Source organism: Xenopus tropicalis, chromosome 2 (assembly GCF_000004195.4).
Source record: "Xenopus tropicalis strain Nigerian chromosome 2, UCB_Xtro_10.0, whole genome shotgun sequence".
NCBI lineage: Eukaryota > Metazoa > Chordata > Amphibia > Anura > Pipidae > Xenopus > Xenopus tropicalis.
Genome location: NC_030678.2, coordinates 50,731,865 through 50,839,792, shown reverse-complemented (window position 1 = coordinate 50,839,792; position 107,928 = coordinate 50,731,865). Strand labels below are relative to the sequence as shown.

Sequence of the window (107,928 nt, the reverse complement as noted above, 5' to 3'; positions counted from 1 at the left end):
CCCTTGCTCTGCCCTTGTTTTTATCCCTGTTCCTGCACTTGTCTTGTCCTTGTTTCACCCCTGTACTTGTTCTATCCTGTTCTTGTTCTTGCCTTAGTTCATGTCCTGCTCCAGTCCCTTAGGGTGAAGACACACTGGGCTACTAGTAGCAGCTACTTTTTCATGGCTACAAAACTCCAGAAAATCTCCTGCCATAGACAATACTGAGAACTGCCTTTGCTAAAACACATGTAGAGACTGTTATCAGTAAATGATCATCATTGTCTGTATTAGTAGTAGGGATGTAGCGAACATCGCCAAAAATGTTCGCGGACCCGTTCGCGGACTTTCGGCAAAACTCGCGAATATTCGCGAAATTTGCGAACCCCATAGACTTCAATGGGAAGGCGAACTTTAAAACCTAGAAAAGCCATTTCTGGCCAGAAAACTGATTTTAAAGTTGTTTAAAGGGTGCCACGACCTGGACAGTGGCATGCAGGATTAAGCAAAAAAATAACGCCAAAAAAAAAAACGCAAGCTATTCCTATGTATACGCAAAGGCGAAAAACCGAAGCGAAAAAACGCGGCGGAAAAAACCGAGGCGAAAAAACATGGCGCAAAAAAAACGCGGCGAACCCAAAATGGCGAACATCGCCAATAGTTCGCGAATTTCCGCATTCGCGAACACCCGATGTTCGCGCGAATTAGTTCGCCGGCGAACAGTTCGCTACATCTCTAATTAGTAGCCACAACAAATATCTGCTACTAGTAGCTCCATGTGTCTTCACCCTTAACCCTCTCCACCCCACTCTCTCCAGTCACTGATTCTTTGGCCTCTCCTTCCTGCACACACTCTGTCACACTTAATCCTTTGAGATAATTGTGATTTTTGTGCATGCTATATGAGTACTAAGGCATGCGAAATTATGAATCGGTACTTAATTATCAAACCCTTTTTAATGCATAAAACTATGCATTAAGTGTTATCAACCTTAAGCGCCCCTAAGCGTTGAAAAGTAGGGTACTGTTTTATTTACTGTTTTATTAGTACAGATAAAAACAAAATCATTTTTTTTTAAAATTGAATGATTTGATTAATACTCTATGGGGAATGCCTTCCCTTGATTTGTGGCTTTCTGGATAACGGATCTCCAGATAACAGATCCCAAATCTGTAAAAATCACTGTATTTTTGGCCGTACTGCAGCCATTTCTAAGAATTCCTGTGTAATAATCCTAATTATTTGCAACTTCAGAAAATCTTGTGCAAGTTGCAGCATAAATTTTGATTAGTTGGGGATAGTATCACTAAGTCCATTGCACATGTAGATACAACCATGTAAGGGAACCACTGAACTCCCAGCAGCTTAAGGCAGGTTTAAGTTTCAGGATAAACCCTTTTCCTTGCAACTATTACACAACTGCATGGAATTCTTCAAACCCCCTTGTACCAGTGCATCAATGCCAGGGGCAATTTTCCAGGAGCGAGTGTAGGCGTTAGTACCTTTGTAAATAAAACTTAATTGTTATCAATTTTTCTCCTTGCTATTGTGTTTGTCCATGAGCGCTATAGTGTACATAACAAGGTGCAGATATATATCAGACAACTCTCTCGCTACACTACGCTATCTGCAGTTATGCACAGGCACAGCAATCACCAATACGACACAAATGAAAAAGCCCTGGGACACCAATTTGCAGAGATTTAATCTATATGATGGTATAACATTGCTGGCAGTGATAGTTTGTTTTTCCCCGTTTTCAGCTGATCCATCCTTTGCATGCAAATAGAGATGGATACAGCAACTAGTGAATCAGTAGTGTATGGTATGTGTCATTGCATCCTCCTCTCCAATGCTGCTTAGTAACCATCCACTAGGAAGAAATCATTTCTCCTCCCCTCTAATTTCTGATTCTTGGTAGCAGTGCACCAGGTTTACTGGCGTAGATTCTTTTCAAAGCAAACATTTCAGCAGTTTCCCTGATCCTTCCAAAACAAAGAGGCTGAACTCCACGTTGATCTCTTGGTAAGGATATTTACAGCAGCATTGTGATTTAATACTATATCTTTGCGCAGTTGTCATGAGTCTGCAGTTGTATCTCCCTGATATATACTATAGTGCTTTGGTGCATGTTTGTAATTGTATCTCATATTAGAACGTGTATGAAACCTGTATGAAGCCTCATTAGATGTAAGTTTAGCTCAGGAGTAGTGAAAGCTGGAGCTGTGTGTGTTTCTCTGCAGTGCTCATTCTCACGTGTGAATGTTCATTCATAGAATCCGGAATACGCTCAGGTTCTCATTGTATATTATTTCTAGCTACGTCAAAGTATGTATATTCTAAACATGATTTGTTTCCAGTTTCTCAGCATGATAAGGATATTTCTTTGATTATTATAGTAATCCTGTTTCAGACAAACTACTGTATAAGGTATTGCAGAACTCTGTCATGCAAAATGCTGATGAAGTGTTAATTCATGTTCTGTTCAAGAAAGGCACATTAACTGGTGCTCCGTTTGTAATATGGAAATGGATGAACACATATTTTAGCTATGAAATTAGCTATGAAATGATTTGTCTTACTCTGTGTGTTCATTCAAGATGCAGCATCTACTCTTTAGGTGTTTTATTGTAAAACTCTTAAGCAAACACACACACAGGTAAATGAGGCAGCCACTATTTATATTTATATATTTACATTTATATATTTTTTACATTTGTTGTTGAAAGTCATTTGTTCTTTTTTTGTTCACCATAAAAAAGCGAAACAACTGTAATGTTAAATGCTTTACATATTACAGCAAGTGAGCAGTAACACAGCTTGTGAGCAGAGGTATCACAGTAAATGTTCAGATATTGGTGCATTGCTTCTCCCCTCAAGGCCAAATTCATTTGGTTGCGAGATGGCCAGCCTTGGGAAAGTAAGTGTACCTTGATAAAAAAAAAATGTGCTTTTCATTAAAATACATTGATATGCTGTTTTTCAGTGATTCGTTTCAATGAAAGCTTTTTTGTTTGTTTTTTTTATTGCTCAAGGCAAAAGAAACAAGCTTAGTTACACCAGCTCAGACAGATGAGCCATCACCATCACCTTGGCTCATAATCCACTGTCTAAATGTTGGCATATTTATATAGCGCTGGCCCAAGCCAGACTGCCTATCCACCCCCCCCCCCCGCGCACGTGTATGTGAGCACATGTGCGAAAAAGAGCACTTATGCGCCAATGCTGAAAATGGGGGTGGGGGGAACAAGGGGTAGGTAAAAAAGACACATGCCTATTGCTCCCCCACCATTGCACCCTAGGCACGATAGATATAGATAGAGAGATAAAGATAGATAGATAGATAGATACAGTAGATAGATAGATAGATAGATAGATAGATAGATAGATAGATAGAGAGATAAAGATAGATACACTGATGATAGATTAGCCTTACAGTCAAGGGTAATGCTCCTTTTTGTTCCTGTATATAAATATATATAACCAGTGGTGTAACAGTCTCTGCTGGGCCCCTCTGAAAAAAGAAGAAAAAAATTGGTTCTGTGCAACTTACAACCTAAGCTGCCCCTTTCTGCATTGGTATTCATTGCTCCCCCACACTCTCACTCTGCGAGAGTAGACAGGCATAAAAGAGTAGGTAAGATTTAAAAATGGAACCTTTTAACTATTATTATAATTATTAACATGTATTTATAAAGAGCAAATATATTCCACAGCGCTGTACAATATGTGTATTTCATACATTGGACATACAGAGTTACATACAAAGCAACCAATAAGAGGTCAAGAGGGCCCTGCCCAAATGAGCTTACAATCTGTAAGGAGAAATGTTTGAGACACAAGGGTATTGCTTTTAGCAGCCTACTGAGGTTATGCTAAACTGATGATGGTAAGCTTCTCTAAATAAATGTGTTTTTAGAGATCTTTTGGAGGCAGAAAGATTGGGAAAAAGTCGGATAGATTGTGGGAGCGAATTCCAGAGAAGGGGGGGCAGCCCTTGGAAAGGCTTTAATGCGAGTGTGTGAGGAGGTAATGAGAGATGAGTTGAGAAGTAGGTCAGTAGAGGAGTGTAACAAGAGATATCTAGAGATAAAATCGGAGATGTAGGGTGCTTTAAATGAGAGGGTCATATGTTAGAATTTTATTCTGGATGGTAGGCGACCAACATTTCTTTGCACTAGAACTGAGGTGCCTAATCTCTGGGGCTGCCCTACCAGGGGGCCCAAATCTATCTGTACTGGGCCAACATGAAGGTGGGGACTGTTTTTTATGGTGATTTTATACTTTTGTATGTCAGTATGTACAGAAAGTGATTTTCATTTATTTGTAACTTTGCAATGAGTTTAGGCAGGGCTGTCCAACTGGAGGCCCACCAGCCGGATGTGGGCCTCCAGAGGACATTTATGGCCCCAGTCTGCTCAAAGGCTCCCTAGACATCACTGTATGTGTATGACATCATCATTTTAATTTAATCTTGCCCTCAACCATACTATATGAGATATTATTGGCCCACCACATGTAAGCTGGACAGTACTGAGCAAAGGGGTATCGACTATACATGGGCAACAAAGGGGGCTTGAATCCAAAGAGTGTATAAACCACTGCAACAGGAGCAGCTAATTCTTTTATTAGCCAACTTTATTTCACAAGAATATTTCTTATAGTACTGATTGCCGTTTAACAAAAGTACCACATTTGTATAGCCAGGTAAAATAATACCTTTATTATTATATTGGAATATTTTAATGACTCTACAACTTAAAGTTGCTAAAAACAAAACTGAATGGACTGCTGTTACCATTACATATACTGCATAAAGTAAGTCTTTATGGGCACTTTTAGCATACAGGGCCAGTGATATTAGAAAACTGTACCTAAACACCAGCCTTTCCTTACTTAGATCTTTGTTCCCTTCGCCATTAGGCGTTCTGCACTTGCTCAGTAAGTAGGTTTCGCCTGGTTTACTCTACAGCACATGTGCATTTTCACAAGGAATGTAAAAGTAAAAAAAAAGTGCGCACAGTAGGCACAGAACTAAGATTTAGGCTGGTGTGGTTTCTCCTAACAGAAGCACCAGACTTAGAAAAAAATTTAGCAATCTATTTCACTGGGGGGTGTCTAATATTATGGCACCCCCCCAGTGAAATAGCCTTTGCATGTCTTTTAAATACACTTAGAACTACTGTTCTGAAATATTTATTTATTCATGTTATATTTATTATTCACTTACAATATAATTAAAAGCTGAATTAGAGTCTGCACCCCCTTACTTCTGCAGCCTGTATGTTTTCAGGCTCACCAGAGCATGTCAGACACAGTCACATCTTTCTCCTTATATCAGGCCCATTAACAGTCTAATAACTACCATGCTAATTAATTTTTAATTACCTTTTGTGTTTACAATACAACTCCTAAGCAGCTTTTTTCATTTTTCAATTTATCAAGCCCAGTCCCAGCTAATTAAACTAACTGCCAGATCCCTGCGAGAAACATTTTGGTACCGAGAATAGATTTTTCACTTCTAATTGAGTTAAACATGGTAACACTTTCTTTTAGGTTTAGCGTAAGCACCAAATTGTAAATGATCTGCCCAACAGTTATTTGCTAGCTCTTATTAAGCATAAAATGCAGCATTACTCATTTATTGTTCATTTAGTTTCATGTTTTAACTATTGAAGTGGGCTTTAAACAAGTGCCCCCTCCATAGGGGCAAAGAGCTTACTAGTTTTGAAAGTACTGTGTGTAGGCCTTAAGATCAGAAGAAGCCAAGACCTCTCATAAACATATTAGTCTATATTATATATACTATATATATATATATATATCATATCCTCAGATCTGTAAGGTTTGTATGCTCTATAAAATTAGAAGGAATATAAAACACATAAGAATAAAGTTGGTGTTAGTTGCAAATATTTAGATAATTACAGTTTCACCAAATATTCTGCAAATAGATTAGACTGGTTATGTGCAATATGCTTGTTATAATAAAGTTTCTAAATAATAAAGTGCTTTCTGTGACTACCTTGTGGTAGGCATGTGAATTTCCGGGTAGCAGAGCGAGTGGAGAACAGGCATTTCTATACTGGTTCAGTGCAAGTGGGTCAAGAGCATCAACACCTTGTGACTGCAATGATGCTGGAATTCTGGGAAAAACACAGGATTGTGGGCAAAAAACAGCCTTGCGGTGGTAAATGAGCCCTATAGACTCATATGTTAGTGCTATAAAAGTCATATGTAATGGGCACATTTATGTTAGCTTATATTGTGCAAAGATGGATGCCAGTCCACACCATTACCAGAGCAAGTAATGCCACCTTAGTCCACATTTAGCTTTTACATTCTGAATGGCCAGTTACTATTGAAAGGAGTCAATTCTTTGAAGCACCAATCTTTTGTAACCCCTGCCCTCTCCTGAAAAATATTATATCCACTGCCAGATTCTCAACAGGCTCCCTTCTGTGCATGTGCAATGAAAGCCTATCTAAGGTCCTAACCCTGTGTGCATGCTTCTGTATGAATTGGGATTGTGTAGGGGACCACACAGTAAAAAAACAAATGAGGGGGTCATTTTCCCTTTAATGTCTAATAAAACGATCCCTCTACCTTAATCTGTAGTTGTTTCTCATTTCATTTAAGGAATTATCAAAACATTTGCAAGTTTGCAGACGTTAAAATACCATACACTAAGGAATTCAACAGCACCCACCTTGTGCATGATTTATGGAGTTCCCTGCCTTGTTCATTGTCCAGTTCAGCAGTATAATCATATGGGACCTTTATTCTAACCTATGCAGATGCAAAAAGCAGTGCTATTTGCAATCTTTCCACCAAAAAAGAATGTTTTGCGCAGAATTCCAGCATTATTGTGCACTTGGGTGTAATAGGCAAACAGAGCCCTGTATTTTATGTCTGGTCAATGGCAGGTGTAAAGTATAGGATTGCAAGCTACACCTTGCCAAGGGGAAAACACAGGGCAGTTAATGAAATCACTGGTGTGAGGTGCAGCCATTTAGGGGCTGATTTACCAATGTCTGAATTAAAATTTTTGTAGCAAATTTTTTTGCACTACATCTAACAAATTCAAATTAGGGTTTCCAAAACTCAAATATTCATCAAGTGCAAACATTTTTAAAAACTCCAGTGTAAAACTTTTGCATCAAATATCTTGTGAGTTCATGCAGAAGTCGATAGGAGTTGCCGTAGCAAAATGTAAGTGGTTTTTTACATTTTTGTTAGAGATGTAGTCTCATTGAAAATGATGAGTAGAATGCAAATTTGCTGCATTGCATTGTTTTTTCACAGTTTGGTTGGATGGAATTTTTTTTATATTCAAGTTTTTTTAAGAAACAAGCACACAGAGTTTGGTAGGTTTTAGAGTTTATTCAAATTAGAAAAAAAATCCCAAATTTGAATTTTGATAAATAAGCCCCCTTATGTATGGTAACTATACTGGTTATTATGCCTAGTACTTGCACCCATACTAGCAAATGTGGCCCTTGGTTAAATAGTTTACACAGTAATACTGAAATATACCCAGCGTCTTCTGTACTCTGATTGCTAGAGCATCTGATGGCACTGTTGAATAAACAGTGCCATCAGATGCTCTAGCAATCAGAGTACAGAAGACGCTGGGTATATTTCAGTATATTCCTCTGCTACAATCTGGATATGATCATGGACACTAGGGGGCCCATTTACTTACTCACGAACGGGCCGAATGCGTCCGATTGCGTTTTTTTCGTAATGATCGGTATTTTGCGATTTTTTCGGAAAATTATCACGACTTTTTCATTACCAATACGATTTTTGCGGAAAAACGCGAGTTTTTCGTAGCCATTCCGAAAGTTGCGATTTTTTCGTAGCGTTAAAACTTGCACAAAAAGTTGCGATTTTTTCGTAGTGTTAAAACTTGCGCAAAACGTCATGCCTTTTAAGTTTTAACGCTACGAAAAAAACGCAACTTTTCGCGCAAGTTTTAACGCTACGAAAAAATCGCAACTTTCGGAATGGCTACGAAAAACTCGCGTTTTTTTTCGCGCAAATCGTATTGGTAGCGAAAAAGTCGCGATAATTTCCGAAAAGTCGTAAAGGCGCCGAAAAAATCGCAAAAAATATACGAAAAAGTCGCAAAATGTTCGTTTTCCAATCGGAATTTTTCCAATTCGGATTCGAATTCGTGGGTTAGTAAATCAGCCCCTAGGTGTGATCAACTAAGCAATAGATTAATATTGCAATCTGAGTCAGCACAAAAACATCACTTATCATCTCACTGTTTATTTAAGCAGCTTTCCGTTTCCTTTCCAGTGCACGTGTATAAACAAGATGCTCAGAGCCAGAACAGGCACATGATGCACAGGTCATTATAGCATATTAGTATTTCCAGCTCTGCTGTTAAGTCCAGAGCCTGATACTATAATTAGTAATAAACAAGTTTGATCTGTTTATTTAGATACATTGTATACACAGGGGCACAGCAAATTGCATGAGATACATTTGTGTTTATAAGGCTTTGTTTTAATACACACATTTTTCCAAATTCACCTTTTATTATTATCCTTTATTATCCAGGGGTGCTGCTACAATGAGGCAAGCTGAGAACCTTGCCTCAGACGGAAGCACCCTGCAAGTTACCAGGAATGGCAAAAAGCCCCCCTTACCCTGCTCCAAAGCTTGAATGGTAAACGCTGGGGCCAGGGGGATGGCATCTGATGGGCCACCTTGGGGTGGCAAGGGGCCCAGGAATGCCTTTGCACCATAATATTCATCTGTTTGTGCATTATTCATTTGTGTGCGATGTAATAAAAGACAATAAGGGCTATAGCATTGGAGACAGACTGGTGCTGTTGCCCATGGCAACCAATCAACAATAAGGGGTATATTTATCATGATGTGTAGCAAGTGGAATAAAACATCACCGATGATTTTGCTCCTAGAAGCCAATCAGATGGTTTGCTTTAACTTTCTAACTGTTGAAATCGAATTGCTGATTGGTTGCCCTGGGCAACATCACCGGTAATGCTTCACTCCACTTTTTACACAGCATGATAAATATACCCCTTAAGATTTAAACGTTCACCTACAAATTAGAAAACAAAAGCAAAGATATGATTGGTTGATATAGGCAACCTCACCAGTGATGTTTGTCTCCAATGTTAAGAAATACGCCCCTTAGTGTCTTGTTAATAAATACATCCCTAAGTTTTTCCAAAAGCAGCATCCCATAGCAACCATCAGCAGGAGGCACTTACTGGTAACCTGTTTAAATACAAACATCTTATTGGTTGCTATGGGTTGCTGCTCCTGGGCAAACTTAGTGCTTTTTATTACATATGGGGGATATACAGGTCCTTTTAAAAAAATTAGCATATTGTGATAAAGTTCATTATTTTCTGTAATGTTCATTATTTTCTGTATTAGACTTTCATATATTTTAGATTCATTACACACAACTGAAGTAGTTCAAGCCTTTTATTGTTTTAATATTGATGATTGTGGCATACAGCTCATGAAAACCCAAAATTCCTATCTCAAAAAATTAGCATATTTCATCCGACCAATAAAAGAAAAGTGTTTTTAATACAAAAAAAGTCAACCTTCAAATAATTATGTTCAGTTATGCACTCAATACTTGGTCGGGAATCCTTTTGCAGAAATGACTGCTTCAATGTGGCGTGGCATGGAGGCAATCAGCCTGTGGCACTGCTGAGGTGTTATGGAGGCCCAGGATGCTTCAATAGCGGCCTTAAGCTCATCCAGAGTGTTGGGTCTTGTGTCTCTCAACTTTCTCTTCACAATATCCCACAGATTCTCTATGGGGTTCAGGTCAGGAGAGTTGGCAGGCCAATTGAGCACAGTAATACCATGGGCAGTAAACCATTTACCAGTGGTTTTGGCACTGTGAGCAGGTGCCAGGTTGTGCTGAAAAATGAAATCTTCATCTCCATAAAGCTTTTCAGCAGATGGAAGCATGAAGTGCTCCAAAATCTCCTGATAGCTAGCTGCATTGACCCTGCCCTTGATAAAACACAGTGGACCAACACCAGCAGCTGACATGGCACCCCAGACCATCACTGACTGTGGGTACTTGACACTGGACTTCAGGCATTTTGGTATTTCCCTCTCCCCAGTCTTCCTCCAGACTCTGGCACCTTGATTTCCGAATGACATACTTTGGACCACTGAGCAACAGTCCAGTGCTGCTTCTCTGTAGCCCAGGTCAGGCGCTTCTGCCACTGTTTCTGGTTCAAAAGTGGCTTGACCTGGGGAATGCGGCACCTGTAGCCCATTTCCTCCACACGCCTGTACACGGTGGCTCTGGATGTTTCTACTCCAGACTCAGTCCACTGCTTCCGCAGGTCCCCAAGGTCAGGAATCGGTCCTTCTCCACAATCTTCCTCAGGGCCCAGTCACCTCTTCTTGTTGTGCAGCATTTTCTGCCACACTTTTTCCTTCCCACAGACTTCCCACTGAGGTGCCTTGATACAGCACTCTGGGAACAGCCTATTTGTTCAGAAATTTCTTTCTGTGTCTTACCCTCTTGCTTGAGGGTGTCAATGATGGCCTTCTGGACAGCAGTCAGGTTGGCAGTCTTACCCATGATTGCGGTTTTGAGTAATGAACCAGGCTGGGAGTTTCTAAAAGCCTCAGGAATCTTTTTAAGGTTTTTAGAGTTAATTAGTTGATTCAGATGATTAGGTTAATAGCTCATTTAGAGAACCTTTTCATGATATGCTAATTTTTTGAGATAGGAATTTTGGGTTTTCATGAGCTGTATGCCACAATCATCAATATTAAAACAAGAAAAGGCTTGAACTACTTCCGTTGTGTGTAATGAATCTAAAATATATGAAAGTCTAATGTTTATCAGTACATTACAGAAAATAATGAACTTTATCACAATATGCTAATTTTTTGAAAAGGACCTGTAGATAACAATAATTTTGCAAATGTAAATTCTGTTTAGTGTATATATTTATCCGCCACTTATTGTGGTGTAACTTAAATGCAGAGTGTGCACATAATATTTACAGTTTGTGATTATGCCATATTTAAAAATCTATTAAGGACAATCAAATACAAATGTGCAATTATGTTTGCCTTAAATACACTGATCCTTTCCAGCTTTATAAATATAAACATGCACAGGGCAAATATGTTCACTGTGCCAATAATTCTGTACTGCGCTATGTTAATATATGAAATCAGTTTTTGGAGTGGAAAATACACCTAAATGTAGGTAGAACATAGAATATTTATAGTATTCTAGCTGGAATTAAAACTTGGTACAGTGAGAGTGCAAGGAAGCAATGCTAACTACTTTGCCACTTTGGGGTTGGTTTGCAGGCAAATGTATTGCCAAGGTGCCACCTGGTGCTGACAACAACTGTGTTGTAGGATGGTGTCTTCACTGGGGAGTAACATCTTTGTTGCTAGATAAACCATTTTCATAAACTGAAAATTGAGACATCTTAGGGCATGCACATCACCAATCTGTCCAAAACCAAAACTATTTTCAGGTAAGACCACCCATTTGCAGACCCGGATTTGTGGAGAGGCCACAAAGGCCCGGGCCTAGGGCGGCACAATTTTGGGGGCGGCATGCCGCCCTGCCACACCAAAGTGTTGCCATTTTTCTCCCATGTGGAGCAATAGGGACCTCTCCCCACTGCTCCGTATGCTATCTTAAACTTTCGTGCATGCGCAAGGGTGGGGCGACGAATGGGGCTGGCCTAGAGGCGCCCGGATTTGTGTGGGGTTCGCATCAAGTGCTGGCCCAAACTGCCCAGTGTGCCTCTTCTGCCTACTGCACTGGTTGGCATCTACAATTCAGGACCATCCTATATAAAGAGGGACTATTGGAATGTATGTGTAGCTCTGATTTTTACATATTGTTACAATTTCTTCCAGTACATTAATAGTTAAACTACCAAACAAGGAGCATGGAAGTCTTTAGGTCTCATTTAAGAGGCAATATGCAAAGAACACAAACAGAGTGGCAAAAACAGAATGTAGACTAGAGCTTAGAATACCAATTGCTGCCATTGTGGACATGGCATAGTACAGTTGAAGCATTACGTTAGCTAGCAAAAAGCCCCCCAAAGATTTTGGCCAGAAGAATTCATTGGTACATTTTTATGCAAGTGAAATTAAGTTCCAAGCATTTTTATTTCTATAGCGCTGATTTATTGTTGGGTTTTTTTACCCCATGGTAAATCTTTTCTAGTAAAAACAGCAAACGGTCAAAAAATTCCTTTGTACTAAAGGCAATCTAAATCTCCACCAGTAAAACATTTTCATCATGCAATCAAGTGAAAATGCAAGAGAAGGAAATTTCCAGTGATTACACAATTTAAATGTTTTACTGGCTGACATTCAGACTTTTGTCAGACATTTTAATGCCTGCGCTGGAGAAAATTTAGTTATATTATTTATTACCTATTTTGAAACTAGTTGCGGTCATATACTAAGGGGCACATTTACTAATCCACGAAGCCCGAAAAGCGTCCGAATGCGTTTTTTTCGTAATGATCGGTATTTTGCGATTTTTTTGTAAATTGTCGCGACTTTTTCGTAGCCGTTACGACTTTTTCGTAGCCGTCGCACCGAGTACGAAAGTTTCGGATTCATTCAAGCTTCAGTATCGTGACTTTCCTTGGGCCAGGTTGGAGCTGCAGAGTGCCATTGAGCCCTATGGGAGACTTTCCTTGGGCCAGGTTGGAGCTGCAGAGTGCCATTGAGCCCTATGGGAGACTTTCCTTGGGCCAGGTTGGAGCTGCAGAGTGCCATTGAGCCCTATGGGAGACTTTCCTTGGGCCAGGTTGGAGCTGCAGAGTGCCATTGAGCCCTATGGGAGACTTTCCTTGGGCCAGGTTGGAGCTGCAGAGTGCCATTGAGCCCTATGGGAGACTTTCCTTGGGCCAGGTTGGAGCTGCAGAGTGCCATTGAGTCCTATGGGAGGCTTCCAAAATCATGCAAAGTCTGAAAGGTTTGCCCGCTCAATACGAAAAAGTCGCGACAATATACGAGCAAGTCGTAACGGCTACGAAAAAGTCGCGACAATTTGCGCAAGTCGCAATGGCTACGGAAAAGTCGTGACGGCGTCAAAAAAATCACAAAAAATACGTTCGTTCGTTTCCAATGCGATTTTTTCCCATTCGTGATTCGGATTCGTGGATTAGTAAATGTGCCCCTAAGGGTTGATATTTTTTTTACAATTTGTGTTTTTTTGCCAAAATATGATTTTTTTTTAAGGAAAAAACACAATTTTTTAATGATTTATTATGCAACAAAACCACAACAAATCCAAAAGCAAAAAATACTCCATCTAACACCTGTGGAGATCATGTGGAAGTCAATGGCAGGTGTCCCTTTTACAGCTGGAAGATCTTTCTTTGATTTGTGGTTTTAGGGATTTTCTGGGTATTTTTCATTTGTGTGTCATTTGTGTGAGTGACACTATGAAAAAGTTGCGATGTTCACATTTTTTTCCATGTCTTTTTTTTGTTCCTGCTATTTCAATTCGGATCTTTTGATAAATGACTGACATTTGTGGAAATGTGTTTAGTTGTGCTTTTAAAAACCTTTAAAACCATGAAAATCAATGTGTTTAAACAGAACTGGGGCAGTGTCTTAGTGCATCCCATTGGCTAAAACTGCCCTTTTACCTGGGATCAGAGCACCACGATTTTCACCTGTAGTTTGCAGCAGTGTATGTAGTAAAACAACATAAATCATTAGATTTTTCCATAAAAAGACACTTCAAAAAATGATTTATGAGCAATTTTCAGTGAAATACCTGTAATACCTATACCATGAAAAAAATGACAATTTATATATATATGGATTGATTACATTTGCCTATTTATTTAGCTTATAAGAAGCACTACTAATGTATATAGCTCTATTTCTGGTAAATAATTAGTGATATAAAAGAAGACTGAATGTGTTTATACATATGAATGGGAGCTACTATATTGCATACCTAAAGCAATATCTATCCAGAAGCAAGTTTTAATTCTATCAATTAAATCAATGTTGATATACATTATGTTTATAAATTTGAAATAGATTTTTCTGAAATGGTGGTAATATGAGCTTTGCTTTTTATTGTTGCGTTGCAATATTAAATGAAATTGTGAAGTAGAGTAATAGGTTAATTCAGACCTGCAATGGGGATATTCATTGACCTTCTCAGTGTCCCGTACACCTTTAACAGACACATGTAAGGAGATTGGAATTGTGCAGCTTTGTATCTTAGGATCACATGCCTGTCTCACTCCTTGTCTTGTGCTCATCTAACTAATCTGAAAACACTCTCTCCCCTCCTCTTTTCTAATAGGAAACTTTAGCCAAGGTTTGCCAAGCGAGGCACTGATCTGCAACCACAGGCGAGCAGCTTGTCCCAAACGCCAGGTAAGCAAATGTCTGTTCTCCTACCATCTTACAGACGCTTATATTTACTGATATTTATAAGGAAGCAACAAATGTAGAAATAATACTGTTTTATAGAGGAAATGTAATTGTTCTAGAAAAGCTGAACCATTTAATACCATATTCTATGAAGACATGTTTATAGTAGGTTCTGATTTGCTAACTGTAAGCATTTTATTATAGCAGCATTTCCTAATCAGTTCTCTAAACTAAAACCAAGTTTTAGTTTAGAGATGTTAATGTGCCTCCGCCTAATTTGTCTAAAAGTAAGCCTTTAAGGTAAAAATATGGCAGTGGGTTGTAGGTTTGTGATACTAAACTAAAAGAACAGAGTTAGGAGATTGCTTATATTCGCCCAGAAATGGTCAAAGCTAATACTGTTCATTATGGTGCACCATGGAATTTTTACAATATTCTCAGCACCCACCAAATACATCAGGCGCAGTGAAAGCTGTTTGTGAGTATTTGTAACTGTGTTAAAAAACTATACATAATTATATTGTTTAAGAAGAACCAGCAATGTATAATGATTTATCTAGCTCTGTGATTCCCAATCAGAGTAACATGTTGCTCACCAACCCCTTGTATGTTGTACCCAGTGGCCTCAAAGCGGGCACTTAATTTTGAATTCCTGGCTTGGAGTCAAGTTTTTCTCACCATACAGAGCCTCCTGTAGGCTGCCAGAACACATAGGGGCTACCAAATAGCCATTCAGAGCCATTGTTTGACACCACCAGGAATAGCTGACAACTAATCTAGCTGTATCAGTGGAATAACTAAATGTTTCTGGATCCCACTGCTGGGGAATAAGACTGCGTTGGTCAATCTATGCCTCCTCAGCAGTCACTGCTTCCTCTATACTTATGCCCTTTCTTTATATATAATTATTTACACAATATAGTTACTTTATTGTTATGTGTTGGAATAAAGCAGTTTGTGTCAATAAACATGCTTAGTAATTATCCATCCAATATTTTTCTGTTACTTTTTCCATTCTACTTAAAAGGTAAACTGTTGCTTTTATTTACATTACTGTGGTGCCCTTATTTATGATTACAGCTGCATACTGTATATTAACTAAATAGTATAAATATAAAAATTCTAACTTCAAAGACAAAGTAAAAAAAAAAAAAATTGACCTTGATAATACATTATTTTTAATAATCTTTAATTAATAGCAATAATAGAATAAATATTAAAAGATACCAGTGAGACTAGGGGGGAGATTTATTAAGACACGAACGCTCCAAGCATATTTTCGACGACTTTTTCGTATGCCCGCACAACTTTTTCGTACGCTTGTGCGACTTTTCCGTATGCTTGCGCGAAAAGGTTCTGCCTCTGTTTACAATCGTTCGGTACGAAAATGTTGTGACTTTCGGATCGCCAATATGATTTTATCATGACTAATACGATTTTTTCGTAAGCATTTTCGTGATATTTGCGATCTTCAGAAATTATCGTATCCGATCCGAATTTTTCCCATTCGGGATTCGAACTTGTGTTTTAATGAATCGGCCCCTATGTGTGAAGGAGCCTTTACTGGTGTTATTTACATTATCATACCCCCTGCCCTCTAGCACTCATCCCATGTGGCAACTTTTTTTACAGAAATATTTAATGACTACTGTTTGCATACAACTGGCTTTTAGCACAGAATGATTTTCTTTCTAGATAGAGTGCTGCTAAACAGTAATTGAGGAAATCAATATAATTTATTTTGCCCATGTAATGTAAAAATAATTTGTGCCTAAAGGGCTGTGACACACGGGGAGATTAGTCACCGCACGACAAGGGAGCTTTGTCGCGTGGCAACTAATCTTCCCGTGTGTCACAGCCCTAAGGGTGAAGACACATGGAGCTACTAGTAGCAGCTACTTGTGGTGGCTACTAAAATAGACAATGCTGATCATTCACTGATAATTGTCTCTACATGTGTTTTAGCAGAGATAATTCTCAGTATTGTCTATGACAGGGTATTTTCTGACGTTTAGTAGCAGTGAAAAAGTAGCTGCTACTAGTTGCTCTGTGTGTCTTCACCCTATAAATGCATACGCTTTCTTATAGTCCTTGAATAGATGAATACGTTTGTATATAAAAATTGGCTATAATTTGAAAAGCATAAACACATGGACATTAATATAGAGTACAGAGATTGCCATGCAGTACACTAGGAGGACTAGTAACTCCAGGATGAGTAAAGGCTTTGGGCAGTAAATCTCCTCTGTTCCCTAAAGGTTATATTGGCTCATTGCTAAAGAGGATTATGGCCCTTTGTTGATTTCCTGTCTTTGCGGATAAGAAGAGCACAAATTAGCCATGTGCAGGATGGATACATTTACAGATTAAGAGGCGTATTTTATATCATAAAGAGCTTTTCTAGTGATTTGCTGTATACTGAGCTGTTGATAACACTTAATAAGTGGTAAATGATTAAAGCTAGTTTAGCAGATTCTATGTTGTATTTTGCCTCTTTTTTTTGCAATGCAACTGAAAAAGTTGCCAAAATTTTCATGTTCTCTTCTAGGTATGGAATCCATTATCCGGAAACCCATTATCCGGAAAGTTCCAAATTATGGCAAAGCTGTCTCCCATAGACTCCATTATAAGCAAATAATTCTAATTTTTCAAAATGATTTCCTTTTTCTCTGTAATTATAAAACAATGCCTTGTACTTGATCCCAACTAAGCTGAATAAATCCACATTGGTGGGAAAACAATCCAACTGGGTTTACTTGTCCTGAGCATTCTGAGTAACAGGTCCCATACATGTACCAGAAAAGTAAGAAAGGGCCAACAACCTCAAAATTACCAATTATCCAGAATGCTTGGGCCTGGGGTCTTCCGCATAAGGGATCTTTCCGTAATTTGGATCTCCTACCTTACGTCTACTAAAAAAATAATTTAAACAGTAATTACACCAAATAGGAATGTTCTGCCCCCAATAAGAAATAATTATATCTTAGTTGGGATAGGATAGGAAAAAGGAAACCATTTTTAAAAATGTTAATAATTTGATTAAAATGGGAAAATGAGTCTATGGGAGAGGCCTTCCTGTAATTTGGAACTTTCTGGATAATGGGGTTACGCCCCTTTAAGCAATAAAATAGAAAACTACATTGGAATTTCAGTTATAGTTTTCCCCTTTTTAATAATAAGGGCCATTTACCTCTAATAAAAATATTACAAAAGGGATGTCCCAGATTTGTGGCGAGGTCACAGGGTGCCGCAAACTCAAGTGCAGCGCTGGTCATTATTAGGTGTTTTGGTGTTTGGAGAAAGAAAAGTTGAGGCCACAGAACAGGGAGATAGAGAAATGGTATAAACAGAAGAAGCGGTAAGAAAGAATAAGTGGTAATCACAACATTGCATACTCGCAGAATGTAATAAAGGGAATTACTTGTGTGCAATGCAAACCATTTTTCATGATTATCAGTTTTCCAGATAAGGGGAAAACTGTAATTTGGATCTCCATACCCTAAGTCTAATAAAAACTCATTTAAACATGAATTAAATCCAATAGGATTGTTTTGTCTCCAGTAAGGTTTAATTATATCTTAGAGATCAAGTACAAGGTACTGTTTTATGGGTAGAGAAAAGGAAATTAATTTTTAAAAATTTTAATTATTTGCTTAAAATGGAGTCTATGATAGCAGAATTCCAATACAAATAGTGGCCCCTTCAAGCATGTCTTCATAATATACAATGTGCAGTTAAATTCTTTATGTTATTCTGCTTGGCAAACATTAATACATTGCAAAAAGTAAATTTTCTCTTATGTTTTTATTATTTACATGTTTTATTATATACCTCTTTAACTACCTTAGTGATTTCAGGTGTCATTGGGTTACAAACCAGTAAACTGTGTCTATTTCAATTATATGTAATAGTGCAAGATTTTAGCACTGTGGTGCAATACGCAATAATAGCCCTATGCAATAGCAATATTAACAGAATTAGGAGGCTGGCATGGAAAATATGATGTTTATGTTATAGTAAATCAATATTAGGTAATATAATATATTAGGATTTAAGATTAGGCTCCCTGGGTATCCAGTCTAAGGATAGCTCTGGAAGGGCCTGTTAAAAAGACCACATTTAATCAACTCTATGTGACCTGAAGTAAATGTTAATTCTGGCACAGCTATGGATATTCCAAAAAATGGAAATGGGCAGCAGCAGCAAGTGGCGCCACCCTTTTCTTTATAATGATCACTTATTTACAATGCTCCTATGAATAGGTTTTTGGAATTTGCTTCATTGTCTAAATATTGTGATATTACCAGTCAAGGATAGAACCACAATAATCTAGAAAAGCAAATATGTGTTCATCCCACAGCTCATCCAAATTTGTCTTTGAGCTGCCCCAATCAACCTCTTTGGCCAACCTAGGAGGTCTAAGGCATCTGTGAGAATGTGCAGAAATCATATCTATATAATGCTTCCCCTATTATTAACCTGTTTAGGCCAAACAACTGTTGATAATACAACATATTAAAGGGGAACTATACCCCAATGTAGGCCTATATAAAACTATGTCATATAAAACAGCTCTTATATATAAACCTGCTTCATCTAAAGAAATAATTTTCATAAACTTTTACTGTATTTGTAGCATGTGGCATTGGGTAATGCAAAATCGAAAACTGATATTAACTCATACATGTTAGGTCACATCAGCAAATTACCCTCACACTACTCCCCTACAGTTAGAGGTGCATTATTTCCTGTGAGATGATCTCTGCGGGACCACAAGGCCCATCACAAGTTAGTGGCTCAAGGGAAAAGATGTAAAAGGGCAATATTTACTAATACATATATTCCAGTTTGCTAAGATTATTTAATAGGCCACTAAATATGATATAAATTATCTGTTGGTTAAAAAGATACTGACACCAGAAACATATATCAAAACATTGACTTTGCATGCTATTTATAATTTTGCCATAAAAGCATTTTTCCAAAGTTTATTGCATAATCTGATCCACCATATTCCTCTATGAGGGGGCTGCCATATTTGTGCAGCAGGAGGCCGTTAGCATTAGAAGCTATAACTGCCAGGCTGAGAAGGGACAGTCAGGTGTAGGAAGTTCAAGTAACAATTACTTACAAAAGCAGTCTCTCAGAGAAAAATGCGCAACGTGACCTATAGGTAACTTCTAATGTACATCATATTTTAGTTTAGTAGTTTTTTAGTATCAGTATCACTTTAAGGTATGTCTCAAATCGTGACTATGTCTCTTTCAGGTTGGCTCTGTCAGAAGCTGAAATGCCAAGTGCCAAGCTGACTGCATTTTCCCCAGTTGGTGAGTCAGTTTGTAAATAGTAGAGCTAAAGCATCTGCATATCTTGTATTAAGCATGACTCAGCTTAGTTTTATAAGTGGTGACCCTGTAGAGTTAGGCCTTAAATGCATCATATTCTCCAATACTTTTTTGACTGTCTCAGTAATTGACATGAGACACTGTTTTTCACTTCATTAAAACACAATTGCTTCATGCTGATTTTCAACAACACACAGATGAACGAAATAGAAAAGCTGCCATGCAGAACTGATGATGGCATCAATGTAATATACTTCTGTCGCCAATAATTCTCTTCATTATACAATAAATGATTTTGATTATGGCCAGAAGCAGAAAAATGTTATATATTCAAATAAAGAAATGTTGAATCAGGCTGAGTACTGAAACCTTCACAAAATATTTGGATAAATACAAAACTAAATCCTAAGTAATTTGCACTATTAGTTTTGAGCAATTAAAAAAGTCACACACAAAGGGGCAGATTTATCAAAATTCAAGGTCAAGAGAAATAAAATGCAGACGTAAAAAACAAATGCAACAAAACTTGTGCGACTTTTCTTCTCAAATGCTAGATTATTTAAGAAAAAGCACACTAGAATATTCCCACAAGCGTTTTGTCTCAGTAAAAAGTCACACACTGGCGAGAATCCCATTGTTCCATTCATTTTAAAAATGCTTTTCAAATTTCGAAAACATAAGCTCGAATTTTATTAAATTGGCCCCAAAAAGGTAGCTGCCTCTTGGTTTTAGGCAAACCCGTGTGATGCTTGATGGTATGAAGTCATAATTCGAACACGGTCCGAAAATTGTATGAAACATAGTTTTGTACGATTGAATCGGTGCATGTAGGGTGAGCATTACACTTTCAGCATCATCACTTGGCTGTAAAAGGACTCAATAAATGCAATTTGACATGCAATTATATCACCCCCTGCCACACACAAATCTTAGTGCCTGATTCCAAAGGTGTAAAGAACACAAAACACAGAACTTTTCTTGTTAAGAACACGGTTAGACACAGGGAATACTTGAAGAGTATTACACAGTTTTGCCTCTTTAAATACCTAGAACTTCCAGCCACCCTTTTATTAAGATAAACAATTTACAGGTACATAATTAATAAACAGATTTAAGAAGATCAGGCCCGGCACTAAGCTCTGTGGTACCCCGCTTATGTGCCCAAGTTATTTCATTTATAGGAACCCTCTGCTCTCAGCCAGTTTTCTACAGACCATTTCTTCTTGCCCAAGTGCCTTCATTTCATGCCCCAGTCTGTTATGTGCCAGAAATGCTTTGGAAAATTTACAATTAGTATATGTTGTTTCTAATTAGTTTATTCCTTATATTGGAATCTTGAATTAAATCTTTTAGTATTGCTTCGTTAATTATCTTCACTACAGGGGTAAGGCTTGCAGGTCTTTTATTTCTTGGTTTAAATTTTGACCTTTTAGTGCTATATTCTGTATGCATAAATACTTAATGTTGTCCTGGCCACCAAAAAACACAGTTCCTAATTCTTCTTTAGGAACTGAATTATTAGTTCCCAGAAGTTTATTGCCTAAAATTGTGTTTCCCATGCTGTCGGCATTGCTTAGTTCTTGCAGAATACAAATCGTGATTATGTGTAGATGTCATTCTCATTTTGCACTTATAGTGAGTTTCTCTGCCTGTCACCTTTATGTTCTACATCCAGTATGACCTCCCATCCACCATTTTATATGGCAACTATACTAAAGCACAAACAAGAACTCTGTGCTGTAGAGGTATACAGTACTGCATGAAAACACTCATCCAGATGCATTCAAATTATGTCAGTGCAACTTTAAGTATGCCACTCTGTGCTGTATGTACACTCCCCTTTCTTAAGAAAGGCCACAGGGCACTTGGCTATTTTGTGCACATCCCAATTATTTAGAATTGTAGAACTATATGTTACGATGGGGGGAAGTGATACAAATCCATTTCTCAATTGCAGAATTTACAGTGTCAACCCTGGATAAGTCAGGGCACAAAGAGGAGGAAGATGGAAGCATCTGGAAAAAGCAAACAAACAACATACGTGAAACCTTTGTGTTCATGGAGGTATTAGGATCGTAAGTACAGTCATTCTACAGTTCTTTATTTCGTATCTCTTTTTTTTATCATCAAAGAAAATAAGTTCAATGAAAAAAATGAATTGATATAATATGGACATTGATGATAAAACATGGATGTGGAAGCAGTACATCCAGGTAATAGTCCCTACTGTGTGATGTACCCACATTGGAAGACTTTTTTTACCTGGTGATCCTACTGTACATTAGCAAGAACAATATGAACATTGCATAACATTTATTATACTCAAAAAACATAGAATCAGTAGTTATTAGTAGTTGTCATTAACAAATGTTGGCATCAGCGAAGCAATGCAGGCAAAAAGCATTTAACTGACATTCTGCATACCACAGGTCACAGAATGGCACAAGCCAGTCAAATGAATAATAATGAATCAAGCTTCAGCTTATCTAGAAATTTATTGTCAGCAAAAATGATAATAGGTGCACATTGGAGGTGAATAAAAAGCATTTTCATGCCATTGATTTTCTGTTTTGTCTGGAGTCCAAAGACCTTGCAAGAAATAGGCAGCTAGGAAATCTGTTTATGCTTCAGGGTGATAATGAATCACTAAGCCATTATTGTGCATAGCTGAACTCAGTTGGCATCTCCTGGCTGCCATCTTCTTATTAGGAATTCCAATCTCATTAGTGCATAAGTGACTAAATAAAGATATTACAACACAAACCTACAGGACATTCCTTGAAGCATTGATTATAAAACAGTTTAGCATCAACAACAACTAATAACAGCTCCACCTAGAAATGTAAACTTTGTATATTCAGGCTCTTTTTTAAGACATCCTTAGGTGACTACGCTGTTTGTTAAAAGGAAAGTCATTTTGGCATTTTACTGCCAACAGATTTGCCACATTGGTACTAGCAGAAGAAGGGAGGGGGATAAGGAGCAGACTTGTGTTCCAAAGCTAAAGGAGCCCTAAAAGAGAGTAAGTCTGATACCAAAGAACATGTTCCCAAAAAGGAGACAAAAATCATGTGTTTCTTTTGATAGAGGACTTTCTGTGAGTGCTTATTGCTTTCTGATAAAGCTTACTTAGTTTTTATCTTTCCTTCTCCTTTAAGGCATCCTTAGGTGACTATGTATTACTGATGATGGATAGAAAGAGAAAAACATTCTAGAGAACAATGGGATCTGTATATAAAGAGTGAAGTTGTTAAGAATTACTTTCTGGGGTTGTAGAAAAACATGTATCCTTAGACTTCTATTCAGTAGAAGTCTTCTGAACTGTGTAAAGTACAAGTTGCCATTTTTATACAAAGCATTAGGAATTAGATTTCAATAATAAAGTCACAAATATTTTAAGCAATTGGAGAAGCAGAGTCTGTGGCTGCAGTGGGGCCCTGTGGAACTGGGGGGGCCTCAGTAAATACCCACGATCCGATTGCTCCTGCACCTCTCCACCAGGTGTATATGTATGATGGAAAGGAATTGCCAGTGTTTATTAGGCCAGTATGTGGTTGAAAATATTAAACGTATATTCTTTGTGGGGAGAGGCGGGGGGTTTGTCCCTGTAGCCCTAAGTTTAAATATACTCCCCATTGCGTGAGATCTACATTTAATAGCAATAGAGGTATTGAATAATTAATTTATCTCATTCATAAACTGATGAAAACTGAAAGTGAATCAATTGTTACCTTTTTTAATTTTGATTCCCTTATTATTATTCATCCAGTTCAACAAAATAATTGGTTAAATCAGTTAAACGGGACACACCCAAGTAGACAAATGATCCAGGTGTATACACCCCAGGCCCTTTGCTTAATGAAGTTAAGTGCAATTATAATAATTTTATAAAGGATACAGTCTCACCATGGATACAGGATGGTCTGGGTGCATCCAGCCTGATACCCGTAGCTCAAGGGAGTAAATATGAATTGATTTATGTACGGTGCAACATGATTTTGAATATTGTGTTCATTAACTTAGGTATTGATTGTGACTAATGTTGTAATCATGAATTGCCTGGAATGTTCACACTTTATTTCTTTAATTTGATACTGGTTTCAGCTGAGACGGCTATGGGATGGCTATAGACGGCTATAGTGCTGCTGTTTCAGCAGCACTATATATATGTGCTGTCTCTGTTCTAACTAGTATATGCCTATGACTAAGTATGATGACACACAAAACGCGTCAGGCTCAATTGTTTTAATGAAGAAATAAAGTTTTTCTTTTTATGAACATCCCGTCTTGGTCCTTGGTGCGTGGAACTTTGTTGAATTGCTTATTTATCCAGTGACTAATTATTAATTGAAATTTTCTTAAGTGCCATTAGAATGCTAACAAGCTAATGTCTTATTGGTGGACATCCCTCATGGTGTACGTCCATCCTTCCGCTCCCAAGGCCGCACAGGTTGCAGCCACTTCTAGAAGCCAATTCATTTGGAATCATATTTGGTGGTGTTGTTCTCCTAGAAGTTCAAGGAAATCTATGATTGGGAGGGGCAACAACCTTCATTAAAAATAGGTAGTCTAAGGGATAAAAATGAAGCACTGGTAGGTTTATCTTCACCCCTTAGTATATACATATTCTGCCGGATCTTTATCATAGCCCTGCTCTTACCACTTTATTACAATATATCTTTATAAAGTGAGCTCATTGTTATGCTTACAGCACACTGCCTGGAGTAAAATAATACTGTGGCTCTCAAGATGGGTTGCTTCACAAATGTAAGAAAGACTGTCCTCTGTGTCTCAGTAACACAGTATTACAATTTATATAATTCACGGGGATATTCCATTGACTTGGAAGATGTGTCATTAGAAACAGCCACATGCAAAACTATTGTACTGCTTAAATGCACAGTTATTGCACCTGGACAAGACATTGGTGCATGGCCTTAGAACCATGTATACTAACTGCTGTAATTATCTGGACAGGACTACTGCCTATCATGGTCTGGCATGATCTTGTCCAGGTGCAATAACTGTGCATTTTAGCAGTACAATAGTTTTGCATGTGGCTGTTTCTAATGACAATTGCATTGTTTTCTGCTAATGTGATAGAGGGTGCAGTTTTGGTGTTGCACCTCAGTAATAAGGCTCAGCTCAAAATTTTCCCCAGAAAATGACTATACACTTTTTTTTCTGCTGCTGCACACTAACACAGATGGTGATATAAAGGTCTCTGCATTTCTCATTTGTATATTCACCTTTATGCTCCTGCTTCAGCCCAAGTACTACCATTACATGCTAAGTAAGTCTCCCAGCCCGCTGAGAAAATAGCTCTTTCAATGCTAAATTCAGCAATACATTCTGCTCAAATATAAGTGCACTGCTGGGAAAATCCAACTTCTAAATACTATTCATGTGGTCCTCTTGCACAACCCTCCAGGTATAATTAGGATTTCAGCTTTACCTTCAGATACAGAAAAGTCACTGACCGTGGATTACATTGAAATCTGGGGTTTAGCAGGTACGCTAAATAGCACATGCCCTGTTAGGATAATCTGTGACCTTTTCTGATGTTATATAACAATGCATCATGCTAGGCGGCCCCACACACCATTCAAAGCCATTCCCCCACGCTAATAATATGTTGGAGCAGGAACATGAAAAATATTCTGTTTCCATGGTGAATCAGAGACCCATTCATCCATTCATTTTATTTACAGCAGAATAATATTTCATCTCAGGAGGGATATATATATTTATTGTACATGAAAGTTAATCTTTAGCTGTCACTCCAATGTTTTTAGTGCATACATCACATTGGAAAATTATTCTTTTATGTGGCAATTTCTGTTTTACCTTTTCCTCCCAAAATTATTTGCCACAGTTCAGGAGACTAATAAATGTGCTAAACTCAATGGTTTTCATTTAAAGGAAACTATACCCCCAGGTTAATTACTTAACCAAGAGTTTATATCATGTTAAGTGTCCTATTAAAAAAATCTTACTGAACTGGAATATATAAACCAAGCTGTTTTATATTTATATATTGTTTGGGGACATACTGTAGTTTCCCTTTAAGAAAAGCAAGTACAGTAGCCTACAATGATGTTACTCTTACTTTAAAGATGCCCATAAGCAAATGAAGGGGTAATATGTAAAAATAATGTCTCTTAATGAACTATAAAATATGCACATGCTGGTGGGAGATCATCGGCCAGCCAGGTTTATCATTTTAATCAGCTATAGATCAACTATCAAAATCACTCAACCCATCAAAATGAGCAGAATGAATGATAGAGCTTTTCTAAGGGGTATATTTATCATGCTGGAGTGAAGTGTTACCGGTGATCAGCAATTAGATTTCAACAGTTAGAAAATCAAAGAAAAGCATCTGATTGGTTGCTATAAGCAACATCGCCAGTGATGTTTTACTCCACTTTTTACACAGCGTGATAAATATACCCCTATGTGTTACCAGTTTTAGAGTAACTGCTTCAAAACCATTAAAATATAATTCCTGATTGGTAGATATGTACTACAGGTATAGGACATATTATCCAGAATGCACAGGACCTGGGGTTGTCTTTTTGTAATTTGGATCACCATATCCTGAGTCTACTAAAATATTATTTAAAAATTAAATAAACCCAATAGAATTGTTTTGCATTCGATAAGGTTTAATTATATCTTAGATGGGGTCAAGTCCAAGGTACTGTTTTATTATTACAGAGAAAAAGAAAATAATTAAAAATAATGTTAATTATTTGATTAAAATGGAGTCTATTGGAGATGGCCTGCCTGTAATTCAGAACTTTCTGGAACTTTTTGGTCAGTGCATGGTGCATCAGCAGATGAGCAAGTGAAGTGGAGCCTTTGCTGCTGTTCTGACCATTTAGGCAGTTGAGGGGAACACATGGAACAATACAAAGGAGGCAATACTGCATACGGCCACAGTTGGTAGGATATTATACTGTATGGTGACCTTTACCCTTAAAACATTAACCCTGCAGGAGAAGTCTATGACCCTTTGGGAAAAGAGAAAGAAACTGTGGAACATACTGATGGAGTATGTCCTAGCCATCATGGGGAAGGTAGAATGATCCAAATAGCACAAAAATACCGGCACAACATGACATGGTTTGCTACTATTAAAATCAGCAGGGTTTATTGCGCTTTAACAAGTCCTGTTGTGCCGGTATTTTTGTGCTATTTGGATCGTGATGGAGAGTGCCGACGTCTCTCTAAATACTGTGCACCAGGCGGAACAGAGTGGCAAAGGCCAGGGTGTGCTGGTGAGTGTGGATTGGAAGGTAGAATGAACCAAATAAAAACACTAGACACTAAAATTTGAGTGGAGGAAACGGGGCACAGCACTTCAGTTAATAATTTCATTAACAACTTATGAGCCACTTAGTAATGTCATCCCTGACGAAGGGGTACGCCCCCGAAACATTGCTGCTATTTTTGAATAAACATGCAGGCCCCGCTTGCATCACACTCATTGTGCCCGTCAACTATTTTTTGCTCCACTTAGTAATGTTGCCATTTAAACTTCCACCTTAGAGACATTAGTGCTGCGACAAATACAATTTTTTTTATTTTTTTTTAAATATATAACAGGAGTGGGAGGGTGGGTAAGCAGTCTTAGAGAGAGTTGGTTCTTAGGTAAAGTTACAGCCTGCAGATTCTTCTTTTCAGTCATCATTTCTGCACTGCCTTCAGTTTGTAATATCTCCCCGAGCCCTGTCTGCATCTGTGCTTTGATTGGTCAATTTTACTGTCTGTCAAGAAAGCCGTGCTCTGATTGGAGAATCCACAGGAAGAGAGATCCAATTGGAGCACAGCAGAACCGATTTCCAGGACAGTGCAGAAACGGAGTGAGGTTTTTTTTGTTTTGTTTAATTTTAAGGTGGCAAGCAGGTTTGGGGAGGCTTAGCCTTTACTAGCCTTATTGAAAATCCGCCTATGCCTGAGCAAAAACTAAACTAGCCACCTTGCCTCAGCCCTGATTAACACCTCTGTGCACCTGTTAATTAACCCTAGCCTGGCCATTTATCTTCCCATGCCTGCCCAGCCTCAAGTGCTCTGCGGTTCAAACCCATTGAAACAAATCAAACTTTAGCTTTTAAGCTTCTGCCAGCTGTTGTCTATTAAGAACTAACTTCTCATAAAGTGTTTGACTGGTTTTGTGCATAATTGTAGTGCCTAGGGCAATCAGACAGCATAGTCATTCTGCCTTTTCAACGGTTGTATAGTTTTTTAAAGGATAAAGAATAAGTGAAAATCCCCCCCAATAATGAATAATATATGGTGCTGCTTTCACTCTTGGCTAAAAATGATTATCTTTAATATTGTCCCCTTTATTGAAGCTTCCCATAGATCTGCTATGGTCCCTATCTGTGTTTGAAATGAGGGCTGAGTGCGTGTCCAAGCAGTCCCTGCCAGAAGCACAGCAGGAGGGGGTTAACGGATTACAACTCTACAGTCACACAAGAAGCAACAGGCTTTAGTTCCCTATCTGGTCAGCCTAGCTACTGATTGGTTCCTGTCCTACAGTGCAGTGTGCTGAGTGCCACCGGCTCCCCTGCACAGCCTGGGAAAGGAGGCAGGAGGAAGAGGAATAGATGGGTGGGACTAATAGAGTTGAAATAAATAATGCATATAATGCATTGGCATATTCTTGTTTTTCACACAATATGTCTCCTTTAAAAATATATTGCTTTATTAATAGATATTAGTTCTGAAATGTACAGAGAAGCTTTAATATGAGGTATATTAAAAATGTAAGAACTACATGGTTTATAGCAAATAATAATAATAATAAGTAGCTGTATCTCTTTTCATAATCTGTGCTGCTTGTGTGAAAATGCCTGAAAAGTATATTGAGGCAGTTTCTAAAAGCTTACATTTTAGAGCAGCGGTTGTAAAACTTTTTCTGTTTTTCCTGACATGTAAATTATACTTTAAAAAGCAAGGAAAACTAGCTCTGGGTTTCTTAGCTTAGCTTATACAAAGAGATACCAGAATAGATATTAATTCCCCTGACATTGAGTCAGAGGAGTCCAGGATGGTCAAAGTGAGTTAAATGTGTGTTTTATCAGTAGTTTGAACATGGATACTTAGGGGGAGATTTACTAATCCACGAACGGACCGAAAGCGTCCGAAAGCGTTTTTTTCGTTTTTTGTGACTTTTCCGTTGCCGGCGCGAATTTGTCGTTTATTTTCCACAGTGCCATTTATTCCTATGGAAGGCTTCCAAAATCATGCAAAGTCGGAAAGGTTTTTCCGCCATTCATGATCGTTCAATACGAAAAAGTCGTGACGGCGACGAAAAAGTCACGCAAAATACAAAAAAATCGCGACGGCAACGAAAAAGTCGCACAATTTTCATTTCCAATTCGATTTTTTCCCTTTCGGATTCGTGGATTAGTAAATCTCCCCCTTAGTTTATTGCCAGTTGTGGTATATTTCACACAGAGATAGAAGAAATGTACATGGTCTTGTTTTACTTATGGATGTATGATGTATGTATTGATTGTATTTATGTATGTATTGATTGTATGTATGTATGTATGTATTGATTGTATGTATGTATGTATTGATTGTATGTATGTATGTATTGATTGACTAAATTAGTTATTCATTATAGTGCTGCACATAACAGTGATCCTGATTTATTGGTGACAGTGATAACATAAAACAGTGCACTGTTATGGTGCCAGAGGTCATAGTTACAGCAATATAATGTTCATTTAAATTGAGTATCATGCTTTAAACAGATATCACTTTGTCAGTGTTGTATCAAAAAGTGGGAAAATACCCTTACCTTCCCTAGAATTATATCTTAGGGACAACCCAAATATGTCAATAAATGTCAAGCTTTGATGACCTATATTAGTGAGACAAGGAACTTGGTCATCCACTGGCTGTACAACAGAGAGAAGGATCAGCTTCCATGGAACGATCTCTAGGGAGTTATATAAGGAACTGGGGTGGTGAATATCTGAATTGGAGTACGTTTGTTCAGTACAAATGGGGCACAGATACACTTGTAGTTTTTTAAAGCATACTTTAGGTATCATGTGCAATGCATTTTGTTATCAAAATAAGATCATTTGTTCATTTAATATAAACCAGGTCAAAGCCATCCACAAGGAAATTTAGAGAAGCATAGCTTGATCTGCCTCCCCATCGTTAATGGGCTTCTAAGGGCAATGTCCTAATTTTGAAGCATCAGCAGTTAAGACACTTAAGAACTTAGAGAGGATTAGTTGCTGCTAATTGGGGAATTCAGGCAATGACACCAGGGAAAGGATCATGATTAACCAGTGAAGAACTGGTATGAGCTTTAAGTACTTGATGTTTTGTGTTATATTTTAGTGTTTTTGTATTTCTAGTTCTGCAATTTCATTATGTAGGAATAATTGTTCCACTTAGAGATGTTCCATCTTTACCTAATCATACTTCTTCAACAACTGACTAATAGAAAATATTATACTTTTCAATACAGTATATTACATTTTAAGTCAAATTGCAAGAAGCTTTTTAGTTTTTTGCAAAGTTTAATGCAATGATCCCCAACTAGTGGTTCGTCCCAGTGGCCTTAAATTTCTGCAGTAAATTCGAGCAGTAGATTCATGTGTCTGTTAGACTGTTTGTAGCACTGATCATTTATGCAGCTCTTATTCCTAATATTTATCTTACACACAAACACACACATTAAGACTAGTTCCAACGGCAAGTTAACTTATCAATATGTATTAGAAATGTTGGATGCACCAAGCTCATGAGCCCAGCTCCAGCAATGGCAATCATTGTGTCACAGTCCCGCACTACTGCAATGCCCTCAAACTTCTAAGTTGTACAGACAGCATTATAAATCCATGATTTTATTTTTCTCTCATTTGCAGAGGAGCCTTTTCAGAAGTCTACCTTGTGAAGCATAGATCTACTGGGCAGCACTATGCTTTGAAATGTATTAAGAAAGTCAACAGTTCCCGAGACAAGAGCCTGGAGAATGAGATAGCAGTGCTGAAGAGGTAAGCAATATCAGCATGAATCTGTAAATAAAGTACACAGCAGCTAAACAATAAGTTATAAATACCATATCGTATAGGATATATGCCCAAAGAAATGTAATTAAAGGGACGGTTCACCTTTAAGCAACTATTAATATGTTATAGAAGGGGCAATTTTTGGCAACTTGTTAATTGGTTTTCATTTTTATTTTGTATAGTTTTTAAATTATTTACCTTCTTATGACACTTTACAGCTTTCAATTGGGTGTTACTGACCCCAGCAGCCAAAAAACTTTTGTTATTGGTAGTTTTTATTGCTTATATTTTTATTCGGGCCCTCTCCTATTCATATTCCAGTCTTCAACTAAAGCCACTGCCTGGCTGCTAGGGTCATTTAGACCCTAGCAACAAGATAGGCGTTGAAATGCCAAACTGGAGATGTTTAAGAAGTAATTGAAAAAACACAAATAATAAAAAATGATAAAATGTATAATTAGGTTAGATTATTGGTATATTAATATGTATTCCTCTTTGGGATCTGTGTAACATACCTCTCTTATCTAATTCTCTTTCTTTAGGATTAAACATGAAAACATTGTGACACTTGAAGATATTTATGAGAGCTCTTCACATTTCTATCTTGTTATGCAACTGTAAGTTCACATTGGGTCAGCATTAAATGGGTCTGTCTGGGTGTCTGTATGTACTAAGCATTACATCAGTTACTGAATGAAGCCATTGGTTGGGCACACAATCAAGGGAAAAGTTCTAAAGGAAGACTGAATACCTAGGCTAGGCAACTTTGTTCATAGGGCCACAATTGATTAATACAACTCATGATTCATGTTGCAGACAAGACAGACATATTTGAAACGGCATAGCTTACAGCTAAAGGCTCTCCATGGCTCTCAATGACATAGCAAATGTGAAACAACCCTTTGAAAACAGGCAGTATGCATATAACAGTTATATCTAGGCAAGAAGGAGTCCATTTGGGTCAAAAGAAGCCTCTCAGTTTAATGTATATATATAAAAATTGCCATTTCATTAAACTGTGCTTGCTTTGCTAATAAATGGTATCACATAGATCTTCATGCTGTTAATTTGTTGCTTCTGAAAATTTTTGCAACTTCAATTATTGTAGTTTCCATTTTTTCTCCCTGTTTTATTACAGTTGCCACCTGAGGGCCATTGTTTCAGGACAGGGAATTCTTTAAAATGAAGTTATACCTATGTGACAAATCATCCCTATGTAATATTTTGCTTTACTAGTTATTAGGCACACAGGTACAGCAAATCTATCTAATGTAGCTTATTTTAGCCATCCCACAGTGTAAAGGAGCAATAAAATCAGTTCTTCCTTGTAAAAAAGATTTCTTGATCTGGCTTTTCTGCATTCAGGTGTACGGGGAGGAAATGAACCAATTAATTCATACTGTGCTGTGGAGTGGAATGCTCCACATAAGGAATGCTTATGGGTACCTACTCTAAGGCTAATGCCACACGGGCATATTCTTGACAAGCTGAAAACTGCTTGCCGAGAATACACCCCGCTACTGTATATTTAGCCTACCTTGTGCCTGCACCTGAATGAATGGAATATGCTCGGGTGCAGGCACATGTAGCCAATATCCACCAAAAAACACGAGACTTCATATTTTAGGCGGATATCGGCTACATGTGCCTGCACCCGAGCGTATTCCATTCATTCAGGTGCAGGCACAAGTATGAGCATATGGCGCGTATTTTTGGCAAGCGTTTTTCGGCTTCTGGAAACTATACTCCATATGCATGTTGTGGCATTAGCCTAAGACCCTGTGTGATGTTTCAGGTCACTTTTAATGAACTGATGCCATACACTTACTTATTCTATTACTAGTTCCGATAAATGAGCCAGTTATGGCAGTGCTGTCTCTTGGTTTTTATAGCAAAATGCATTGATGGTACAAATAAAACTTTTCTTCAGGGTCTCCGGGGGAGAATTGTTTGACCGCATTTTAGAACGTGGAGTTTACACTGAGAAAGATGCCAGCAATGTGATACGCCAAGTCCTTTCTGCTGTGAAATATCTTCATGACAATGGCATTGTACACAGGGATTTAAAAGTAAGAGAAAACCCTATTATGATAGAGAATTCTGCTGAAAATTAGTTTTTTTTTTAGAAGGAAAAATAAACAGAAAAGTGCTCACAGTTATCAGTAAAAGAACAATGTTTTTATTTGTCATAGGAGATTCATGTTCTGGAAATAATTGTAGTTTAGTGCTACTATTTGTGAGACAAAAAATGCCCACGCATGTGACTATTTCCATAGCAATTTTCTGTGAAAGAATCTTCCATTGTTAAATGATTGCAAATGACTAACTGCATTTGTCGGCATGCAGAGTTTAACAACAGAGGAGTATTTTTCCCTTACAAATATAGTCTTTGCTATTGGCTGGCCATGTTATTGAAAGCACTAAAGCAGAGAGAAAAACAAATCCATAAATGATCAATAACACTGAAAAACATCAAAATGATTCATTTCATCTGACACACCAGTTAGTTCTATCCTGTTCATAGAAAATGTTTTATTTGAAGCAGAAGTGGTGTTTACATTTTATTATTTCTGACCAGCTCTTATGGTGGTCGGCCATAATGTTGTCTAAACAAAACCCACTGCATTCTATTGTATCCAAGGGGGATCTTGGCTTGGCCTTACCATAAACCATCTTCAAAAAATAAACTGTAGGTATTTTTAAATAAAAATATTGTGATTTCTAGAAAAGGGTACAAAAAAATTGTCAACAGGACAGACTAAGGGGGTCATTTACTAACTAATGGATTTTTTTTTTCCAATTCAGATTTTTAGAGCTAAGTATCCAAAAGGCTAAAAATCTGACAATATGCCAGCTAAAACTTGCCGAGTTCATGTAGAAGTCAATGGCAAAGGTCCCTTCCTTTTTCTTGAAGTTCTTCCTTTCGTCTCGAAACTTTGGAGATTTCACTGGGCTTTGTCTGAAAAAACGACATTTTCAAATTGTCACAGCGACAATTCGATAGAGTTTTCACAGCGACAATTTGAAAAAGTTGCATTTTTTAGCGACTTTTCCTTGAGACTTGTTTTAGTAAGTATAAGACATTCAAGAAAATGAGTTTAGTCGAATTTGAAATTAAAAAAAATTAGTAAATCTGTGCCTGAATGTGACATGGAATGTATTGTGTTATTGATAGTTGTTTGAGTCCCTAATGCCAAGGATATAAAATGGCATCTCTGTCACTGAGCACACAATGCATTGTGATGCCACATATACACTCTACTTGGCACACACAGGCAGTATAGGTCAGGGAGGGTATGGCACACACAGGAAGGGTAGGGCAGGCAGAGTATGGCACACACAGTCAGGGTAGGGCAGGCAGAGTATGGCACACACAGGCAGGGTAGGGCAGGCAGAGTATGGCACACAGAGGCAGCATAAGGAAGGCAGAGTATGGCACACACAGGCAGGGTAGGACAGGCAGAGTATAGCACACACAGACAGCATAGGACAGGCAGAGTGCTGCCTGTGTGTGCCATACTCTGCTTGCCCTATGCTGCTTGTGGGAGGTGAACCTGGCAGGGGTTTGTTGTGGGAGTTTGTTAGCAGTTGGAAATAGCCATTAAATGGTCCCAAAGGTGTGTAATTATGTACTGGGGGTTGCTCTGCTAACCACAGGGGAGGAGGAGGCATATGGAATTTAAGGGTATATCTTAATATGACATAATTCTTTCACATATGCGTTGTCTTCTTCACTGCCCTTTGATAGAGGTTTATTTTATACTTTCAAAATAGTTGTTTTTTGAATAGTGAACCCATGAAGTAAGTGAACAATGTAATTTACAGCCAGAAAACCTACTGTATCTAACACCTGATGAGAATTCCAAGATAATGATAACAGACTTTGGCCTTTCTAAAATGGAAGAAAATGGCATCATGTCTACCGCATGTGGCACTCCAGGATATGTGGGTGAGTAAAACATGACCATGAGCCTGTAAAACTCCAACTGGGTTTTAAAAGACAGTAAATTGAATAGAAAACAAACACAAATGACAATAATGAAAACGCCAAGCTATATGCTCCAGTAAAATCCTACTTATAAGGAAATGCACCAACTGTTGGGGGAATATACCAAACGTTGATAAAACAAAACATAGGCTCAATGCAAATAATTGCTCCTTTGTGCTTATTTTATTTAAATGCTCAACCCACAATGGTATTTAATCTCATCTGCCCTGTTAGAAAGATTGCACAACTTGTAGTTTGCACCAGTGCACAGTGTAAGCAATGAAGAAGAGTTCATTTGTCCCATTACTGCACAATCCCTGTGTTTGATATACTTTATGTTATTTCTTTTGTGTGTTACCTAGCACCGGAAGTCCTTGCTCAAAAACCATACAGTAAAGCAGTGGACTGCTGGTCGATTGGAGTCATTACCTATATTTTGTAAGTTCTTTTCCTTCAGTCTGCATGGGGTTAGTACTCCAGTTAGTATCAGAATATGCATAGATTTTTGTTTTGTTTGTTAATTACTCTTAAATAGTAGGTACTAAATTAGCAAAGAATAGGGGACCCAACATAAGTGACGCAGTAGGTAGCTTGGTTGATTTCTGGGTAGCTATTGTCTGGCCAAAATTATAGTAACATAGTAATATAGTAAGTTAGGTTGAAAAAAGACATACATTCATTAAGTTCAACCTTAATGCCTGTATATAACTTGTCAACTGCTAGTTGATTCAGAGGGAGGCAAGAAACCCCATTTGAAAATTCTTTTCTGACTCCAAGATGGCAATTGGACTGGTCCCTAGATCAACTTGTACTAAGAGCTATCTCCCATAACCCTGTATTCCCTCACTTGCTAAAAAGCCATCCAACCCCTAATTAAAGCTATATAATGTATCAGCCAGTATGACTGGTTCAGGGAGTGAATTCCACAACTTCACAGCTCTCACAGTAAAAAATCCTTTCCGAATATTTAAACAGAACCTCCCTTCTTCTAAACAGAGTGGGTGCCCTTGTGTCAGTTAGAAGAACACAGCTCTTCTATTAAATCTGTTGCGATTGGTTGTTCTTCATGCCAATCCCATGTATTTTTGTATCTGCGTGATACTATATAATATACTTTTATATACTGTGTGATAATATATAATATACTTCCAATATAGACTATGTGGATACCCTCCATTTTATGAAGAAACAGAGTCCAGACTTTTTGAGAAGATTAGAGAAGGAGCATATGAGTTTGAATCTCCGTTTTGGGATGACATTTCCAAATCTGGTATGTATGAACAGATGTAGACCTAACCACTGACTCCATAACTTTACCAAGTTTAACAAAAGAAAAACGAATTTGTACAAGAAACTGCTGCACAAAAATAAAATGGCTCAGCCAATTTAATTAATATATAGAGGAAATTCTTTGAGGGGTAATAATGAGCACCCTTCATCAACATTCATATCTTTTGGTGTTGGCTGCCTGTGTTTTATTTCTGCTGTTTCATATGCTGTTTTACCTGGGTTCACACTATATTTAATTGCCTGTCTGCTGAAAGCAAGTTCCTTCTCAAACATATTCATATTGTGTTCTGGAACTAAATAATAGTAACACATATTCACTGTCTTTTTTCTTCAGCAAAAGACTTCATTAGCTGCCTCCTAGAAAAAGATTCAAAGAAGAGATATAACTGTGAGAAAGCTCTTAAGCACCCTTGGTAAGACATGTATGAAATATCCCAGCTGCCTTCATGTTCCAAACCATGCAGTGGGGAGGTTTGTTTTAATGCAACATCTGTGTATTAAATTAATATACTTCTCCTCAGTGCCATAAAAGGTCTTTGGTCTTAAAATACAAAAGTAAATTTGCCTACTAACAAAAGCTGAGCATTTTAGAGAATTTTGGCTGATCTCGCTATTAATGTGAATAAGTACATCATACTGTCTGCTATTAACATAATGGAGGTTGTATAATATCTTGGATACATGTAAAGGCAATATTATTGTTCACTAAAAAATAATTTGTATGACTATGTAATAGCTGCCTTTAACGGACATTTACACTTACCACAAATGGTAATGGAGTATTTTTTATTTATGCTGTTCTGTAGACTAAATGAAAGCCAAAAGTCCAGCAATGGGGTTCACTTCTTGACTCTAGCAGTTGCTGTTTGGAATACAGCTAGCTCCTACAATAAAAGTCTTCCTACCTATCTCCACTGTAATTCAACAGAATCTTAAGGGCTTGTTGCTCCATTAACTGAATGCTGTTTTAAATGGAAATTCCATGGTCATTATGCTATGTTTGATAAGTATAATTTTCCAACATTCTATAAAAAAAAACCTTTTCTTCTGCAGGATTGCTGGGAACACTGCCCTCCACCGAGATATCTATCGTTCAGTGAGCATTCAAATCAAAAAGAACTTTGCTAAAAGCAAGTGGAAAGTAAGTTATCTTTATGTCAATACCTTAAATGTTACCTTGTTGCATGTTATATAATGCAGTGGCATACTTCCCTGTCCCGATATTTATATTCATTGTTCGCGGGCGAAATGCCATCCCACCGGCGAAAATGTAAATCGCCGGTGGGATGGCATACGCGGCAGCGTGATTTCAGTGAAATCGCGGAAGTTGCCTTGAGAGGAAACTCGGGGAGATTAGTCGCCCACGAACAGGGAGATTTGTCGCGGGCGACTAATCTACCCATGTGCCAGAGCCCTTAAGGTAGTAAAACATCAAACTCAGGAAATAAAGTTTTATATGTCAAAAAGTTAATGTTTGATTAATTTCTAATCTTTGATTAGTGTTAAGTTGTTTAAAGACTTATCACTGATTCAGAAGTGATCTAACACTATAAAGGTCATGGAACCTAAATAATCTGCACTGTAGAAAAGAATACTATCATCTTAATGTAGCATGTTTACTTTATGCTAACTATTGGTCATTTTCCTTCCAGCAAGCATTTAATGCTGCGACTGTGGTATATCATATGAAAAAACTTCACATGAATAACAGTCAGACTAGCGCCAATGTTCCCACTATAAAAGTGTCTGATGCCACAAGACCAAACACCCCTAATGTCAAAAACACAGAGGAAAGGAACAATGTTGAAATCCTAAAACTGCATCCAGGTGTATCAAATGGAATGCCTGTAAGATCAGGTACAGCCAAGTCTTGTGGTACCATAAATGTTGAGAGGAACTCCTGCTTGGGAACAGTATCAGTTCATGAACCTTGCACTAGCAAGTCAAACAATGCCTTACCATCTCATTTTGGGCAACCTCAATCAGAGGAACGCAAGAATCAATCACAAAATCAATCAACTGAATTGAATTCTAACTCCCACATGTTAAGCAGGGGGGTCCAGAGTAATAACCCTGGTTCTAGAAAAATGCTCAGTAAGAATGCCACACAAAATTGTGCAACCCAAACCAGCCCAGATCACCACATGCCTATGGAAAAAAATCAAAGTTGTATGATGAAAGATGACCACTTGCATAGAAAGTCATCCTCATCGACAAAGGGCAGTCAGGCATCTGTGACTGTCAGTGTAAATAAACCAGCGCAAAAAGACAGCAATACAAAGGAGCAAAAGCAAAATATTCTAAGTACCAAGAATATTTCTCATTCACTAGATCTCCCATCACCCCCTGTCCATAACAGTGAATCTCCCAAAAGCTCATTGCGTAAAACACCTTCAACAAATTCTCCTTCTAAGAAGTCAGCAGTTCCGAAAAGTATTTCAATTAGCAGCTCCCAAAAACCTCCTCCTTCCCAAAAATCTCCAGTGCAAGTGACTCTTTCTCCAAAAATCCCTTCTGAAAATATTGTTGCCCAAACCTCTGTTCAAGACCATTTAGACAGAAGGAACACATCCCCAAAGAAGTCTACCTTGGACTATAACACATTATGTACAGATATGCCTCAGTGCAGACCCTTGGACTTATCTAATGGACCCTTTAAGACTGATAAGATTTCCGCTTCTGCTAACGTATACGTAACAAATGGAATGTCGAGTGAGACCTACGAGAAAGGCAAGCCCATTTCCTGCACTGAATCAGGGCTGGTAAAGAAAGGGCACAAGAAGCAGTAAGTTCCCTTTAAAATAGTAAAATGTTTTGGAAAATGTACTCAAACTATCCTGCAGACATCTTGTATCATAAATAATGATTTTTAAGTACATCTTATTGCTCTTCATTGAGGATCAGCTCTTATTGGAGAGATCTAACTAGCTAGCTATGCACATGGGAGGAACATTTTGAATACATAACACTCATGAGGCAGCCAAGAGATTCTTTCAGTTACAGACAAGGAACTAACAATGTTGCAGGAAATTTAGAAACACTGTGGTCTGGGAATTTCTAAGGACTTATTTAGTTCTAAAGATGGAAAGGTAAAGAGGTTTTGTAAAGGCCCTGGTATATGTATAGATATACATTTGAGCCAGGCTCCATAATTCTGTTCTTACACCACTTTTTATAATTTATGCAATCTAAAAATCATATAAAAATAATCAGACAATGACTGTATATTAAAAAGAGGAGATAATTATTTATAGTAAACAAGTGTCAAGTGACCTCACTAAGCACCAATGGCAACAATGAAGTCTCTAAGCAAATGTTTGTAAGCCTAGAATTTATAAATTAGTATTAGATTTTGTCTTATATGAAATTCAAACACTTTCCACTTATTCTCTATACAGGTATAGGACCCGTTATCCAGAATGCTTGGGATCAAGAGTATTCCAGATAAGGGGTCTTTCCATAATTTGGATCTCCATACCTTAAGTCTACTAAAAAATCAATAAAACATTAATTAAACCCAATAGGATTGTTTTGCATCCAATAAGGATTAATTATTAGTGATGAGCGAATCTGTTCCGTTTCGCTTCGCCGAAAAATTCGCGAATCTTTCAAAAGATACGCGAAACGGCGAAAAATTCGCAAAACCGCGAAAATGTTGTGCGACAAAAAAATTTGTCGCCCGCGGCTATTGTTTTGTCGCGCGGCTATTGTTTCGTCGCCCGCGGCTATTATTTCGTCGCGCGGATATTGTTTCGTCGCCCGCGGCTATTGTTTTGTCGCGCGGCTATTGTTTCATCTCCCGCGACTATTGTTTTGTCGCGCGCGGCTCTTATTTTGTCCCCCACGGCTATTGTTTTGTCGCGCGCTATTGTTTTGTCGCCCGCGACTATTCTTTTTTGACGCCGGTGACAATTTTTGGACGTGCGGCAAATTTTTCCGCAGTGAAATTTTTCATCCGTTTTGCTAAACAATCCACCAATGGCGAAACGCGGAAATTCGCCGCGAATCCATGCCTGGCGAAACTTTTCGCCCATCACTATTAATTATATCTTAGTTGGGATTAATTACAAGGTACTGTTTTATTACTACAGAGAAAAAGGAAATCAGTTTAAAATTCTGAATTATTTGATTAAAATGGAGTCTATGGGAGACAGGCTTTCCTTAATTCGGAGCTTTCTGGATAACGGGTTTCCGGATAAGGGATCCCATACCTGTACTTTCAATATTATATTGATTAATATTCTTTAAAATTTTGCTAAAAAATTGTTCTCAACAATCCAGAAATTAACATTTTGGTTATAATGGGAACGATGTCTGTTTCATTGGTGATTATTACTATGTCAGTATATGTCTGTGCTAACAAGGTCAGCTCAGAGGAGCAGACAAACCATATGTGAAGTAACCAAAAAATCATCTCATAGAGCCTTATACGTTTTGTGTCTGTCTGACTAAGTGTCAGACATGAAATGCATAGGACTCTGTAAGATAATTTTTCAATAAAGATTTTTTTCAACTTTTAATTGCATTTTTGTTGGCCTGTTTGAGGGTTCCCAGAGTACTCTGAACCTTTGGTTACTTCACATACCTGATATCTGAGTGTATTGCAGTTTAGTGGGTAGAAACACTATAGAACGCAGTTGGCCTAATGGAAACTTCTTAGGTGGATTAGAAGCAGTATTCTTCATGTGAAACACCACCTGAAAACATGTAGAAAATTGTGATTTCCTTTGTTTCCTCAGGAATTTCTTGAATGCTGTTACTGCTCCAATGAAAGGGACAAATTATACCCACTGCGGCAGTGGCCAGACAGGCGTCTGTTCAATCATGTGACCTGCGTGGTTATCATTGACGTGTATGCATTTTTCATAGTAAGTGGAACATTTCCAGATCTAATCAGGGATTACTTTGCAGAGAATGCTGACTTGGCACACAGACATTAGGCCTAATGGCAGAATGAATGGACCTGTGCAAAGTTTAATCACAACTTACAAACAACTGGTTAAATGACTTTATAACTGGGTGGCCATGGCCAGCTCTCTCAGCAATGGCCATTGTAATGCCTGACCAAGCAGTTTCCAACCAGTCTAAACAGTCTAGAAACCTGTTCCAACTTATCTTAGGAATGTCAAGTAATTGTGGACAGATACCAGACCACTTTGAAAGTAACAAAAGTGTAAAACCCATATGAGGCCCATATGAGGCCAGTTAAACTGTGAGTGTAAAGGTGGCCACACACGTGGCGATTTGCAATCTTTCGTGCGACCATTGGTCGCACGAAAGATCGTACAATCAGCCACAGACCGTTCAGGGCTGAAACAGCAGATAAGGAGGTAGAAATAATAGGATTTCTACCTCCTTCTGCCGATTCAGCGCTGACGGCAGATCTTGCTCAGGCGCCTTCTATGGCGCCCTATCAAAATCTTCCAATGTATGAAACCCACTTATTGTACAGCGCTGCGGAATATGTTGGCGCTTTATAAATAAATGTTAATAATAATAATTTTAACCCGCCCGATCGGCAAGTCGACCGATATCAGCAGCCTCCTGGGATAACGGTTGACTCGCCGACTTGCCATACATGCACCGAATATCGTACGAAACAAGGTTTCATACAATATTATCGGTGCGTGTATGGCCAGCTTAAGAGTCTTGCTTTGTAATCTATACAAATGGCTTACTTGATGGTGAATTATCCATTTAATTGGTGGTGTCTAACAGATATTGACTGTTAAAAAGACAAACATATGGTGTCATTGTATCTGGTAACATCCCTGGAAGTAGTTACCCATCCTTATTAAAATATGGCTCCACAATAAAAGTTTTATAAAACCTGTTGCACAATACCCAAGCAAAACAGCCAATAACTTTCTAGCACTATTGCTGCTTTGTGCATTCTCTACTTTCTCTTGTCTTATTATAATCATGAGTTTTATGGCATAGATTTCACTGTATAATATTATTAGTCTTATTTTCAGACTTGTATGAGGGGGGCCACTTACCAACCATAGGATTTTTCCCCCCCCCATTTTTAGTGCTGAAAAAAAAGTTTCTCCAGCTAAAACTTGTTGAGATCATGCAGAAGTCAATGGCAGATGTCCCTTCCCTTCCCTGGAGGATCCTTCTTTTGCTTTGAAATTTTTGACGCTGGTTTTTTTGCGCAACAGTTCAAAAAAAAGTAGAGGTTTTGGTGCAACAATTTGAAAACATTGCAGTTTTCAGTTCAGACTTTTAAGTAAATGTCAGACATCTGTGGAAATTATTTTATTCAAATTTTAAAAATAAAATATGAGAATGTTAGAGTTTAAGTAAAGGTGCCCCATAGTCTTTCAAACAACACTGATGTCCCATTTGATCTGAATGGATGTTGCAAGGTTTTATCCCCTGAATTTTTCAGCTGAAATAAATGGACACAGGAAAAAGGGATATAGAAAAACATTTAATCTGTGATTGTTTTTATGATAACTAGTGATGAGCAAATTCATGAAAAAGTCAGTGGGCGGTTTTTCACAGCGTTTTTTTTATATGCAAAACGCACTGAAGATTTACTAAAACTACATTTCTCATTTTTTTTCCTTTAAAATTTGAATAAACTTGTTCCCATGAATGCCTTACATTTACTAAAAAGTCTGAACTGATAAACTCAGCATGGGAAAAGCCGCAGAAAATTAGTGAAAATTCCGATTTTTTTAACTTTTTAATGACGCACAAAAAAACGACATCAAAAATCCTAAAGTTTTGAAGCAAAAAAGGATCCTCTAGGGAAGGGAAACCTGTAATTTTAGCGGCAAGTTGTCAGTTTCGTATTTTTAGCTGCTTTGACGCATAGTAAATCTAGGAAAAGTTTAAAAATTTTTTTTTTCATTTTTCATGCTAATTTTAGTGCTTAAAATCTGGATCAGAAAAAAAAACTGATGGTTAGTAAATGGCTCCCATAGACACACACATATACTTTTCTATATGATTCTAGATATGATGAACATACTTTTTGGGTCTCTCCAGTCTCAAACTCATTATCTGATTTGTTACTACAGAAGGGCTGCACTGGAAATGTGCATGGAAGCCTAACATTGATCACGCTTCAGAAGGGAGCAGAAGATTCTCCTCTTCATATCCTCTTTGGGAACATCGCCAGATTCATGTGGGCGAATTCTGAGGGACATGGCAGTGATATTTGTCAGATGATAGGCTGGATTGCGGGGCGCATCATGCTCCATGGCTCCAGCACTTATGGACATGAAATGGAAGACAAGTTTAGTTGTACAACATATTAACAACTGTAACTGGTGTTATCACTTTTCTTTTACCTGTGTGTGAAGGTGTAGCATTGTATAACTTCTTATAGATACATCTGTAGTATTTTGCATAAAGAAATATCTTGCAAATATTGTAAATAACTGGGGGAACTGACAATATTTAGAAATAACTATAAAAATGTATATTGATGTGAACTGAGAATCAGGAGTTATTAGCGAAAGTCTCAAGCAGCTTTTGAGCTGAGGCACATAAGGAAGTTATTGATTTCAGATCCAGCTGAATAGCAACAAATAAACGTTACTCACAGAGCTGATCTGTAACTAAATGTGTCACGCTGGTCTCAGCTGCAAAGCATCAATGCTGGGGTAAATAGTTTAACATTTTTGCAAGTTAGATGTTGAGCTTTCTTAAAATGAATTGTATATGTATCCTTAGCAAATGGCTTCACTCTCTGCTGTACAACACTGCAGTGTGGGGTTTCTTTTGTTTTTGTTTTTTTTTGATGATCTGTAATGTAACCTGCTGTTACAGGGTACAAGAGTGTGTAACTCAAATCAGTCAATATTCTTAATTCTGATGAAATATCTCCTCCATATATAATACAGCATATGATAATAAGCACAGCCACAGACAGGTATACAAGGTCATTTAAATGTGCATGATCAAATGCAACATAGTGATAATCCAGGGGCTGCACTGTGCATCCCAAGGGTACTCCCACTGCGATAAAACTGATATCCAATCACAGTGCAATCTTCCTTTTCTATGTGAGCACTAGAAACTTGTGACAGCAGCAGCTTTTATTCAAAGAGCAGTTATGGCCATGGCCTGGCTTTATTCCATCTCTCTGGCAGATAAAAAATCCAGTGCAAAATGCAAAGTGCAGTGTCTGGCACAAAGCAGCTGTGTCCTCACTTCCTTTCCTGCCTGCCCTTTATGAATACAGTGCTGCCAAAGGCAGGCATGGCTGTAGTCACTGGGGCAGCACAGAGACCTGCAGCAATTCTTCTATACATAGGGAAGGGTGTGAAGTGCAAAAAACATGGCAGGCTGGGTACTTTGCCCCCATCCCTGCATGCAGTGAAATAACCTCTTTGATTCCTAATAGGATCTCTGGCCCCTCAGGGTGAAATGCTATCTTAGAAAGACAGCTAGGGACTTATCCATAAAATGTGACCAACCAGCTGCTTTTTAAGAGAAAGCACAATATATAATTTTTATTTTTGATGAGAATGTCCCTTCAGTTAGGTTCTTCTGCCTGTGAGCATTTTATGACCTCAATGCCGACTGTTTCGGGTACTCATGAGATGCACAATCCAAACTATATCTATATCATTTGTTGGGGATTTTTGGAAGGGAGAGAGGTGATTATTTGTGGTTAATTGCCAGGCTTTGTGTGTGTTTGATGCCAACTGTTTCTCTTGTGTTCCAGTGTGCTGAGGATTTAATATATTACAGAATAGCGTGGGTTGCTCTTTAGCTTTGCGTGAATCAAACTCAGCTGAACCCACCATGTTCCAAAGCCTGGTTTATTTATAGCTGCATATTATAGGAATTTATTCAGCAGTGTTCCATATGCCTATGTAAATAAAGTTCTGAACAGATTCAGCTTGTGTAATATTGCATTATGAAGTCACTAATAAACATTTTTTTTAATTTCAAAGACTTGTAGCAGTTTGAATCAATTTGCTCCACTTCCAAGATGCACAACGGTAATATTTAGCCTGAGCTGAAGTACTTTGGGCATACAGAAATAAAAGGCCCTCAGACACTCTTCCATTAACGATTTACATTTTTGAGTGTTATTTTCTGGTGAAAAGAAACTTGGGTTTCAAAGACTCATTTTGTATATAAATTGAATAGCAGGAGGCATAGCAACCAGCAGTTTTTGAAAAGAAATCTGTTCATACCTGGGAGAGCTACAGTGAATCTTACACTGGCTTCTTTGTATGGCAGCTTCAGCTTCAGTACAAGACTGTGGTGAAGGTTGTGTGCGTGGGAGACTAATGGCAGCAAATTGCTCCTAAAGGAATATATAGGCTGCATATCAATCCAGCAGGAGAAGACATAAGCCAATACAGCTGAATAGATTTACATATTAGGGTTCATTTACTGACACAGGCACAGTGCTAAAGTGGATGCAAAAAGTGTCCACCGTAAAACATTATCAGCAAAGATACATGGACCTATACATGGAACTTAGCATCTTGTGGTGAGCACCAATGTGGCTATTTAGTCTGCTCCGCACACTAACTGCAAAGCACAGGGCCCATGGAACATCATATCTGTGTATATTTGAATATTTATTGTTATGTGTTGCTAATTTAAAAATGTTTACAAATGATGTTTGGGCATGATGGGTGTTAACACAAAACATTCACCATACTGTAATTTCTTGAGATATATATATATATAGATTGTAAGCTCTTTTGGGCAGGGCTCTCTTCACATTTTGTATAGGTTATTTATTGCTTTATATGTTACTCTGTATTTCCAATGTATGAAACCCACTTATTGTACAGCGCTGCGGAATATGTTGGCACTTTATAAATAAATGTTAATAATATATATATATATATATATATATGGGATATACATATATAAATAATGTATTTAAACTAAAATGATTTATATACACATTGCGATTAATTATGCAAATTTGTTGGGAGTTTTGATTGGTTGAATTTTGTATTTATGGTTGCACCTCACTTCCCTTCCCCATCCTGATGACGATCCTTTGAGGATCGAAACGCGTTGATGCGATGATTAAATAAACACAAAAGAATTTTTTTACTCTATATTTATGCCGTGAGTGCTTTCTACAAACTTGCTATATATATATATATATATATATATATATATATATATATGTAGGCATGGAGTGACGGCACGCACAGGATTTTCAAAAAGGAGTCGCAGGGATGCAAAATAATAATCAGGGGTTTATTGTAACCAACGTTTCAGTTCCACACAGGAACTTTTGTGTGGAACTGAAACTTTGGTCACAATAAACCTCTGATTATTATTTTGCATCCCTGCAACTCCTTTTTGAAAATCCTGTGCGTGCCGTCACTTCATGCCTGTATAATTATCTTTTGCACAGGCACCCAGGTATCATCAGTGCTTATGGTGTGCAGCTTCCTAGCACCTAGTATTTTATATATATATATATATATATATACAGTCAATGGTAGTAGGCACTCACATTTAATTCCCCTTTCTGATGGTCTGGGTGCAGTCCAGAAAAAAAAAGGTCCCAAAAGGGACCGAAACGTCGGTTGTACATGCAATTATAATACACTAATATTTGTTTGAACCACAAGACCCTTGGTGCTGGTTGTGTTTGATTTGGTATCTATTTGGTATTCCGTGCACAGGGGCAGCTACATTGCAGCAGCTTTCGGAGTGTGGTGCTGTCGTGTGGACTTTTATATATATATATATATATATATATATATATATATATACAGTCAATGGTAGTAGGCACTCACGTTTAATTCCCCTTTCTGATGGTCTGGGTGCAGTCCGGAAAATAAGGTATTCAGAATGTAATGGAGATCCGCACATCACAGGGCTTTTAGGTGATAAAGAATACTCTATTTGGAGGCTGATGTTTCGGCCTACCTTGTATATAGTAGCAATTATTAGGTGGCAATCCAGGTGAGTATACTGTATTGTAGAGAGTAAGGTAACATTTCTACTATAAATGGAGCGTGCCAGTAAAGTCCAATATGTGTGAGCCTGACATTAACAACCAATAGACTGTGGGAGGGTTAATAAGAGAAAATCCTTAGAGATCCAAATGCACTATGACCAATAGAATAGTAATACTGAAGTGATTTATTGGGCTTTTCTTGCTGGAGGAAATGTCGGGCAGTCATCATTTAATAATAGTGATCTTAAATGGCACCAGTGCAGTTACTCTCTGCATCAATCAGATTAACACATGTTAGAAAAAGAAAGCCTTGTTGCTGTGCTTTTAATTGTGCTTTTTCACCATCATCATCATCTTCACATGCTTATTATAAGCACAGTAACTGAATGCAATATCTAAGTACACTGAATATGACTAAATGGCAGCAGACACTGCCACATACGAGCCTCGCCAGAGTTGCAAGTATGCCTCACAGTTGTAGAAACACAGAGCAAAGTTGTACCTGGACAGACACCCATGATAGCCAATCAGCAATTAGCTTTGTCAAGACAGCTCCAGGAAGTTCAAAGGAAATTTGATACATATATCAACTAGGTTACTGCACTAATGAAAGTCTGCCTAATGACAGTAAATGATCTCCAGTTTGTAGAATGTAGCAGAATATTTGTTAGTAGAGCCTAGGGTTGCCATATTTACCTCTGTGCAGGTCTGCACTCATGACGTCAGGGTGGCAGGGCAGATGACATGTTGGGGCAGTGTGGAGGATACATGGGGTAGGGAGATGACATTTGGGCAGAGTTATTACATCGGGGTAGGGGCTGTGACCCAAAGAGCAGAAATTGGCCAAAACTCTGTGTCAAACAGACAAATGTTTGCCTGGGACATCCAAACTATAAAACCAAGACAGGCAGTTTTGAACCAGACAGCTTTCTTGCTGGAAGGTTTGACTCAGCATCACAATAAAAGTCCATTTAAAGTCACAAATTACCTTTGGTATCAGTTTTCCACAAGTCGAATGAGCACCTTTAACTAAACTGGATAAGCCATACAATAAATATATATTTTATTATAATCATATTATGCTAAAGTACACATCAGGGTTATATGGGATACTGTAACCTTTCCAGCCATGGACTATAATATTTTTTTTTACTGCTGACAGCTTCAACCTTGTTACTCAGTGCACTAATGCTGAATGTGTAATGCATAATCCTGGCTATGTATTCCAGCTACTCCAGTATTGTCCCAATTAGTATGCAATATACATACCAATTGCACAGGGCTCAGGTGCAGGTTGTTTCCCTAAACCAGCATAATAAGCTAAGTACAGCACTTACAGTTGCAAGGGAGCCTGCCCCATAGCTCCTGCCCTGAGCAAGCTTTATGTTAAGGAGAGTCTTGTGTTCCCTGGTGCTCTTTCTTGTACCTCCAGAATGATGAGCAACACTGCACTTTGCTCCTTGACCAACCCTATATAAGTACTGGGCCCTCAATAGATCACTGGATTCATACAGGAATATGTGCAGATCAGCATCTGTTGATCACACCTAATTTTTTTTTTTTTTTAAGTTTTGTTTTTATAATTATAGCAAGTACCAAATGCTTCTATTTGTTTCCTTTCCCAAAGATAATTCATCTATCCCTGCCCCAGAGGAGCTTCCAATCTATGGGCCCTATTGCATTCACACACTATGGTCAATTTAGTCAGAAGCCAAGTAAGTACCTGTATGTTTTTGGAGTGTGGGAGGGAACCCACGCAGACATGGGGAGAACATTCAAACTCCTTGCAGTGCCCAGGCTGGGATTGAACTTGGGGCCCCAGTACTGCAGGGAAAAAGCGTTACACACTGAGCCACCCTGCTGCTCCTTACTATTAAAAACCTATAGGATTAGCTTCATTAGTTACAATCTGAGTCCGGAAATGGCATCAATATCTCATTTCTATCAGTTTCCACTTAGCAGTGCAGTTGGTAGCAGTGAGGATGTAGCTCTTCTAAAGGACACAAAATAGCAACAGGATGATGGAAAAGTACTCGCTAGTTGTCATGCTAGTCACATATCATAGTCATGCAGGCAGTGATGCTGCTTTATTTGCAGGTTGCGTAGAAGAGGGCCCTTTCACTGATATTATCTCGGATGAGCTTGGCCTCTTCTTCCAAACCCTCCAGTTGGGAGAATTTCATCAGTAGCGTTTCCCTTCCTTCTTGCAGCTCAGTTTCAATTACTAAAGGAAAGAAATAAAGGTCCTTAGAAAGAGCCGTGGGTCACAGGCCAGCTGATGCTATCAAAAGTGTATTATCAGCGGTATTTATGTTAAACTGTTCTGGCAGATCTATTCATTCTTATTATTTAAACACTCATATCAATCATTGCCCTATTGGAGCTTACAATCTAATAACCAACCAAAGGGCCAAAAAAACACTAGGGCTGAGTATAGTTCACTAATGCATGTTAAAAGAAAATATTATAATGGTAATTATATGTTAATGAGATTTCAAGTAATTTTTAAGGGATTCTATGTGTTCAAAGTATTTTTTTTTTTAAATTTAACCAAATTTTAGATTTGTACTTATGTATTAAATTAGCATCTGCATGCATTTACGTTATGCATGTTTATTAGATAGAAATGCCCAATGAACAGGCTTCATGCTCAGGGACTCACAGCATTGTGTATGTGCCTGGAGGCTCTTATTATAAGAGATGCACAAAATGCACCCCCCCCCAAAAAAAAAAATTAGCATAACCTTAACCTGCTTATTTTGTTTCAGCTGTACAAATTATTACATTTTAGAATTATGTAGTACAGCTCCAGCTAGATATAATAGCCAATAACCAATTACATTTTAAAGGTCTAGTGCTGTGGATTTGTGGATTGGCCTAACGAATGCCCATATTCTTATAATATCCTTTGCTGAAACTGTTTCACCTTCATACATTTCCTGACCAGTATAACAGAAAGCCTAAAAATTGAGGGATAAAAATTTGGGGATCTGAAGCCATACACAAAATAGTTCACAAAGAGCCCAATTTTCCTGATATTCTCAGTTTGTACATTTGGGAAATTTGAGGTCCCACCAGCAGCCCTTGGAAATGTACATAATGCGGTTGTACAAGCTGCTAGTTCCCTGTATTGACAAAGGAAAGTTGGCCGATTTTGGCATACCTATGCTCATTCCGTGTGAATCACAAATTACTTACTCAGGAAGGACATCCTGGACCCAACTAGAATTGTGCTTTTGCACCTGTTTTTGCATAAATGAGACCTTTGATGTCAAAAGTCAGTTTTTTCGTCCACCAGCATTTTCTAAAACATCATCACCATGATTTTTTCTGTGCAACTAAGCCATAAGAACAACGTTATACTAAATCTAGAGCTGCTGGATATATGTATACTGGAACAGTGCCAATGATATATCATGTAAAACAGAACAATGCAGTAGAACTACTTTTACCTTTCATTTTATTCATCATTTGTATAGACTCCTGGATGAGGCGATCTGCTTCCATCTTGATATTGGCTATTTTCTCTCCTTGTGCTCCCAGATTGGAGGACTGACCTAAGCGGCTCTTTAGCAGAGCATATTTCGTTTTCATGGCGTCTAGGCCCTGCAGAAAATAAAAAGTATATATAAAAGGTGGTACTCCATGGTACAGCCATCCTTTGCAGATATGTTATCACCTGGAAACAGATGCCCTACAACTACAAACTATCCTAAAATCTTCTCATCTTGCATGCTTTCTTCTACATGCTTTCTTCTAGATACTGAAAATGCATTTAAGTGCATAAGGATACTGTATAACCACTGTACAAGACATATTGTAGAAGAAAGTAAATGAATACCTGTTGTGCTTCAAGAGCTTTCCCATTAGCTCCCTGGGCAGCCTGGTGGGCTTCACTTGCCAAACGTTGGTTCTCCACAGTTTTTTCACGCAGTTTTTCCACTTGTGCTGTGAACTGCTGAATCTGATCATGCATGTCTGTCAGTCCTCTCTCAGCAGGGCTTAAAACCTCCTCAATCTGTATGAAGACCAATCCTTTTAATTATAGGCAGTATATGGGGCATCTACATGACTGTACAACTCAATTTGTAGACCAAATCCAAGACAGATGAGAAATAATATTGCATATGTACACACTAAAATGGTTTTAGACAAATTGTGAGTTTAGAGCTTAATACATAAAATTGGAATTTTTATAAGTATATTTATCAAATGGTGAATGATGGAAATAAGGGAAATAATGGGAATAATGGAAATAAGGAAGGGGGAGGAAAATAATTTAGAAACATACCTACATGTACTTAAAGATACTAATTTCTCAGTAATTAAGGAACTAAAAAAGTTGGGGCCCCTCTGCCAATGTGCATATATGGAACATATAAAATTCAGATTCAAGAAAAATAGTCACGCTTTTGAGCAGTCGAGGGAGTATGTTGGCAGCGGAAGAGCTAGGAGAGGGCACTCTCATACAAAATTTGCATTTCCTGCATTATTAAGGCACCAGGTTGTGCAGCATGAAACAGTGTCCATGTGGGGGAGGCTTGGCTTTGAGGTGGGTGGATACTAATTGGAAGCATTGTGCTATGGATTTCTAATGCTCGGCTTTTAATATTTCACTCTCAAATAGAGATGTAGCGAACTGTTCGCCGGCGAAATAATTCGCGCGAACATCGCGTGTTCGCAAGTCCGCAAATTTGCGAACTTTTGGCGATGTTCGCCATTTTGGGTTCGCCGCGTTTTTTTTTGGCGTTTTTTTTTTCTTTCGTTATTTTTTGCCGTTTTTTTTTTTGGCGTTTTTTTGGCATTATTTTTTGGCGGTTTTTTTTTTTGGCGGTTTTTTTACAAAGTATTTTTCAGAGAAATTTTTGCTTGATCCCCCTCCTGCATGCCACTGTCCAGGTCGTGGCACCCTTTAAACAACTTTAAAATCAGTTTTCTGGCCAGAAATGGCTTTTCTAGGTTTTAAAGTTCGCCTTCCCATTGAAGTCTATGGGGTTCGCAAAGTTCGCGAATATTCGCGAGTTTTGCCGAAAGTCCGCGAACGGGTCCGCGAACATTTTTGGCGATGTTCGCTACATCACTACTCTCAAACCCTTATGGTACTGAGATATGTTAATTACTGTGCAACATGTATAATTAGCATAGGCCTGTGGATTCTGCAGTTTAATCAATAGAGACACATATTGGTAATTTACATCCCCTGTGGGCATTTTAATTTAACTGGGAGCACAATCATCTCTAAATCAAGGATATATGAGAACTATTCTGTCACCAACACGATTTATGCAGAAGATACCCTTCCTGAGGCCTTTGCTCGCATGGACGGCGTAACTTTGCTGATATATGCTGATGGCAGAGAGTTTACTCAATAAAACACTGCTTAATAATTAGGTGGTTCTTTAATCCAGGAATATTGCACAATACAAAGATTCTGGGGTTCAGAATGTCCAAACAATCAACAGGTTCTATAGGTAAGAACTGGTAATTTTGCAGCTCTATCCAAACTGACTGAAACTGGATCAGAAACTAAGGAACAGCATGGGAGGGAACAAGCTAGTGGGCTGGACTAACAAACATTAAACAGCAGGGGAGTAAGGAATATACCAAAACACATGTAATAACTGGCTGTAGTGACAGCACACTCCCCGTCTGGTATCTGTAGATACCACTATATAATTATAATTGCATATTATGCAACAACAAAATAATGTCCATATTAAAGATGACTTGTCCTTGGGACCTGAAAGACAAAATGAGAAAAGACACAAAATAAACATTAAACTTAATCTCTTCAAAAATCCCTTCAAGTGTCCACATCAGCTTGGTTTCTGTCATTGAAGTCATCGGAGATGTTCTAGGGGCAAGAGTAAGACAGTCTCTGTTACTGGCCTGAAGAAGGTCTTCACAACTCCATCTCTGGTAGTCTTCACTTCTACTTTTCGAACCCTTCCATCTTCGCTCTGAACAGCTTTGGTGATCACAGCCATAGGCCATCCAATACGGTTAGTCTGCTGATCTTTTAACAAAACTAGATCACCTTCTTGTAGATTGGGTTTCTGTTCCTGCCATTTGCGGCGTCCTTGTAATAAACATACATATTCTTCCTCCACCTTCCCCAGAAACAATTTGCGAGAAGTTGTACACGTCGCCACTGGGATTTGTAAAGGTCTCGATGATTAAAGTCCTCTGGAGGAGTAGGAATCAGTCCAGTTTTCTGTGTAAGTAAGGTGGCTGGTGTGAGGATGACTGGAAAGTCTGGATCAGATGAAACAGGTACTAAAGGCCTAGAGTTAATGATGGAAGTCACTTCTGCAAGGAACGTAGTCAAAGTTTCATGGGTCAGCCGGCCGGAGCCAAAGTCCAGTAGAATGGAATCCAGGATCCTCCTAGCCATGCCAATCATCCGTTCCCAAGCCCCACCCATGTGTGAAGAGTGAGGTGGATTGAACCTCCATTCGCATTGACTGTTGACTGAGGGCTCTTCCACTTGATTCACTTCAATTTGTAGCTCTCTACAGGCTCCCACAAAGTTGGTGCCGCAGTCTGATCTGAGGAGTTTCACAGGACCTCTTATAGAAAGAAATCTTCTTAAGGCATTAATGAAGCTTGATGTGTCCATAGATTCAACCACTTCAATATGTACAGCACGTATACTTAGGCAAGTGAATATTGCGGCCCACCGTTTATTGTTAGCTTGGCCACCTCGGGTCTTCCTTGTTACAACTGTCCAAGGTCCAAACATGTCACACCCAACATAAGTAAATGGTGGTTCCATACTTAGCCTGTCCATAGGCAAACTTGCCATAAGTTGCTGTTGTTGTTTTCCTCTAAGTTTTTTACACTTGACACATCTGTGAAGAATGGCTGCTATTGCTCTACGAGCACCGATAATCCATAGTCCTGCCTCTCTGAGAGCACCTTCAGTATAGTGTCTTCCTTGATGTCTGACCTTACTGTGATAGTGTTGGATAAGTAAGGTAGTCACATAATGTTTGCCTGGTAAGATCAAAGGATTTTGCTCCTTTCCCAACAATGTCGATCTGTCTAAGCGACCACCAACCCTCAACATACTACTGTCGTCTTTGATAGGATGTAGTCTGAGGAGCAAGTTTTTGCTGGAAACTTGACCCTTTTCTTTTAAACACTTGAGCTCTCTGGAAAAGGTTTCCTCTTGAACACAGCGTATTATAAACAGTTCAGCCTGTTCAACTTCTGACGACCCATGCGACTTGTCACATATATGCCATTTATGACACGTTGTAGTTTGGTTCAGTTTCCTGAAGCTTTGAACGACATGAATTAACAATGCAATGGCATGAGTGAGTTTCTTCCACATGGAAAAACGTTCAAACCTCTTAGTTCCAAGATGAGTGTTTGACTGTATTTGAGATATAAGTACAGTGGTTTCTTGACAAACTTCATTGTTGATAAGCTCTGTAGTCTCCAACATCATGTCCACGTCAAATGATGGAGGGACCTGTGAACGGAGAAATTCTGGTCCAGAGAACCAACAGGTGTCTGCAAGTTTGGATGCTGATACCGGTCTGGTAGCAATATCTGCTGGATTCAGGTCAGTGGGAACATAATTCCATTGTTCCGGTTTGCTGGACTTTCTTATGCGTTCTACTCTGTTGGTTACGTACACGTAAAATCTTCTAGTAGTGTTAAATATATAGCCTAAAACGACCTTGCTGTCAGTGTAAAGCTTGATACTATTGACATCAATGTCTATTTCACTTTGTAAGAAGTCTGCGATTTCTATTGCTAAGACAGCTCCGCATAGTTCAAGTCTTGGAATGGTTTGTTTGACCTTTGGAGCCAGTTTAGTTCTTCCCAACACAAAACCAACTCTTGGCTGTCCAGAGGAGTCAGATGCCTTGAGGTAGGCAACTGCAGCTACAGCTTCGTTGGAAGCATCACAGAAGATGTGAATTTCTCTTTGTTTAGTAAGGCTAAGGGAGCAAGAAAGATAGTTGCGTGGAATCTGAAGCTGCTCTAATGCCTTTAAGGAAAGCTTCCATTTTCCCACTTGGGTTGTAAGTCCGCAGGCAGTGTAACATCCCAATCCACGCGATCTTCTGTAAGTTGTCTAAGTATAAGCTTCCCTTGAACAGTGATTGGCGCCACAAAGCCCAATGGGTCATACAGACTGTTTACGGTTGATAGCACTCCTCGTCTTGTGAATGGCCTTTCCTCTGTAGAGACCTGAAATGTGAAGGTGTCTTGATTTACATCCCAATGGAGACCAAGGCTTCTTTGGGTGGGCAGTAGGTCCTTAGTTAAGTCTAGATCCTTCAAATCTGATGCGTGATCCTTGGGATCGAAGGCTTTCATCAATTCACTATTATTGGATACGATCTTGTGCAGTCTTAAGTTGGCACTAGATAAAAGGTGCTGGGTTCTTTTCAACAAGTTGATAGCTTCCTTTGGTGTTGACAAAGACTTGAGGCAGTCATCGACATAAAAGTCTCTCTCTATGAACTGTCGAACATCATGACCAAATTCTGTCTCACCCTCCTTGGCTGTCCTTCTCAGGCCATAGGTAGCCACTGCAGGAGATGGGCTGTTTCCGAAGACGTGAACTCTCATTCGATATTCAATCACATCCTCATCAAGATCATTGTTGCGATGCCAAAGAAACCGAAGGTAGTTCCTGTGGTCTTCTCGGACGAGGAAGCAGTGGAACATCTGCTGAACATCAGCCATAAATGCAACACGTTCCTTCCTGAACCGAACTAACACTCCTATGAGACTGTTAGTCAGATTTGGGCCTGTAAGCAGTACATTGTTTAGAGAGAGGCCTTTAAACTGTGCGCTTGAATCAAAGACGACTCTGATCTGATCTGGTTTGCGTGGGTGATAGACTCCAAAGGATGGGAGATACCAACACTCCTCTCCTGTCTTCAAAGGGGGAGCTGGTTCTGCATGGTTGTTGTCTAGGATCTTCTTCATGAATGCGACGAAGTGTTCTCTCATAATAGGTTTGTTACCTAATGTCCTTTTGAGTGAATCAAACCTAGACTTGGCTTGAGCACTGTTGTTTGGAAGGACGACTCTTGGACTGCGGAAAGGCAGAGGAGCGGTCCAACTATTGGAATCATCCTTAACAAACTCCTTGTCCATAATTTTGATGAATTCTTTGTCTTCTATGGAAGGAGCTATTTTATTGTCATTGCAGGTAGTATGAAAGATTGCACCACCGAAGTTAGGAGATAGGGACTTGTAACAAATGTCCTCTTCTGATCCACATATGATCTGTAGGTTCGTGTTGGGTTTAGGCCTTATCTGATAATGACATGAGCACGATTTCCCAAAGAGCTCACCTCTGTCCTCCATCAGGTCTGTTTTGCAGGTATTCACTTTATAGGGTTTTCTAACCCTGTCTAAGCAAACTTCACCAATTAGAACCCAGCCCAACTCAAGCTTCTGGGCATAAGGGGCATCACTTGGTCCACTGGTTTGGTCTTGCACCTTGTGAACTCTTGGTATATCTCTCCCCAAGAGAATTAGAATTTCAGCACTCTCATCTAAGGGAGGTATCTTGTCTGCTATGCCCTTAAGATGTGGTTGATGACGTGCAGCATTTGGAGTGGGGATCTCTTCCCTGTTGTTTGGCAGTTGAGCACATTCAATAAGCACGGGGAGAGGTTTGTAGTCATCATTGTCAATAGATGCTATCTGAAATCCACAAGCTGTTCTCCCTGATACACTCATTTGACCAGCACATGTGCGTAAGGTGTAGGGATGAGCTTCACTTTGGATGTTGAAGCGCTTGAAGAACTTGGGACTTGCTAGTGACTTGTTACTCTGGTCATCTAAGATAACGTACATTTTTACAGCCTTTTCTGGATGCCCAACGGGAGCGACCTTGACCAGACATATCTTAGCGCAAGATCTTCCGCACAATTCCTTGCCACAGACTTCAGTACACTTGGTGGACACAGGATTAGTCTGTTCCTCTGCACTCTCCCCGCCGTAATTCAGTGAGGGATTGTGGGAGTCACCATTGGAAGGAGCCTGCCTTGAGGGCCTTGAATGGTTGGCTGTCACATGTTTGTCACTGTTACATTCAGAACACTTAATGACGGCTTTACAGTCCTTGGCAAAATGCTTGCTGGACGCACAACACCTATAGCAAATGTTATGATCTTTCAAGAATGTCTTTCGCTCTTCAAAGGGCTTTTCTCTGAACACACGACACTTTCTTAGTGGATGTGGTTTGTTGTGGATAGGGCAGGATAGATTAGGATCAAGATCAGTAGGTTTCCCTTTCCTTAGTTCTGGAGTGGCTATTGGCTTACTGGAGGAAAACCCGGTCTTCCTGACTGAGACGGTTTTCCTGAGATCCTTGCGTCGTCTTGCTATATCCCACGTAGCAGGTTCTTTAGTAGAATGGCTTTGATCTGGAGGTAGGAAACTTGGGTCATTTTTGACTCTAGCCATTTTCCTGATGAATCCACAGAAAAAGGAAAAGGGAGGAAAGAGAACTTGATGAAGTGACTTGTACTCTGCGCCTGCCATATTCCATTTATCTTTAAGATATTGAGGCAGTTTTTCTGTGATTGGATACAATCCGTAAGCAGTGTCCAGGCAGCAGAGACCTGGAAGATGTGGGTCTAATTTTGCTGTTTCCAATTCAAGGAGAAAGTCACTTAGCTCTTGGAGCTTGCGGTTATCTTTGCTGGAAAAGCTTGGAAAGTTGTAGAATCTATTGAGCAACGTACGTTCGATGACTTCGGGACTGCCATAGTCTCGCTCTAGTCTTTCCCACACCTGAATAAGTCCCCTGGCTGGTGCCTCAATGTTAACAGACTTGAGCAATCGAGCTTGCTCTGATGATTTCAGACCAAGCCATTTGATTAACAAATCAAGTTCTCCCATAGGTTCGATGTCCAGGTTCTTTATTGCTGCCCTGAACGTGGCTCTCCAACTTCTATAGTGCTCTGGACGATCGTCGAATTCTGTGAGTCCAGTGTTGAGGAGCTCGCGTCGAATCATGTATTTGGCGAATTCTGACATATCAGTTCTTTCTGTTTTTATATCGGCTGTTACTTCTGGTACTTCAACCTTAGGAGCTGTAGCAAGCACACACAACTGGTGTGGAGGGGGAAAAGGTGTTGCAGATGGGTTTAGACCAGACAAAGATTTTGGTTTTGGAGAAGATGAAGGCTGCCTCGTGGAGAATCCAGGGGTAAGTTTTGTTTCCCCTTCATCTCTAAGGGTGTGTCCTGTAGCATAAGCTGGTTCACTAGATTCCTTGGTTTGGCAGGTGTGCGGGTTTGTTAATTCAGCTGTTTGAGCTTCTCTAGAGCAAAACACAGGATTTTCAGTTCGGTGCACTGGAGAACTGTATGCAGCGTCTTCAATTGTAGGGAAAGTCGTTTTTCTGACTTCTTGGTCTAAGACAAACTGTAAAGTTCTCATTACTGGGTCTGCTGGGGTTGTCAGACAAGGACGATACACTTCCGGCTCTTCTTCTTCAAAGGCTTTCTCTAGAACATTTAGTTTTGCGATGGCTGCTGCTTCCTCTCTTTCCTTCTGGAGGACTTCTAGCTGTGCCTTGAGCGCTGCTTCCCTTTTGATGCATTGAGCTTGGACCTTGGCTGCCTCAGCTTCTGCTCTGGCCCTTATTATCTGGCTGCTTAGCGACGATTTCTGTGAAACGGAATGCAGTGATCTAGATAGTCCTTTAGACCTTCTAGAGGAAGTGGAGGCCTTGGATGCATTATCCTGTAACTGTGCAATTCTGGTCTCCATCCTGGATGTTGCTTGCAGGAAAGTAATTTGTCTCTGTTGGTCAATGATAGTAAAAGCATTCAGCTCTTGTAATGCTTCTTCCATACGAGCATTGGACAAGAAGGAAGAATATTTCTCTGCAAGTCTTTTATAGTTATAATAAGCAGTCTTTAGTCTTATTAGTGCATCAGTAAGTTGCAGTCTAGTATTGCCTGCCTCATCAGCAATGGTTATGCAGTGATCTGTTTTATTCCATAAGTCAGACAGACCATCATTAATTTCATCCTTTTGTGCCTCATACGTTTCTATGCGTTTAACAGATGGTTTAATTCTGCGTTTAGCGGTCTGTTCTGGTTCTAGTATGTCAGCTTCTTCAGCAGTAACAGGTATAGGTTCCTCTCTTTCTGATGAGGGATCCATTTCTGACAAATTACTCAGTTTATTAGCAAGATGCTATGCAGCAGTTCAATGCAGGCTATAGTCCTGGCAGCTAAACAGTTAAGTTGATTGCAGAGTCAGATATTGGTAAACACACTCTATGCTCTATGTGTGATGCTGGATCTCAGACAGTGCTGTTCTTAATGTTGGTACAGTTCAACACACACTTGAAAAATCCTGGGATACACCAGATTGCAGACAGTAATGATCTTCACTATGCACCCAGATATCACAGTAATACACTTTGCTAGCAGATCAACTAATTGCTCACATTGCACACACAAGGCTGCTGGAGATAATAAACTTGATAGCAGATACACACTGCGCAATCCTGTAAATGCTGATTCTTCACTACACAATACAGTTCTCTGGAAGGTTCTGCTGTACTTACAGTTTGTAGTGTAGCAGGCACATGGCTTGAGGGATGTTTTAGTTACCTCAGAGTAGATTGTAGATGAGCTCACAAGTTTCTCCAGAGATTATAATCCGACTGCAGAGATTGGATTATGGATCTTGCTGGATGGTACTCAGTTCTTACTATTCTGTCACCCACATGATTTATGCAGAAGATACCCTTCCTGAGGCCTTTGCTCGCATGGACGGCGTAACTTTGCTGATATATGCTGATGGCAGAGAGTTTACTCAATAAAACACTGCTTAATAATTAGGTGGTTCTTTAATCCAGGAATATTGCACAATACAAAGATTCTGGGGTTCAGAATGTCCAAACAATCAACAGGTTCTATAGGTAAGAACTGGTAATTTTGCAGCTCTATCCAAACTGACTGAAACTGGATCAGAAACTAAGGAACAGCATGGGAGGGAACAAGCTAGTGGGCTGGACTAACAAACATTAAACAGCAGGGGAGTAAGGAATATACCAAAACACATGTAATAACTGGCTGTAGTGACAGCACAAGAACGCTGGCTTTATTTTCTAAGAGAATACTCAAGATTACTTGTCTCACCTCATGCATGCGGTTCTGGATCTGTTGTAAAGATGAACTAGAACCGCGGATCTTGTCCTCAGCTTCCTGAAGTGCTGTCTTTGCTTGACTAAGATTCATGATAACCCCATCCACCCCATCTTCCACATCTTTGGCTTTGTTCCTATGCACATACAGACATTAATTAAATGTTACATTGGTTCACTGAACAGATTTGTGCTATAAGAACATTTATCATGCATGATATGGTTACTACACCCAGAATTTATAACATGGATGTTTCTTTTTAGCAGCTTTTAAGTAATTACCACATTTTTTTGGCAAACAGAAAAAGTTCAGCAAACTCTCAATTTTTTTAGGTTTGCTAATCCAATATATCCATCAGAGGTAGAGCAGAGCACCCTCTGTGATTCTGATGTTGCATATGAATGCATACACTGCTGTTTCTCCTGAATAAGAGAGCAATGGGCCACTTAGTCTGAGACTCCTACTAGAGGCAGTACAAGAAATCTTAGTTTAGTACATTGGGCATGTTTAATGTCATCAGATAAAGTTGTCAGCTTCAAAGGCAAGTTTTCTATAGTTTATACAGGAGCAGTGGCAAGCTCCATCATGTAGAAAACAAACAACCTGCAGGTAAAAACCCTGTGTAAATAAAGTGGTAAAATTCTTAATGAATCAGATGAAAGTGAGTGCAGGACTGGCCAGACCAGGGATGACTTTGACATAGTTAGCCAGTATATTGCAATATATGGACTAACAATCCCTGGGGAGGGGATTTCTTGTTAGCTTAGTGCACAAAATATCTTAACGTCATATATATATATTAATGATGAGTGACTGCAGAGGATATATTTGTCTGTATGAATTGTGTGGCCACATTACCTCATTGCAGCCTCGCCTAACAGTTTAAGATTTAGTTGTGAGCACAGCTTCCCATTTTTGTCAGCTTCAAAGGGTCATTTAGCTGTATTATACTTACGTAGATTGAAATTCTTAAACATGAGCTGGTTGGCAGAACAAGCAAATTGAGATGATGGAATAATTACCCACCTGGCAAGCTCAGCCTCACTCTGAAGTTTCTTGGCTTTGGCTATATCATCTTTTGTCTGGGATAGCACGCTGTCGATATTCGGGAGCTTGCCTGCTATAGAGCGAATCTCATTCATCTTCCTCAGAATGGAGGAGGCATCTGTAGGTAGCTTGAGAGACAAAATATACTCGCTGACTTCTTGGATCGTAGCTGGGTCAGTTGAAGGCTCTGAGAAAAATTAAAACAATTCACCTTATGATACAAATGATTGTATGAATTGTAAATTCATGGCAGCAAAGAGATAAATAGCAGAAAGGCTCACAATTAAGCAGTAATATGGGGTGTACATTTAGATATCAGATAAGGGCTTCTTTTCTGTTATTTTGGATTAATAGTGCTATATTAATATTATTCTATATGATATTATACATTAGAAACTCATTCTCTCACTATTACTGCTTTACCATTAACATGGATTTATTCTGGGTTATATAGCTTCCAATGTAAAAGTAAGAGTCATTAAAAAAGAAATGTTTATTTAGCAATAAATTGCACTGGAGGATTTGTAGTTATTCTGGATAACAGTTTTCTGTATAATCAATCCCATACATGTAATGTTCTATTACCTTTAAAGCCTAAATAATATTATTATATCATAAACCCTTTATAATAAACACCTTTAAATACATTTTATTTTATCCTTAAGTTGTGACTCCTACAATGCAGTGATGCCTTTTTTTTTTAATAGGAATGACATTCTGGTATAGTTGTTGCATTTATACACCAGTTTTGGAAGGCTAATCTGTCTTTATTCACCTTCAGGCTAATGCTCTGTAGGGTCACAGGATACACTTGGGGGAGGATGTGTGTGACGCACAATGAATAAAGCTGTCTATTCACCTTCAGCTTGTCTGAGGCTTACATGATTTGACATAATACTTATTATAGCCTTCTCACACTTCTGATGTGTCTGCCAAACTCACCACCACCTTTTTGTGAGGTGAACAGATCTGAATAAACATCATTGATATTTGAATGAATATGGCCTTCTCTTTATGAGTTATATTTTCTTTTACAAACTAAATAGACCCTAATTATGAAAAATGCAGATAATAGAATATGTTTATTTCTTTTCCAGATTCCCATTTAACACAGCTAACATAACTACTGGCCCTTGTATTTATAATCTGAAGCAGCCTGAGACACTATATACAAAGCCACCTTCTCTGACTTCTAATTCTTTCTGCCATCTTTCCTAGCACATTGCTTCTTCTCTATAGCCAATCCTGTTTATAAGATTTGGTATAAAATCTATATAACTAGATCTTACTTGGCCCCACACCAAATTTATTTTATGGCACATGCAAAAGCTTTAAAAGATCCCTTGTTTTACAACCTAAATATAGAGGTATGAGACCTGTTATCTAGAATGTTCTAGACCTGGGGTTTTCCGGATAAGGGGCCTTTGCGTAATTTGGATTTCCATACCTTAAGTCTAACTAATAAATCATTTAAACATTAATTGAACTTAACAGGATTGTTTTATCTCCAATAAGGATTAATTATATCTTAGTTGGGATCAAGTACAAGGTACTGTTTTATTATTACAGAGAAAAAGGAAATAATTTTTAAAAATGGGAATTATTTCATTAAAATGGAATCTATGGGAGATGGTCTTCTCGTAATTTAATGTTTTTTGGATAACAGATCCCATATCTGCACTGAATGTGGACCCTCAAAAGGCCTTCTGCACTTCTAGATTCCAAGCTTCATTCGTACTTTCTATGCCTAGTACACTTCTAGCAGAGGAGAAAAGGGTTCAGTTCAATGTGTCCGTTTTGATCCCTAAAGCACAAAAAATAGAAATAACTAGCTCTATTTGTCATCTTTCCATTCACTAGATATGGGGTTTTCCACAGTAATCCTTCCAAGGCTCTTCTATTATTAACAGATATGCTGACATTGCTAAAACTCAGGAGCCCAGCTTAGTGTGTAACCATGCTTTCTGCTAATGCTCTATACAGGTAACACCTGACTGTGGTGCACATGGCACCTGTGCCGATTTATGGTTCCTGTGATTATCAAACTAGTCTAGAATATTCACAGTGATTCATCTGACTGTAAAAGCAAAACAGTCTCCATGTCATATCAGACAAAGGATTCATGTGCTCATGAATTAATCACTTGTTATTAGCCTTATTTTTTTTTAAGCCAGTGCTCATTGCTGTAAGGCACCATGTACTTTGCCTTGCTCCCTCCTAAACAATTTGCATCCTCCAGCCATTTATTTGATGCTGTTGTGGCACCTATGTGCCTTGTGCAAACACTGATAAAATCAAGCAGCACCACATACAGAGTGATGCCCAATTCTTTTCACTCCTTTTACAGAGCAATAAGTGTTGCACCTCTAAGCCAGGCTCCCAGTAATAGGGACAGTTAATAAAAACACATACATTTTTTGCATTGACCCATTTCTGCATTTGTAGCTTGACCCAATTTTGATAAATGAGCCCTATAGTTTAGATGCTCCAGCAGCCACAAATGTTATTAATTTACTGTATTCAAAGCTGTTGTGCTTACTGTTAAATGGATAAAAAAAAAGACATTCCACAAGTATTTAAAAGTTCCTCTCTTGTAACTAAGCTAAATTCAGACCATTATAGACAGAGAAAACTGTCTGCTTATCGTGCTGGGAGCATGTGATCCAATCCACAAATGCACCAGTGCTGACTAGTAGCAAAGTGACCCATTCACAGCAAAGGCAGAAAACAGCAAGGTATAATGAACATAGTACCACATGCAAGGATGGCCGGGACGGTTCCACAATGGACTGAGAGAGAAGAGAGGACACTAATGATAAAAATAGTTTCATAAAGAGTCTAAAAGGCCTAAAATAGGGGGGCAGGCCACCTTCACAAAATGTATTATTTTCTTTTTTCAGTTGGAACTGATATATTGGTTATTGCTGAAAAACGTATCGCTAAAGTATGAATAGCTGGAAAAAGAAGAACTAGAAAACACTATAAACTCTAGAAACCTACATTTTGAAAAATAAAAGAAGATATTAAACTGGTGAACTTTTAAATATAGTGGTCTGTGTGAATAATCTGGCTCTTTAAAAATTAATTTCTTTTTAAATGATTTAAGTGAGATTTAAGTGCGCTGACTACTGTACATTTAACAATAGTAATAAATATAATTATAACCAATAAAATAGTTTTATGAGATTATTTGCTGTATATAATGTGTATAAAAAATAAGAGAGTTAATAATCCCATTTATTACCTGTCAGGAAATCTCTGACTTGCTGTATGAACTGCCGTGAGTGTCCCATATCCTCCTCCATGCGACTTCTGGCTCTGCTAACCTGTTCTGTCAGTTGCTTGGCATTATCCTGAATCTGACTGGCAGTTTTCTCTGCATCCTGAATCTGTGAAATATTCAAAAAAATGGGTGGCTTTATATAAGTGTCTCCAATGCCTTTCATTATGCCATTATTTAAATGATTACCTTATGTGTATCCGGTTACTGCATTCTGTCAACCATTACAAATTAAAGGGGCAGTTCAAATGAACTTTTAGTATGAAACAGACAGTAATAATCTGAGATTTTTTGCAAATGGTCTTTGTGCTTTTTATTTTTGTGTGTGTGTTTTTTTTAACTTTTGTAAGTGTTTTATTTTTTGCAGCTTTTCATTTTGGAATTTCTGCCGCTATCTACATGTAGTTGCTAGGGTCCAAATTACCCTAGAAACCAGGCAGAATAAGAGATGAATATAAATAGGAGAGGACCTGATTAGAAGGATTAGTAATAGAATAACAATAGAATTATAACCTCAAAAAAATATTTTTTTTTGCCTAGGATAAATTGCCATAGGATACATGATTTCACATTGCTTTGTTATATTCTGAGATTATATACATATATATACATATATATGAATATACATATACATATATATATATATATATATATATATATATACCACTTTATGCAATGTTTGGCTGGAATGGGAAGTGGAGCAGTCTACCCCCACTGGTGCAAAAGGTACACAGTTTTGGGAAATACGTTGCTGCAAGAGGAAAATCCCTGTGAATAGCAAGTAATTGGCTTAAGGTAGCACCAACAACAACCCTATGCGCGAAATTGCCCTAAAGGTACAATGCTAGGTTAGTTGGTTTACCATCAATGCATTTTTCTGCAGCTTGTTGTTAATGTCCTGAAGATCTTGAGAAGTTTTCTCTGTGTTCCTCAAGGCATTACTGGATAAAGGGAAAGCCCCACGACAAAGAGACCCCACCTTACACAGAGAGTTATTGTTTCTTTGACATACAGGTCCAGGACACTCTTCAGGGGTGCAGGGATCTATTCGCACACCTTCACAGATCTATAAAAGTACAATCACAGTATGAATGTAGAATAGCAGCCTTTTTTTATTGTACAGTGGTAATTTGAAGTCTACAAATGCAAGAGCAAAATTGTGTGCTTTGTGTATTAATCACCATTCACATTTACCTGCATCAATACACGCTTCACTATACTTGTGCCTCATGGTAAAATACAGGTTAAATGCATTGTGCTACATAAGGTGCATGGTGCAAATTACAAAGCAAATAGACTCAAAGTAGAACTTAAGGAGGTGTTACCTCCAGAGCTCAAGTTGCAGCACATGGTACTATTACATCTGAATTTTGGGGAAGGCTCGGGTGTGAGTGGGTAAGAAAATAACATGCATTTTGCAATTTAACACTCATTTAGAAATAGAAAAGTAAATTACAGCTTACCCTGTTGATGGTTGGAGTGAGGTTTGGGTAGGAAAGTTCTTCCTTGAGTGTCTCAAGGTCAGCCAATAATTCTGTGGATTTTCCTTCTAGCCCCAGTGCCACTCTCCTGCTGTCCTTGGACTGAGACAAAACACCTTCTGCTGCAGCAATGCTCTTAGCAGACTCCAATGATGACTGGTAGGCACTGTTAACAGCCATGAATATACCTAGAATATAAACACATTGTGAGCCTCATTTTATGTGTACTGTAGTTGCTTACAATGTAATGCAGGTAAATATGTTTAAAGCATAAAAAGTTCATGTCAAGTAACAGAGGTCTCCACTCTACCTGAGGCATCATTGCTGATGGAACTGCTATGTTGCTCCTTTTTGCTCTGGTAAAGTAAATTTATTCTGTTAAACTGACCCCGAAGTGAATGTATATTGTTTGAAAGAGGTGCAAAGCTCTCAGGCTCTGGGAGGTTGGTATTCAGTTGCTGTGCATCACCTCTGTACCAGGGCACAAAAAAGAGTTAAGTTGTAAGACTTACTCCCTTCCATGGTACAGAAATTACAAAGAGGAAAACACAAGGCAAAGAAAAACTCTATGAAAAATCATGAGGAATGTGAGCAGGAAAGACACCTTACCTCATCCTGGAAAGCTTGCTTTCTGCACGGGACAGCTCATTATCTGGAATGGGGGTTCCAGTGGAAATCCTCTGAACGCGCTGAAGTGCAGCTTCAACTGCTGCCATGCGTGGTCCCAGCCCCAGGTCAGAGTCTTGCCCTTGACCAGTGGTCATGTTAAGCAATGATTGCGTATGAGACCTCAAAGCATTTATTTCATGGTCATAGAAGTGGAAACATTGGTGACAGGCTCTGCATGTAGGGAAGGGGTCAGAGTACCCACGCTGGCATGAATCACAACGAACTCCAGTAATTCCTGGCCGGCACAGACACCTGCCATTTGCTTTGTCACAGCCTTGCTCAAGTGTGCCTTGGAAGTCACAGTTACATGCTAAATAAAGAGAGACAAAGTCAATGCCAACAATAGTTTTTAAATGTTTCAAACAGTCTTGATTTGATTATTGATTTCCTGTAGTCAGATAGCATGTGTTCTACAGTATTTAACTGTCAGTTTACTCAGGAGCCAATTGACTTGTCTGTAAGTTTTTGCCCTGTGGCACAACATCAGAGTACCCAGAGAAAACCTACACAAGCACAGAGAAAACATACAATTACTATGTGCCAAATCCATAATTTTTCTTATTTTACCAATTACCAAAGAGGTTAACTAAATACAACCCTAAGTTTAATAATAATGTATGAGAAAAATAAAATCAAATTACCTGTGAACAAAAATTATTGTGATCAGTTGTCGAGATATTTACAATCACATAACTTTTAGTGTTCAAATTTGATTCAGCTGAATATTTGGAATGTTACCAAATCCAAACACTACTAAGAGTGCTAGGATTAGGCTAAACCCTGAACCAATATCTGTAGTTGGCGCTTCCCTACTTTGCATATAGTGCATAGGTCAGGGCTGAACTCTGTACCATAGTGCCCCAAAGTATTGGTGCCAACCACTGAGCCTTCCTGCTGTACCATTATAAGGTATGAGTGTCACTGGTCTAAACTCAAACACAGTGCTTTTAGGATTCATTTAGAAAAGTATTGTAGAACTACTCAATATCTTCTAATGTCCATTCATTTTACAATAGGACTAGTGCCTAACAACTGGGCAGCTACTGTTTTGGAGTACAGAGTGGGCAAGAAATCTTTTCTTTCTGTTATATCTATTTTGAATATTTGATGGTTTATGAACCTTTGTGTTTGCCACATGGTTGCACAAAGAAGACACACATACATACCTCTGCATCCTGTCTGTAGGCTGCCATACATCCTGTCAGGGCACTCTGTACAGAACCTCCCCCCAAATCCTTCACGGCACAGACACTGCCCAGTAGCCTGCACAGAAACACAAATGGTAAATGGTATGACTAACACCATGAAAGGCTTAAAGAGCATTCTTTAATGAGGGATTTATAAGCTGACGGTATCGACTGTTTATAGCAAATGCTGTTTAAGCAGATGCTCCTCACTCACGAATACTCAGGTATCAAATTGTTCTCCTAAAATCCCTTTGCCTACCTGGTTACACTGGAGGCTGTAAGAGTTCCTAGGGTGACACCCACACCTCTCACAGCCTCGCCCGCTGGCCAAATTCCAATGATTTGTAGCACACTGGTCACAACGCTGTCCTAAGACATTTGGGAGACACTTGCACTGACCAGTTTCACTGTCACATGGCTGGTCTCTCTCCATCCCCTGTGGATTACAGGTACATTCTGTAGAAAGAAGAAACAGAGGGTTCAGCTAGAGCCAACCAAAATGAATTTATAGTTGGTCAAAGTGAATGCTATAAGCCTTATGTAATAATCATTAATAGGGTAAACACTAATATGTAGCATACTTAAATTTATTGTAAATGTGAAATACCCAATGATTTAATGTGTCATTGTACTGTGACAGAATAAACAAAACAGAGCCAAACTGCAAGAGGAATAGAGGCAAAAAATATTAGTTATAAGGACACGTGGACACTTACAATTTAAGTGGTACATAGGTAGATGGTAAAAATAAAAATCCACAGAAGAAGCACACAGATTATCTAATACCTCCATAAGCTGCTCCACAAAAATGTATTTTAAAAGGGATCCTCAAACTACGGCCCCTGGAGGATGCAGCAGGGAGCCGGCCGTAGTTTGAGGATGCAGGGGGTGGGGGCGTAGTTTGAGGACTACAGTCCAGCCCCCCGAACAGTCTGAGGGACCATGAACTGGCCTCATGTTTAAAAAGTTTGAGGACCCCTGATCTACTAGTTAAGGTAGGGCTGCCATATCCAAACCATTTGAAATAAAAAATAATGAGTAAAACAAGAGTTTTATATTAACTAATTGGATTGTGCACCATATGTTTAAACATATACACAAGAATAAACAGATAACCCAATAAACACAATCAGAATATAAAGAAAAAGTCCTAGATTGCCCCCTAGTGGCTTGGCCGGAACCAAGTTGCATATGTGTCCTATTGGCTTTTTATTATGGCTTTTTATTATTTTTTAAATCCTTTTGGACTTTTGGGTCAATAATCTGGAATCTAATGGACACAGCAGTAGTTAGAAACTGGGAAATCAGAACTGCCACAGTAGGTCAGTGTCTCCAAACAATACCTGGTATATTGACAGATCTGAGTTTGCTAATCAAGAGTGCAGCACAACTTTATATTAAGGACAATGACTAAAATAAATGTAACAATTATATTAAATTATATTAAGATATTTTTGCTGAATGATGTGCCCAAAAGGTGCTCCACTGAAAAATGTTGTGACGCTTTTGTTTGTGCTTAATATAATGATTTCCCTATAATACTCACTGGTGCAGCCCTGAGGGTTGGAAGCACTCAGGAGGTAGTATCCTGGCTTGCACTGGTCACATCGTTCCCCACCAACATTTTCTTTACAGTTACAGCGCCCAGTCAGATCGTCACAGCTCCCGCCATCAATACTCCCCTCTGGGTCACAGTCACATGCTGCAAAATTAGTTACGCATTAGCATTCTCTAACCATACATTCAGAACTTTCCTGCAAGTCCAAAGGAAGTCATGATTTGCACTGGATTCACAAGAATTCTATTTTGTGGAATCATGTTGCACATGTGTTGCATTATGTGTTACAAAGTTACAATGTCACCAAACACATTATTACTCCAAAGAGGAGCAAGTTACAAAAGCCAAGTTTGTGCAATATTTGAATAAAGAAGACTGATGGTAGGCTAACATCTGGGCCATTACAAATGATGTTTATTAATGGACTAATTTAGTTTTTGGATATGGACTTTCAGCAGGCAAAGCTTGGCAAGCTTCTGCAAAAATCAATGGGAGGTACCATTTCAAAATATAAGATCACGTTTTTCTGTAAATATGCTGGCTGGAAATTGAGAAGAAACTGCAAGAGTTCAGTCAGGTTTGGACTTGGTTTATAATTTGTCCAAATTTTTTGCGTTTTTTCAGTATTCGGACAAATTCAAAAATTATTTGGTGCACCCTCTACTTCTATGCCTATTTCTCTGAATGCTATTTTTAATGCAGAATGTAGGGCAATGGCACATGTGACATTGTGCCTGTCTGACTGACTGTCCATGGGAAGAATGCTCTGAAAAGGTGAAAACCATGGAACATTTCCTGCTTCATTGTCCCTTTGACATTGAAGTATATAAGAAAGTTAAGAAAGTCTCTAATGCCTTGGGCATTCCCTACCTCTTTGGCTTAAATTGCAAGGAGTGGGCCTACGGGGCATTCAGGCATCACTGGGGCTTTGATTTGAGCACATTTTTTCTAGTTAGTTCTGTTGTCTGCTTTTACACTTGGAATGCACGGTGTCAGGTTCCCACTAGGCACAAGTTATCTTCTGTTTAGAAGTGGTGGGAACCATACTGTGTGAGCTTTGGAAGGAGGTAATTTTAAGAGCTGAATCTTTATGGAGCAGGTTTTGTTTTCAGTCTCCTTGAAACCCTTTACTTACCAGCTACTTTTTAATAGCCTCTGTGGTGTGTGGCTATTCTCTTTCATGCCCTATAGATATTTTAATTTAGTGGATTTTTATGATTGGGCCCATATTGTTTTAGGTGAGTAACCTGCGTCTCTGTCTTTCTGTCCTTAGGGTTTTGGTGGGCTTTTGTATGATAGGGTTAGTAGGAGTTGTAAATATAGTTATATATATATATGCATATACTGTATGTGTAGTATCCTACCATCATATTTATCTTAAAGACTTTGGTTACAGTAGGTAAAATGCTTGTAAATATATAATCTAATTTATGAAGAAAGTTCAAGTTCATTATTTATGGATTTTGAGATATAATATCTGTTTTTGTTTTGTAATTGAATTATTTTTCAATTTCTTACGTTGCTTGTTTTTCAATTTAAAATGAAAATTGCATTGTGCCTGATGTACAATTGCCCTCCATTGCCCGCATGAGAAAGCTGTGGTTGCTATAGGTAAATGCCACATGATACTTGCCTGAAAACACAAACATAATAGCAGGAATTCACTAACCATAAGTAGAATGGTACAGAGAGGCTCATATTTACTACCCAACGCTAGGAAAATACCCAAACTGGGCCCTTTGTATGCATGTTCATTAGCATTAAAATCCCAAATATAAGGCGACTCACAGATACAGGCATCTCTGTGGCTCATGTCTTTGTTGGGATTCCTGTAATAGTCTGACCGGCACCTCTCGCAGTTCCTTCCTGTGGTTCCATCTCTGCAATTGTCACACACACCCCCACTCACTCTGCCACTGGCTTCATACACAGCCGGGTCAAAGTGGCACTTATCAGCATGATTGTTACAGTTGCACCCTGTAATCAGGAAAAGGCAGATTATTTTGGTAACAATTTATGTTGTATCATTATGAGTAGGTAATATACGCAACAAGGTTTCAGACAGCAAACTGATGGACATACAATCTCATTAAAATTTATCTTTCCACACCATTTTTCCCTTTGCCAAACTTTCTTCACTTTTCTACTGAATAAATTGCAACCACAATTCTTTTAATAATAGAATAATATAATAATAGACTGTATTGTGTTACTAAAAAGAGAAGCACTACTGAATATAAGCTGACCCACATCATCAGAGATTGTATATTGGAGATTCAACTGTGGAAAAAGGTGTTTATTTTTCCTTTATCTATATGGAACATTAGGTTGACAATGATTATGTTGCCTGGGCTGCAGTTTTAGGCATCCATAGGTGTTGGGCTGAGGACAGACTGAGAACCAATGTAATGACCTAAATATCCTACTGAAAGCCATGCTGTGTATGTAATTGCACTCAATGTCTGCAGATTTATAAAATGACCACTAGATGGAAACCAAATCCTGTTTTGGAATGGCACCCTTGTATGTGGATTAGCTGATTTTGTTTGGCCTTTACTAGCAATTCAGATGATGGCAAACCCAAGTAAATGTGGCCATACACAGGCCGACAAATGCTGCTGACTTGGCCCCTACAGAGCGACCCGACAGCTTATCAGGCCATTTTTAGGGTGGCTTGTTAATTAATTTCAGCCAGATAGCTATCAAGTTGGTTTAAAAGTCACTCTGGACAAGAACTGCATTGGCACATTGATATAGTCCTCATCCAAAGGGTCTTTGTAAGCATGCTGTATAGAACTGCCAACTTTTCAGTTTTCTAAAAATGGAAAGTGATGTAAAAGGTGGTAGGGTGATGTTACAAAGAGTGGAGTTATGATATCAGGGGCAACAATGACATTATAATAATGTAGGGATGGGCTTATGCCATAAGGTAGTAGTGATATGGTGCACTGGGAACGAGTTCGACTGTGCCATGTGCTAAAATTCCCCGGGTATCAGGTTTATGGCTAACTACAGGGCACCACTGCCCCCGCCGCAAGAAAAAATAAAAAAAAAAAGACTAACCTGCCTCGCCCTTCCCTCCACCAGGCTCTTGTCCCCCCGCTCAAGCAGCCATGGAAAGGGAATTTCCACAGTTAGAGAGGAAGCAGCCCCCATAGTCAGTTCCCTCCAATTCCCCCCCCGGGCATCTGAGCGACCATGGTGTCTGTTTCCTTTATACTTATGCCACCAAAACTAGGACAGTTAAATGGGAAAGCCCTAGGAAAAACTGAACTGTCTGGTTCAAAACTGGACAGATGGCAACCCTGCCATAATATGATGTGATTGTTGGCTCTGACGCATGGGTGACCAAATCACCAAAGACCTTTCCAAAAGAGCAGATCTTTATATGTATCACCACCTTAACTTGAGCTTGCCCACTACAGATTTAAGATGTACAGATTTAAGTTGCTGACTCAGCTTATGTGCTTGTGAACAGGGACCCCCATGGGCCTCCCTGACCGATATCTGGGTAAAAATTGGGCTGATGTCGATCAAGCAGGATTTATTTTCCTGTCAGATCAGGGACTGCATCAGCTCCTTGATGCGGTCCTTGCTCCAATGGGTTCTATTCCTGTTGTTGTAACTCGATTGTTTAGGCCTTGGGCCAAACGATTGGATTACTTCAATATCACCTACCTTAGGTGGGCATATCGGTGAAAAGATCCGCTCATTTGGCAACCTCAACAAACGAGCGGATCTTATAGTGTTGGGTTGGGTTTAGTCTTATAATTGATAGAATCACCTTGCTATACTTCCATGAGCATCTGGACCAGAATAGCTCTTAGTTAGTGATGAGAGAAATTTTTCAGCAGACATGGATTTTTTCACAGTTTTGAGAATTTTTCGGCAAAGCGAAATGGGACAGATTAGCTCATCATTACTCTTAGTTCATTCCAAATCATGTTATTTGCTTAGTGATCTACCCCTTCATAACTCCAGGGTAGCAAGCCAACAGTCTTAGAACCTTAATTACATACTAAAGCAATTGCTCATAAACACCTAAAACATGTGGTCAGCCACAGAATGTAAGCAAAAAGTTCATATGACAAAACTGAGCACAAAGAGATTAAAACAACTAGTGTGTGTTTCTTTTTACTCTTAAGTGCATACAAGCTGGGCCAAAAACACACTATACTAGTGAAATAAATCAAACTTTCACACAACATTTTCTTGAAATGTTATTTTTGCAACAGTGGACAGACTTCCATTGTTTTTTACCATTTAAATTCCTGCTGCTAGTCATTAATCAGCTGCATGGGCAAAGGGGAAGGGAAGTCAAAATAAATCCATGGAAATACATTTTGGCATCTCCGTAACAAGAGAAAACAGGATTAGTTCTGACGAATAAACAGGCTTTTGACTTGATGAGAAGCTTCACAATAGCCCCTCACTATGATATATAAATTCACTATATACAGCTGAACTCTTAAAACTCAGCTAAGCCAAGTGTTTTTTTAATATGTAATGTTTTTAATTTGTATTATTAATTTTTACCATAATCAGTCAACTATACCCACACATGTATAATAATATTTAGGTCAAGACTAGGATTAAAAATAGGCTCCGGCATTTTAAGTACACAGAGGCCCAAAGAGACCCCCACCAGACCACTTAATAGTGACTGTCTATGGGATCTTACAGCAGCCCCTCTGTCATTTGCACAGATTGCACAGATTGCCATGATAATATTACTTAAGTTGCTTACATAGATGCAGCTAGTATGTAGCATTATTATAGTAAATCAAAGCTACTTTATACACAGGTATGCAGTTCTGCACCCAAAGAGTTAATGAAATGAATTACAGCCAGACATTATCATCACTCCTTAGACATTACGTATTTGTATAGATGGAGACACAAATCCACTGGGGTAAACCTTGTAAACTCATAGAAGTTTGATCCATGTGCCATTATAATCTTAGCAGTGAAATATAACAATATGTCTATTGCTGCTCACATTTCAGTGCAAATGCTAAAGACTATAGCATTCTACATACAGCTACATCTGCATTAAATCTTAGGGAAAATGGTATTCCTGTACTGTAGATAATAAGCCAACTACTAACTACATGCTGGGCTCATGCACATTTTGGTACCTTTTTCCATACTGTGGGTAGTTTTTTATGTACTTTTTTGTTAGGGTCAAGAGAAATCAGTAGCAGTTTAAACCCTATTCTGGGAAACCCAAAACGGACTGTAAGGAAATTCCAGTGTCTTTCGTTCACAATATATATAAATATATATGAGTTCCCTATTCCTTATGCTTCCACAAACATGCATGTTCCATAGAAAACATAGCAACCAAAAAGCTGCTGGCGTTTAAACAGGTGACTAGTAAATGCTTTCTGCTGATTGCTATAGATGACTAGGCATGTAGCAAATTTTACCCCTTATTACATAATGAGCCATTATTCACATCATATATAAACACCTTAGGCACAGGAACAAGCCTCCCTTTTCTAGTATACAGATTTTCACTGGATATTATATTGGACTTATTCTAATTTACAAGCTGCACCGATGACTAGTAACATCCTTTAGATTTACAGCACAGCAATCGTCAAAATATGATTTATGTTTACATTCTTCACAGACACATGTATCAATAACACTTACTTCTGCACTCATTTGGATAGTTGTCATCGGCTGGCCTCCAAGGCAAGTCATGAAAAAGGTCAGCACAACGTTCACAGTTTTCCCCAACAGTATTGTGCTGGCAAATACATTTATCATACACCTAAAGGGTATACAGAAAAGAAAAATTTGACTAGTTCATAGGTCACAGTTGGTCTGTGAGCTTCTGCTTGACTGAGGATTCTCTGAGGTACAATTTATGTAAGGAGGCAAATTTGAGATCTTTGTCCTCTATACAAGGTAGATTTGCCCCAGTGTAGTAATTAATTGCATATTCCATTGGCTGCTATGGGATCATGTCCAGTGTTCTTTAGTGAACATGCCACATATTCTGCATAATCCTTGTTGCCTCCAGTTAATAGCACACAATTGATTAGGCATGAATCAGCTAAAGGCTTCCAGCTGTTTACAAACTACAGCTAACATTTGTGTGGGTGAGCATTTGGGGAACAGTGATCACAACATGGTCTCCTTTGAGATAATGCTGCAGAGACAGCGCTATAAGGGAGTAACTAATACGCTCAATTTTAGACGTGCAGACTTTGCCAGTATAAGGGCATCTCTGCAATGTGTCAACTGGGAAAGGCTTTTCATGGGGTTAGACACAGAAGGAAAATGGAACATCTTTAAAACATTGCTTTGTAGGTATACACAACAGTATATCCCCCTTGTAAGCAAGGAGAGGCATCGCAAAGCAAAACCTTTATGGCTGAATAAAAGTGTTATTGTCGAGGTTGGTAAGAAAAAACGTGCTTTTAGGGCATTCAAGTTAGCTGGGACAGCAGAAACTTTCATCAGGTACAAGGAAGCAAATAAAGCATGCAAAAAAGCTATCAAGCAAGCTAAAATAGAAATGGAAAGGGATATTGCAGCTAGGAGTAAAAAGAATCCTAAATTATTTTTTAATTATGTGAATAGTAAAAAAATGAAGCAAGAAGGGGTGGGAACTTTATTATCACGGGGGGGTAAGTTGGTTGATGAGAATGGGGAAAAAGCTGAAATTTTGAACTCTTATTTTTCATCTGTCTATACATCTGAGGAGCCAGATAATGAAGGCTTCCCTTGTAATATGCCCAGTTCTAGTAATTTAGCTACTGGCGCATGGGTCACTCGGGAGGAAATTCAAAAGAGACTTGAACATGTAAAGGTAAACAAAGGTCCAGGGCCGGATGGGATTCATCCCAGGGTATTAAATGAGCTGAGCGCTGTGATTGCCAAACCTCTTCACTTAATTTTTCAGGATTCATTGAGGTCTGGCATGGTGCCAAGAGACTGGCGGATTGCTAATGTGGTGCCGTTATTTAAAAAGGGATCCCGTTCTCAGCCTGAAAACTATAGGCCTGTTAGTCTGACATCAGTAGTAGGAAAACTTTTGGAAGGGGTAATAAGGGATAGGGTACTTGAATACATTGCAGTTCACAATACTATTAGTTTGTGCCAGCATGGTTTTATGCGTAACAGATCTTGCCAGACTAATTTAGTCACCTTTTATGAGGAGGTGAGCAGGAACCTCGATGCTGGAATGGCAGTTGATGTCATCTACTTGGACTTTGCTAAAGCGTTTGATACAGTACCTCACAGAAGGTTAATGATCAAATTAAGGAATATTGGCCTAGAACATAATATTTGTAATTGGATAGAGAACTGGCTGAAGGATAGATTACAAAGAGTGGTTGTAAATGGAACATTTTCTAATTGGACCAGTGTGGTTAGTGGAGTACCGCAGGGGTCAGTCCTTGGGCCTTTGCTTTTTAACTTGTTTATTAATGACCTGGAGGTGGGCATAGACAGTACTGTTTCTATTTTTGCTGATGACACTAAATTGTGCAAAACTATAAGTTCCATGCAGGATGCTGCTGCTTTGCAGAGCGATTTGACAAAATTAGATAACTGGGCAGCAAACTGGAAAATGAGGTTCAATGTTGATAAGTGCAAAGTTATGCACTTTGGTAGAAATAATATAAACGCAAACTATCTACTGAATGGTAGTGTGTTGGGGGTTTCCTTAATGGAGAAGGATCTAGGGGTTTTTGTTGATAACAAGTTGTCTAATGCCAGGCAGTGTCATTCTGTGGCTACTAAAGCAAATAAAGTGCTGTCTTGTATAAAAAAGGGCATTGACTCAAGGGATGAGAACATAATTTTGCCCCTTTATAGGTCCCTGGTAAGGCCTCACCTTGAGTATGCAGTGCAGTTTTGGGCTCCAGTCCTTAAGAAGGATATTAATGAGCTGGAGAGAGTGCAGAGACGTGCAACTAAACTGGTTAAGGGGATGGAAGATTTTAACTATGAGGTGAGACTGTCAAGGTTGGGGTTGTTTTCTCTGGAAAAGAGGCGCTTGCGAGGGGACATGATTACTCTGTACAAGTACATTAGAGGGGATTATAGGCAGTTGGGGGATGTTCTTTTTTCCCATAAAAACAATCAGCGCACCAGAGGTCACCCCTTTAGATTAGAGGAAAGGAGCTTCCATTTGAAGCAGCGTAGGTGGTTTTTCACGGTGAGGGCAGTGAGGTTATGGAATGCCCTTCCTAGTGATGTGGTAATGGCAGATTCTGTTAATGCCTTTAAGAGGGGCCTGGATGAGTTCTTGATCAATCAGAATATCCAAGGCTATTGTGATACTAATATCTACAGTTAGTACTAGTGGTTGTATATATAGTGTATGTATGTGAGTGTATAGATTGGTAGGTGTGGGTTGTGTGTGCTGGGTTTACTTGGATGGGTTGAACTTGATGGACACTGGTCTTTTTTCAACCCTATGTAACTATGTAACTATGTATGTAACTATTAGGATTCAATAACAGTATTCAAGTTAGCTGGGACAGCAGAAACTTTCGTCAGGTTCAAGGAAGCAAATAAAGCATGCAAAAAAGCTATCAAGCAAGCTAAAATAGAAATGGAAAGGGATATTACAGCTAGGAGTAAAAAGAATCCAAAATTATTTTTTAATTATGTGAATAGTAAAAAAATGAAGCAAGAAGGGGTGGAAACCTTATTATCACGGGAGGGTAAGTTGGTTGATGAGAACGGGGAAAAAGCTGAAATTTTGAACTCTTATTTTTCATCTGTCTATACATCTGAGGAGCCAGATAATGAAGGCTTCCCTTTTAATATGCCCAGTTCTAGTAATTTAGCTACTGACGCATGGGTCACTCAGGAGGAAATTTAAAAGATACTTGAACATGTAAAGGTAAACAAAGGTCCAGGGCCGGATGGGATTCATCCCAGGGTATTAAATGAGCTGAGCGCTGTGATTGCCAAACCTCTTCACTTAATTTTTCAGGATTCATTGAGGTCTGGCATGGTGCCGAGAGATAATATTTGTAATTGGATAGAGAACTGGCTGAAGGATATAGTACAAAGAGTGGTGGTAAATCGAACATTTTCTAATTGGACCAGTGTGGTTAGTGGAGTACCGCAGGGGTCAGTCCTTGGTCCTTTGCTTTTTAACTTGTTTATTAATGACCTGGAGGAAGGCATAGAAAGTACTGTTTCTATTTTTGCTGATGACACAAAATTGTGCAAAACTATAAGTTCCATGCAGGATGCTGCCGCTTTGCAGAGCGATTTGACAAAATTAGAAAACTGGGCAGCAAACTGGAAAATGAGGTTCAATGTTGATAAGTGCAAAGTTATGCATTTTGGTAGGAATAATATAAACGCAAACTATCTACTGAATGGTAGTGTGTTGGGGGTATCCTTAATGGAGAAGGATCTAGGGATTTTTGTTGATAACAAGTTGTCTAATTCCAGGCAGTGTCATTCTGTGGCTACTAAAGCAAATAAAGTGCTGTCTTGTATAAAAAAGGGCATTGACTCAAGGGATGAGAACATAATTTTGCCTCTTTATAGGTCCCTGGTAAGGCCTCACCTTGAGTATGCGGTGCAGTTTTGGGCTCCAGTCCTTAAGAGGGATATTAATGAGCTGGAGAGAGTGCAGAGACGTGCAACTAAACTGGTTAAGGGGATGGAAGATTTAAACTATGAGGTGAGACTGTCGAGGTTGAGGTTGTTTTCTCTGGAAAAGAGGCGCTTGCGAGGGGACATGATTACTCTGTACAAGTACATTAGAGGGGATTATAGGCAGATAGGGGGTGTTCTTTTTTCATTCTCTTCCATTTGAAGCAGCGTAGGTGGTTTTTCACGGTGAGGGCAGTGAGGTTGTGGAATGCCCTTCCTAGAGATGTGGTAATGGCAGATTCTGTTAATGCCTTTAAGAGGGGCCTAGATGAGTTCTTGAACAATCAGAATATCCAAGGCTATTGTGATACTAATATCTACAGTGGTTGTATTTATAGTTTATGTGAGTGTATAGATTGGTAGGTGTGGGTTAGGTGTGCTGGGTTTACTTGGATGGGTTGAACTTGATGGACTCTGGTCTTTTTTCAACCCTATGTAACTATGTAACTATGTAAGTATAGGGTATAAAGCAGTTGAAGATCCATTACCTGCCTTTACTTGGCATAAAATACTGTAAAGCAAGCAATATTTTAAATTTACACTGGTGTCAATGCCACCATGGCATAAAAATAAATTGTACAGGATAAATGTATGAAAATGATCTACTTTAATGGAGTGACATAATGAGTTACGGCGGTGAGAGATATGGTATGCCTAGGTAATGTTAGTTCTATTTGGAAATTAATTATGCAGATATTAGGATGCAGCTTTACACTTGCATGCAGATGCATCATATTTTTTTTTTGTCTTTTGGCAAAAAGACTGATCATGGAGTTTCTAACAAACCATGCAATGCCTTCAATACTGCCTGGCCCTGGTGGATATATTAAGGATAACTACCTCTAAAACTTTTGTTCATTTAGAGCTTTTTAGTTTTTTTGCACATGTAGTAGCTCTATGCACAAAATGTTATGGTTCACAATCCACCCTCTCTCTATCTCACCCATGTTGCCACTCTCTAAGCCTTAGCTGTTGGCTAAGGCCCTGTCCAGCAAAGGGCCCACTGGTGCATTAGCCAAGTGTGCATGCATAAGTGCTGATACCTGACTTTCCATGACGTTACTATGAGAGGGTAGCAGCTAACCCAGCACCTGGAAAATGAACTTGGGGGGGTTCAATCAATTAAATCAATAACTGATAATTCAAACTGACATTTAATTTGTAAAAGCTTATAAAGATGGATTATGTCACCTGAATGTCGCCATAGTGGTCTCTGTCCAGGGCACCACTTGGCATGCATCGATCTGCATGGCCATAACAGAAACAGCTGCCATGCACACGCATCACATCTACAGAATAAAATGTACTTGGTTCGCGATACCTCCGGGGAGGGAGACGCACAAGTTGTGTGAAATTCAGCCTCAGGTTGGTGAAATCTGCAAGGTCTAGAACAAGATAAAATTGATGTGGATTAAAAAAAATGATATTTTGCCAGTAAGAATAAAAATGATGCTGTTCTGCTGGCAGATTGGCAGATGTGAGGCAAGTTTTTAGGGTCCACAGAGATACCAAAAGTCTAAGGTGTCACCATGCGTACTGAATTATTGAGTGCCTCATTATAGTAAATGTTGTTTGACAAGCTCCTGCCAAGCAAAAACTTCTAACAAATAACAAGTAAATATATAAGGACTTACTGGTGCCTATCTCTCTCTATCCATTCATCCATACTAGCAATTGATGAAATTAGAAACAAAAGGAACATCAAATAATCACCACTAGCTGCTGGGGTCACTGAGTTTAACATATAGATCAAGCTGCTATTGATAACAAAGGCAAAGTACCATACACAAAGGTGATGTTTGTATTTACATCTAAATTCGATTCAAGCATGATTTGGTGAGAACTATTAGCTTCCAAACTTCCAAACTCATCCAGAGATCTCTTATAGTATAACTGTAACACATATTTTTACACTACAGAAAGGGAGAGTAGATTTGTTCTTACGCTGGACTCTTTGACTGTGGGATAGAGGAACAGAGAAAGCCAGTTCCATTGGGCTGAATCGTATCTGGAGAAAGACAGGGAAACAATCACCAACAGCCACATAACTGTATGTTTCACATATACTGGGAGCACATAATACTTACTGCATGCTTCTATTAACAATTCCAGCCTGAATGTATTAAAACTAATCAACCAATAGCACCATATTACAACTAGAGCAGAGAATCCCAAAACACTCGTCATGCAAAATCGGTATCCTATTGAGTCTCTATAAGCTAAAACATTATGAATTTTGTGTCCCAGCCCCGTACAGATTCTTTTGGGCAGGGCCCTCTTCACCTCTTGTATCGTTTATTAGTTGCTTTGTATGTAAATCTGCATGTCCAGTGTATTTATTGTACTACACTGCGGAATATGTGGCAGGTTAGCTGAAGGCATTGCTTAAGGTTCTTAAGCTCTGGTGCTAAAATTGGCAAAGAGATCCTTTCTTTCCACTCAAAATGCCTTTGGTGTTTGGTGATTAGTGACTAACAAAAAATCTTGTCTCCTCTATCCGCTTTTATACCTTATAGCCCATATGTAATAAAAAGCACTAAGTTTGCCCAGAAGCAGTAACCTATAGCAACCAATAAGATGTGTGTTGCTTTTAAACAGGTAACCAGTAAACACTGCCTGCTGATTGGTTGCTATGGGTTACTGCTCCCTTGAAAACTTAGTGTCTTTTATTACATAATCCTTGAAGATTATGGGTAATATTCTTAAAAAGGTTACACTTCTGTAGAGAAAGATGGTAAAACCCTTGGTGCCCATGGTGGCCCTTAGGCCCAAGGTTACAGCTGCAACCTGTAGTAAATGTAGCAGTAAACTCTCAGAAGCAGTGGCACTGTTACTGATGTGTTCATTTGCAGTTACCTTGCCTCCTTGTGTGGGGTCTCCATGAAGCTCCTGGCATCGCACATCCTGCAAGTCGTATGGCACTCCCCGTCTGATGTGTGGGAAAGAGGCAGCACAGTCATAAGCCAAATACTGGTAAACCTGCCAGGTTTTCCCATGGTCTGAGGATCGTTCTATTAACATACTCGCTGGCCGAGGGCTCTGGTAGAGCAAAAGAAAAAATGAGTAAATGACAGAAAATGTAATGATAGTAGTTTAGTACTTTATATAACTGTCCAACATATAAGATGTATGATACTTTCATATAAACTGGAAATGCTGCGTGTACACAATGACATTTTTAGCAATATATTATCAATATACTATGTGACCTGCATTAGTGCAGGATGAGGCAATTTGCAAGGTGCCAGCATTCCTGACTACTCAATTAAAATAGCCCATAACTATAAAACAAGCAAATGCCTTGCTCTGTGTGCTTTCTGGGCAGATAACAAATACAGTACAGTGAGGACCTACCCTGAAATCCAGAATGACGTCACTGAGCTGAAACTTTTTGTTCAGATCAAACTGCAGGGACACATCATTAATTCCTGCAAAACAGACAATGTTATCAAACAGTCATAGACAATCACTGCAAGCCTTACTTCCTGTTCAGGAGACTGTTCTCCACTCTGCAGGATGTACATTGTGCAAGGATAGTGGTCTGAGCAAAAAGCTTAATACATTTATGAACATCTAAAGCTTTAATAGACAGAATTTAGATTTAGAAAGTATTATATTTAACAAGGAATCTTTGGTATAGATATTTCTGCCTATTTGCTTCCTTCTTTCCAGATGACTTATTTAAAATGGGCTTGCCGAGTTAAACCACTTGAATTGGATAAACTATATAAACAAAATATGTCTGAAAGACCTTGTTCTGTTGCCCTATATACTGTCTAAATAAGATTTCATGCATGTTAACATTTTAAGTCATTTGCAATCAATCTGTCAGCTTGTGTACATTGTTCAAATATAATGCTCACATGAATCTTGCATCCATAGACTTGGCTTAAATTACACAGACTATTTGCACTAGCTTTGTACAGAAGGGTTCCTATTTGCAGAGTATGAACAGATTGGAGCCACATATAAACACCAATAGGCATGAAGCCTTGGGCTAATGTTATACTTGGTGTTTTCTCTGGCAATTTCTTTTTTTGCTAGTGGCATCCATATGGCACTGTACACACTAGGTGGATTTTAGCCCAAAAAATGCACCCCGCAATGTTTTTAACCTGAAATCCACCTTGTGTGAATGCTGTCACTGACAACAGGCCTAGGTGGTCTTGGGCAGGCTCTTTCCAGATAAGGACATTAGCCTTAGAAATAGCTTCTTTCTGGGCCTTACCATTGGAAGACTGCCACCAACGAAGATGGCCAGTGGGTGAGAGCACATTAGTGATTCGGTGACTAATCTCTGTAAAAGGCTGGCGTGAGTCACAGCGACAGCATTTCATCTGCATCTGGAAGAAACAAAGCAAAGTATTAGCTACGTTCACAAGTAACTACAAACTTGTACTCATACTTGTAGTCATACACTAGATTGCATCGACTCTCACCATATAATGAAAGTCTGTTTAGTTTGTTTTTTTTTTATTTCTAAGATTTGCCACTTAATATTCCCTCTATTCCTTCTGTTTTTCAGATATCTTTATTGGTAAAAGTAATGTTGGTTGAAAATAAACACACAATAAAACTGCTATCTGATTCATATAAAAATAAAAGACCTATTAAATTGAACACAAGGATGAAGATATTGGCCTTGTAGTTTATGATGCAAGTTCCGAGTTGAACAGTTGATTGTAAATACATATCTCTCCATTAATGATTACCAATCTGCTGAGATGCACATTGATCTGATGACATTGAGGCTAATTTAGCCTACAGTAGACAGGTACATGAGTGCACCTGCAGTATATATACAGTATCTTATAGGTGCTCTTTTTTCAAGTTTTTGTTTTTTTTAAACTAAACGATCTGAATGTCCCAGGACATGCAAATGTTACAAATACTAGCCCAAAGCTTACGATCACCCATATGTAATAAAAGGCACTAAGTTTGCCCAGGAGCAGTAACCCATAGCAACCAATAAGATGTTTGCTTTTAAACAGGTGACCAGTTAATTCTACCTGCTGATTGATTGCTATTGGTTACTGCTCCTGGGCAAACTTAGTGTCTTTTATTACATAGCCCCCAATAAGTCACAATCTTAAAAACCACCCAGGGTATCTTGTAGTGGGGAGTATCTTGCAGGACATACTGCCCTGAGTAGTGATGTAGGTACCTTAGAGGTATTAGTAGAGTTATGTTGGAGGGCCAAGAAGTAAAATCCCAGTGGGGCAATTTTAATATATGCTTTAGAAACATGTAAGCGCTCATTTACAAATGCAAATTAAATGTGCAAAGTTCAATTTTGGGGGCAATTCACAATATTTTTTCCCACAATTTCAACACAATATCAATTTGATGAATCTGATGCATTTGTGTCAAAAACTTTTACCAAAAACTTACACCGTTTTGGTGTTCTGCACCAAAATGACATCTGTGTGTCATTTTTTAGGTGCAAGTCTTCTATTGACAAAGCCCACAGTGGGAACCCTGGAATTACCTCCACTTTCAGGGTGGCAGTAGCTCCAGGATTCCCTGTGGTTATTAGGTACTCTTTCATTCACTGGGAATTACTTTGCAGATACAATTGCACCCTCAATGTGAGGGGCAGAGAGCAGGAAGCATTAGTCATAAAAACCTAAACCTTCTAACATGAAAACTCCACAGAAATGTTGTGATATAGAAGTTTATGAAAACTGGACTTAGTTTAGAAAATTGCCCAGAACTGCATAAAATGTAAGGTGAATTCTTGTGGTAAAAGTACCCCTTAAGGGTTAAACTCAACGGGAGATTGTCATCAGATTTTGGGGGTCAGATTTTATTTGATCTTGTCATGCAAACCCATGCAATGCCATGCAACAGAACAAGATTATGTAGGACCCTACAAAACCTGATCTCCATAGGCTTCAATGTAAAATCGGATCGGATAAAGTAAGATGGTGTGTTTGTTCCTGCATCTACATCCAACAGTCAATGTATTTCAATGAGAAAACTCTGTCAGACACCGTCAGATTTTATCTCATCGGATAACCATGCAGCATTTCCTTCTGTTAGCCATGTCATGTCGACATCTATCCTTTCATGTAATTTACACATTAGATTTTTGTATTAGTTCCATTATATTTTAACCCATGCAACTACATCCGACTTATAGGATGTGTTCTGCTGATTCGACACCGTCCTACAAAATCTCCCATAGAGATTAGCACTATGCGATAGCTGCCAGCTGCCATTATTAAGAGAACATGTAAAAACAATAACAGCAACATCTATCTCAGTAACAGGTAATTATGGAATTAATATGTGAATTCTTGGGCTGCACCATTGGGATACAGAAGGAAACAACATTACAATTATCAATGTGGAATAAAGTTCACTGTGATTACACTGAGCCTTTCCTGCTCCAAAAAAGTCAGGCAACTTTCTCACAGATTCATAATAAAGACTTTTAAATGAATGCTCCCTCTGCCACCATTAATCATTTGCACTGAGCGTAAATACTGATAAAGCTGCAAGTTCATTCAAAAAACCCCTGTGCCCAGCACATGGCCATGTACGTTACATATCCCTGGAGGATTATTTTAAAGAAATAGTTGGCCTTTTTATTGCTTATATCCTGTGAGATGGTAAGAGAATGATAATAATTGTAAATGAGTAATACATCTGGGCTAGATAATAGCACCTCACTTAATTATAAAAATATTATGGCACTGTAACATCCCAAGGAATCTGGCCTGACCCAGTGTAAGGTAACACCACACCTCCTTTCGTAAGTGAGTAAGCGGTCATCAAAACTAAGTACTAACAGGAATATAAACAGAGCTGTCTTTAGTTGTGGCATAGCCTGGGGCAAGTCATACTCATACATTAGTTATTTGAAGTACGTTCAAGTGTTGCCAAATGAATGGTACATGACTGTGCCTACTGATGATGGGGAACCCAAGAGATACCATCAGTTGCACCAGCAGATCAAGCTAGCTTTGTGGCTAATGAATTGGATTAGGATAGTTCAAACATGTGCTCCAGCAGATAAGCAACCCCACTAGACGCATTATTAACCCAATTTGCCATCAACATTCAAGTTTTGACACATAGAATTATGAGAAAAAATGCTGCATTATAGATAAAACATATAGTGATATGTGGGCAAAATTGTAATTTGCACTCCGTCAGGCCCAGAAGTAGGGGTAGGCATAAGCAGTTCAGTTTCTGGCCCCCCGCGCTTATCTTTACAGCACCGAAGGGGGTCCAGGGGGAGCCGCATAGCTAGTGTAGAGAGTGAAATTGCGCTCTCTACAGAAGCAGAATCAAATTTTCAGTTTTAAAACCTGAAATGAATCTCGTAACTTTACCAGAAGCAGATTTTTTTTTTGCCTACCCCTACTCTGTGCTCTCTTGCCACCCCCCCCCCGCCTCCAGTTAAGACGGTGCCCTCTCTCCCGCTGCACGATGTTATCGCACATGTGTGTATCCATTTGTGTGCACATCGGAGCAGGGATGGGGTGCCTGGTTGGCTTGGCATGCCCCTGCACTCCGCAAATGCATCTTTTCCCAGAATCACCATTTTCCCAGCAGTATACCCCCAACTCTTTGTAAACATTGCTGCTCTATGGGGGTCACTGTATGCTGGGGGCAATAAGGAAGTAAGAGAAACAGCCAGTCTCCCTTGGGCTATTTATATATTCTGTTATGGTTCTTACACACCGGAAAACACATATAAATATTTTATTTTAACATGTCATTTGTGATTATTGGATTGAGAAATATTCATGATGAAGGGTTTGTATTAACAGGGTGAAAGTTGGACTGAGTCATTTAGAGAAATGCATGAGACCTCCCAAACAGACCTCTGAGGCTGATGTTTCCCTGTGACTCTCCACATGAAGTAGGTGAGAGGTTACTGGGTAAAAGGCCATTGTGTATAAGGGTCAGGCTTTGTCTGGACAATATAAGAAAGTGTGTGCACTCCCCTAACAACTCCCTACAGACACAGCAGCCTCCCACACTCTATACTATAGAACTGAACATTCTGAAATGTCACAAGATTTGTCTCGGCTGACTGGGCACGACTGGGCATCTGGCTCTGATTCATTCCTGTAACTCTGCCTGGCAGGGATATGGTTAACTCAGACATGTGTAGTGTTTTTTTTTTTTTATAATTGCAAAATCATTCATATTTTTTTGGAAAATCTGTTTAACCTTTGTAACATAGAAATATTAATAACTTCATAAAGTGAAATGTAGCCAGAAAAATATAAATATTTAAGGATTAAATGACAATATATTCTATTTATAGGTTCAAATATAAGATCTATTTTCTGGAAACCCACTAGTCCTATTTAGACAAACAATGTTTGATGAAAAAAGCGGCTTAAATGCATGTTGGTGTCAAAATAATCCTATTTTTTTTAATGTTTAAATTAACACCATAAATGAACATTGTTCCAAATTAGAGAACTATCCCTTATATAAAAAAGCCCAGGTCCAAAGCATTTTGTATTATATATCCCATACATGTATAGTGTGCATTAACTTTAAGCTTTTCTATATAAGGCTGATGCCACACGTGGCGTTTTACGCTGCGTATTTTCTAATTCTCTCAGTGGCTGAAAAACACCCGATATCACACAATGCGGAAATGTGCTAGAAAACGCCTTAGCACGGATTTTTCAAGCGTTGGCCGAAATACGCCAGTATATGCACAGCAAGCTATTCCTATGTATACACAAAGGCAGCTGCCAGACCTAGCGGAAATACGAGGCATTTTTTACCATTTTGCACTATTAGCACCGTGGAAACGGGATTTGCTATATCACCAGTACTAGGCTGAAAAACACCATAGTCAGGGGCTGTGTGGCTTGTGCAGCGTTTTTAGGCTGAGAAAATACGCAGCATAAAAACGCCACGTGTGGCATCAGCCTAAAATAAAACTGTTCTTTTCTATTCCTTGTCTGCCAGGAAAGGGCTGTCTGTAGATGTGATATTGCTTGGACAGACCAACTGCAAACTGCCATAATCACACAATTACCTGAGGAAATGACTCCCCCCCACACCCATTATATGCCATAAGGGTCAGACAGAAAGGTTGAAACCAGTGGCCTAACTACTCTGTGCCAGACCTACCACAAAAAAAATCTTTGGAGGAGCCAAGTGGAAAGTAATAAACCATAACCAGCCACCTGCTCCCCTACCTAAAATTTATATGCAATAATAGAGCAAGCATAGCCCATGATCTGGGCCCCCCTGTCCCTCAGCCCCCCCCCCTCCTGTGCCCACGGGGTCTGTTGTTCTCTGTTGAAACTGCACTACATGTTTACAATAAGTAATAGGTGCGGAATGATTAAAGGCAAGCCAGGGCACAAATAGTTAATCCAAAACTGGTAAGTAACTTTTCCTTTTTAAGAGCAGAAGTGGTTAGCTAGGCACACACAAGCTGTTGTTGAGCAGGTTTTAGTATCTCCCACAATAGCTGTTGAAGGATTCACCAGCAGCACAAGTTAAAAAAACAAGTTAGGGATTCATTTCAGTTAATAGATAATAATTGAAGAAATACATTGTAGAAATACATTTCTATAATGTATTGATGTCAATTTAATATAAAAATGGCTACAAAATTCTTAGCATATTACAGACAATAGGACAGCTTACATTCCAGTAAGACATTCCATTCATGTGTCTCATTTACTATTGTGCCATCACTTCTGCAACAGATGTATTAGCTGTAGGGGAAGCTATCAGAATGCCTTGCAAGCTCCATGTTCTGAGATTTCATCAGGACTGGAACTGTTTGTATTCCCAGCACTGAAGGCAGAACCATTAATCAGACTTTGATCTCAGTACAACCACCAGTACATAATGTTGTAATAATTGGAATACTTGCCTCTTCCTTTAATACAGCTTGTGCTTAGATGGGACAAGACAAAACAAGAATAATTAGTAATGCTTTCGGTTTTTCATCCTCAGATCAGATGATTTCCCCCTGATACTCATTTAGAAAAAAAGCCATTCCAGTTACTTAAACCAGAGTTAAAGGACTTATAAAACTTAAGGGCCATTATTCTGATGCAATTGCCCTGTGGCTGGTTCAGCTATCCTGTGTTCAGTGCAACTGCATCTGAGTCCTCCAAATGGCTGCAACTGTGTGTGCACTATGTCGCAAATCAGACACAGTTGCACTGAATATTTTCGCGTCATTTCTGGTGTTCGATGAATGAAATCTGCATCTGTTTATTTAGCTGCAAGTGTGCTGTGTCTATTGACGCAGGGCACTGAGGGAACCCTGGAGCTACCGCCTGGTCAGCTCCATGGTTGGCACAGCTCTGTGTGTCAGTAGCTGCAGCAGCACTCAATTCAGACCTGAAGGCAGGAAGGGCTGATCAGTGTTAAGTGCAAATATTTGGAAGTGCACAAAGCGCATTTGAATGTTAGTACTTTCAGTGACAATGGTTTTAGACACAACTCACTGTGGGGAAAAGCGCAAGTTGCCCACTGCAGCTGCAGATATCAATGAGCCCTCATGTTCTCTGTTTATTTGGTAGCTGGTAAGTGACATAGCCTAAATATGCCTTTTTTATGCAAATAAAATGAAGTTATAGAAATAAATTACTCTCTTTGTAAAAACCATGAATTCATCTTTTAACAGGCAATTGACACTGTCTCATTCTGTACTTGAAACACTAAATCTGTTAGCAAATCATTGCTGCACAAAAGTTTTACTTTACTGGGATTTCTGTACAGTTCTACACCTTTTAATGCCAAACATACTGCTCTAAATATAGGCACACAGACATTTGGAGGGCACTTAGGCTAAAAGCCAGCTGACAAGGTGGTCAGGAAATGACTTAGAATAGCCATAGCTGGGATTTTGAATCTGGGAAGCCACTGTGAATGTTTTTTTTTTGCTTTCTTTATTAGTAGAATTTTTGAAGAATGTGGTCTATTTATGTAATTATATACTGTAGATATAGTCTATCTCATTTAGTAATAGTAAGTGGCTCATTGACTAATATTTTGTATATTTTGTTCACCCTTGATTGGTTTATTCAGTGACACCCCAACTCAGTTGTTGGATTTGTCTGTTCAAACCTCCCCTTTGAGGTCCAACATTTGGTCAGGCACAACTCATAACAAGGTAAAGGTAAATAAATAATAGCATAGTAGATGAGGTTGACAAAATAGACATGTCTATCAACTTCATCCTATTTGCCCAAATTAAACCTGAAAAAATAGGAAAGGTGAAAAACAAAATCTTTTGTGACTCCCAAGAGGGCAATTGGACCAGTCCTGGATCAACTTTGTACTAAAGATACTTTTAGTAAACTTCTTATTTGCTCACTTTCTAAAAAAGGCATTCAACCCTTTCTTGAAACTATCTAATACTGTATCAGATAGATAAGATGTATTAAAATGTATAAAAACTGCTTGAGCTAGTTTTATGAATATGTAGAGCAGAAAATATAGGATCACCTGATATTTTACCCTAATTACAGCGGGGGGCTCGGGGGGCAGCCCCATAGTTTAGGAACCCAGAGACATTTCTTACATATCCAGGGTATTCTAGGAAGCTGAGGATCACGCCTACAATTTCCTGTACAATAACCAAAACTAAAAAAATACATACATTTGAAAAATGTAATTTTATATAAGATTTTTTAAAAAGTTGCCTTTACTGCTGCCTTCATTTTTGTTTTCAAAAAATCCTAAAAAACACATAAGTTCATGAACAGAACTTTGTATTTTTATGGATTCCAGATATTCAGAGACTTGCTCACGTAGTAAATGCACAGGGTCTAAAACATGACAGACCTTAAGAAGTCCTTGAAGCTCTGATCAGATGAGCTTTTTTTTTTTTAATCCCTTAACTGCCAAAAAAACACCTGTCCTTGGCAGTTTAATTCGGGATCTTCTCTATGACAATGACAAGTAGGATGGCAGCTGTGAGCTAATCACTTGGAGGTAAAGACCAATGATTTGAGCACACGAAGCCGCAAGATTCACAAGAGATTAGTGCAACATATTCAGCCTTGTACCACTAGTGATGATTCACTTAATATATTGTTTATGTGATTTACCAAAAAGCACAATTTACCTCTCTATAGCCCAGATTGTATTTTCATTCTTTAAATATTTGTTTATTTACTAAAATTGATGAACTAAAGTATTCCTGGCTGGCATACTTTTATATTAGAGAGTTGTTCAAGAAAAGATTTTCAGGTCATTAGGATTAAGTAAAGAGGGTACTCATTAGTGATCATTAGAGCTTACAATATAAAAAATCATAAAGAATTACTAAAGATTAATGCATGATGATTTTAACTTTTACATAGGGGTACCCAGTGTCGGACTCCACCAGAAAACCTTAGACCAACAATTTTTCCTCTTTTCCTCACTCAACCACTTAATTCTCTAAGTCTCTTTTAATTACATGCTAGCATCTATCCTTACATCTATCTCTCCACTTTGTTCCTATTCAAAAATAGGGAATGACCATGAAGTATGTCAAATGGTTAGGAGCAGAGTTTTCGTGGTCAGTCCAACACTGGGGGTACCATGTTACCTTTTTATACCGGCCAGATATTGAATCCACATTCTGCATGGCTAATTATCAATTAATTTAGATGCATGTTGCATGGCTGCACATAAATCAGTTTAGTCTGCAGTATGCATCTTCATTAATTGCTAATTAGCCATGCAGGACATGGATTCAAAATGTGACCAGTATTAAAGGGGTGAAGTGGTAACCCCACTCCCACCATGAAAGGTTCAGAAATCAAAAATACTAGCCTCACAAAAGTAATGGCTAAAGCCTTATACTTCAAGTACAAATAGAAGCCTTTAATGTCAGACTATAGCCTACTAGTCATAGCTAAACATTGCATAAAACAAATATTGCAGCACATTTCAAATCGGCAGGGCAGAATGGTGATAACAGCCATGCAAACAAGACTGAATCCCAAGGACATGGCCATCAATTTACAGCACATTGTTATAAGGTCTGGTTCTGGACAGCGAATAAACAGCTGTGGAATTTAACTGAAATGGCATTATATAGTACATAGTAGCTTTGCTTATGCAGTCCTAGAGAATTTGACAATTTCAGTGAAGTTCAGGGGTCAGAACCACCAATGAGCCCCTCTCTGGCCCAGTAAATAAAAGCCACAGTGAGCAAATTCTGTACACAGCAACATTATTATGAACAGATACAGATGTAATATTAAGGTGGCACTTGTCTTGTGTTATCTTTGCAGAGGGGAAGAAGCACACCAGTGTGTTGGCAATGCCTTTAAATCATTTATTTGCAGAATTGAACAAACAGCACAAGCTTTCGGGGGTGACCCCTTCTTCAGGTGAAATTCACACAAGTGAACAATTTACTCATTAAATACCTTAACAGACCATGTGACACTATCATGTGACCCATTAACCCCATCGCGGCTGCAATACCAAACAGTCCCAAGCAGTCATTCAATTATGTGAATTGACAATCCCCTTCATAGGAGTCCTTTACACTTCATAGTCTGTAAAACATGTAACCATAAATACAAAGTATCACATTTAAAAACCAGTTATACAAAGTATCCTACAATAAACAGTTACAAAGTCTATAAAAAACATTTCAAGCTGAAGCTTTTGTTTAAACCTTGAGGGGAAAGAGAATCCAGTTTTTTTTAATCCACACTGCCTCTCTTTTTAATAATTGTTTAGTCAAATTTCCACCTCTAAGTAAATGGACTTGTAAGCTACATAAAAATGTTTGGCCACAGATAATTCAGATACATATTTCTTTCCACTTTCTTGTTCAGATTTCACATGGTCTGTTAAAGGAGAAGGAAAGACAAAGTCACTTGGGGGTGCCAAAATGTAAGGCACCCCCAAGTGACTTAAATCTCTTACCTTTTACCCCAGGCTGGTGCCCCTGTTGAGAGAACAGCACCAGCCCGGGGTACCTGCAGCGCTTCCTTCTTCCTGTATGGCTCGTGCGCGCATGCGCAGTAGAGTGAAAAGCCGAACTTTAACAGAGAAGTCGGCTTTTCACTCTACTGCGCATGCACCTCTCGTTTAGACCTTGCAAAGCGAAGGCGGAAGGAGGAAGCGCTCGCTACAGGTACCCCGGGCTGGTGCGGTTTTCTCCTAACAGGGGGCACCAGCCCGGGGTACAAGGTAAGCGATTAAAGCCTTTTGGGGGTGCCTAACATTTTGGCACCCCAAGTGACTTAGCCTTTCCTTGTCATTTAAGGTATTTAATGAGTAAATTGTTCACTTGTGTGAATTTCACATGAAGAAGGGGTCACTCCCGAAAGCTTGTGCTGTTTGTTCATTTCTGCAAATAAATGATTTAAAGGCATTGCCAACACACTGGTGTGCTTCTTCCCCTCTGCAACGATATATGGAAAAAGGCTTGGGAGCGGCAGTAGAAGTCAAGCACCCTCTGAGAACATGTATGTAAGTGGTGTGCTGAAGATTTTTCTTTATCCTGTCTGGTATGACTGAGCAGTTTTTGCAGATTCTTTTCACTGTATGTTTTTTCATGTATCGATGTATTAATTATATATACCAAAAATATCTAGAAGCCAGAGACACTGAAGGAAAAAAGGTTGTTCCATGGCTATAGAACAGCATAGATTGGGGGTTTTACAAACTTTTGTTTACCCGTAACCCACATTTAACCATAAAAAGGTTTGAGAGCAACACTAGGATGCAAAACAATACTGGGGTGCCAAATACAGGCTGTGATTCGCTATTGGTAGCCCCTATGTGGACTGCCAGCCTACAGGAGGGTGGCAACTAAAACTTGCCTTCAAGCCAAGTATGCAAAATTAAGCATCCGCTTTAAAGCAACTGGGAGCAAGAAGTTGCTGGTGAGCCACTGGTTGGAGATGGCTGCCATAGATGGAGGGGATCTGATACAGACAATATTAAAACAGATAAAAGTGTAGAGGGGTAAAAATATTTGACCTGAGCCCCCCAATAGTCATGTTATAAATCTGCCCCCCTCCAGTTGTTAATCTACATCTCCTTACAGTTATTTTTTAAATAACATGCTCACTTATGGCACTGTGAGAACACTAAACCAACAAAAACCTAATGACTTGAAGACCCACTGAAATCATAATCCATCCAACAGAACCAGCTCAAGCAGGAATTTTCCTCTCCCCTATCAACATACTCACACAGAACTCTAATTTAATCTGCCTGTGTCAGTCCAGGGTCAGCTGTGCTTTAGGCCACCGGCCATCACTCTGTGAAGCAAGCTGCTAGGCACGTACCACTCTGGCTTGAAGATTCCTTAGGTCACAGAAAGAGATTGTGAAACTCCCTTCCAAATAACATGATATGATTAACACATTTTGCCCACACTGGGCATGACACAGTATAAAATCCGCCAGCAATAGGTCATATCAGACACCCGAGGTCCCTTGACTTGAATAAAAGGAGGAATCTGGGGGAAAAGCAGATGTACTTGGAACAAAGCATATTATAAAATCAGCGGAGTTAAATCCACAAAAAATTATTTCCAGGAGGAAAATCACGGGTCACCTGCGATCTCCCCCCCCCCCCACAAACTTGTGGGTAACTACAAAGGAAGCAGACCACTGCTGTGCCCCCTCTAGCCTGAGCCCCCTACAGCCACCAGGGACTTTTTTCTCTACTGTATAAAATAGTTTTAAGGCTTGTACTCATGGGTGTTTCACCCTGCTTTTTCCTACAGTGGAATGCACCCGCACAAGACAAACGCACGGTGGAATGCAGGTGGACACAGCATGTTGTGTTCCACCTGCGTTCAGCAATTACATGCGCCTGTGAGAGTATGGACACATTTGAATGAATAAAAAGCAGGTGCGTTACACCGCATGGGAACGCACATAAAATCGCTCTTCTGTAAGAAGCCTTAAGGTGGCCATACACGTGGCGATCTGACGATGTTTCGTACGACCACACACCAAACATCGTAAGATCCGCCACACACCATTCAGGGCTGAATCGGCAGGTAAGGAGGTAGAAACAATAGGATTTCTACCTCCTTCTGCCGATTCAGCTCTGAAGGGAGAATTTTGGTCAAAATTTTCAAACTGGTCCGATCGGCGAGTCGTCCGATATCAGCAGCTTCCTGCGATATCGGTCGACTCGCCGACATGCCATACACGCACCGATTATCGTACGAAACGAGGTTTCGTACGATAATATCGGTGCGTGTATGGCCACCTTTAGGGTGAAAACACACAGAGCTACTAGTAGAGCTACTTGTCACTACTACAGAAACAGACAATGCTGATCATTTACTGATAATTGTCTCTACGTGTGTTTTACCAGAGGCAATTCTCAGTATTGCCTATGGCAGGGTATTTTCTAGTGTTTAGTAGCCATGACAAGTAGCTGCTACTAAGTAGCTCCGCACGTCTTCACCCTTAAGCATGTGCTGACCACTACCATTCTGCACACCAGTTTTGCTCTTGCTTGAGCTTGTCAGTGTAGAACATAGGATTCTGATCAGCAACTGAACATCAACTGAGGAGGATTCACACAACTACAGGGCCACAAATAGTGGCCCCTTAGAGCTCATTTACAAGCTCAGTCACAACTGCACAGCACTAAAATGAATGATGCTCCTTGATACTATTCATGCTCCATAGAAACCTGAGGCGAGCACTCATGGTCATTAATAAACTCATGAGACACAAGGGAATCCTGCAATAACCAGCAGCCTGTACCTGCCCCTATAGCCACAACTGACTTGTAGCAAATAAATCAGAGCCATATGCCATTATTAATGCTGCAGGCAGAAAGTGACACCTTCATTGTCCAGCAGGAAATTTCCACTCCCATGGGCAATGAAGGGCCTGACAATACCTACCCTTTGCATTAGTTAGAATTGCTCATGTAAAACTCATTACATGCCTTGATACCTGGTAACCACTTAAAAATGCCTCCTTTTGCATTTTCGGCCAACTACTCAGGATCGGCACATGCGCAATTGCATCTAATGTAAAGGGGCAGGTATTGTCCACAGAAGAGGAGATTTCCAGATGAAGTGCTTCATGTGACAGGGCCCTTAAGGTGGCCATACACTCGTTTCGTACGATAATCGGTGCGTGTATGGTATGTCGGCGAGTCGATCGATATCGCAGGAACCTGCTGATATCGGATGACTCGCCGATCGGACCAGTTTGAAAATTTTGATCGGGTGCCATAGAAGGCGCCTGACCAAAATTCTCCCTTCAGATCTGAATCGGCAGAAGGAGGTAGAAATCCTATTGTTTCTACCTCCTTACCTGCCGATTCAGCCCTGAATGGTGTGTGGCGGATCTTACGATGTTTCGTGCGACCGATGGTCGTACGAAACATCGTCAGATCGCCACGTGTATGGCCACCTTTAGAGTACAAGCCCGAAAGCCCTTTTGGATATGGAATTTAAAAATGCAATGTGCATCAATATTTCAAGCTTCCAGATTTAATATATTTCCCTCCACAGAACTTACACTTGTGCACCTGACTGCCAACCACCATAATTTTACATTTCCAGGTTCCTCTATGGGAAAACAATGTACTGGCTGTGGCTGGTACTAAAGGGTTCAAAGTGAATGTTAGCATGTATGCCTCTATTTCACCTGCTGTAAATGAGATTTAAGTAAAAGCTTTTAAAATATTTTAATTTGTGATTCCCATGGAAATGTTTGTTAATATTATTAGTAAGAAATGTCCATCTATCATTTCTCCTTCAGCAACATTTTATTTATCACCTACAGGAAAGTTTACGTGATTAAACTTTAATGCTTAAGTTTTAAGCGTCTGTTACTAAATTGGTAATAGTCTAACCTGCTTGATGTGAAAACAAAATCATATCAAGTCATTTTGCAACACTTACATAACCTGTAATCAATCCTGCACCATCATTTGCTGAGCTCTCTGTATTTGGAGACGTGTCAGAATGGTTGGAGGCCTTCTAGATCTTGTCATGGTCACCTTGCTCTCAGTGTCTGTTGCCAAACTGGACTTATATGGAATTATCAGCTCCTTGCCTTGTCAGGGGGAAACGATGCAAGTTGTTTTTAGATGTGCATTGGGTCTCAAGGTGCCTTTGTTACCTTTACTTTGTTGACACCGTATGTCATTTTAGGTGAGGAGGTATGTTCTTCCAGAGACCCATTTAATTTCTTAAAACAGAATTTTATTGTGATTATTGTATTTTGTATTTATTGTAATGTTGTATGGAGTGCTAAATGTTTAGTCTGTGAAGAAGGCATTCAAGTAAGGATCTCATTGCACTGTGTACATTGTACCCTGTGCATATGATAATAAACTTTGAACTGAACTGAAGAAGAAAATGTTTTAAAAAGTCACTAATTATTGGTAATCCCTTCATATCAGGTTGCCAGTCTGGCATTGGGGGCAGTCAGGGAGGGAAGGAGTCAAGTGGCCCTGACTAAATGTAAGAACTGAAAAAGAGGCTCATACTGAAAATGTGGTTTTCTAGTCAGGCCAGCCATAGCTGGATTTGCTAATAGTAATGATAATAGTAACAATCAGGTTATGCAATAATAAAACCGGGTACATGAGCTAGCTTATTATTGTTAATTATTGTAAACATATAATAGACATAGTTTTGTGTAATAATGAATGAAAGTATGGGTACTTTTTATGAAGCACCATGTCTTAATGGGGCAGTTTATATTTAAATTAAATGTAATCTGTTGTAAGCAACATCATCTGGTCTTCATTGTATTTTCTTTTAATGTATATATCAGCCTATGCTAATATGTTTCAGTCAATATTGTAAAAACATTTTTCAAAAAAAAGATCAACAGCCTGGGGAAAATATTGGATTGGATCTACTGGGGGAGGGTGAGTCTAAATTATTTAGGTATATAAAAAAGATATTTAAAAAATCCACTATTTTTGGGTTTGGCCGAACCCTAAATCCTTCGAAAAAGATTTGGGGAATACAAAATCCAAATTTAGGCTGCAGAAGGGTTAAATAGATGCGCAAAAAGTCACATGATTTTGAGGTTTTGGATTTGGTTCAGCCAGACACTTAGATTCGGCCAAATCCGAATCCTGACAAAAATAGGCTGAAAGGTCACATCTCAAACCAAGTCCTGGATTGGTGCATGCCTAATTAAAATATACTTATAGGTTAACTATAGTTTTTACATTAGGATTAAAGAGAATGAAGCTGCCATGTGAGGGAAGCATGGCAGCTCCTACTTAGTGCTGAATTAAAAAATAGACTTTTGGATAGACTCATTTATCTTACAAAATCTTATCATACAAATAAATGTGAGATGCCATCTATACCAATGCTATGCACAAAAGATACTTAAGCTTTAGTTTCTGCTGAAAAGTAATCTGAAAAACAAAAGCCTTAAGGAATAAGTCACTAAAATATGTAATTTAAAAATGTATATAAAATATTCCTTAGTTGTCATATGATCAGTGGTATGGACTTGGTCCTGTTCCAAAAACCCACAAAGGTAACTAAGGAGGCGTATTCTGGTAAATGATTCAGCCTCTAAGGATATGACAGAGCTTGCAAAATATTACACTTTGATACAAAACCAGGTTGGCAGAAAACCCAGACAGTACACAGAGGGGTGGGATAGAGCAACATGGAGTGACCTCTGAGTCTGTTGCAAAACCCAGCTGCTCATACACAGCCAACTGGATTCCTAACACATGTATATTAAGCATTTTTTTGAGCCATTTATAGACTGAACCCCATCCAATAAGACAGAAGTCTGACTTATAAGCCACATAAATTCATTTATGCTTCTGAAGTTCATATATACTATACAGAAGCAAACTGCAGTATTAAGCTGGCCATAAACATAAATATCTGCTTATTTGGAGGTCACCATCTTTGCCCACTCTGGTCTCTCGCATGCTGGGCTAAAATGGGCTTATATAATTCTCTGGGCCCTGGGTTAACTATTAAATCATATTAGCAACCTATTTAGGCCTGTCGTGAAAAGACCCAATGCACTCCACACCTGGCCCAGTGCACTCCACACCTGACAGGAATTTGAAGCAGATCTATAGTAGATCTATAGTATCCTATTGTGAGCTATTGTGATACTAAAATCTACAGTTACTATTGATGTTGGTATATATAGTCTATATATGTGAATGTATCGATAGGTCAGAATAGGTTTGTGTGTGCTCGGTTAATTTGAAGGGTTGAACTTGATGGACTTTGTGGTCTTTTTTTAACCCTATGTAACTATCTAACTATACATATCTGGCTCATACATGGGTGCAAAATGTCACACATGTTGCGTCTACATCTTTATGGATGTTGCATGGGTAAGCCACATCCTTTTTTGCTGCCTGATCAGTTACAGGTGTGAAATACAGAGGGGGTTTGGCTCTGCTTCCTTTGTAGTGTACAGAATTGTGGGGCACAGGAGTTTTTTTTCTTGTCACAGGTCACCTGCAATTTAAGCTGGTGGGGGTGGGGCACAGGCCCAGGGAAAACACCTTATGGCAGGGCCTCGGCCCCCATAGTAACTCCACTGGAACAGGGCTTCATGTAAAGTGTTTAGGGCATGCAAGTTTGTGTGACTTTTTCTGCCTAGCATTGTGTCAGTTAGTGATGTGCGGGCCAGGTCTGCCTCGAGCAGCCTCTATTTATAGACACAAGCCTGCCCTGCGCAAGTTGGGATCTTTGAATGGTGAATACCCAACAGTAAAAGAAGGATTCTTCATTGCCATTTAAATGTATGGAGGCAGCCCAAGGGATTACAGGCAATTTTCCACTGGTGACAATACAACAGTTGGGTTAACTCCTGGTGTGCCATGGTCCTAAGGCTAGTGTCAGTCATAATATGGGTAGGAAAAGAAAACACCAAATCTGCCCTGATTGAAATCCACCCAATGTGATTACTGATGGGCTGATGCAGTTCTTGTCAATGCTCACAGAACACAGGGAGGATGGAGGCCCACCTGTGACAGTACCCTGAAGAACAATGTGCATTCCTTTAGAAAGCAACAAAGTGCACATTTTGGACAAAGAAAACAACAGGGGGAACATCTGTAGCACAACAACAGGGGGGACTGAAATGCCACCTTTCAGCCACTGTTCTAACATTTTGTTCACAGCAATTAACACCTCTGGCCATGTCACTTAAATAATTAGTACCTGCCTCAATGATTTTCATGGCACACTGGTAATTGGATTATACGGTTTAAATGTCAGGGAATTTCCTACCACTCAGCTTGACTAAAGAAACCATTCAGATGAGCAAAGAAATGTATTCAAGGTTACTTATAATGTCCAATTGCTTTAACCTTACCACTTCTAGATACAGTAAGCAACATTTCTTAAAAGCATGATTTGTTATTTAAAAAAACAGTCTTTTTTTCTCACTGGTTTGGAATACTTCTACAAGGTAGAACTTTTGGTATAACCTTTAATAATTTCCTCATTATAAAATGAATTTGAGATATTAGGTAAGCTACCGAAATAATGCAGCGGTTTCTATCCTGCTTTTTCCTATAGATCAAAGTAAGCAGTTATCAGCCCAAAGCTGCCAACTGAGGGATAAGGCAAAATCACTATGCTGGCAGCAGCCTTACAACTTTCATGATCTAGGGTCACCAGAGTCAGACAAGTTTTACAAAATATGTCTGTAATAAGTAACTCTGTTCAAGGGCCAGTGCCCTCTCTGCTATTTTGGATACACTATAGTATTCATTCACCCTTTCAAACCCAGCTTGCTACTCCACACAATACAGTAGGATTTGGTTTGTTAATATGGGGAATTTTAAGAGCTGTAGACACTGAAATCTTAACTTTTAGATAAAGCACACAAGCCATGAATAATGCAAAATAAAAGTGTATCTGGTATAACTAGTGATGAGTGAAACTGGTGTGTTTCAGCAAAAAATTCACAAAACTCGCAGAAAAAGTCACAAGGAGTCAATGGGTAGGCATGTGGTTAAGGTGTTTTTAGCTCTGCAATAGCATATTAATTGCTCTATATTGTTAGAATACTTTTCAATACCCTACAACTGATCTCTTATATTGCCAAATTCTTTGAAATGCAGTGCATGAAAAGCTCCTTAGATACCCACTGGTTCATGTGAAAAACAAGGGGTGGCAGTTTGGCAAAGAAGATATATTTTGATACACCCCTGTCTTATGCATAATTAGGCTTTATTATTAATGCAGATGCAGCATTGTATATTTCAAGTTGTATCATGTATTGAAACATTTATATGCCTTCCTATAACTGTTGTGACATGCTAACTTACAGACTCTAAGTAGGTGTTCCCAGAGGCACAGTGTTATTTTGCAGTCATCAGAATACCCCACTACAAAGTAGGTATCATAAACCTACAGAAGCAAGAGCATTCTCCATATGCCATTGCCATGCCATGTTATCTAACAACAGTGTCAACTACAAGAAAATACATTGTAATTAAATATCAGAATAGCAGACACAATACAGAATCTCACTGAAAGATCCACTTGCGTTCATTGAGCCTTTGGTGCTGTGTTACAGGACTACACTTCTCAGCATGCTTTAGGCAATGACAATACAGAGGCATAGTCTAAAATGGCTTAAATAGACTTCTGTTTGTTTTGTACAGCACCATATCACTTCCTGGTCCTTTATCAGGATTATTTTATTATTGATTGTTACTAAAACTTTTATATGACTAAGCTTATTATACGAGGGCATTGTTTAGAGCTTCTCAAGCTTCTTTAGGCTTGCCTTGAAGGGCTTAGAAATGAAAGACTGGATAATTTAGAGGAAGACACGTGAACTCAAGGAATTTGCACAGGTGTTATCACCAGATATCCAGTTCAGGCCTCTCAAAGCTAGAATTCAGAACATTCAACCACTCAGTAATTTCTTCAGCCTATAACACCTAGATAATTTTGGTAGTTTAGTTAGCGAAGTGTAATGCGATGCAATATATCCCACCGTGAAGTCTAGTATTCATCCCCTGTTCTTATATTACCCCTATTTCTCACTTTTCTCCTCACTATAACCAGCTCATATCACTACTATTGCCACCCATTGCTGCCAAAGCAATCCTGTATAAATGCCAGCACTGCAGCCCACCTGACACTGGGATGTGACTCTGGCCAACTGTTTCTCATCAACAGCTTGTTATTTGTTTTCATACCTCTCCATATGGGCTGCAGTAGGTTTCTGGCTTTTCAATGCCACATGTTGAGGAGGCTCTTAAGTAATTGCCTCTTCCAATGAGAAGGTCTCCAGCTGCAGGGTAGCACGCCCCACGGGAACAGTCATTCTGTGCATGCAGGAGGGTCGGTAAAACTAGAAAGCATACAGTAAAATGTAAATATTCTGTTGTACAACAAAAACAATAGTTGTACATATAGAAATTTATTGCTTCTAAAAATATTTGCATTTAGTGCACACCACTAAATTGGGATGCGATTCAGTTAAAGGACAATTAAGCCTGAATACAGCTAGAAAAGCTGCATTTTATACACTGAACTAACCATACCAGTTGAGGAACACTATAACAGTATTGATCCACTCTTTAGTAGTAGCTTGCTATCCACTTATTAGTCCTGTGCCCTTATTAGCTTGCTATCTACTTTTATTGTTAAGCTACCATTTGTGTGCCAGTGACACTGCACATGCTCAGAGCGTTCTGGTCTGCTGTTGAAAAAGAATGCTATAGGTTGTTCGAAATCAATAAAACATTAGCAGAAAGTGAGGTTACATCTGTCATAGTGTCTGATTACACAGGGCTAATTATTAATCAATTCTGATTCAGAATGTGCTAGTTTTGTGTGAGTCATCCCTAAGCTGAGCCAATTTACAGCAGAAAATCAGCAGAAGAAAAGATTGGGGCATCTTCAAATTACTACATTTTCAACAAAAGGTGTTTAATACCTTTTCTAATAAGCCCACCTAAACAGACTCATGTTTAAATGGGGGATGTTTTCCCTTTAACATGCAAAACAAATTGTTGAGAGTTTAAATATATACAGGTATAGCCCACTTGATGTTTTTACTTTGTAAGATAACATTTATAAACTTTTAGCTAGATAATCTCTCATATTATCTCCCCTCAGGGAAACAGCACATTTTATGTTACATTTAAATACATCATGATGTTTAGAGGGTGTCAATCCCAATGTGAGTCATGTGTTTCTTAATACTAAAGTGTGAAATAACTCCTGTACTTAGTGTTACAAAGTCTGCACTCAAATGAGAAAAAAAGAATCATTGATGGACTATTTGTGATGTACCCTGTCTGTGAAAAGAACTTACCACATTGAAGGAAATATACTATATTTTGTAGCTCTAGCATTTTCTGTCCCTTAAACAGACCGTATTCTATGAAAGAATAACTTTAATGAAGTCTTCTATGAAAACGGGCCATTACATTTCCTAACTGTGTTTACTAAAAACAGCCATATGTTTGCCATATATAGAGAAAGTCTCAGCAACAGTTTTCAGCTCCCATTCATGGGTAGTGAGAGTACATTAAACTACATTATAGACTAATTCTTCAATAACCCTTGGTTACTGCACTACATTAATCTGGTAACTGATATTACACATCTCTCCACTGAACTCTACAATAGAAGTTTCCAAACTGTGTTAGGGAAATGAAGTGTTGGGGACCTGTCTAAAGGCCCAGTTAGGGTGAGATTTGGAGTGAATACTTGTAATCTAGATGTTGCTGCATCTATGTTGAGGTTAATCTAAATATTGTTGAAACTATAGTAGGATGACTGATAAATCTATTTTTTCTATATATGTCTAAACCTATAAAAGAGATAATGTAGGCTCTGAAAAAACATTGGACCAAAAAAAGTTTTGGGCTGAATTCCAACAACATTTCTTGCTAAATATAGTTTTCAAGCCTATGGTGATATAATGTGCAAAAAGAGTTGAAGCAAATTGTAAAGCCTTACCTAAAAGCAAAGCATATACCCACATGTCTGCTGCGGCACACCTGCACCTTACAGGAATCTGGGTCCTTGTAGCTAATGATACACACGTCTGTGGTTCTGCGCAAAGAAAAATAGCGGGTTTGTGAAGTGTCACTTGCAGTGTTAGTTTATTTACCAGGCAAAAGAATCCCTATATTACAGTTCTAATATATATATATATAGCTATGATCTAAAATCACTAATCAGTGTCTATTGTTTATTAGGCACATACAAATTGCTGCTCTTCTGTTGCTATTAACAACAACTTCTAGCATCTTCCATTGAACTTTGTGTGAGGCCAAAGTAGCAGCCGGAAGATTGCAGGGTAGATTGTATACGATTATGGGAAATTTATAATAATTAATATAAAACGAAATTATCTTCTGAGTTTTAGCTGCTATGCAGAGATGTGACACTTCAAGGAACAAAAATGGGTATGAAGCAATACGTTTTAACAAGCTGTATAATAACTTACATCCTAGAAAATACTAATATGAGATGATGTTGAAGTGTGCACACTTATGGTATCCCCCTCTGCATGACAAATTCCCCCCTTTAGACATTTAGGCTGGAGTTTTCTACACAATAACTGATCCTTCTACCCTACCTGCTACATGATTCTCATCTTCGGAGTGTAAAGATCAACAGGACAAGGAAGGCTTTTGTCTTTCATAAAACACTAGTGTAAGACTCACCTTTCTCGGCTTTCACTTTTCTCTGCTATCCAAGACTGGCAGCCTGCTTCCTCCTCCTACCTAAATTCACTCTGCAAGCCTCCTCCCAAAGCTGCCTTTTTAAGTCCCAGCTCACCTACTACATGTAGAGAATAAAAGTGATAAGGGAGTGTGTCAGTGCTCACATCAGACGCACACACCCAAAGTCAGTTACTCATCACATACCACATCCTAGACACAGCATGCCTGGTGCATAATGAACAGGTAAACTCCGCTGTTCCTGTCAGACTCATAGCATGGTCAGATAACACTCCTTTCCACCTATCACACCTTTCTCCTACCTGGTGCTTTATTTAGAGTGTCCAGGACCCAAACACAGACCTGATTTAGATCCTATAATTTTTGCACACCATAAAAAATGTGTCAAATATGTACAATGTTAATGTGTTAAATATATTGCCAAATTACCTGGTAGTGTAAGGGTTAACAGGCTTTTAAAAAAAAATAGATCTATCATGATCACATAAAGCGTCTTTTGTTTTATTTGTCTGTGGGGATAAAATATGTTGGCACATATACTCAAAACCCTGAAATCCTGACAAATATATCATATGTTAGGTATTCAAAATCATTTTGAAACTCTGGGGTATTACAATGGAAGTGGTTATACCTGGCTCTGGAGAAGGGCCATAAATGGCAAGCAAGATTACTAAATCTGCCCTTAATTGAATTTAAGTTACAAAATGCAGCTCCCAGCAATAAATAAAAGTACTGGGAGGAGACTGCATGTCTGAGCTAATATTTTAATAACTAACTTTAAAAGGAGTGGTTCACCTTAAAAAGAACTACATTTAAACACAGCATTAGGCTAGAAGTGTTAATTTTATTACTTCTTTACCACCACAGCCCTTTATGAGTGCATCAATAGGTGCTGCAGAGCTTGATTGGAAAAGAGGGCAGGAAGGACTGAGTGGAGATACAGTAAGTGCAACTATACAGAAGCGCAAGGAGCTCATTTTGATGCAAATACCATTAATGAAAATGGTGTTACATGCAACTGACTGTGAGGAGATTGCAGGGGCCACAACTGCACTTGCAGATGTATATGGGCCCTATGGTCAAAGTAAAGTTTAGTGTAAATGAGTAGGCGTTACATAAATATCAAGAAATGAATTAATGAATGCACTAATATCAATCAATTCACTGGTAGTCAGGGAAGTTTGCCCTAAGTTTAAACTTTACAGTCATGCCTGCCCCTATCAAGCTGCTTTGTCTGCCATTTCTTGTTATGGAAGTCACTGAAGTTTCAAATGGTTAATGTGAAGTATGCAATAACATTTGTTGATATGCAATCCAAAAGCTGTTCTCTTTTAGGCTTGGAGACACATAGGGGCTGATTTACTAATCCACGAATCCCGAATGGGAAAAAATCGGATTGGAAATGAACATTTTGCAACTTTTTCTTATTTTTTGCTATTTTTTCGTCGCCATCGCGACTTTTTCGTGAATTGTCACGACTTTTTCGTAGCCGTTACGGCTTGTGCGAATTGTCGCGACTTTTAAACAGCGGGCAAACCTTTCTGATTTTTTTTTCGCATGATTTTGGAAGCCCCCCATAGGACTCAATGGCACTCTGCAGCTCCAACCTGGCCCAAGGAAAGTCACAATACTGAAGCTTGAATGAATCCAAAACTTTCGTACTTGGCACGACAGTACGATTTTTTCGCAACAATTTGCGCAAGTCGTAACAGCTATGAAAAAGTTGCAACAAATTATGAAAAAGTCGCGATAATTTACGAAAAATTTGCGACGGAAAAAACGCAAAATACCGATCATTACGAAAAAAACACATTTGGACGCTTTTGATCCGTTCGTGGATTAGTAAATTGGCCCCTAAATGTAATCATATATGAAGCAATATGGTCATGCCATTTGATCTCCCTATTGCTCCTTATGGGGACCATTGAGACCAAAGTCTTATTACATTGCAGATTGACAGAAAATCTAAAGGGGTCATTTACCTATGTTCTAGGCACAAGAGTGACTACTCTAATGTGCTGTTTCCTAACAGCATGTGTAGGAGATCATGGCCGAACCAGAAGTCACACTTTATTTGTTTTTGTTGAAATTAATGAAATGGCCAAACAGAACATGATCCGCTTGATTACCACTTGCTGAATGAGCACATGAGCACATTGGCCAGAGTTTGTCTGAACAAAGACACTTGCCTTATCTTGATATTTACCAGATGGTTCCAAAAGGTACAACAATTAGGGCTGTGGCAGACGGGGAGACTAGTCGCCCGCGACAAATCTCCCTTGTCGTGGGCGACTAGTCTCCCCGAAATACCATCCCACCGGCGAGTATGTAAATTGCCGGTGGGATGGCATACGCGGTGCCACAATTTCCCCAAAATCGCGGAAGTTGCATTGAGAAGAAACTTCCGCGATTCCGAGAAATTTGTCGAGGACGACTAATCTCCCCGTGTGCCACAGCCCTTAAGGAGCAGATACTATGAATGCTAGCATGCCTGGGACCTATTTGTGCATAGAATTAGACAATTAACCACAGAGGAAAAATGCAGGATGCATTGCCTGTTGTATGTACAATGCTGTATGCAGGTAGTGTGTAGGCATCAATAAAGGCTAGGGGTTATGTTGTGAGGGAACCATAAGCATCTAATTGTGCCAGGGTTTGTATGCAAGTCTGAGTCATGGAGTAATCATGATATACCAATTGATATTCTACTATTAAGTAAGTTAGTCTAGACAGTAGAATTCTGTATAATAAGAATTTCCTCAAATAAGGGGCTGATAAATACAATATTGAACTGGTTTGTACTGGAGGTTTTCCAGCAGTTTGATATTTACCCCATTTGTCAAAACTTCTGCCAGGGGTATAAATAGGCCCCATAGTCTCAAGATGATCTGTTTCTCCAGCTTTAGCCTTTCTCTGGTTGCTGGATTATTTTCTTACTCGGCACTTGACAGTTTTATTTTATCTTTCTATTACATGCTAAAAATAACTCTGTATTGCCCGCTCATATTTTGAATTATGATACTTGTAATGTTTTATTAGCTTGTGGGCCAACCTGGGTAGGCTTTTGACTGTGGCACAATGATTTTTAATTTTTGGGGGGTTCTTGTACATGCATAAACTGTAGTGTTGTTTTTACTAATCCTTTTCACCATGGCAACATTAGTTTTTTTATGTTACCATAAATTTTGCTTATAAAACAGAAGTCTTTAGAATAGAAAATATATGGCCTACTCTTGAATGAGTCTTCAAAAATGCCACCAAACAGGACAACTTACCCACAAAAATATCCAACTTGTGTGTTCAGGTTCTTCAAAATAAACTGCTTTA

At 38.9% G+C, this 107,928-nt stretch overlaps 2 protein-coding genes across 3 annotated transcripts; one reads left to right on the top strand and one right to left on the bottom strand.

Annotated features, from left to right (window-relative positions):
• Nucleotides 1–1,883: 1,883 nt before the first annotated feature.
• On the top strand, nt 1,884–44,977 carry camk1g (calcium/calmodulin-dependent protein kinase IG). The gene is made up of 15 exons (XM_004910734.3): nt 1,884–2,005; nt 14,322–14,395; nt 19,661–19,719; nt 21,695–21,812; nt 30,639–30,767; nt 31,325–31,399; nt 32,713–32,851; nt 34,608–34,731; nt 35,133–35,208; nt 35,928–36,040; nt 36,395–36,473; nt 37,114–37,201; nt 37,713–38,845; nt 40,800–40,928; nt 43,092–44,977. Exons 3-14 carry the CDS (start codon nt 19,683–19,685, stop codon nt 40,888–40,890), a joined length of 2,202 nt encoding a protein of 733 aa, XP_004910791.1. The 5' UTR covers nt 1,884–2,005; nt 14,322–14,395; nt 19,661–19,682; the 3' UTR covers nt 40,891–40,928; nt 43,092–44,977.
• A 2,159-nt stretch (nt 44,978–47,136) lies between these two features.
• lamb3 (laminin subunit beta 3) lies at nt 47,137–104,757 on the bottom strand. Of its 2 annotated transcripts, XM_012971195.3 has the most exons (23): nt 104,584–104,757; nt 103,871–103,966; nt 102,097–102,251; nt 83,207–83,321; nt 82,333–82,406; nt 81,835–82,017; nt 80,923–80,986; nt 80,170–80,363; nt 74,998–75,118; nt 71,128–71,316; nt 69,328–69,483; nt 68,041–68,237; nt 67,761–67,857; nt 66,535–66,904; nt 66,236–66,396; nt 65,908–66,113; nt 65,307–65,510; nt 64,409–64,553; nt 61,144–61,351; nt 60,112–60,253; nt 50,811–50,987; nt 50,422–50,575; nt 47,137–49,193 (listed from the first exon to the last, which is right to left on the bottom strand). In XM_012971195.3, exons 2-23 carry the CDS (start codon nt 103,893–103,895, stop codon nt 49,057–49,059), a joined length of 3,474 nt encoding a protein of 1,157 aa, XP_012826649.2. In that variant the 5' UTR covers nt 103,896–103,966; nt 104,584–104,757; the 3' UTR covers nt 47,137–49,056. The 2 variants fall into 2 exon arrangements, with proteins under 2 accessions (XP_012826649.2, XP_031752638.1); XM_031896778.1 differs by lacking the exons at nt 102,097–102,251; nt 103,871–103,966; nt 104,584–104,757 and adding an exon at nt 88,615–88,705.
• Between the last annotated feature and the right edge of the window lie 3,171 nt (nt 104,758–107,928).

Bases quoted from the DNA above. Each gene is read 5' to 3' on its own strand.
- camk1g (XM_004910734.3), top strand. From the start codon at position 19,683: ATGCCAAGTGCCAAGCTGACTGCATTTTCCCCAGTTG. The intron at 30,768-31,324 runs GTAAGCAATATC...CTCTTTCTTTAG, and splicing joins GAGATAGCAGTGCTGAAGAG to GATTAAACATGAAAACATTG. The intron at 34,732-35,132 runs GTGAGTAAAACA...TGTGTTACCTAG, and splicing joins TGGCACTCCAGGATATGTGG to CACCGGAAGTCCTTGCTCAA.
- lamb3 (XM_012971195.3), bottom strand. From the start codon at position 103,895: ATGTGGGTATATGCTTTGCTTTTAG. The intron at 83,322-102,096 runs GTATGAAAACAA...TGTTTCTTCCAG, and splicing joins ACTGCAGCCCATATGGAGAG to ATGCAGATGAAATGCTGTCG. The intron at 82,018-82,332 runs GTAGGTCCTCAC...TTGCTCTACCAG, and splicing joins ACGTCATTCTGGATTTCAGG to AGCCCTCGGCCAGCGAGTAT.